This window comes from Bufo bufo, chromosome 1 (genome assembly GCF_905171765.1).
Source record: "Bufo bufo chromosome 1, aBufBuf1.1, whole genome shotgun sequence".
NCBI classification, from domain to species: domain Eukaryota; kingdom Metazoa; phylum Chordata; class Amphibia; order Anura; family Bufonidae; genus Bufo; species Bufo bufo.
In genome coordinates this window covers 246,413,310-246,557,488 of record NC_053389.1, presented here as the reverse complement: position 1 = coordinate 246,557,488, position 144,179 = coordinate 246,413,310, and the positions used below count along the sequence as shown (strand labels likewise).

General features: G+C 46.4%; 1 protein-coding gene across 1 annotated transcript; it reads left to right on the top strand.

Moving 5' to 3' along the window:
- Positions 1-35,071: 35,071 nt before the first annotated feature.
- On the top strand, positions 35,072-38,628 carry LOC121002100 (protein kinase C delta type-like). The gene is made up of 6 exons (XM_040433444.1): positions 35,072-35,145; positions 36,559-36,621; positions 37,299-37,581; positions 37,983-38,111; positions 38,279-38,359; positions 38,407-38,628. The coding sequence occupies exons 1-6, from the start codon at positions 35,072-35,074 to the stop codon at positions 38,626-38,628; spliced, it is 852 nt and encodes a 283-aa protein (XP_040289378.1).
- Positions 38,629-144,179: the final 105,551 nt, after the last annotated feature.

Genomic DNA, 144,179 nt, shown 5'->3' with positions numbered 1-144,179 from the left:
GCAAAATTACCCAAGACCAGGTTATATAATCTTTCGGGTCCAGAGAGACAAGCCATGAAAGATTATATCTCCGAGAGCTTGGCTAAGGGACACATCAGACCCTCTTCTTCACCCGTGGCTGCAGGGTTTTTCTTCGTTAAAAAGAAAGATGGGGGCCTGCGTCCTTGCCTAGATTTTCGCATTAAATCGGATAACCATCCGAGACCCATACCCTCTTCCTCTCATTCCTGACCTGTTTAACCAGATTGCGGGTGCTAGGTGGTTCTCCAAACTTGATCTTAGGGGGGCCTACAATCTGATTCGTATTAAGGAGGGGGATGAGTGGAAGACAGCTTTTAACACCCCTGAGGGGCATTATGAAAATCTAGTTAGGCCTTTCGGTCTGACCAATGCTCCTGCCGTCTTTCAACATTTCGTTAATTACATTTTTAGTCATCTAATCGGCAGGTTTATGGTAATATACCTAGATGATATTTTAATTTATTCGTCTGATCTGAGAACACATGAGGTGCATGTCAGACAAGTACTGCAGGTCCTACGGACGAATAAATTATATGCTAAAATTAAAAAATGTGTCTTCGCCGTTCAGGAGATACAATTCCTAGGTTATTTTTTATCTGCTTCAGGTTTCCGTATGGATCCTAGGAAGGTCCAGGCAATTTTAGATTGGGATCTTCCTGAAAACCTCAAAGCACTGCAACGGTTCTTGGGCTTCGCAAATTTCTATAGGAAATTCATAAAAAATGATTCACTTATTGTAAAACCCCTTACTGACATGACTAGGAAGGGGACTGATTTTTCTAAATGGCCTGACACCGCTAAAGTTGCTTTTTCCTCTCTAAAAGAGAGGTTTACCTCGGCACCTGTTCTAGTCCAACCTGATGTCTCTCAGCCTTTTATTTTTGAAGTCGATGCGTCAGAGGTGGGAGTGGGGGCGGTGCTGTCTCTGGGTCAGTCTCCTGGCAAATGGCGTCCTTGTGCTTTCTTTTCAAAAAAACTATCTGCAGCAGAAAAGAACTACGATATTGGCAATAAGGAACTGTTAGCTATTAAACTAGCGTTTGAAGAATGGCGTCACTTTTTAGAGGGGGCAGTCCACTCCGTCACTGTGATTACGGACCACAAAAATCTTCTGTACCTCGAATCAGCTAAGCGTCTCACCCCTAGACAAGCTAGGTGGTCGCTATTTTTTACCAGGTTTAACTTTGTGATTACCTATCGTCCTGGGGCAAAGAATACCAAGGCTGATGCACTCTCTCGTTGTTTCCCTGGAGGGGGTAATGTGAGTTATCCGGTGCCCATTCTTCAAAGAGGAGTGGTTGTTTCTGCGGTACACTCTGTTCTGGAGGGGAAGGTGTTAGAGGCCCAGGGGGACGCCCTGGTCTCTTGCCCCTCAGAGAAATTGTTTGTACCGTTGAACCTGCGTTTCGAATTATTAAAGGAACATCATAATTCGGCACTTGCTGGGCACCCGGGTAGTAAAGCAACCTTGGAGCTATTGTCTCGTCGTTTTTGGTGGCCAAGGTTGCGTCAGGATGTATTGGATTTTGTGTCTTCTTGTTCTACCTGTGCGCGCGCAAAAGTTTCACATACACGTCCTGCAGGGTCTCTATTACCACTCGTCATTCCCAATAGACCATGGACACATCTGTCAATGGATTTTATCACTGACTTACCTTTGTCTGTGGGTAAAACAGTTATTTTGGTAGTAGTGGACAGGTTTAGCAAAATGGTACACTTCATTGCGTTACCCGCACTACCTAATGCTAAGACTCTTGCTTAGGTATTCGTCAGTGAAATCGTGAAGCTTCACGGGGTCCCCTCCGATGTTGTTTCGGATCGGGGTACCCAGTTTATTTCAAAATTTTGGAAAGCTTTTTGTTCCCGTTTGGGGGTACACTTGTCCTTTTCCTCAGCTTTCCATCCTCAGTCGAATGGACAGACTGAGCGTACCAACCAAAACCTGGAGACATATCTAAGATGTTTTGTGTCTGAAAACCAAAAGTTGTGGTCATCATATTTACCGTTAGCTGAGTTTGCCATAAATAATCGTCGTCAGGAATCCACTGGCAAGTCACCATTTCTTGGTGCATATGGTTTTCATCCCCAATTCTGTACTTTCAAAGAGGGGGGGTCTTCTGGGGTTCCCGAAGAGGAATGGTTTTCGTCATCTCTTTCATCGGTATGGCAGAAGGTGCAAGCTAACTTGAAAAATATGGGAGGTAAATACAAATGCATGGCTGATAAGAGACGGTCGCCAGGTCCGGACCTAGGAGTGAATGACTATGTGTGGTTGTCTACTAGGAATATTAAATTGAAGGTTCCCTCTTGGAAACTGGGTCCTAGGTTTATTGGTCCTTACAAAATTGTAGCCATCATCAACCCCGTGGCTTTTCGCCTGGAGTTACCTCAGACTTTTACAATCCATAATGTCTTTCATAAGTCGTTACTCAAAAAATATGTTCCACCTCTAGAACCGTCACCGCTGCCACCCCCTCCTGTTGTTGTGGATGGTAATCTAGAATTTCAGATATCCAAAATTGTTAATTCTTGTCGGGTCCGCCTCTCTCTTTCCTCTGGACCGTAACCTCTCCAATGCACCAGATATTGAAGAATGTGGGTTCCTGCGTCTGAGGTAAACGCTGACAGGCTAGTTTGGGTTTTTCATGCCTCTCATCCTGAGAGACCTGGTCCTGAGTGTCCGGAGGCCCCTCGTAGAGAGGGGGGTACTGTCACGAGGGTGTCAAGAACCACGCCTGATTCCGTTATACCCGGGGTCAGGAAGTCGCAGCGGTTGGCTGCGCGCTCTATGTAAGATAGGGCTGTTTCCTTATGGTAGCTTTCTGGGTTTGCTTTGCAACCCTTTTTGGCTCACTCAGGGATCCGTAGCTCCTTCTCCTCAGCTGTTCCTTGTCCAGCACTCCCAACCTCCTTATATTCCCCTCTCACACTTCTCTGGTTGCCAGATATAGAGCTTCCTGCCTGGACATCTATTCTGACCCTCTGGAGCTGTGTTGCTGCGTTCTCTGGTTGTTGGTCCAGAACGCTACCCTCCGGATCCCTGTTGGACCTTTGTGGTCTGCTGTGGTCGCCCACCTGGGTGTATGTGTTTGTCTTTGTTGTCTGTCCTCTCCCTGGTATTTCCCTCTTAGTCTCAGTGGTGCGGACTAGCGATCCCACCGGCCAGTTCACTATCTAGGGCTCATTTTAGGGAAAGCCAGGGTTTAGGCACGTGATCGCCGCACGGGTGAGGAACCCGTCTAGGGACGTCAGGGCAGTCAGGTGCCAGCCGAAAGGTGAGTCAGGGGTCACCACCTTTCCCTCTCCCTTGGGCAGGGCTTTCCCTTTTCCCTCCCTGTGCGTGACGCCGGTCATTACAGCTATGCAGTGGGTCAGGATATATGTGTAGTAGTTTGTGACGCCAATTGCAGCTTGCGCAGGTACTGTAGAAGGGCCCTTTAAGATGTAATAACTCACGTACCAGGTGAGGAATGCCAGAGGGGGATAATGTCTCTGTGTAGTAGGTATTGTGTCAACGGTGTCTCCTACCTTGGTACGACTGGACTCCTGGATCCTGGCTCACTTGCAATGAAATTGAGTGTGGTCAGTGGGAGTAACTGAGGAACTTTGGTAGTAAGGAATGAGATCCAGACCGATGATATAATCCAACTTGTCTTTACTTAATGGCAGCTTGAATCCATACAGGTACAGCAATAGTGTTGGGTCCCAGCAGGTATTGGCAATATGTGGCAGGAATCAATATGTATTCTGCTTCTATTCATATGCCTAGAGAATCTGGCAGGTATCTATCTTCTACTCTGTCTGTCTTCTGCTTGGTGTGGGCCTGACTAGCTGAGGAGGTATTTGGCTTCTCCTGGTCTCTGGATAAACACTCACAGTTCTGCTCGCAGGGGATGGTTGTTTTCCTGGAGATCTGTAGATCTGGAGGTGGCTGCTTGCTTTGTCACCAGCTGAGGTAGAAGACTCAGGCTGGGAAGAGTGCTCCTTGGCCTCAGCCGAGGCTGGATCCTAGGTTGGGATCCCTGTTTCTGGGAGCTCCTACCAACACACCCTTCCCCTAGCAGGGGGCTGGTACACACTCTAACTAACTTCCTCTCCTCCCCATGCGGTAGGATGTGGGGACATTCCACTCCTCCTCAAAGAGGGGGGAGCTAGCCTGGAATGAACTATTCCAGCCTAGGTATACTAAACTGACTATGGTCTGCTGAACATATTGCTGCCACCTGCTGGTGTACATGGAAATGAAAGCTAATACATTATACAGGCCTGGAAAATATATATAATAAGGAATGCATTGTTAGATCACACAAGATGGCAATACATATGCACCTGACATGATGTAGCAGGGAGAAAGAGTTTAGTGACATACTCTGGGATGTTACATACCCCTTTACTTTAAGTTAAGCCGTCCTCGGCTTACGTCTAGGATGGTGAAGGATTCAGCTCTGGGTACCCAATAAATACAAAGTGCTGCGTGAATTTACATATAAAGACATACGTAGACAAAACATGAAACGGCTTTCCCCAGGTTCCTGCCCGCTAGACTAAGGTGTCCAACACACAGTTTCCTTCTCTTGGTATAACCAGGTAACCTAAATACTGCACAAAGCAAAACCTTTACTGACTGACTTTGTATGTCCTGAGCTCGGTAGACATCAAAGAAAGCATGGGGGTGTCTTTACTCCGTAATCCCACCATTGTGTAATGGAATGCCCGCAAATAGAAGGGTGGCTTTATCCTGTATTCCCTTCCCTGCACCATAGCCTGAAGAAATTTGGCTTGTAGCACGATCACTATGATGACTATGGGGAAGCTAAGTTGTGGCTCTAAGGCTTGAGGCGCCTTACCTTAGGCAAAAGGCTCAGAAGGGGAGGTATGTATCGTCTCCGTATCTTCTGGAAAGTACCAGGAGGAGGGCCTTCAATCCCGTGCGCTCCTGGAAATGAGACACCTCAGGATGGGAACAATCCTGAACATTTAATAAGTGGGAAGGAGCAGCCTAGGGCTTCTAATGATTCCCGAAGCAGCAGGGGTACCCGTGAAATAACTGGACCTGCCTGGACTTACCACTTGGTCCTACCCTGGGTACCTATGGGTATATATCACCGGGTGTAGGCCATTAGTATTCAATGTCCCTATGATGACAGTCCGAATAAGGGGGGAGAGAACAAGAGCTGTAAAAAGGCACACTTTAAGTAAGTTGCTACATTTTTGTCAAGTGCAATGGTTAAGTGCAATTGTTCTAAACAGTGCATAAATTCACATTGTGGCACCTGGAAAAATAATACACACAATGGGCAGGTTATCTTAAACGTTACAACATCTGTAAACCGGTACAATAGTGCAAAATTATTAAATGACATGGGAATTGGGTGCAAGCTTTTATGTTGCAATAAAACATTTTATAATAAAAGTAGTGCAATTTATTAGTGCAAAATGAGGCTCAACAATAACTTGAGTCCTGTTTCCTGGAAGTGCTTAAAGTTGTAGAATCCTCTGGAAACTGATAAAAAGTTAATTGTAATCCACAGGGTAAAAGTTAATTGTAATCCAAAGGGTTAAAATGTCATATAAGAGTAGCAGGCTATCAGGTAACCTGAGAAAGGGGATAAAAACACTGAACTTGGACATGAGGGGTTAAGTGCAGATGGGGGGAGTCCTAACAAAACATGACCATCAGGGTGAGGACTAAACAGGCAACCTGAAACATAAAACGTTAAAATCACACAAAGGCCAACAGGTCCTCACCCGTCAGATAACAGTCCATGGAGTGGCTCCCAAATCCTCCTCATCGCTCCTGGAGCTGCTAAACCTCATGAGAGGATGTTCCTGCCTCTGATGGTAGCTCATTGTCGCTGCCGTCGTGGTGCGCCACTGCCCTCTACTGGTGGCTGCAGGAACTGGCTGTGCGGACATCCTTAAGAATGCTGCGGTGACTCGCTGTAGTCCGGGATCTCCAGCCGGCACAGAGGGGGATAGGACCTCTTGCTGAAGGGGTTCAGGAAGGTGGGAAGCAGGTTGCTGGGGCTGCTTCCAAGGCAAGATGTATGGGGGCATGAGATATGGCTGGACCTTAGGATTAAAGGTAAGGACAGAGTTGTTGATCTGTCCTACCCTCAGGGTCGGTGGCGCTGCCAAATCTGGGATGAGCGTTGCTGGTTCAGGTTGGGATTGCTCTTTAAATCTCAAACGGCCATCCGGGGTTTCCTGAAGGCCTCTCACCTTGCCTGCAGAGCCTGGATCCTCCTGCCAGGTCTTTGGGACAACGGCAGGGGTGAGCGGTTTCTCCAGCAGGGTCACGCCGGCAGCGAATGGACCCTGTAGTGAGCGCATGGGAGTGTACTCAACCTGGTATGCCTGATTAAAGTGGGGTCCCCTGGCTGGGGGTCATCAACTACTTGTTTCACCCACTTCAACAGCCGATTTATACTCCCAGGCCGTCTGGGCAAACGCTGTAATCTCATGGGGTACTTCGGGGTTCAGGCTCTTGAGCTGGCTGTAGCTGGGCGGCGGAGTGTAAACACCGGCCGCCTCCGCCACACCAGTAGGTGACGGTCGCGGTGCAGGTGGCAGGTGCTGGGGTCTCAGGACGCGGTGCAGGGGCGGACACGGAACGGGCCGGGGCCTCAGGGAGCGCGGCAGCTCCTACCTGTTGTTGCGGCCGGGCGGCCGGTTACGGTGCCTCCTGGTTGCCATCTGGGGGTGCCATCTTTATCTGGAACACCGGCTTGTCAATGGCGAGGGTTACTGCGTCAGCGGCGTCCTCCGCGGGAACAGGCTTGACGTCGACCTCCATCTTCACAGGCACGTCGTCTTCCGCGGGTGGCGCTTGACAAGGTGGAGGGATCCGCAGCCTCCGGGAACTCGATTAGGTCCGGGCTCTCTGCATCGGGAATCGGGACATCAGCGGCGGCCTCTTCTGGAACCTCCAGGATGCTGTTCAAGGTAGGCGGCCTAGATTTAATGTCCGGGGAGGAATCCACTGCCTCCGGGATGGTAGCAAATATAGAGGGCCCACTCTTCTTTTGTCACTACCAGAGCTTTGAGACGTTCTCACAGCTCTGTTTCTCCACCCCTGTGATGATGTCACTACTAGAGCTTGGAGGAGTTCCCTCTGCTCTGTTTCTCCGCCCCTGTGTTGAGGTCTTTACTTCCTCCCAGCTGTCCCTCCTGTGTTTGATTTCTCTGCCTTTAAATCACCCCTCCTCCTTTGTAGGGTGTGGATTATACTTTTCATTTGAGCTGTATCTCTCGCTTGAGTATCTTCACTTGTGTGTTATCTTTCTATGGACCTGAGTTCTGCTAAGGCAAGTACTTCGGATAGTGTCTGCTGACTTTGAATCTGTCTTCACTGCTGCTGCAGCTCCTTCAGTTAAGTGTGCAGACATTGTGTGTTTCTGTTTGTTTTCTGACTGGATCCGAGGCGACCCCGGTTCCGTCCATATTCTGAGCAGGGCACCGGTGGCCGTGCCCCTTCCACTATTGTAGGGGTTACAGTGGTCATCAGCCTTAGGTACGCGGGCATGTCTCGATCCACCATTTGGATCTGGACATGTGCTTAGCAGCATAGGGAGAGCTTTTAGGGTCTGACAGGGGTCACCCTTTATCCTCCCTAATTTGGGTCCGGTGAGTAGCTTATTCACTGTGTATGCTCTTGTTGCTCACATACAGACGTGACATCTTTAAGACTTAGGAGACCTGGATCTCCGGTGGGTGCTCCTCATAGACCGATTCTTCACCAAACGACATCTGGTTTCACCGGGGTTGGGGGAACGCCATCTTGACCACCTTTTCAATCCAACAGACTGCTAGTTCTAAGGGTGTAGCCCAGAGGGAGGAGTCTTTATCACCTCGGCTCACAATAGAAAGTTCACTGGGGGCAGTCTTTCTGGGGGCAGTCTTTAGTTTTCCTGCTTCCAGGGGGGCGTATTCGGCATCTTCGCGCTCTTGAGGGGGAGTTACTAAATTTTTCCGCTTCTGGGGGGTGTATTCGATAGTTTCGCACTCTTGAGGGGGCGTTTTGGTCTCTTCCCATCTCTTGGGTTCGGTGACAATACCTTCTTGAAGAGGCGTGTATTCGCTATCTTCGCCATCTTGAAAATCATAGAGCTGCTGCGCCATGAGGGAAACATGGCCGATTAACCCTTGCAGTGCTGACGCGCACAATGCAGCATTCTCTGGTCCAGCAATAAAAGTAATAAAGTCCATTTTCAACGTTTTTGCACAATCTTCAGCCCTTATAATACTGTGAGACATGCGATCTGGTCAGTTTTAGCACACAATTGGATCCGGTTCTGTTGTTAGGGATGGACACACAATTCAATCCGATCCTGTCCGTGACGCCACTTAATGCAATGAGCAGCACACTGGTACAGTGGGTCAGCTATGAAGTGGGTCAGGATATATGTGTAGGAGTTTGTGACGCTAATTGCAGCTTGCGCAGGTACTGTAGAAGGGCCCTTTAAGATGTAATAACTCACGTACCAGGTGAGGAATGCCAGAGGGGGATAATGTCTGTGTAGTAGGTATTGTGTCAACGGTGTCTCCTACCTTGGTACGGCTGGACTCCTGGATCCTGGCTCACTTGCAATGAAATTGAGTGTGGTCAGTAGGAGTAACTGAGGAACTTTGGTAGTAAGGAATGAGATCCAGACTGATGATATAATCTAACTTGTCTTTACTTAATGGCAGCTTGAATCCATACAGGTACAGCAATAGTGTTGGGTCCCAGCAGGTATTGGCAATATGTGGCAGGAATCGATATGTATTCTGCTTCTACTCATATGCCTAGTGAATCTGGCAGGTATCTATCTTCTGCTCAGTCTGTCTTCTGCTTGGTGTGGGCCTGACTAGCTGAGGAGGTATTTGGCTTCTCCTGGTCTCTGGATAAACTCACAGTTCTGCTCGCAGGGGATGGTTGTTTTCCTGGAGGTCTGTAGATCTGGAGGTGGCTGCTTGCAGTTGCTTTGTCACCAGCTGAGGTAGAAGAACTAGCAGGGGGCTGGTACACACTCTAACTAACTTCCTCTCCAGCCCCATGCGGTAGGATGTGGGGACATTCCACTCCTCCTCAAAGAGGGGGGAGCTAGCCTGGAATAAACTATTCTAGCCTAGGTATACTAAACAGGCTATGGTCTGCTGAACATATTGCTGCCACCTGCTGGTGTACATGGAAATGACAGCTAATACATTATACAGGCCTGGAAAATACATATAATAAGGAATTGTTAGATCACACAATGCACAATGCATTGTTAGATCACACAAGATGGCAATACATATGCACCTGACATGATGTAGCAGGGAGAAAGAGTTTAGTGACATACTCTGGGATGTTACAATTTTTTACAGTAGGTGCTAATTTAAGCCCTAAATTGTGTGCCTTTGTAAATGTTATGAGGGGAGATGTGTTTAGTAGGGGTCCTATAATCTTATCCTTTAGAACGAAGTGCCAGTGTCGGTTAATGATATGTCGTATTTGTTTCGACTGTGCACTATATGGTAAGATCATCCTCGTATATTTTATATATTTGCCTAGAATGTATTTTTGTGCATAACCCTTTATTTACAGGAGGTTATTGAAAAGTCATGATAATGCATTGCAATGTCTATATTCACAATGCGCATATTTGGTGGAGTGTATTTAGTGTATTTCAGGACACGGCTTAGAGATCCACAGCTTCAGACTATACCAACGTCGAGGGCGACTTACATTTTACCATGGCGGTATGCAGCGTCCCACTACGTGTGTGTGGGCATTGCTTAAAAGCACTTTTTTATATTAATATGAGTACTAGGTTGTTATGTATAACTTTGCATTTGTGTATCTGCAAAATCCCTGTTAACAGGCCTATTAGGTGTAATTTATACATCCTGCCACTAGATGGGGATAAAGTTCAGGTCATATATATACCTAGGTCAGGCCTAGTTAGTCAGTTGAGATCCTAGTTGAGACCAGGAGGGAGATGATGATCAGGATAGCTAGGAAAATGTAGTCAGAAGAGAGCAGATCTGAGGTAGTCAGATCAAATTAGTGGGAGAAAAGATAGAGTGAAGACTTCGCAACACATATTAGTGAGTGGAGCCAAGTTCGCTAGGATGTGTTACTCAGATGTTAGGTGCAGAAGAGCGTTTTCCTTCTGTAGCTGGACTATAGACTTGCATCCCTGACCAGTAGGAGAAGAGTTTGCCTCCCTGGAAAAGAAACAAGCATTCCTAGGAATTCATCGGTGATAAGAGCCATTATTGAGGGCCACAGACACCTTTGCATGGTGGAGGTTTTATAGCTTCAGGCAGCCACACCAACCTTCTAAGAGACAGTTGAGTTTTCCTATCTAAAAACATTTAGCTTGTATGGAAAGACAAGGAATAGGATCCAAAGCATCTAACGGAATCAGGTACACCTAACCCACTGCTCCAAAAACCCAAGAAACCTGACAAGCCTAAAACAGTGGATTTGCAGAATTAACTCTTTACCATCTATAGACTGCATAATTGTACTGCTGCAACCAAGAGACATCCAAAGTAAAAGTTGTGAGTTGCATCTTACCATTGTCTACCTCATTATTACTACCTATGGTTGTACCACCATTAACGGTACTGGCGTAACGAAAAAAAACATCAAGGGACTCAGCCGCAACAAGCACCCTAAGCACCCCTAACATCAAGGGCACCTCAACCACCATCTTGGCTGATACTTCCTACCACAGAGCGTGCCACGGAGGATTTCGTGCTGTCCACATCAACACTGTGCTGCCAGCCCAAGGAGGCTATCTGCTAACCGTGAGTAAACTGATGAACTGTGTGTTATACTATTTGACCCCTCATCGGTCCACCGTGCACCTCACGTGTTGCCCCTGCGACTGGCTGGCTGCACCTGCCCTGCAGCCAGTGTACTCTCTGAACGTGTATTTAGCACGGCAGGAGGCGTCATTACAGACAGACGCAGCCGACTGTCCACAGCCAACATGGACAAGCTCACGTTCATTAAAATGAACCAGGCCTGGATCCCGCAAGACTTGTCCGTACCTTGTGCAGAATAGACAGTTCTAACAGCCTCAACCAACCATCCTTTTACTCAAGTGCACTTATTCCTTTTTTTTTTTTTTTATATGTCCCAATATTTTGGGGGATACCCCTATGTAAAAATGCTAAATAACACACATCTGTGTTGGCTACCTATTCCTCCTTTGCCGCCGCTTCCACCTAGACCGCCACGTGAGCCTACACGGTCAAATCCACCCATTCACCGGCTCCTCAACCTCTATCTCCTATATCATTCCTAATTTTTTTATTTTTTAAGGTCTTTTATGTTTTTATAATTAATTTGCCTATCCACATTTGTTTGCAGAGCATTTGTCATGCTCTTAAGCACATTTTGCTGCCTTTTGCAGCCCTCTAGCTCTTTCCAGGGCTATTTTAGAGCCATTTTAGTGGCCAAAAGTTTGGGTCCCCATTGACTTCGGGTCAAGTTCGGGACCCGAACCCGAACTTTTTTTTCCAAGTTCGGCCGAACCTACTGAACCCGAACATCCAGGTGTCCGCTCAACTCTATGTGTGAGGCCTATATTTAATCCAAATAGCAGTTACAGTCAGTTTCTGTATTGTTCAAACTCTGCTTGCTGTGACCAGTGAGAAGCAAATATACACTTATTTCTAGACCGTGTGTGAGGCCTATATTTAATCCAAATATCAGTGACATCCAGTGTCAATATGAAGAAGGCGAGTATTAAGGGACGGGGAAGTGGACGTGATTCTGATGGCTCACGCAGAGGCCGTGGCTCAGGGCGCGTTGCAACTGTGCCTGCTGCCAGAGCACAAGGAAAACAGTCATTCACGATACCTAGCTTCATGTCCCAGTTTGCAGGGCGTCGCAAGACAACACTCTTGAAGTCAGACCAGTGCGACCAGGTGGTCGGTTGGATTGCAGCAGATAATGCTTCCACTGGGTTAAGCACCACCCTGTCTTCCACCAAGTCCAGTCTCAGTAGCCAACAGTCTGGTCAACAACACAATCCTCACCCTGATCATCCTTCCTCCCACCATGTATAGTCTGGCCAAACAAGCGATCCGGTACTCGGATGTTCCGAGGAGCTATTTTCACCCCATCACTTAACTCCTTAAGGACACAGCCTTATTTCACCTTAACCACTTGCCATCTGGGCCATTTGCCCCCTTCCTGACCAGGCCTAATTTAGCAAAACTTACATATCTCACTTTATGTGGTAATAACTTTGGAACGACTTTACTTATCCAAGTCATTCAGAGATTGTTTTCTCATGACACATTGTACTTCATGATGGTCATAAATTTGAGTCAATATATTTCACCTTTATTTATGAAAAAATCCCAAATTTACCCAAAATTTTGAAAAATTCGCAATTTTCTAAATTTCTATTTCTCTACTTTCAAAACAGAAAGTGATACCTCATAAAATATTTATTACTTAACATTCCCCATATGTCTACTTTATGTTGGCATCATTTTGGAAATTTCATTTTATTTTTTTAGGACGTTAGAAGGCTTAGAAGTTTAGAAGCAATTCTTCAAATTTTTAAGAAAATTGCCAAAACCCACTTTTTAAGGACCAGTTCAGGTCTAAAGTCACTTTGTGGGGCCTACATAGTGGATACCTCCATAAATGACCCCATTGTAGAAACTACACCCCTCAAGTTACTTAAAACCGATTTTACAAACTTTGTTAACCCTTGTTCCACAAGAATTAAAGGAAAATGGAGATTCAATTTTTAAATTTCACTTTTTTTGGCAGATTTTCCATTTTAATCCAAATTTTCTTTAACACATCGATGGTTAACAGCCAAACAAAACTCAATATTTATTACCCAGATTCTGCGGTTTACAGAAACACCCCACATGTGGTCATAAACTGCTGTATGGGCACACGGCAGGGCGCAGAAGAAAAGGAACTCCACATGGTTTTTAGATGCCATGTCCCATTTGAAGCACCCTGATGCACCCTTACAGTAGAAACTCCCAAGAAGTAATCCCATTTTGGAAACTAGGGGATAAGGTGCCAGTTTAATTGCTACTATTTTTGGGTACATATGATTTTTTTGATCATTCATTATAACACTTTATGTGGCAAGGTGACCAAAAAATTGGTTGTTTTAGCACAGTTTCTATTTATTTATTTTTACAGCGTTCATCTGAGGGGTTCAGTAAAGTGACATTTTTATAGAGCAGATTGTTACAGACGTGGCGATACCTAATATGTCTACTTTTTCTTATTTATTAAAGTTTTACACAATAATAGCATTTTTGAAACAAAAAAATTATGTTTTAATGTGTCCATGTTCTGAGTGCTATATTTTTTTTTATTTATTTTTTTTGAGATTTTCTTATGTAGGGGCTCATTTTTTGAGGGATGAGGTGACGGTTTTATTAGTACCATTTTGTGGGACATACGCGTTTTTGATCACTTGGTGTTGCACTTTTTGTGATGTAAGGTGACAAAAATTGCTTGTTTTGACACAGTTTTTTTTTTTTTTACGGTGTTCACCCGAGGGTTTAGGTCATGTGATATTTTTATAGAGCTGCTTTTAACGGACGCGGCAATACCTAATATGTATACTTTTTTTTATTTGTTTCACTTTAACACAACAATAGCATTTTTGAAACCAAAAAAATGATGTTTTAGTGTCTCCATGTTCTAAGAAGCTATAGTTTTTTTATTTTTTGAGAGATTTTCTTATGTAGGGGCTCATTTTTTGCGGGATGAGGTGACGGTTTTATTGGTACCATTTTGTAGGACATACGCGGCAATACCAAATATGTCTATTTTATTTTATTTTTTCTATTTTTAACATTTTTTTTTTTTTATTCCTTACTTGGGGAATTTTTTTATTTTATTCTTTCAACACTTTATTTTTATTTATTTTTATTTTACACTTTTCGTCCCCCATAAGGTCATACAAGACCTCTGGGGGACATTTACTTCACTTTTTATTTTCACTGTTGATTTCTCCTGTAACTGGGGCTGACATAGTAGCCCCAGTTCCAGGAGAAATGCACCCCCCAGAGAGGCTGTACAGCCTCAGTGCAGGGCTGATTGAGGTCTCTGAAAGACCTCACACAGCTCCTGCACTCTCCGGTCCCGGCGATCACATGACCGCCGGGCCGGAACAGGAAGCGCATAGCACTCGGTGAGCACTGTGTATGCAGTGATCCAGAAGGCAGGGACACCTGGGCACTGTCCCTGCCGTCTCTCTGAATTGCCCTGCTGTCACTGACAGCGGGCAACCCGATCAGCAGCTGCACGATTAGCGTGCAGCTGCAGTTTCTGAACGGACATTCTGGAACGTCCATTCAGAAATGGAGATCCACCTCCCGGACGTTTATATCCTATGGGTGGACGGGAGGTGGTTAAGGACCAGGCCATTTTTTGCAGGCTTAGAAGTTTATAAGTAAATCTTGAAATTTCTCAGAAATTTACAAAAAAAAACTTTTTAAGGACAAGTACAGGTCTGAAGTCACTTTGTGAGGCTTACATAATAGAAACCACCCAAAAATGACCCCATTCTAGAAACTACACCTCTCAAGGTATTCAAAACTGATTTTACAAACGTTGTTAACCCTTTAGGTGTTCCACAGGAATTAATGGAAAATAGAGATACAATTTCAAAATTTCATCTTTTTGGCAGATTTTTCATTTGAATATTTTTTTTCCAGTTACAAAGCAAGGGTTAACAGCCAAACAAAACTCAATATTTATGGCCCTGATTCTGTAGTTTACAGAAACACCCCATATGTGGTCGTAAACTGCTGTACGGGCACACAGCAGGGCGCAGAAGGAAAGGAATGCCATACGGATTTTGGAAGGCAGATTTTGCTAGACTGTTTTTTTTTACACCATGTCCCATTTGAAGCCCCCCTGATGCACCCCTAGAGTAGAAACTTCTTATAAGTGACACCATCTAAGAAATTACACCCCTCAAGGTATTCAAAACTGATTTTACAAACGTCGTTAACCCTTTAGGTGTTCCACAAGAATTAATGGAAAATAGAGATACAATTTAAAATTTTCACTTTTTTGGCAGATTTTCCATTTTAATATTTTTTTTCCAGTTACAAAGCAAGAGTTAACAGCCAAAAAAACCTCAATATTTATGGCCCTGATTCTGTAGTTTACAGAAACACCCCATATGTGGTCGTAAACTGCTGTACGGGCACACAGCAGGGCGCAGAAGGAAAGGAATGCCATACGGATTTTGGAATGCAGATTTTGCTGGACTGTTTTTTTTGACACCATGTCCCATTTGAAGCCCCCCTGATGCACCCCTAGAGTAGAAACTCCAAAAAAGTGACCCCATTTTAGAAACTACGGGATAGGGTGGAAGTTTTATTGGTACTAGTTGAGGGTACATATTACACTTTTTGTGAGGCAAGGTAACAAAAAATAGCTGTTTTGGCACCGTTTTTTTTTTTTTTGGTTATTTACAACATTCATCTGACAGGTTAGATCATGTGGTATTTTTATAGAGCAGGTTGTCACAGACGCGGCGATACCTAATATGTATACAATTTTTTTATTCATGTAAGTTTTACACAATGATTTCATTTTTGAAACAAAAAAAAATCATGTTTTAGTGTCTCCATAGTCTGAGAGCCCTAGTTTTTTCAGTTTTTTCAGTTTTTGGGCAATTATCTTAGGGGCTCATTTTTTGCGGAATGAGGTGACGGTTAGATTGGTACTATTTCGGTGGGCATACGCCTTTTTGATCACTTAGTGTTGTACTTTTTGTGATGTAAGGTGACAAAAAAATGGTTTATTTAGCACAGTTTTTCTTTTTTACGTTGTTCATCTGAGGGGTTAGGTCATGATATATTTTTATAGAGCCGGTCGATACGGACGCGGCTATATCTAATATGTCAAATTTTTTTATTCCCCTATTTTTTACTAATGCTTTTTATTTATTTTGGGTATTTATTTGGGGGAAATTGCTTCTTTTTTTTTTTTACTAGAAACTTTTTGTTTTTTGGGGGGAAAATGTAATTTTTCAACTCCAGTAAAAGCCGCAAACCGCAGGTCTGAATTGACCTGCGGTTTGCGGCCTTCGCCGACATGGGGGGGTCACGGGACCCCCCCGCGCATTGACCCAAGGTGCCTGCTCAATGATTTCAACAGACACCTTGTTCCGATCACTGCCGGCCGGGCGGCAGTGATCGGAAATACACATGACGTACAGGTACGCCCTGTGTCCTTAAGTACCAGAACATCAGGGCGTACCTGTATGCCCTATTTCCCAAACAGGTTAAAGTGCCTTTGCAACCTGCCAGTCCGCAGGGGTAGAACATGTGAGGTGCACGGTGGGCTGGAATGTACATACATTTCATCGGTTACTCACGGTTTAGCAGACGCCTCCCTGGGCCAGCAGTGCAGTGAAGGGGAGAACAGCACTGGATTCTCCAGGGCACACTCGGTTGCAGGGGACATCGGCCAGGTGGTGGTTGAGGTGCCCTTGATGGTGGATGTTTGTTGAGTGCCTGGGTGGCTAGGCCCCTGGTTTAAATAATGTCGTGACGCCAGCACCGTCATGGTGCAAGAGATTAAGAGAGTGCATGAGGCCTAACCCCTCAGGTTTTTCCTGGCTTAGATCCTAAGGTGTAGGATGGCTTCTATGGGCCGTGAAGCTCCAGAGAGCTGGAAGGAGAGGGAACCTCTCCTTCCCCCTGTAGCTCCTCACTCCATCTCCTTAGAGAGAACCCGCAATCTCCCCTAACTAAGCCTGAACTGCACTATTTATACTGCGGTGCTACTCCCATCTAGTGTTGGATGTATGTAGTGCACCTGACAGCCTGGTAAATAGGAATATCACAGGATAACACAATACAGCATGATATACAGATGATAACAAAAAGGTTTTGCAGTTGCCACACAAGCTAGTGGGACGCTGCACCTTTATGTTCAGCCGCTTTCCTCTGGTGGAGTAGAGAAGTCAGGGGCAATCCATGCATTGTTCATTTTGATAAGAGTCAAACCGGCAGCATTTTCAGTTGACAGTAGGATGCGCTTATCAGTTATTATGCCCCCAGCAGCACTAAATACCCGCTCTGACAAAACGCTGGCGGCAGGGCAGGCCAGCACCTCCAAGGTGTAGAGCGCCAGTTCGTGTCACGTGTCCACCTTGGACACTTAATAGTTGTAAGGCACAGAGGGATCATTGAGGACACTGACACGGTCTGCTACGTACTCCTTCACCATCTTCCAAAACTTTTCTCTCCTTGTGACACTAGGCCGCGCATCAGGGTGAGGTTGCTGGCGGGGTGTCATGAACTTTTTCCAGGTCTTGGAGAGTGTTGCCTTGCCTCTGTTGGAACTGCTGTGTGTTGCCCTTGTCTCCCCTCCTCGGTTGCCCAAGGAACTACGTGTTCTGCTGCCAGAGTTGTTAGCTGGAAATTTTTGTAGCAATTTTTCCACAAGGACCTTCTGGTATTGCACCATTTTTCTAGTCCTCTCCACCACAGGAATGAGAGATGAGAAGTTCTCTTTGTAGGGGGGGTTCGAGAAGGGTGAACAACCAGTAATCGGTGTTGGCCAAAATGCGTATGATGCGAGGGTCACGGGAAAGGCAGCCTAACATAAAGTCAGCCATGTGTGCCAGAGTCCCAACAGACAAGACTTCGCTGTCCTCATCAGGAGGATGACTCTCAATTAGTGATGTCGCGAACATAAAATTTTCAGTTCGTGAACGCCGAACGCGAATTTCTGCAAATGTTCGCGAACCGGGCGAACCGCCATAGACTTCAATAGGCAGGCGAATTTTAAAACCCACAGGGACTCTTTCTAGCCACAGTAGTGATGGAAAAGTTGTTTCAAGGGGACTAACACCTGGATTGTGGCATGCCGGAGGGGGATCCATGGCAAAACTTCCATGGAAAAATATGTAGTTGACGCAGAGTTGGATTTTAACAATCCAATTTTTTTTTTTAACAACGTGGTTTAAAACATCCAGTGTGTGTATCCGATCAGGTATGATGTTGTATCGATCAGGTAGTGTAAGGGTTACGCCCGCCTCACAGACATTGACAGACCAAACTCCCCTTTTAATGCACCGCAAACAGTCCATTTGCCCAACCGCAAACTCCCCATTTGTTCAAGGTTGGATACCAAGCTAGCCATGTCCCGTTGATGTCATTGAAGGTTTCTTCCTCCACCCAGCCACGTACAACACCAAGGGTCCCCGAAAAGTGAATTGAATTGATGGTTAAAAAAAACGCTGGCTCCCTCCCCTTTGTTTGAATCCACGGTCACTGCGTCTGTGCCGTGAAATTTACTGCCCCACCCGATATGAGTGGTATTCTCTGTAGTTCTCTCTTCTCATCAGTTTAATCCCTGTTACGTCCCCAATCTGGGGTCAATTTATTAAATAGATTTTTCAAACGGGGAGATGGTTAAAAAAAATGCTGGCTCCCTCCCCTTTGTTTGAATCCACGCCACAGTCACTGCGTCTGCGCCGTGCAATTTACTGTCACACCCGATATGAGTGCTATTTTCTGTAGTACTATTCTCAGTTTAATCCCTGTTACGTCCCATATCAGGGTGGGATTGCCTTTTGTGAAAAAAAATTTAGGCCGGGTACCTTCGACTGCCTTCACAGTGACAGACCAAACTCTGATACACCAAAATGAATTGATTTTAGGAACTGGGAGATGGAAAAAGCAGTTTGGTCGGTCCTCTTACTCCCAAGTTGGGGCACTGCGCGTGCACGGAGCAATGTGCTGTGACACCCTATATGAGTGTTGTCTTAACTAGTACTATTCCTATCAGTTTAATCCCTGTTACGCCCCCTATCCGGGGACGTGTGTCAAATTGATTAACCATTGTCGAATTAACGAACCATTACGACATCTGGAATAATTTAGTTCTGAGCTTTGTACTTGCTTTGTATTGGAATTGATGGGGATTTTTTAAATTGTCTGCATTATTTCTAATAAACTATTAAGAGACTTTATTATGATTTTTTTATTTTATGTATTAAAAACCCACCCATACAACTTTAAAAAAAATATTAAAAAAATGTATGTTTTTTCTATGAAAAATTATCCAGCCGATCGCTTTTGGTCTGATCATAATGAAGCAACGGCCTTATCATCTGGGGTGTGGCAACATTGCCAACACACTCATAGAGGTGATGATCGCTTCATTGTGATATGCAAGCCCCTTCACCACAACAAGGTAACGATCACGAAGGGGAATTGACACTTGTATGTGCCTTTTTTTTGTTGTTTTGTTTTTGCAGCCACAGTGCAACACCAGAGGCCAGAAAAATTAGGCATGTACACATGCCTGAAAAATAATGTTATTGTTGCAGCCGCTGTTGTAGCAGCGGCCGGAAAAATTGATGTTTTCAAGGCAGAAAGGTGACTAAAACATTGCGGCTTGAACCCTAGTTGGTGGTGGAGAATTCACGAAAATCATCCGGTATGCAGACATTAAATACAGCAGCGTGGGGACCATTTCGAGGCCAAGGCATGTCATCAGGCCCTTTGTTAGTCAAACGTATCCCCCACTGTCAGTCCCTTCGGGATCCATGCCTCATTCATCTTAATGAAGGTGAGGTAATCAACACTTTTTTGACCGAGGCGACTTCTTTTGTCAGTGACAATGCCTCCTGCTGCACTGAAGGTCCTTTCTGACAGGACACTTGAAGCGGGGAAGGCCAGAAGTTCTATCGCAAACTGGGATAGCTCAGGCCACAGGTCAAGCCTGCACACCCAGTAGGCAGGCGGTCGAACATTAGAAATGTTGAATTCCAACGTGTCGGGCTGTCGCAAATCAAGCGCTAAAATGTTCGGGTTCGGGTCCGTGTTCGGGTTCGGGTTCGCTCATCCCTAGTTGTTCACCCTTCTCGAACCCCCGCTACAAAGAGAACTTCTCATCTCTCATTCCTGTGGTGGAGAGGACTAGCAAAATGGTGCAATACCAGAAGGTCCTTGTGGAAAATTGCTACAAAAATTTTCAGCTGACAACTCTGGCAGCAGAACACGTAGTTTATTGGGCAACGGAGGAGGGAAGATAAGGGGAACACACAGCAGTTCCAACAGAGGCAAGGCAACACTCTCCAAGGCCTGGGACAGTTTCATGACACCCCGCCAGCAACCTCACCCTGATGCGCGGCCTAATGTCACAAGGAGAGAAAAGTTTTGGAAGATGGTGAAGGAGTACGTAGCAGACCGTGTCAGTGTCCTCAATGATCCCTCTGTGCCTTACAACTATTGAGTGTCCAAGGTGGACACGTGGCACGAACTGGCGCTCTACACCTTGGAGGTGCTGGCCTGCCCTGCCGCCAGCGTTTTGTCAGAGCGGGTATTTAGTGCTGCTGGGGGCATAATAACTGATAAGCGCATCCTACTGTCAACTGAAAATGCTGCCGGTTTGACTCTTATCAAAATTAACAAGGCATGGATTGCCCCTGACTTCTTTACTCCACCAGAGGAAAGCGGCTGAACATAAAGGTGCAGTGTCCCACTAGCTTGTGTGGTAACTGCAAAAGCTTTTTGTTATCATCTGTATATCATGCTGTATTGTGTTATCCTGTGATATTCCTATTTACCAGGCTGTCAGGTGCACTACATACATCCACCACTAGATGGGAGTAGCACCACAATATAAATAGTGCAGTTCAGGCTTAGTTGTGGGTTCTCTCTAAGGAGATGGAGTGAGGAGTTACAGGTAGAAGGAGAGGTTCCCTCTCCTTCCAGCTCTCTGGAGCTTCACGGCCCATAGAAGCCATCTTACACCTTAAAATCTAAGCCAGGAAGACAGGCGGAGGGAAGTCTATCTTTATTCTTCAGGAGCAACAAGTGGATTTCTGATATTTAGTGGATCAAGACAAAGGAAGGACAAAGCCATTGTTATAGGCTCTAGGCACCTTTGTAATTTGGTGAAGGACTTAATAGCTTCAGGCAGCCTCACCGTTATTCTAAAGACAGATAAGGATTCTGTCATATCACTTGTGTAGAAGCTCAAGATTGGGACTACCTCAACTAAGACTGAAGCAAGGTCAAGAGCTGTTTTTTCCAGTGAGTACATAACTTATCACCCTAGCCTGACACAGTGTCATCAGCACAGCCTGTTACTAGGATTTATCACATCCTGATTTTGGCTGATACTCTGGGTTATGTATTTATTGGACCAAGTGCTCTTTTCTACCATTATTTGCTGCAGGCTGCTCTGACTGTATTCAAGAGTTGCCAATAGTTTCTCACTTTAAGTATTTAGGTATTGTCATAACCAAAGACTCCAACACCTTTCACTCTCTGAATGTGCATCCCATCCTGACTTACTTTAAAGATAAGTTCCGGATTTGGGGCTTGCTCCCATTATCGGTTGCAGGCCGCATAAAACTGATGAAAATGATGTACTCCCCAAATGTTTATATATACTGGAGGACTCTCCCTACATCATCCCTAAAAGCTTTTCCCTCCTATCAACTTTTATATGGGGGTCTACTAGACCTAAGCTCTCTATTTCAACCCTGTGTCGCCCAAGATCAAGCGGCAGCAAGTCTTTACCTGATTTTTACTTTTATTATTTGGGGGGTTAGCTTTGCTATTTGAAAGCTTGGCACACACCATATGAGCAGCTGCCAAATTCAGAGGCTCATCTGGCATTTTATCTAAATCTGAAGTCCCTCTGGCCAGTCTTGGAAAAGCCACAACTATTTCCCAGGGTATTACTTCCTATCCACAGGACTGCCATACAGGTATGGACAGCCACAAAGGAATTACATGACTTCAATGATGTGATTATAGATCTACCTCTGTGGGATAATCCTATGTTCCCAGCCCTGGTTCCCAATATTAGAAATCACATAATGTATGCTACCTTAAGGATGAATATCAATATAATGTGGTTCGGCCATTTAGTTACTTTCCGAAGCAGTGCCAGCTGCCCCGTACTGCGTTTTATCGATACTTACAGGTTACACATGCACTTAACGTACAATTCCCTGGGACATTAGTACCTATCTCCAATTATCCTCTTATTGGAGTTCTTTGATCTCAGGGACCCCGAGGTGTTATATCTACCATACAGCGATGGACTGGCCATCGGGAGTACCAGGAGAATCCCGGTGGGCCGATCGAATTATGGGCCGGCCAGGGCCGCCATCAGGGGCAGGGGGGTAAAGCTCCAGTAACAGCAGGGCAGTGTGGGGGCGGCGGCGCGGCGCTCACTCACTGACGTCACACGCCTGCTCCTCCCACTAGGAGGCTCAGGCTGGAGGCGGGAGCTGAATGAATGTAAGCCTGTAAGGTACTGTAGTAAAGACTAAAGAGATGAGATGAGCGCTGCCTGTGTTAAAATTAAAGTTACTGTCTGCAGCCTGCACTGCAGCCGGATCGGATACCGATTTATTAATGTATACTACTGTGAGATGTGAGTGGCGGGGAGGGGGATCTATGGATGACGGCACTGTTATAGGGAGGGGGATCCGTGGATGGCACTGTTATGGGGGGGGGGTCTGTCATGTGGATGACACTTATGGGGGGGGGGGGTCTGTGGATGACACTTATGGGGGGGATCTGTGGATGGCACTGTTATGGAGGGGGATCTGTGGATGACACTGTTATGGAGGGGGATCTGTGGATGACACTTATGGAGGGGGATCTGTGGATGACACTGTTATGGAGGGGGATCTGTGGATGGCACCGTTATGGAAGGGGATCTGTGGATGGCACCGTTATGGGGAATCTGTGGATGATACATACCGTATATAACATCTTATGCTATATGTGTCATCCACAGATCCACCCCATGACAATGTCATCCACAGATCCCCCTCCATAACAGTGTTCTGTGGATGACACTATTATGGGGGGGATCTGTGGATGACACTATTAAGGGGGGGGATCTGTGGATGACACTGTTATGGGGGGGATCTGTGGATGACACTGTTATGGGGGGGGATCTGTGGATGACACTGTTATGGAGGGGATCTGTGGATGACACTGTTATGGGGGGATCTGTGGATGACACTATTATGGGGGGATCTGTGGATGACTGTTATGGGGGGGATCTGTGGATGGCACTGTTATGGAGGGTATCTGTGAATGGCACTGTTATGGAGGGGTATCTGTGGATGACACATAGCATAAGATGCTATATACGGTATGTGTCATCCACAGATCCCCCTCTATAACAGTGCCATCCACAGATCCCCCCATAACAGTGCCATCCACAGATCCCCTCCATAACAGTGCCATCCACAGATCCTCTCCATAACAGTGCCATCCACAGATCCCCTCCATAACAGTGCCATCCACAGATCCCCTCCATAACAGTGCCATCCACAGATCCCCTCCATAAAAGTGCCATTCACAGATCCCCTCCATAACAGTGCCATTCACAGATCCCCTCCATAACAGCGCCATTCACATGTTTTTTTTTGAGTGTGTTTGGGAAAAATAAAGTGGGCCGGTCTGGCTGAAGTCCAGGGCCACTTTATTGTCCCAGTCCATCCCTGCTACCATATATACTTATTTGTTCAATACAACTTACACAGTTGACGGTTCTGGATAAATGGAAGGCCATGGTCCCTGATCTTTCAGATGATGATATATCTGATTTGCTGGAATCACCTTTAAGTGTGTCTCCCGCAATTAACAATAGGTTTATTTAATTATGTATTATACATCAGAATTACCTATCGCCATCCCGATTACACAAGATAGGTTGACTTCCCCATAGCAGATGTCACCGTTGTGCCAGGGATGGTGCGGACTTTTGACACTTGATATTGGCTTGTCATCATATTCGATAATTTTGGGAAGAGATTACTCAATTTCTCGCTAACTTGGTAAATCTCCCACTCACTGCCCATCCAAATGTATGCCTTTTTGGTATACTAGATGAATCCATATATTCTCACTACATCAGAATATTTTTGCGTGAGTCGTTATTTTTGGCACTTAAGGCAATTGCTTTACGATGGATGGGGGATAGATGCCCATGTATCACTCAGCGGAAGGCGCTGGTAAACGCCATCATTTCCCATGAGCACGTTGTATATAAACATAGGAGATGCGATTCCAAATTCAACTTTCCCTTTTTCTTTGTATTTGTATTACAATAGATCCTCTGCAATGACTGATAAATGTCAAGCCAAGATGTATAGCCTGTTAAACTGAAATGTCATGATTGTACACCAAATGTTTAAATTTTTTTTATTCATTTGTTCAATAAAACGAGTTAAAAAAAAAAAAAACAGCTTCAGACAATGTCTCAGTGCAAAAAGTTACGACACAATGCAGAGGGAAAATGGTGGAAAATAAAGAGCTGCCAATCACTAAACATGGGGTTTTAGATGCTGCTGGATTTTTATTAAAGGACTAGTTATGGAAATTGCCCAAGAATTGCTTTCAATAGTCCCTGTAAATACCGCTATCAGGTGGTACATGTGCATTTTAAAATGGGGAAAAACACAGCAAAACTACAATAGATAAAGATGGGACTTTGAAAAATGCTAAAATGCATCATTTTTAATTGCAAAGTGCAGATATGATTTATATTACATCTATTTTTAACCTCATGAGACATCTGGATGCTTCAATTGCCCCACTGCAAAACCACTTTAGTGAAACTCCAAATGTAACCTTGACCTAGTGGCATTTTATAAAAAAAAAAAAATCACTGGCTAAAAAATAAATAAAAAAATCCTACATGTATCTATATAGACATATATCTGAATGCCATCAGTCAGGTACCAGTCACATGACCAGTGGTATGTGGGTAAATAGAACCTTGGCACTTGGCAGTTAGAGAGTGACAGTTGGCGTTGGATGTGGATGGAGAGGAGCTGCCTTCAGCAAAGCAAGAAAATGGATAGCGAAGAGGAGGTCTTCAGGAGGAGAGGAAAGAAGAGGAGAATCGCATTTTTGGAGGATGAGGAATCGTCCAGCAAGAAGAGCCAGGGAGAGAAGAGAACTGGCTCTGAGGAGGGGATCGTCTCCCAAAAGACAGATCACCAAGGCCAGAGAGAAGAACAGGAAGAGGAAAAGGAGGTCCTTGACAGAAGAAATGGAGCCAAGAGGAGAAGAGAAAATTCTTCAATCAAGAAAGAAGAGGGGAACTCCAGGGGCTTAGGTAAATAATAATATACTGCAGCTTACCATAGGGCACACCATGAAATGTAGCTTCTCATGTACATACTTCTATGTGTCCATGTTAGAGTCATCTTGTGGCACCGTCACTTATAGACAGTGATAAAGCACAGTTCTTTCAAATCAGGGCAATATTTTTAAGTCTTACCTCTTACCCCAGTACATAGCTTTATAGCGTCAGTATTAGTTAGACAGGCAAAACATTAGAACCTGATGAGTTTATTAATTAGCTTAACGTGTTAACACAAGAAAAACTCATTACAGTTTTATAACAAATTGTGTTAAAGTGACCATCCTGGTGCAGCTGGTGCCGAAATAACGCTATATACATCTGTATATCAAGTAAGGCCTTATGCACAAGGACATTTTTTTTTGCGGTCCGCAAAACGGATTTCCGTTGTTCCGTGATCTGTGACCGTTTTTTCGTCCGTGGGTCTTCATTGATTTTTGGAGGATCCACGGACATGACAAAAAAGTCGTTTGGTGTCCGCCTGGCCGTGCGGAGCCAAATGGATCCGTCCTGAATTACAATGCAAGTAAGTGGTAAGTGAAAGGTCTGTGCGGCGCATTGCTTATAGCACAGACCTGTCACTTACCAGTAGGAGGAGTGCCCGGCCGGTCACAGACATCACAGGTAAGTATAATGCTTCTAAAAATTGCTAAGTAACCATGGCAACCAGGACTGCAGTAGCGTCCTGGTTGCCATGGTTACCGATCGGAGCCCCAGCGATTAAACTGGGACTCCGATCGGAACTCTCCGCTGCCACCAATGATAGGGGGGTATTGTGCGCGGAGGAGAGTGTGCGCGGCGCTGCGCAAGCGCACATCCACCGGCTTAGCAAAGAATTATTGCAGCGCCGCGATATAAGTACTTCGTACACCGCGCGTGCGCACTTAGGGGTATAGGGCAAAATGTTTCATCAGATCTCCCTACCCCTGAGTGCGCACGCACCCACAAATCATCAGTTGCAGTTCAGCTCTACTATGTGGTGAGCTCGGTATCCAGCACTCAGCTCTGTGGTAAAGATGAACTGCAACTGATGATTTGTGGGCGCGTGCGCACTCAGGGGTAGGGAGATCTGATGAAACATTTTGCGCTACAAAATCTCTATACCCCTAAGGGCGCACGCGCAGTGTACGAAGTACTTCTATCGCGGCGCTGCAATAATTCTTTGCTAAGACGGTGGATGTGCGCTTGCGCAGCGCCGCGCACACCCTCCTCCAGCTTATTCATTGGCGATCTCGTCACTTCCGGTGTGGCCGCGTCACTTCCGGTATAGACTTTTGGCAAGGTATAGAGATTTGGCAGAACACCGGCTTAGTTGCCCATAGCAAATGAGCTGTCAAAAATGGTGGAATCAACTATGCCAATTCTACTTTGCAACAGTTTGATAAATGCCCCTAATATTTTTCTGCTAAGATTAAAAATAAAATCCAAATCATTAGGAACATACTATAGTAATTGAATTTCTAATCTAGGGAGGCCGTACTGGGCCACCAGTTAGGGGAGGCCGACATGACTGGTTTTTGGCTTCAGTAGGGCAGGTGGCAAGGTTAGGATTAAAGAATTTGAAAATTAGTGCGGCGCGAGGAGAGGGGGGAGGAGTTTAAAAAAAGCGGGCGATAATGTGATAAAAGGAAGGGGCAGAGCAGGTCAGTTACCTAGAATTTTGCCAGAGAACTCCCGCCCAATATATATATATACTGGGGTAGGGGCACACGAATATATATATATATATATATATAAAAAAAAGGGGGGATTTCCTTTTATATAAAAAGATAATAATGATAAGAGTATGACGGGGGTAGAGAGCCTGAACGGGGACAGTACAGGTGTGTTCGCCCCATATCGGAGATGGACGAGAGGGGTGTGTTCTATTAATTGCCGCATCTGGCAGCACCGACCTGCACCTTTTATACTTCACAGCTCACCTGCAATACGGTTGCACTTAACTTCGGTGCAACCATAACAGGTGAGTCTATCGCATCCACCAGCTCTTTGAAGTAAGCTGTTGTACCTCGATTTACTTACCCTATGAGCGCCTTTCTCACCCTTTGGCCGTTACCTTACTGTTCTATGTCGCGGCAGTCGGGGCGGGGGGAGGTCCTCGAAGTTGGTGACACTGATGCTTATGGAGGATGGGAGAGCCTCAATGGTGGGGGGCTGGACTCCCATGGTTGGTGTAGTTGGCTCGTGGAGAAGGCGTCCGTGAGTTGGTCTCCGAGCTGGCGTTTTATGGCTGGAGGCAGGACGGAGGCTCCAGTCTGGCCAAGTGCGTGGTAATAAAGTTGGGGCTTCGAGGACCTTCCCCGTCAGGGAAGAGAATACTGTATTTAAATGTTATTTAATTTTATTGATGAGTTATTGATGGTTATATAGATATAGATGGATTGGCTCACCCTCCAAATAATACGGAAAGGGTGCTCCCCCTAAAAAAATATATCCCCAATCTTCTGAAGTATGTGAATTAACTAAGCAAAATAAGAGGGGCACACCTGCATGTGAGAGTCAGATGGAGCTGCAGCCAATACGTTTAAAACTATTTATTTATGGGCAGGGCTAAATGCGTCTTGGACGTGGGTAAGGCATGCCGAACCTGAACTATGGCTGAGTTGTGCCGGAAGCCACGGGCGTGGGTAAGCCTGGAGTGGGCGTACCCTATTGGAGTGTGTGAAAAAAGGGGTGGGAGGGAGGGGCAAGTGAGACACACCACCTGAGGGAAGGAATTGGCAGGTATATAAAGGGAGCTAACGCCCTGCCCACAAATACAGGCTGAAATCAGCCTTAATACTTATGGGCAGGGCTAAATGCGTCTTGGACGTGGGTAAGGCATGCCGAACCTGAACTATGGCTGAGTTGTGCCGGAAGCCACGGGCGTGGGTAAGCCTGGAGAGGGCAAAAAGACAAGTACACTATGTTGTCTACACTGGTTTATTCATATTCTTCCAGCCCGCATGACCTATAACGCCAACGACTGAAAAGCTTGAGAAATTTCCCGGTGTGGATTCGGAATGTATCTGTTGAAGCAAGATGACCTCCAGCGCCCCATGGATCGAATAACGTGAGCGGGGACTTGGTGTTTCGAAGCTGACGATGCCGCCCCGATACGGAACGAGTGACCCGAAATGGCTCCTGGGTCGTACCCCAGACCTGCCGCCAGAGAGCGGATGTGGGACGTGAATTGGTTTGAAGTGAGGGTTTGTTCTTGAAGTGCAGGAGCAGACTGTCAGGAGGCGCTGTCTGCAACAGGGACAATAATTTATTGAGGATCTGGACTGGACACCAATTATTCCGGGTAGGGAAATATTTAATTTCCGTGGATGGCCCTGTCTGGTTTGTTTTGGTTGACGGAATGCTGAGTACATAATAGTTATAGTGCCACGACAGTTGTTCTTTGCGAAGACCGCCGGGTCTCGGAGAGCTGCCAGTGAACTCTCCTGGCAGGAGGAAGCCGTAAAAACTTAGAAACATGGCCGCTTGGATGACCGTGCTGGTCAAGGGCCAAAAAGGATCGCCGTCCAGGGCAGAAGACAAATCCCTGAACAGCTTGCCGGACACCGGCTGTCTGCGGGTGGCAGCCTGTTTTGCATTTTCCTGTATTCCCCTGAGGGCCGCCTTGATGACCTGGTTGGACAAGATAGAAGAACAACCCGGATTACTGAGCATAAAATGGAGTTGAAGGCCTGCTAGGTATAATTTGATAGTATTATATGAGAGCTTTTGTTGGGAGTGGCAGAAGGCTATGAACGCCAGTAAGTAAGATATTTCATCGCGGCCGCCCTGAGGATAGAGAAGTCTAAATCTCTCAAACGCTTTCAACCCCGCTTTATAATTTCTGGACAAATTTGGGGCTAATAATTGTGTTATGAGGTGTTTTGCTGTTGAGATCAGAGATTCTAATCCATCACTGGGGTGTTGTATGCCGGGGTTGTGGCACCCGTGGGGTCCGCGTCGGGCATCTCCTTGCGGGGCTTTGCCTGCTTTTAGAATGATAATGGCCGGAGACGCTTCTAGGAATCTGGGGGAAACAAAGTAAACTGAATAACGTACCCGTGGGGATAGGATAAGGACCGTGAGACCCCTTGACCATCCGGGAGACTCCTAACTAAGAACCGAGCCCGGATGGCCTGGAGTGGGGTGTGGCGGACTCAATATGACATATGGCGTGGAAACAACAATGGCTAAATTGAAGGTCCAGTTGTCGCCCAACATTTGGCTCATCCTGGCGGGACCCAGAGGCAAGATAAATGATGTGACATGGTATCAGTGGTAGCTGAACCTGGACGATCTAGGTGACATACAACGCTAAAGTTGGCCTGGACGATCCAGGTGACATACAACATTAAACTCGGCCTGTACGATCCAGGTGACATACAACATTAAAACTCGGCCTGGACGATCCAGGTGACATACAACATTAAAACTCGGCCTGGACGATCCAGGTGACATACAACATTAAAACTCGGCCTGGACGATCCAGGTGACATACAACATTAAGCACGGCCTGGACGATCCAGGTGACATACAACATTAAAACTCGGCCTGGACGATCCAGGTGACATACAACATTAAGCACGGCCTGGACGATCCAGGTGACATACAACATTAAAACTCGGCCTGGACGATCCAGGTGACATACAGCGTTAAACTCGGCCTGGACGATCCAGGTGACATACAACGCTAAAGTTGGCCTGGACGATCCAGGTTACATACAACATTAAAACTCGGCCTGGACGATCCAGGTGACATACAGCGTTAAACTCGGCCTGGACGATCCAGGTGACATACAGCGTTAAACTCGGCCTGGACGATCCAGGTGACATACAACATTGAACTCGGCCTGGACGATCCAGGTGACATACAACATTGAACTCGGCCTGGACGATCCAGGTGACATACAACATTAAAACTCGGCCTGGACGATCCAGGTGACATACAACATTGAACTCGGCCTGGACGATCCAGGTGACATACAACATTAAAACTCGGCCTGGACGATCCAGCTGACATACAACGCTAAAGTTGGCCTGGACGATCCAGGTGACATACAACATTAAACACGGCCTGGACGATCCAGGTGATATACAACATTAAAACTCGGCCTGGACGATCCAGGTGACGTACAACATTGATCTTGGCCTGAGTGGTCCAGGCGACAGATAATTTAAGTGCGCGGTATATGTGGTAACTAAACTGATCGCGCGCCACTGACGAATCTTCCCAGCCAAACCTGCGTTTGAAAAACGGGGAGCCTGCCACGCGCAATTTTGTACCCCTGACACCTGCTGGCAGAGTGAATCCCTGCCTCCATGCCGAGACACAATTCTGACCTGCAGGGACCAAGTAGCTTACTGGCCCATGTGCTGTTGATTAATATATGTAAATACGCACACCAAAATTGCCCCTGACACAGGCTGGAAGCTGGGCTGCCGCAGCTTGGCGTGACGACGGCAACAATGCCGACTGCTTCCCACCTGTGCTGCCTCTGCTATATAGCGTCTCTGCTGGGGCAATGATTTTATTATCCCTTTTTTTTTTTTTTAACTGGGGTGGATATTTCCGAATGGACATGTGGCGCGCTCATGGCCGCTGCAGGGAGGGGAAGGAGGACCCCCATGCCTGCGACCCTGCTAGGACTGGGATGTGCGGTCCCCAAGTGCGAGCCTGGAGTGGACGGACGTGTGTGCCTTTCAAGGGGAACCTAGACTTTGTACTCTTTCCCTAACTAAACATAGCTACCCCCGACTGCCCATTTCCTGCCACCGTAGGAGCTCCGGAAGGCAGAGCGAGCGGTGGACGTGTACAGGAGGGTCATTTCTTCGGCGCTCGGCTGAACATGCCTGTGGAGGCCCGGCGGTCACGTGTGCGTGCCACCGTGAACCGCACGCCATCCGCGAGAAGGGGAGACCGACCCGTGGCCGCGAGTATACAGCACGCTCCATTGGACAAGTACTCACCTGGTGACGGACCGGAAAAACACTTTAAGTATTGCACTATACCGTGTAGCGAACCGAAACTTTTGAAACAACCGTGATGCTTGCACGTGCCGGCAGCTGGATGTGGCTCCTCTTGAGAACGAAAACTTCTCTCAGGAATGTCGCACTGTGCAGAGAATCGTACTGAAGAGGAAAAACAGACGTGAAGCTTGCTGGGCAGCTAGATGTGGTTCTTCCTACAGACACAAGTGAGACACACCACCTGAGGGAAGGAATTGGCAGGTATATATAGGGAGCTAACGCCCTGCCCACAAATACAGGCTGAAATCAGCCTTAATACTAGTGTTCACAGTAAAATAAAATAAGTATAGGGTACCTCAATAATAAATTCATAAAATACAGTTAAAACATAAATAACCACATATATGGATTCAGATATTAGCCAGTATAATGTCACTATTAGCCAGTAGGGAATTGTGGATTAAATAGTATAGTCTTTGATATAAATTCCAGTGCGCAAGGTTGGATGCGCTATGTCTCTGCTGGTGTTAGGTATAACTAGCAATTGTAGCTAGTATGTTGCAAATTGTATACAAAGTCTCATGATATTGCTTGCTGGTTGTTACGGTGTATCTAATAATGTGCAATATTAGCTTGCCGTGTGTGACCACACTACTTACTGTTTGAAGCGGTGGAGTGACCGATCACTCGTGCTTAACGTGGCGTCCCACGTGTTGCAGCACAAGAGGTCTTAGTTCCGGTCCGCTCTCGATATATGAGCAGGGTACCGTGTCCAGGAAAGAAACTGCACACCATCTGCGCAACCTTTGGAGCTATTTGAAGCGCTTTTTCTATAACGGACAGGAAGAAATCTAAGTCCCTCTGTGTCTATACTAACAGACACCAAATCAACGCCGACGATTCCAGTGGGTCAGAGCAAATAGACCCCGGCGTCTAAACGGACAGTTTCTTTCCTGGACACGGTACCCTGCTCATATATGGAGAGCGGACCGGAACTAAGACCTCTTGTGCTGCAACACGTGGGACGCCACGTTAAGCACGAGTGATCGGTCACTCCACCGCTTCAAACAGTAAGTAGTGTGGTCACACACGGCAAGCTAATATTGCACATTATTAGATACACCGTAACAACCAGCAAGCAATATCATGAGACTTTGTATACAATTTGCAACATACTAGCTACAATTGCTAGTTATACCTAACACCAGCAGAGACATAGCGCATCCAACCTTGCGCACTGGAATTTATATCAAAGACTATACTATTTAATCCACAATTCCCTACTGGCTAATAGTGACATTATACTGGCTAATATCTGAATCCATATATATGGTTATTTATGTTTTAACTGTATTTTATGAATGTATTATTGAGGTACCCTATACTTATTTTATTTTACTGTGAACACTAATAAATAGTTTTAAACGTATTGGCTGCAGCTCCATCTGACTCTCACATGCAGGTGTGCCCCTCTTATTTTGCTTAGTTTATTGATGGTTATGTATACAATATTTGGGAATAAACGGCTGCTGTGGCCATTAAATCCGAAATCTGTCTCTGTGTTTTTATTATGCAGAAGGAAATAAGTTGGAACGGGGGGAGGTCTGGGGCTGTTGATAATAGATATGCCCCGAAAGAATAGACAATAACCTGGTCATGTGTTTTATTTCTCAATTAGGAAACAGCAATGGTCGGCCATCCCACCCCACCAGCACAATCTCTGACAACATCCAGAGATTCATTTTCCATCATGTGCTTGGTCGGGGAAGTTTTGGAAAGGTAAGAAACCATAAAACTGCAAGCATATTGTTTGCCTAATAAAGCAGACATGACCCTTTAAGTAATGTCAGGAGCATCATGCTGCCCTCAAGGGCTTCTGACTGGTGCTACCTCACCAGAGGCAAATCCAGGGAGATTCCCAAATGTACTACCGAAATAGATACCTCAACCATTGATTGAATCCACATTAAAGTGCTGTCCTAGCCTGTGGCAATAAATACATATAAATAACCTACATAGAAAATGCCAGACCGCTGGTACTAAATATGTCCTTTATTACAAAATCACATTAAACAACATACATGATTAAAAGAATCAGTGCAGGAGATAAAAGCAACATCACTGGAGGAGACATACAATGAACGGAGTCCCTATCCTAGAACATTGTTCAAAAAACATGATTATGCATATAATAAATCGTACATAATGAGGAAAAGGGACATTTACCCATACAGAGTCTCCTCCAGGATGGCGCCGTTCATTGTATGTCTCCTCCAGTGATGTTGCTTTTATCTCCTGCACTGATTCTTTTAATCATGTATGTTGTTTAATGTGATTTTGTAATAAAGGACATATTTAGTACCAGCGGTCTGGCATTTTCTATGTAGGTTATTTAGATTCCCAAATGTGCTGGTGCATATAGCAGAGATGGCAGATATTTTAGCATTAGTGGTTAGTAGTAATGTTCCCTTTAGGAGTAAACATCTAATATCCCTGGTGTTTACCTAGTACAGTTAGAAAATGACACAGGCTTAGCCCGGGGATGGGAGAGGATGTGGATGAAGGAAGACGTATGGCTAAGCTTTATACATCTGTTTCTAAGCTTATAGCACCCCTTGTAGTACCCCCAGTCATTACAGTGCTGTCCATGTATTGCCCCCATATCTTTTAGTGCCCCCCATAGTTCCCCTAGACCTTATAGTGCCCCCTTGTAATGCTTCTAGACTTTATAGTGCCCTTGGTCCTTATTGGGCCCCCCTGTATTGCCCCCACACCTTACAGAGCCCCTAGACCTTTTAGTAGTCCCTGTAGTTATAATGCCCCCTCCCAATTCCATATTGCCCCAATACTATTTTCCCTGACACACAAAGAAGAAAAAAGATACTCACCTGACTTCCCACCACTGTCAGCGATGCAGGCCACAGGCCTCTCCCGATCCACATCTATGTGACTATCGCTAATGTTCCCATTTTACATAAACTGACATTTATATGTATATATAGCAGCACTGGTGGTATTTTCCTGCTCCCTGTCCACACTTATGAAGATTGTCCAGTAAGAAGTGGTTTTTCTAGGTGGTGCTGGCAGAGGACAAGTATACCCACCAGCAATTTGCCGTAAAAGTCATCACAAAGCGAGACCTGCTTGCTGAAGGAGAAGAGCGCGCAATGGTGGAGCGGCGAGTGTTACAACTTGCATCTGGCTGCCCCTTCCTTCTTCATGGCACATTTGCATTCCAGACCAAGGTAAAATTGTGACTACTACATGAGTATATCATAAACTGCACTGACATATATGTATATATACATATTTATATATATGGTGTTTTAATGTCCTGCTTCTTGTATGTGTAGCTGGCACTACCCATGACAACACTGGACAAACCCTGGGGACCAGGCAATGTGCCTAAAAAATTTGGGCCTGACTTTGGGTTATTGAAGTCTATGGAACATCTTACTTGCGCCTGGAGTGGTCCAACTGGGTCAACTGGTCCAACTGGGTCCTAAAATCTACTACTGTCCTCCCCTTCCCTATGGATGTAGTTCTTAATGAGTGCTTCAAAATGGTGAGAAATGTGCCATTCATGATAATGTAAAGTTATCCAAACATTGAAATGTAATGTCTTACACAATATATCTGCATGGTCTCCATATGCATGCATAGAATATGCCAGACACAGAGAACAACCAGAGGAAAGTCACAGCATTACTGTAATTACACAACTATATTATCAGGAGTGAGTGGCTTAATGATCTGTTATACAGGGACCATCAGAGGAAGCCAGACTGTCTCCATATGGCCTGTGTCTTGGCTGATGAAATAGCTGGTTACTGTAAATACATAAACCCTACAAATACTTTACCAGATATATATATATATATATATATATATATAAATATATATATATATATATATATATACAGTTTAGATAATATATGTATCCATCTGACAGGAGCTTGTTCTACTTGGAATGGAATATGTCACCTATGGAGATTTCCACCAACTCCTGCGGAGGAAGGGGCGTCTTGACATCCCCAGTGCAAGGTACAGTAGTCAAAGCCTAAACAGTACAACTATGTGACAGATTTACTAATGCTATCTAAGATTTAGACAGTGGAAACTTAAGGCCCCGTACACCATAAGCTATTGTCAGCTGAACCTGCCGGGAGAAGATCTAATGTATATGAGGATCCCCTGAACAGATGAGAACAGATACCACCATCAGAGGTGTCTGGCAGAAGCTTTCTCCTCTCTCCCCATTGACAACACATATGAGTTTGGACAAACTGAGCGTGTATGAGTTTGAGGGAGTCAAGAGATACCGTAGCTCTTAGCAAAAGAGTGTTCAGCCAAAAGCTGTTGAAGATCTGTGGGCACCTTTTGACTAGACAGTCTAAAAATGTGCCAGAGTTATCACAGTGACTGATGCGGGATAAATAACTTGGCGATCTTTAGACTGTCTAGTCTAAGTTTATACCACCTAATGTTTGGTCTGTCCCAATTATGACACAGTGTTCCATCTTATAGGGAATCTGTCAGCTCTAAAACACCCCCAAACTAGAGTAAGTGGTGTACAAATGGTGCTGAGTCGTGTTATGTCATTTTTATCTTCATACTCACCTGCATTCTGACCTTGTCTAATCCACTAATACCTGATAGTTAGATTTAGGGATGAGCGAAGCGAGCTTCAGGTCCTAGATTCAAAGTGAGTTCGCTCAAAACTTCGGTTTACTGCTGTACGGAGATCCGTCTCTATACAAAATTAACATGTATGACCTCCGACCAGGCAAAGTGAGTTATTCCCGAAGTCTCGTGAGAATTCAGTGAATAACTTCGGAATTTGACTTTTAAACTGAAATTTTTTTTTTTAAAACTTAGATCCGAACTCGGCTTCAGTTCCGACAGCATTAAACTGAAGTTTTGAGCAAAGCTTGCTTCGTTCATCCCTAATTAAATCCATTAGCACAGTCCATTATATGCAGTCTAATAGGTAGCACAAAGTCACTTTCCAGGTGACTGTGGCCCTCTATGTTCTGGCCCTCTGTGCAGCTGGATAAGTTATACATGTGATATGTCCACCTCTGATATAATTATTATTACACTATGTCTTAGGTAATGGATACTTTCCATATACCAGGACTTTTTTTTAAATAAAAACAGCATGAAGATGATCTAATTTGAAGGAATTCACAATTCCATAATTTCTATATTATTGGAAGTATCTCTTCAATATTAACATAAAACAATCTCATATATTCAGAATATAACAGGTTTAGGTACATATGTGCTATGAAGAGAACGATAAGTGCAGTTGTCCCACCGGGCCATAATAGTAACATAAACTCCAGTCATAAATAACATAAAATCCAGCCGGTCTGGTCTACTGAGCGTTGCGTATTTCTGAGACTATATCATCCACTAAATCCTATTCTTTCCTCTTTCTTTCCTTTCTACCAGATTCTACGCCGCAGAACTTGTGTGTGGAATTCAACATCTGCATTCTAAGGGCATCATCCACCGGTAACCCGAAATATATTCTATCATCCTGATATAGCACCGAGCACCAACATAGTCCACTGCACTGTGCACAGAATGTACTCTTGGTCGTTGCCCATAGTCAGGATCACAGTCTCAATTTCATGTGCTATACTTGCAGCAATTTTATAGAAACGCAAGCAAGGGAAAGGAGAAAATCCATGCAATAATCCTAGTGACCCCATGATCCTTTGTGATATAGGCAATGGGACAGATTGATACGCCAGTCTTATCTACCAGTGTGCTGGTAGAAGATCCACCAAATGTATAAATACCTTTGGAAAATCTTCTGGCAGTCAGTGTACCAGAAAACCAAATCTATGCAAGCCGTACCCTCTGCAATTCCCCTCAACCAATATATTTCCAGATAATCTGAAAACTATTAGTCCACTATCTGTTGGGGTTTAATCAGCAGATTCCCTCTTCCTCTAACACAATGCTACATGCAAGCACCCAGTTCTTGCATTCATTCCTGATATCCTACAACAGGCACTTAGAGACTGAGCTTTTGGTAAAGGTTTTCCTTAAAACCCGGATAAAACACCACAAAAATATTTTTGTCTTACACTGACTAATATAACATTAGCCAAATGCAGCATTATACTCTGATAATTATAGGAGGAACACTGACAACAATTAAGGTGTTTTTTTAATCGTCACAGAGATCTCAAGCCTTCCAACATCCTGGTGACTGAAACGGGCCATATTAAGATTGCCGACTTCGGTCTGGCACTTGAGAACATCTATGGAGACCGAACAGCCACAGAATACACTGGAACACCGGGCTTCATTGCTCCTGAGATCCTGGCTGCGGAGGAGTACAATGCTGGAGTAGACTGGTATGCATTTGGCATCATCTTGAACATCATGATTACCAACAGCCACAAATACCAGCGAGGACTATTCACTTCCTCCAGCAAAGAGGCGAAGAACATCATTAAAAAGGTTAGTATATTATAAAGTAATATAATCTACAAACTGTAATAGGCCATGTTAACAGTGTGGTTTGAAGGACTGGACTTTTTTTTTTTTTTACCACACGGCAGCAAAACGGCTAGAAACACCACTGGTAGTAGTAGTACTGAAGCAGTACTGAAGTAGTACTGAAGTAATCTGATATATAACAGCCAACCTTCCCTCTGGTGTTTATAACAGTACTCAACTTCTTATAGGGACATATTAGTGATATATATTACTTAATTATTGCCTAATTATTGTATGTTTAAAAATAAATCTATTAATATGTTTTTCTAAAAAAAATTGACAATGAAGTTTTGCTATTGTTTTTTTCATCTAAATTTTTATGAAGCTGTAATATAACTTTAAATTAATATTCCTATTTGTAGCTCCTCCGGGAAGATCCTACCAGGCGTCTCGGAGTCAATGGCAACATCAGAGCCCACAGGTTTTTCCAGTGTATTGACTGGGACTCGGTGGAAGCCCTTAGGATGCGTCCACCACACATTTCTAAACCAGTAAGTATAAGAAGAAACAATGTACAGGCCTGTTTAGAGACATTTTAAATATAGACACAAATGATAGTGACATATCTTTCATCTCTTTTTCCATATTCATCATGGTACTAAGAAGAGTAGATATCATTATTGTGTGATAACCTCCTTCTACTATCTCTTTCTTATAGCCAAACAACATCCAGCGTGGCTCAAGACCATTCAATCTCCAAATACTGGAAGCAGCAGAGTCTAGCAACTCAGCCTTTTCAGCAAACCACCAGGCCTTATTCACAGGGTTTTCATTTACCAACATCAGCTGGAAAACCCCGGAACATCCACCAGCTCTTTAATACCATCAGAGCAAGCTGTCTTCCTAAGCCCCAAGGAGAGCTTCAGAAAGGAGAAGATCAAGATGGACAAGCAGGACCTGGACAAGCAGGCAAGAAACATCATCATGGCAAGACTAAAGTCAGGATCAGGACCTCAGAGGAACACCAGAGATATTCCTGTTCAAGAGGATGGCCACAGAGATGGATGACACCAAAAAGGTAAGTATCCTTGGGGAAATATTATTTGGCATTATGATGTGCCTGGACATACCAGGCACACTACATGCCCATGACAATTACAGCCTTATGCTACTATATGTATAGTGTTCTGCTATATATATACTACATAAGAGAGCAAAAAAAAACACTACAATTATATTTACCGGTGATGACCGGTAAATATAATTACAATTTTCCCCCTCTTCTATAACAACTGATTGTGATGTTATGGGCGATGGGGAAATAAGGTGTGTGATGGCTGGCTATTAAGGGGTGGAGGAGGCCAGGCGGGGGGGAATTTACTAAAACCAACATTTCAGAACATGGTCTTGGTGAAAAGCGTGCTAAAGTAAGATGTGACACACAGTCGAGTCTCATTATTATGACTACCAGCTAATATCTAAAGTAACCATTATGTGCAGCACGGACAGCAGCTAGACGACCTTGGAGTGACTCAAAAAGGTAGGTTGTCACAGGTATCTGGAGCCATGCTGACTGCAGTGCATGGAGGGTGCGTGGGGGTGAATCCAAACAGCGAACGCAATGATCGAGGTGGTCCCACAAATGCTTAAAGGGGTTGGCCACTCTTTAAATACTCTCCACTACAGTGTGGCAGGCAGGGAAAAAATTAAGTTCCTAATAAACTTCATTAAACACCTCTGCCTGCTTCTCTTTCAGTTATAAGCCACTGCCCCTTAGTCCTGCTTTACCTTGCAGCTGAGTTCGTCCATGGCTGCACGCGACATGGAGGAGCTTGAGAGGAAGCTCGTCCATGCGCATGTGCAGTCTGCTCCTGTCAGTGGTCGGCTCCAACTGTGACAGGAATCAGCTGCTTGTTCCCTCTCTACAAACAGCTGATTCCTGTCAGAAGCTGGCTGTGAGAAAAACCTGCAGAGTCCCTACTGCAGAAGCTACTTCGTCAATCCCCATCCCCCCTGCACTATCACCACACAGCCGACCCGCTAAGCCACGCCCACTGGTTCTGTTAGACCACGCCCCCTGCAACCAACAGGGAAAGCACACCTTAGAGTGCTGCCTGCTTTTTGGATTATATATATATATATATATATATACAAACATCGCGTCCACATGGGTGAATGATCTTTTTTCTATTTTCATCTAATGAGAGTGCTGTTGTTTCGCTTTATATATATATATATACACACATACATATTTTTTTATACACAAAATATAACACACATGTTTAATATATTTATATGTGTATATACATTGTGGTCCGCAATGCATGGGCGCTGACCGTATGTGTATATATATGTACTGTACATACACATATGTATATATACATATTTATATACATATATTTACACACGTGTGTGTGTGTGTATACATTGCAATGCATGGGCGCCCACAGTGCGTCCACTGTCTGCAGACATGAACCCATTCATTTAAATGGGGTCTGCAATCTGCATCCGACAGCACTTTTTTGCAGTGCGGAGGCATAGACAGAAAACCCATGGATGCACTCCATAGGTTTCCGATCTGTGCTTCCATTCCAGACCACACCGTATCTTTCGGATTTCAGACCCATCACTTGATACGGTGCGCACGCGGCTGGTGCCTGTATATTGCAGACCCCCTGTTCGCTGGCCACAATACAGGTACAGGCAGGCTATGGTCATGTGCATGAGGCCTAAAGCCATACCTCCTTCCAGTATCCGGCAGGACAGTCCCGGATTTCAGTGGCGGTCCTGGTACAGGGGAGGTATGTCGAAAATGGATCAGTTTTGCCCTAATGCATTCTGAATGGAAAAGGATCCACTCAGAATGCATCAGTTTGCCTCCGATCAGTCACCATTCCGCTTTGGAGGCGGACACCAAAACGCTGTCCGCCTGATGAAACTGAGCCAATCCGTTTTCTATTGTGCCAGAGAAAACGGATCCGTCCCCATTGACTTACATTGTGTGCCAGGACTGATCCGTTTTCTCTGGCACAATAGAAAACGGATCCGTCCCCCATTCACTTTCAATGGTGTTCAAGATGGATCCGTTATGGTTATAGAAGACCTAATACAAATGGATCCGTTTATGACGGATGCATGCGGTTATATTATGGTAACAGAACCGTTTTTGCAGATCCATGACGGATCCGCAAAAAACACAAGTGTGAAAGTAGCCTTGGGCACGTAGTGTCCCTCTTCCTTCTATTCTAAAGTTGGGAGGTATGCTAAAGCACTGATGAAATGACACCTAAGGTGCTGTTGTCACTATGGTATCACAAGTAGGCAGAGATGTCATGTGACCGCTCCCCTGGAGACGCTTTGCTGTGATGCATGCTGGGATTTTTACTTTCACTTTGCAGCTGCTCCGCCCACACAGCCTCTCATTAATGGGAGCATGCTATGCCAAATGCAGTAGAAAAATGATATATATATACAGTATATCTGTCATTGGGGTTGTCCCGATACCACTTTTTTAGGACCGAGTACAAGTACCGATACTTTTTTTCAAGTAGTCACCGATACCGAATACCGATACTTTTTTTAAATGTCATGTGACCGTTTTGGGGGATCTGTGGATCTGTGGATGACGCACTGTCATGTGGGGGATCTGTGGATGGCACTGTTATGGGGGACCTGCGGATGGCACTGTTATGGGGGATCTGTGGATGGCACTGTTATGGGGATCTGTGGATGGCACTGTTATGGGGGATCTGTGGATGGCACTGTTATGGGGGATCTGTGGATGGCACTGTTATGGGGGATCTGTGGATGGCACTGTTATGGGGGATCTGTGGATGGCACTGTTATGGGGGATCTGTGGATGGCACTGTTATGGGGATCTGTGGATGGTGCTGTTATGGGGGATCTGTGGATGGCACTGTTATGGGGATCTGTGGATGGCACTGTTATGGGGGATCTGTGGATGGCACTGTTATGGGGGATCTGTGGATGGCACTGTTATGGGGATCTGTGGATGGTACTGCTATGGGGTGGGATATCTGTGGATGGCATTGTTATGGGGTGGGGGGATCTGAGGATGGCATTGTTATTTGGTGGGGGATCTGTGGATGGTGCTGTTATAGGGGATCTGTGGATGGAACTGTTATGGGGAGGATCTGTGGATGACACTGCTATATGTCATCCACAGATCCCCCTCAAAACAGTGTCCCCCAATACACCGGGCCCCGCCGCTCACCGAAGTATTTATAAACGTGAATCCTTATCCTGTTGTTAAGTTGAACTAACGCTGCCCTCTCCCATGTTCCCCTGTATCCCCCTGTATCTCCACAGCACTTACTTAAGCTTCCATAGCAGGCAGAGCGGACGGCACCAGTAACGTCACTCACTGACGTCGCGCGCCTGCTCCGCCTGCTTCACTCATAAAGTGGGCGGAGCAGGCGCTCTACGTCAGTGAGTGACGTTACTGCTGCCGTCTGCTCTGCCTGCTATGGAAGCTTAAGTAAGTGCTGTGGGGATACAGGGGGGACATGGGAGAGGGCAGCGTTAGTTCAACTTAACAACAGGATAAGGATTCACGTTTATAAATACTTCGGTGAGCGGCGGGGCCCGGTGTAAGAGTACAGTGACTGCACCGGGCCCCGCCCATAGTTACGCCCATAGTATTCTATTTATGTATCGGGGCGGGGTATCGGCGGCTGAGTACCGCCGAGAAAACTCGGAATCGGTCCCGATACCGATACTAGTATCGGTATCGGGACAACCCTATCTGTCATGATACAAATTCCTCTTGGCTTTAGTTATTGTCTGGGGCACTTTATTGTTTTTTATACTTATGGTGGCCAACCCCTTTAATTGAGCTCAAGTCTGGGAAATTCTGGGGACCAGGGTAGTACTTGGAAGTCTCTTCCAAGCAATGTGAGACATTTCTAGCTGTGTGACATGTCACATTGCCTTGCTGGAAGATCCCATCTGCCCAAGGGAAGACAATCAGCTTGTATGGGTGTACGTGATCTGCAAGGATAAGTTCTTACCCACATGCATGGCCAACTCTGCCACCACCAGCTTGTGTTATTCCAGTTATGGCTGCAGCGTGTTTGTTCTTTGAGGTTTCTCATCTGACATACCAATGTCCATCCAGTCAAAAAGCAGAAAACTTAACTCATTGGAGAAGGCAACCCTTTGCCAATCAGCGGAGGTCCAATTTCTATATTGGCACGAAAACTGAAGCCTTTTATGCATCTTTGTTATCAGAAAGGCAGTGACCATTCATCTGCTTTAGGGCTCAATCAGACACCCGTATAAATGGGTCCGCATCCGTTCCACAATTTTATGGAACGGATGTGGACCCATTCATTTTAATGGGTCTGCAAAAGATGCGGTCAGCACACCGTGTGCTGTCCGCATCCGTAGTTCCATTGCGTGGCCCTGCAAAAAAGAAAGAGCTTGTCCTATTCTTGTCTGCAATCTCGGAAAAGAATAGGTAGTTCTATCACAGTGCAGGCCGTGTGCAGTGCGCAAAATGCGGAAAAGAACACAGCCGGATCCGCAAAACACTATGGTAGTGTGAATGCGCCCTTAGAGCCCCATACACAGTAGGGTTCAATTTGGCGATGAGCTGCTCCTTTGTAGTGTGTCGGTCCGCCCGTGCGCGCCTTCGTAGCCAACGTTGCCCTCTCACATCAATGGTACGTGATGATCTGCAGTTTCCATGTACCATTTGTCCACTTACCAGGGCCGGCTCCAGGATCATGTGGGCCCTTGGGCGATAAAGTCTCAGTGGGCCCCCTTACACAGTGGTCACTCTCTGAGTACAGATAATACAGTAGATATCACCTGCAGTCCTATGTAACAGCATAGATAACACAGTCATGGCTATCTGAGTACAGAAAATGTAGTAGTGTTACCTGCAGTCCTATGTAAAACCACAGATAACACTAGTGCTGATAATGTGATAGTGTTACCTGTAGTCCTATGTAAAACACAGATAACACTAGTGTAGATCATGTAGTAGTGTTACCTGCGTCCTTAGTGTGCCTCCCTGTGCCTCTACCACAGACTCCATGCTGGCGGTGCTGCCTCCTCTTCCATCTTCATCTTGCCCCGCACAGAATGTCCTGATGCAGCTGCGTCAAGACAAAGGGAACACTGTGGGCATGGTGATGGTGACACACACACAGGGACAGACGCGCACAGGGACAGACGCGCACACACACACACAGGGACAGACACGCACACACACAGACACGCACACACACACACACACAGACAGGGACAGACACGCACACGCACGGACAGACACACACACACACACACACACAGACAGACACGCACACACACACACACACACACAGACACGCAGACACACACACAAACAGACACACACACACAGGGACAGACACGCGCACACACACAGGGACAGACACGCACACACACAGGGACAGACACACACACACAGGGACAGACACGCACACACACACACAGGGACAGACACGCACACACACACACAGGGACAGACACGCAAACACACACACAGGGACAGACACGCAAACACACACACAGGGACAGACACGCACACACACAGACACACACAGGGACAGACACGCACACACACACAGACACGCACACACAGACACGCACACACACACACAGGGACACACACACACACAGACACACACACACGGGGACAGACACACACGGGGACAGACACACACACACACACACGGGGACAGACACACACACACACGGGGACAGACACACACACGGGGACAGACACACACACACGGGGACAGACACACACACGGGGACAGACACACACACACAGGGACAGACACCTGTGTAATCATCAACCAACTTCTATCTAAAAGGGAATTCCACCTTTAGCGCCTTCGTAGCCAACGTTGCCCTCTCACATCAATGGTACGTGATGCTCTGCAGTTTCCATGTACCATTTGTCCACTTACCAGGGCCGGCTCCAGGATCATGTGGGCCCTTGGGCGATAAAGTCTCAGTGGGCCCCCTTACACAGTGGTCACTCTCTGAGTACAGATAATACAGTAGATATCACCTGCAGTCCTATGTAACAGCATAGATAACACAGTCATGGCTATCTGAGTACAGAAAATGTAGTAGTGTTACCTGCAGTCCTATGTAAAACCACAGATAACACTAGTGCTGATAATGTGATAGTGTTACCTGTAGTCCTATGTAAAACACAGATAACACTAGTGTAGATCATGTAGTAGTGTTACCTGCGTCCTTAGTGTGCCTCCCTGTGCCTCTACCACAGACTCCATGCTGGCGGTGCTGCCTCCTCTTCCATCTTCATCTTGCCCCGCACAGAATGTCCTGATGCAGCTGCGTCAAGACAAAGGGAACACTGTGGGCATGGTGATGGTGACACACACACAGGGACAGACGCGCACAGGGACAGACGCGCACACACACACACAGGGACAGACACGCACACACACAGACACGCACACACACACACACACAGACAGGGACAGACACGCACACGCACGGACAGACACGCGCACACACACACACACAGACAGACACGCACACACACACACACAAACAGACACGCAGACACACACACAAACAGACACACACACACAGGGACAGACACGCACACACACAGGGACAGACACGCACACACACACACAGGGACAGACACGCACACACACACAGGGACAGACACACACACACACACACACACAGGGACAGACACGCACACACACACACAGGGACAGACACGCAAACACACACACAGGGACAGACACGCAAACACACACACAGGGACAGACACGCACACACACAGACACACACAGGGACAGACACGCACACACACACACACAGACATGCACACACAGACACGCACACACACACACAGGGACACAGACACACACACACACACGGGGACAGACACACACGGGGACAGACACACACACACACACAGGGACAGACACACACACGGGGACAGACACACACACACACGGGGACAGACACACACACGGGGACAGACACACACACACAGGGACAGACACCTGTGTAATCATCAACCAACTTCTATCTAAAAGGGAATTCCACCTTTAGTTATGCTCCAACCTTTTGTTACCTTCTAATATGACCCCCACTGATTCCCAGTACTGAGGGAACATGGACTGAGGTTTAAAAGGGAATTATCAACATGTACCACAAGGTGGTCTAAACCGTAACCCATTAGGCACTGGCTAGACTGTGGGATGGAGTCTAAGCAATGCCTCAGGCCTCATGCACACTGCCGTTATGCGTCCGTTCCGTGCATTGGGGACCACAATTTGTGGTCCCCAATGCACTGGCAACGTCCGTGCGGCGGCCGGGACAGATTCAGACCCATTCAACCTGAATGGGTCCATGATCCGGCTGCACCGCACAAAAAAAAAAACATGTTCTATTTTTTTGCGGTGCGGAGGCACGGACGGAAACACCACAGAAGCACTCCGTAGTGCTTCCCATTGAGCGATTGCAGACCCATTCAAGTGATGCCCACGGCCGGTGTGCATGAGGCCATAGACATGCAGCACGCCAGACCTGCAGGGTATTGCGATTGTGAGGTCACGGTTAACGGCAAGCGAGGGTTACTCACAGTTCTGTAGGGAAATCCTGGGCAGGCATGCAGCAGTGAAGGAGAGGCTGGCACAGGAGTCCTCTGGGGCACACTCTGTATTTAGGGACCAGGCCTGGTGGTGGATGAGGTGCCCTGGATGTTGCAGGTGTTTTATGTGCCTGGGGCAAGGTCCCTTTAAGGTTCGTGACGCCAGTGCCTGTAACGGTGGCACACCGATTGGTAAGATTAAGTGAGGTAGACAGATGGTATGGTGAACCAAACTTTGCTTTACTGTAATCAGTTCAACTTTATACAGTTGGATGTCAACTCAGTTACATATATCAGATACACTTCACAAGCAGGCTTTCACAATTTTGGCAGGTATAAGGTTTCCTTGCAAGATACTCAGAGGGTAAACAACAACACACTCAGAATCAGGCTGTACCGTCTCCTCGGAGATAGTGTACACTGTTCCTTAGAACTCCTGTCTGGTTTTTATCCCAAGGCCCGGATACCCCAATGCAGGCTTTTATCCTTGGTAACAATCTTCCTCAGGTACTTATCCTTGCTTTACATTACTACTCCTTCTGCCCTTCAGCTTACTTGTACCAGCTGGGAACACTGGCTCTGCTTGACTTGGTGGGAACTACAGGTTTTCTCTCAGGAGGCAAACTCTTCCCCTGGGGTGAATCTTCTGAGCTAACCATGGCTCTCTTGATCAGCAGGTAGGCTGGGATCCCTCTACTAGTCTCCTGGTAGCAACTAGAAGCCTGGGCTGTCTAGCTGCATGTCAGGAGAAGGCCCTCAGCTTGTCCCTGGCTGGTGCCTTCTAACTTGTCTCTGCAGACTCCTGACTCTGAACTCCCTCTCCCCGTCTGGGCCTGGACCTTTATACTAGGGGCTCCCTATCTCCCTATAGTGGCTGGGATGTCTCACTACACCCAACTAGGCCTGCTATTGCATCATACAGGGGAACATTGCATATAAAAATACATTATAAAATACATAAGATGCACAATTAAATATAACATTCCTGTCCCTTGTGAGTAGGAGGAACGCACACACCAATTGACCCTTGTGTAGTGCCCACGCCTATCTAGTGGGACACTACATACCACCACGCTATAACGTTGCCCGACCTCGGCGCAACATGGAGGGGCCCTGCCCAGCTGGATACTGCACCTGAAAAAGAGAAAATAACGCAAAGCAGGAAAATTTTCATCTACATTTGCGAGAATACATTATATGCATAAATCAGGCAGTTCCACTGGCTTAGGAACAAGTGACGGTGAAAAGGGGCGTCGTTCTCTTCTCTCAGGATAGTGTGAGGGAACAGGGGCGCTGACCTGGCACAGCGTATCATTATAACCAGGATAGTTCATATGTGCAAATTGTCCTTAATAGAACAGCAGAAAAAGGTAAACAATTTAAAAGTTCTTGGAGGCTCAAGGAACAAATATGAGTCCGTACCCAGGTTCCTTTCTTATTTAGAGTGAGTGTCTTTCACCAGCAAGGCAAGGTAGCAAATCACAGAGGCTCGCTTACAGTGGAGTCCATCTCTGGGCACATTTCTTTAAAAGAGCAAAAATCTCAGAGGCTCAGGTACTTTTGAGTCTATCACTGGGCACGGTTCCTTAGAATTAGGTTGCACAATAAAATGACAGCACATAAAAGATAGCCCACCTTTTCAAATGGCATAATATAAAAACAAGTGCTGTAATACCCTTAATCAACCCGAAAAGGGGGTTAAAGGTGCAACAAAAATAGGCACAACTTGGTGTGAGATCGTAGAAGCAGGCAGGAGGTCCTGTAAACAAGATGGTTTTGCTGACACTTTTATTTCAGTGGGTGACCACTACCACTGGGCCGTGGGTAACTGGCAGCAGCAACAAAGGACCAAAACAAAGGACTCCTGTCCTGAAAGAGTTAAATTTTCAAAAGCAATTCTTTGGCAAAGCAAACGAATCAAGGGCCTAGCAGGCTAATTCACAGGGGCATATCATAGTCACCTGGCTCTGCTGGCAAATGAGGCCTGTAATAATCTTCCACAGGCGGATGTGCCCACAACACGGTATTAGGGGGCAGCTGCAGCATGAAGGGACCCCTAATAGGTATTGGCCCCATAGGCCTAGGGGTGATAACAGCTGCTGACCGCACCGGTGCAGGGATGACAATCGCAGGTTGTGCTTGCCTAGATACCGCCGCCGCAAGCGGTCCAGTTGGCGCTGGAACACCTGGCTCTGCGCAGCAAGTCACAGGGTGAGAGGGCCTTCTTGGGGGCCTCAACGCAGCTGTGGTAGCAGAAGGTGGCCGGCGGGTAGGGACAGGCACCCTTACCTCTTCCTCCTTAGGCGGCGTCTGGATCCTGGCGGTGGCAATCTTGCGTAACTCCCACAACTTCTCCTCCAGACGGACGATCTGGTCGTCGAGGCTCTCGGTCTCAGGATCGCTGTCCTCCGCTGTCGCCGCCGGCACTGATACAGTAGATGATGCATCGGACGCAGCCGCTGCAGGCTCCGGTGGCGCATCAGGTCTCTTACCCTTCCGGATATTATCCAGGGTAACGCAGAGTCCTTTCAGATTCTCCATTTCTTGAATGGTTTTCTCTCGGCGAGGCAGCTCGGGGGATGGATAGGGACTCACCCATTTCTCCAACACGGTGGGCTGCCAAAATACGTTAGGGCCAATGAAAGAGCCCCGCTCTTGGAATGCGTGATGGGCCGGTTCTGGAGAGCGCGCTGGTTTGCACTGGCAGCCAGAGTAGTCCTCATCTGCCTCCCAGTCCTCCTGTTCTTTCTTGGGACGGGTCACGGCAGTAGCATATGGGCCTCGCAGGCCCTCGGCAGGGGTGAATTCCACTTCCTCTCCCTCGCGGAGGTTATGCATATGCTCGGGGAGGTAACCCCGCTTGACGGATCTCCGGTTTACATATAAGTCTCTGCCGGTAGTATAGTCTTGTATGAACCCGTAGCCACGGTTCTTATCGAAGGCCACAACCAACCCCTTTCTCCTTTCTAGGCGGGGTTGGGTGTCAGTGTGGCGCTCGTGAACGGTCTTTGCCAGCTCTTCATAATATATCTTGGTCTTGGTATTTTTCTTTATGGCGGCCTCCCGGATCTCTGCCATTAACGCTGACCACTTGAACGAGGGTTGAAAGAAGTCCCTCCAGGAGCCATAGTAGTTCTCCGGTTGCGTCCCCAGTGGCGGGCAGGCGGGCTTCTCCGGTCCCGGAGAGTAGGCCGGTGGAGCGTCCTCTGGCTCTACACCAATATCATCCATTTCCAGCAAATCAGGCGCAGACATCCCAGCAGAGCAGTCTTCACTCTGCAACATGCTCGATCCTTCTCTGGAGAGCGACAGGGTGGCGCCAATAAGTTCAGACAGATCCTCCCATTGCTCTGGGAGGCCGCCCCCCAGGTACTCCAGTATGGGGGAGGCGGAGTCCATTTCTGCAGACATGCAAATGTCCAGACAGGGCGGTGGCGCCGACATTGAGCCTTTTCCCGCTCTTTTCAGCAAAAAGGCGCCAACTTTTACCGCCAATTTCAGGATGAAGATGACGCAGCAGTAAATTCAAGCAAGCTCAGCGGCCATCTTTAGCAAAACGCTGTCTATTCACTGACAGCAAGCGGTGGCTTAAACAAGCAGCAAACAGTCCAGAAAACACTATTTTCACACCGCTACTTAGGACAGTCCTTTGGGCCCAGCAATTTTCAATAAAACAATTAGGGCTTGTCACTTTAAGGCAGTCTTTAGCACACAGTTTTATATCCGCAATGGCGCAGGAATGTTCCGTAAATCCTGTTCGTGACGCCAATTTATGCAGCACGCCAGACCTGCAGGGTATTGCGATTGTGAGGTCACGGTTAACGGCAAGCGAGGGTTACTCACAGTTCTGTAGAGAAACCCTGGGCAGGCATGCAGCAGTGAAGGAGAGGCTGGCACAGGAGTCCTCTGGGGCACACTCTGTATTTAGGGACCAGGCCTGGTGGTGGATGAGGTGCCCTGGATGTTGCAGGTGTTTTATGTGCCTGGGCAAGGTCCCTTTAAGGTTCGTGACGCCAGTGCCTGTAACGGTGGCACACCGATTGGTAAGATTAATAAGTGAGGTACACAGATGGTATGGTGAACCAAACTTTGCTTTACTGTAATCAGTTCAACTTTATACAGTTGGATGTCAACTCAGTTCCATATATCAGATACACTTCACAAGCAGGCTTTCACAATTTTGGCAGGTATAACGTTTCCTTGCAAGATACTCAGAGGGTAAACAACAACACACTCAGAATCAGGCTGTACAGACTCCTCGGAGATAGTGTACACTGTTCCTTAGAACTCCTGTCTGGTTTTTATCCCAAGGCCCGGATACCTCAATGCAGGCTTTTATCCTTGGTAACAATCTTCCTCAGGTACTCATCCTTGCTTTACATTACTACTCCTTCTGCCCTTCAGCTTACTTGTACCAGCTGGGAACACTGGCTCTGCTTGACTTGGTGGGAACTACAGGTTTTCTCTCAGGAGGCAAACTCTTCCCCTGGGGTGAATCTTCTGAGCTAACCATGGCTCTCTTGATCAGCAGGTAGGCTAGGATCCCTCTACTAGCCTCCTGGTAACAACTAGAAGCCTGGGCTGTCTAGCTGCATGTCAGGAGAAGGCCCTCAGCTTGTCCCTGGCTGGTGCCTTCTAACTTGTCTCTGCAGACTCCTGACTCTGAACTCCCTCTCCCCGTCTGGGCCTGGACCTTTATACTAGGGGCTCCCTATCTCCCTCTAGTGGCTGGGATGTCTCATTACACCCAACTAGGCCTGCTATTGCATCATACAGGGGAACATTGCATATAAAAATACATTATAAAATACATAAGATGCACAATTAAATATAACATTCCTGTCCCTTGTGAGTAGGAGGAACGCACACACCAATTGACCCTTGTGTAGTGCCCACGCCTATCCAGTGGGACACTACAGACACAGAAAGGGGCACACACACAGGGACAGACAGACTGACAGACACACACACAGGGACAGACAGACACACACATCATGGCCCTCAGAATACACCTGGATCTGTATGATAAACCCCCTTAATTGCACCAGATTCCACTCCACTTGAACCCCACTGCCCCTGAGTGCTCCACCTGCCCCCTCATATATGAGCTCAATATGCTTCCCCTCACAAGTTCTGGTTCTCCAGCAGCACATCCTCCCTCACTCTGCATCTTGCAGGCAGGCACAGCCCCTCCTTCTTCCACAAGCTGCTGCTGCCGTCAGGGTTTGTCATGTGACCATGAAGGAGCATGTGACCAGTGATGTCACAGAACTCCTTCTAACAACTACATTCTAGCATAGGATCAATCATCTACCGAAACTCCATCTACCCTGTTCTACCCATCTACCCCAGCAGTGCACATGGCGAAAATTGTCTGCATTGCTGGGGTAAGCTGCCCTAGAATTCAAAACAGGCAGGACACAGCTGCAGAAGTGAGCGGGCACAGCATCTTATAAATGCCATAATTAGTGTTGAGCGAACTTGTGTCTTCAAGTTTGGCATACAAGGTTCTAAGAATTCCGTTATGGATTCCGCTATCACAGAACATAACTTATGGTCAATGGTAGCGGAATCCATAACGGAATTCTTACATAACCCGAACCTTGTACGCCGAACTTGAAAACAGAAGTTCGCTCATCCGTAGCCATAATAATAAAGGAACATTTTAGAGGCTTCTGTTGAAAAGTACAATGCCAGTCATTAACCGCCTCCGGACCGCCTAACGCAGGATCGCGTTCCGGAGGCGGCTCACTCAGGCAGAGTCACGCATATACGCCTCATCTTGCGAGACACGAGATTTTCCTGTGAACGCGCGCACACAGGTGCGCGCGTTCACAGGAACTGCAGGTAAGCGAGTGGATCTACAGCCTGCCAGCGGCGATCATTTGCTGGCAAGCTGTAGATGCGATTTTTTTAACCTCTAACAGGTATATTAGACGCTGTTTTGATAACAGTGTCTAATATACCTGCTACCTGGTCCTCTGGTGGTCCCTTTTGCTTGGATCGACCACCAGAGGACACAGGCAGCTCTTTAATAAGTAGCACCAAACACTACACTACACCCCCCCCCGTCACTTATTAACCCCTTATTAACCCCTGATCACCCCATATAGACTCCCTGATCACCCCCCTGTCATTGATCACCCCCCTGTCATTGATCACCCCCCTTTACGGATCCACGGATCGGATCCGCAAAACACATACGGACGTCTGAATGGAGCCTGACGGGGGGGTGATCACCCCATATAGACTCCCTGATCCCCCCCCTGTGATTGATCACCCCCCTGTAGTGCTCCATTCAGACGTCTGTATGTGTTTTGCGGATCCGATCCATGGATCAGTGGATCCGCAAAACACATACGGACCTCTGAATGGAGCCTTACAGGGGGGTGATCAATGACAGGGGGGTGATCAGGGAGTCTATATGGGGTGATCACCCCCCGTCATTGATCACCCCCCTGTAAGGCTCCATTCAGACGTCCGTATGTGTTTTGCGGATCCGTGGATCCGCAAAACACGGACACCGCAGATCCGCAAAACACATACGGACGTCTGAATGGAGCCTTACAGGGGGGTGATCAATAACAGGGTGGTGATCATCCCATATAGACTCCCTGATCACCCCCCTGTCATTGATCACCCCCCTGTAAGGCTCCATTCAGACATTTTTTTGGCACAAGTTAGTGGAAATTTTTCTTTTTTTTTTTCTTACAAGGTCTCATATTCCACTAACTTGTGACAAAAAATAAAATCTCACATGAACTCACCATACCCCTCACAGAATCCAAATGCGTAAAATATTTTTTAGACATTTATATTCCAGACTTCTTCTCACGCTTTAGGGCCCCTAAAATGCCAGGGCAGTATAAATACCCCACATGTGACCCCATTTTGGAAAGAAGACACCCCAGGGTATTCGCTGAGGGGCATATTGAGTCCATGAAAGATTGAACTTTTTGTCCCAAGTTAGCGGAAAGGGAGACTTTGTGAGAAAAATAAATAAAAAATCAATTTCCGCTAACTTGTGCCAAAAATAAATAATCTTCTATGAACTCGCCATGCCCCTCATTGAATACCTTGGGGTGTCTTTTTTCCAAAATGGGGTCACATGTGGGGTATTTATACTGCCCTGGCATTTTAGGAACCCTAAAGCGTGAGAAGAAGTCTGGGATCCAAATGTCTAAAAATGCCCTCCTAAAAGGAATTTGGGCCCCTTTGCGCATCTAGGCTGCAAAAAAGTGTCACACATGTGGTATCGCCATACTCAGGAGAAGTTGGGCAATGTGTTTTGGGGTGTCATTTTACATATACCCATGCTGGGTGAGATAAATATCTCAGTCAAATGCCAACTTTGTATTAAAAAAATGGGAAAAGTTGTCTTTTAGAGAGATATTTCTCTCACCCAGCATGGGTATATGTAAAAAGACACCCCAAAACACATTTCCCAACTTCTCCTGAGTACGGCGATACCACATGTGTGACACTTTTTTGCAGCCTAGGTGGGCAAAGGGGCCCACATTCCAAAGAGCACCTTTAGGATTTCACTGGGCATTTTTTACACATTTTGATTTAAAACTACTTCTCACGCATTAGGGCCCCTAAAATGCCAGGGCAGTATAACTACCCCACAAGTGACCCCATTTTGGAAAGAAGACACCCCAAGGTATTTCGTGATGGGCATAGTGAGTTCATGGAAGTTTTTATTTTTTGTCACAAGTTAGTGGAATATGAGACTTTGTAAGGAAAAAATAAAAAAAATCATCATTTTCCGCTAACTTGTGACAAAAAATAAAAAGTTCTATGAACTCGCTATGCCCATCAGCGAATACCTTAGGGTGTCTACTTTCCGAAATGGGGTCATTTTTGGGGTGTTTTTACTGTCTGGGCATTGTAGAACCTCAGGAAACATGACAGGTGCTCAAAAAGTCAGAGCTGCTTAAAAAAGCGGAAATTCACATTTTTGTACCATAGTTAGTAAACGCTCTAACTTTTACCCAAACCATTTTTTTTTTACCCAAACATTTTTTTTTATCAAAGACATGTGGAACAATAAATTTTGAGAAAATTTTATATAGAAATGTAGTTTTTAAAAAAAAAAAATTTACAACTGAAAGGGAAAAATGCAATTTTTTTGCAAAATCTTCGGTAAATTTCGATTAATAACAAAAAAAGTTAAAATTTCAGCAGCAATGAAATACCAGCAAATGAAAGCTCTATTAGTGAGAAGAAAAGGAGGTAAAAATCATTTGGGTGGTAAGTTGCATGACCGAGCAATAAACCGTGAAATTAGTGTAGTGCAGAATTGTAAAAAGTGGTCTGGTCATTAAGGGTGTTTAAGCTAGGGGAGCTGAGGTGGTTAAAGGGTTAATACTTGAGCACACTGCGGGTGACTTCATAGTGAAAGTGAATGAGGCATTAAACACCTATGGTTACTATGGCAACTGTGCTGATGTCAGATACATAAGTCTATGACATAAAGAACCCATGGAAGAAGATTCCATATCAGAAGGGCCCACGGCCATATGCAGCACCATGCTTGATGTGTCTGGAGACAAGGAGCTTCATCATCTGTAAGAGAGAAAGGGGAAAACCGCCTAGCCAGCCACATCAGCCCTATCCACCTAGCCAGCCAGATCAGTCCTATCCACCTAGTCAGCCTGATCAGCGCCATCCACCTAGCCAGCCAGATCAGTCCTATTTGCCTAGACAACCAGATAAGCCCTATCCGCCTAGCCAGCCAGATCAGCCCTATCCACCTAGCCAGCCTGATCAGCCCTATCCGTCTAGCCAGAAGATCAGCCCTATCTGCCTAGCCAGCCAGATCAGCCCTATCTGCCTGTCACGGAACCATGAACCAGACGTACAACAAGAGATAAGTGAAAATAAGAAGGCTTTATTGAAAATAAAGCTGTAAAGCAAAAGTCCAAACGGATGGTGAAACCGAGCAGAGTCTTTGCGAAGCCAGAGGTCAGGAACCAGAAGGGTAGTCAGACGAAGCCAGGATCAGGAACCAGCAGGGTAGTCAGACGAAGCCAGGATCAGGAACCAGCAGGGTAGTCAGACGAAGCCAGGATCAGGAACCAGAAGCAGCAGCAGTCTTAGAAGCATGTGAACACAAGAGGACCAAGCAAGGAACTGAAGCCACAGACCTCCTATATATATGAGCTAGGCATCCAGCTCCTCCCAGTGGGAAGGAGGAGCCGCAGGGTGGAAGGCTACAAGAAACCCAGAAACCAAGATGGCCGCCAGCACATGTCAAACGAAGGAGAACAGCAAGAAGGTAAGACCATGACAGTACCTCCCCCTCAAGGGCCCCTCCTCCGCGGAGCACAAAACGGTTTCTGAGGGAAGCGTGCGTGGAAGGCTCGGAGCAAGGCAGGAGCATGGACATCTGCGGAGGGAACCCAGGAACGCTCCTCTGGACCATAACCACGCCAATGGACCAAAAACTGCAACCGACCGCGGACCAGGCGTGAGTCCAGGATATTGCTCACCTCATATTCCTCACAATTGCCCACTTGGACCGGACGAGGCCGAGGAACCGAGGAAGTGAAACGATTACACACCAGTGGCTTCAACAGGGAGACATGAAACACGTTGGAGATCCGCATGCCAGGAGGAAGCGCAAGGGCATAGGCTACCGGGTTTACCCTGCGAAGCACTCGGAAGGGACCAACAAAGCGAGGCGCCAGCTTGGGAGTGGGCACTCGAAGGTTGAGGTTGCGGGTGGACAACCATACACGGTCTCCGACCTGGTAGGAAGGAGCAGGCGCTCGTCTGCGATCAGCCTGGAGTCTCTGGCGCTGCGCAGAGACCTCAAGGGACTTCTGGATCTGTACCCAAGAAGCACGTAGGACGGAAAGGTGATCCTCCACAGCCGGAATATCCTGGGGAGAGAATACCTCCGGTAACACGGCAGGTTGGAACCCATAATTGGCCATGAAGGGAGACGTCCCAGAGGAAGAGTTCACCGCCGTGTTCCTGGCAAACTCAGCCCAAGGCAGGAGGTCAACCCAATTGTCTTGGTGATCGGAGACATAGCAACGAAGGAATTGCTCCAAGGCCTGATTGGATCGTTCTGCGGCCCCATTGGACTGAGGGTGGTAGGCCGAGGAGAAGGAGAGATGAATCCCCAACTGGGAGCAAAAGGCGCGCCAGAACCTGGACACAAACTGACTCCCCCGATCCGACACAATCTCCTTGGGCAAACCGTGCAACCGGAAGACCTCCCTGGCAAAAATCGTGGCCAACTCTTGTGCAGAGGGTAACTTCTTGAGAGGAACACAGTGGCACATTTTGGAAAACCGATCCACAATCATGAGAATGACCGTATGGCCTCGGGATGCAGGGAGGTCCACAATGAAATCCATCCCCAGGTGTGACCATGGGCGCTCCCCGGTGGCTATGGGTTGCAGAAGGCCCAACGGAAGGTGCCGAGGGGACTTACTCTGGGCACAAACGGAGCATGCCGCTACATATGCGGCGATGTCGGAACGTAGGGAAGGCCACCAGAACAGACGTGAAACAGCCCAGGACAGCTGATTCTTTCCAGGATGCCCCGCGGTCTTGGAGTTATGGTAGGTTCGCAACAACCGAGTGCGCAACTCCTCAGGCACAAAACATCTGCCGTTGGGTCTCCCAGAGGGAGCACCAGATTGAGCCGCCAAAATCTGCTCACCCAGGGGAGAGGTCAGGCTGGTGTGAATGGCGGCCAGGATCTGATTCGGAGGTATGACCGAAGTCGGAATCGACTCCTCCCTGAACAGCTCGGAGTACTGCCGTGATAAGGCATCCGCCCTGATGTTCTTGGAACCGGGTAGGTAGGAGACCACGTAATTAAAACGTGACAAGAACAGAGCCCATCTGGCCTGACGTGGTGTCAATCTCTTGGCCTCAGAAAGGTAGGTCAGATTCTTGTGGTCCGTCAGGATGAGAACCGGAACCACCGAACCCTCAAGCAAGTGCCTCCATTCTTTAAGGGCCTGCATGATGGCCAATAACTCCCTGTCACCAATCTGATAGTTGCACTCCGCGGAAGACAGTTTCCGGGAGTAAAACCCACAAGGAAGCAGAGGACCCTCTGGTGTTCTACGCTGAGACAGAAGGGCGCCTACTCCCGTCTCAGACGCGTCCACCTCGAGGACAAAGGGCAACCCAGGGTTGGGATGCGACAGAATCGGAGCCGACACAAAGGCGGACTTTAGGGCCTCAAAAGCTCGGATGGCCTCGAGCGGCCAGACCTGGGAATTACTGCCCTTCCTGGTCAGATCCGTGAGAGGCTTGGCCAGCATGGAAAAGTCCCTGATGAACTTCCGATAATAATTGGCGAAGCCCAAAAAGCGCTGCAGGGAACGAAGACCACTGGGCTGGGGCCACTGTAAGACAGCCGAAACCTTCTCAGGATCCATGGAGAACCCCTCAGCGGAAATGATGTAACCTAAGAAGGTTACCTGGGATCGGTGAAATTCGCATTTCTCAAGCTTACCGAACAGCTTGTTCTCTCGTAACCGTTGCAACACTCGTCTGACATCCAGAATGTGGGCCTCCATGGATTCAGAATATACCAAGATGTCATCCAAATAGACCACCACACACTGCTGCAACAGGTCACGGAAAACATCGTTGATGAATTCCTGAAAGACTGCGGGCGCATTGCACAACCCAAAGGGCATAACCAAGGATTCGTAATGACCGGTCCTGGTGTTAAACGCGGTCTTCCACTCATCGCCCGCCTTGATCCTTACCAGGTTATATGCCGCCCTCAGGTCGAGTTTGGTAAAGACCGTGGCCCCTTTAAGGCGATCGAACAGCTCGGAAATCAAGGGTATCGGGTAAGCGTTCTTGATCGTGATGCGATTGAGACCCCTGTAATCGATGCAAGGCCTCAACTCACCGCCCTTCTTTTTCACAAAGAAAACAACATTGCTTACCGGTAATCGTTTTTCTCGATACCCATGACGGCACCCAGTGCGACTCAGGACCTCCCATCAGGACAGGAAACCTGAGAAGATAAAAAGGACACACCTCCACCCAACACCAGTGGAAGAAATAAATTGTTCTCCGGAGAGAAGTGATAAGGGATTAAAGACCCTCTTCTTTTTTTTTTTTTTTTAAATCTATATTACTTCATATAGACCTGACTGATACATTTATAAAAATATATAAAGTATCTGTATCTGTAACTATATATGGGGAGGGAACTATCGGGTGCCGTCATGGGTATCGAGAAAAACGATTACCGGTAAGCAATGTTGTTTTCCCCTCACCCATGACGGCACCCAGTGCGAGATAGACTATAAGTAGAGTCTAGGGGGGGGCCACAGCCTGCAGGACCTTCTGCCCAAATGAGGCGTCAGAATGGAGCTGCAACCTATAATGTTTGAGAAAGGTATGTGGGGAACTCCATGTAGCTGCCCTACAAATCTGAGCTAAGGGATGGATTCTGGCCGCGGCAGAAAGAAAACGTTTGACCCAAGGATGCATTGCTAACTGATAGTCGAAAAAATAGCTCAAGGCTGATACCTGTACTTTTAGGGTGGAGGCTTTGAGTCCCTTGTCTAAACCTGCCTGCAAGAAGTCTAAAACTTTAGGTATTTCTGGAGGTTTAAATGGATCAGGGCTAGACCCTAGAAAGGAAGCAAAGATATTCCACACTCTATTATATTTCCTGGCTGTTGTAGCTTTCCTACTGCCTAAAAGGGTGGAAACAACCTTGTTAGAAAGCCCTCTACTCAACCAGATGCCCCTGTCAAACTCCACACTGCCAATTGTAGAATCTCCGGATTGGGGTGGCATACAGGCCCCTGGAGAAGGAGGTCCTCCCTTGGAGGGATCGTCCAGGGGGGGCTTCTGGCTAGATTTAACAGGGTGGAGTACCAGATCCTTTTGGGCCATTTCGGGGCTACCAGGATTATAGAGGCTCCCTCCCTCCGTACCTTCTTCAGTACCTGTGGAATTAGGGAAATAGGTGGGAAGGCATAGCCGCGTTCTCGGCTCCAATCCTGGGCCAGACTGTCCACGGCCGTGGGGTTCTCTGTGTGATTTAAGGAGAAGAACCTCTCTGTCTTCCTGTTCTTCCGGGTAGCGAAGAGGTCTATAGTTGGTGTCCCAAACCTTAAGACAATCTGGGAAAAGACTTCTTCGTTCAGACTCCACTCTGCCTGGCTGAGTTCCACTCGGCTTAAAAAGTCGGCCACCGTGTTCTCTTTTCCCTTTAGATGTATTGCAGATAGGAGCAGGTTCCTGTCTTCTGCTATTTTGAAAATTTCCTGGCAGAGGAAGATTAGGGATGGTATTTTTGTTCCGCCCTGGTGATTTATATAGGCCAGTTTTTTGTTCAAGACATCTGGGACTGCCACCCTTAGAACTCTTTCTACTGCCCTGAGTTCCTTGTAATTTGATGTGCAGGCTCGGGTTCTTAAATCCCATCTTCCCTGCCAATATTTCCCATCTGAATGAGCCCCCCAACCCCACGGACTGGCGTCTGTTGTTATCCGTATGGGTTCTATGAAGGACCAGGGCATCCCTGCCGAAAGATTCTTCTCGGATGTCCACCATAGGAGGGAATACCTTGCTCTGGAGGAGAGATGAAATTTTTCCTCTAGTGTTTGTGGAAGACCATTCCATTTCTTTAAGATATCCCACTGTAACGATCTTGTGTGAATCTGAGCAAACGGCACTGCGGGAATCGTAGCCGTCAGGTGCCCCAATACTGCCATCGCCTTCCTGATGGAACATCGGAAGGAGCGGAAAAGGATCCAAACATGTTCCTTTGTTGAAACTATTTTCTTCTGAGGAAGGAATGTTTTCTGAGCCGTGGAATCTAGCTGCATCCCTAAAAATACGCAATTTTGAGAGGGGGTTAGGCAAGACTTTTCTCGATTGACCTTCCATCCCAGATCTTTCAATAGAGAACACACCAGGACAAGATCCGTCTGTAACTGTACCTTCGTCTGGGCTATGAACAAAAAATCGTCCAGATAGGGTACTAACACTATCCTGGACAATCGGAGGAATGACACCATCTCCGCCACAACCTTTGTAAAAATTCTCGGGGCTTGTGAGACCCCAAACGGGAGGGCCCTGTATTGCAGGTGCAGAAGCTGGCCCTTTACTTGGACTGCCGTTCTCAAATACTTTTGGGAGGAGGGATGAATAGGGATGTGGTAATAAGCATCCTCTAAGTCTATACTTGCCATCCAGCAATCCTTGTATAGCAGATCTATAGTTGTCTTTATCGTCTCCATCCGGAATCTTTTGTATTTCAGGAACTTGTTTAGTCGTTTTAGATTTAGAATCATTCGAAAGGACCCATTGGGTTTCTTTACTAGAAAGAGTGGGGAGTAATACCCCCTGCCCTCCTCTTCTATGGGAACTTGGCAAACGACTCCTTTGTCCAATAACAACTGAACCTATGCCTCTAAAACTGTGGATTTTAAGGGATCTTTCGGAGTTGGAGTGTGGGTGAAGAAATTTTGGGGGTAGGAGAGAAACTCCAATCTGACTCCCTCTGCTATCCCTCCCAAAACCCATTTGTTTTGGGTGACCTTTGACCAAGCAGGGAGAAAGGAAGAGAGTCTCCCCCCAACTTGGAGCCCGGCGTCATTGCTGCTTATCTTTTTTATTATCTTGGGATTTGAAAAGAAAGCCGCTAGATTTCCTCTGAAATCGATCTCTCTCTTTCCTATCGTAGGGCTTGCCCCTCTGCCTTCTAAAGCTCTGCTGGGGCCTACGAAAAAAGGGGGGCTTCTGAGGGACAGGAAACCCCCTTTTTTTGTCAGAGGCCTTCTCCAGGATGTCATCTAAAGATGACCCAAATAATCTGTCGCCTTCACACGGAAGGGCACAGAGTCTGGCCTTAGATCCCTGGTCACCCTTCCAGGATCTAAGCCAAATAGCTCTTCTAGCCGCCTTGAGGTATGTCCCGCAGAAATATTGCTGCTTCTCAGGAACTCCCATCCGGAGGACAGGAAACCTGAACTGGTGTTGGGTGGAGGTGTGTCCTTTTTATCTTCTCAGGTTTCCTGTCCTGATGGGAGGTCCTGAGTCGCACTGGGTGCCGTCATGGGTGAGGGGAAAAATCCAGCCCCTGCCGGGGACGAAGATTTGCGAATGTGTCCGCGTGAAAGCGCCTCCCTCACGTACTCCTCCATGGCCTCATTCTCCGCTACCGACAGTGGATAGACTTTGCAACGAGGAGGAACGGCACCAGATTGTAACTCTATGGCACAATCGTATGGGCGGTGCGGAGGTAGGGCAACCGCGCGCACCTTATCGAATACATCCCGGTACTCCTCGTATTCAGGAGGCAACAGAGAGTCCGAGGAAGTACACAGCAACTTGACAGACCCATGGATGCAACTAGCCCCACACTGCGGTGACCACGAGAGGATCTCGACCGATCTCCAATCGAAAGTCGGATTATGCTTCTGGAGCCAGGGGTACCCCAAGACCACCGAGTAGTGTGGAGACGAAATAACCTGGAGGCAGACCGACTCTCTGTGAACGGCACCAATGGCTATCCCCACTGGAAGGGTCTCATGAGTCACGTGTGGCGGCAGAAGGGGTCTGCCGTCTATCGCCTCAAGAGCCAGTGGGGAACCTCGAGCCTGCAGAGGAATGGAATTGGCGGCAGCGAACACACTATCAATGAACAAACCACCAGCACCAGAGTCCACCAACGCCTGGGTCGTCACCGAGCCCCCGACCCAGGAGAGGACAACAGTGATCAGTGGTTTGTCAACACGGGAAACCGGGGACGAGGAGACTCCACCCAAGATCTGCCCCCGACAGGATCTCCGGTACGAGCGTTTCCCGGACGGTTCGGACATGCCAACCGAAAATGCCCACCGAGACCACAGTACATGCATCGGCCCTCGCGTCTCCGGAGTGCCCTCTCCCCCTCGGACAGGCGAGCAAACCCCAGCTGCATGGGTTCACCCCCAGACAAGTCATCCCCAGGAGGCGTGGGAGGAGAGGGAGGCACGGGTGGGACAGCAAACGTAGGCACCAATCTGTTAGAAGACCTCCGCAGGTTCTCCTTAAAGGAAGGTCTCTCCCTGAGTCTGGTGTCAATCAAAATCAGGAAAGAAATAAGAGACTCGAGCTCAACTGGTAGGTCCTTAGCTGCAACCTCATCCTTCAAGGCATCCGAGAGACCATGAGAGAAAGCAGCGACCAGAGCCTCATTATTCCAGCCCACCTCTGCTGCCAGGGTACGAAACTCAATGGCGTATTCAGCTACGGATCGTGAACCCTGTCTGATGGACATAAGGAGCTTCGCAGCAGAGGCAGCACGAGCCGGCACATCGAATACCTTCCGAAGAGAAGCAACAAAACCGGAAAACTCGGCAACCACCGGATTGTTGTTCTCCCATAAAGGGCTGGCCCAGGCCAAGGCCTTGTCCGAGAGCAGCGAGATCAAGAAGCCCACCTTTGATCTCTCAGTAGGAAAGGCATGTGGCAGCAACTCAAAATAAATGCCCACCTGGTTAAGGAAACCTCGGCACTGAGTTGGCTCTCCCCCAAAGCGCTGTGGAAGAGGGGCAGAACCGGTCATACCCCGAAACACCGCAGGCGCAACAACAGGTGTCGGGGTAGACTCTGGCGCAACAACCGGAGCGGCAGTAGGAGCGAGCCCAGGAGCGACAACCGACCCATCGGCAACGGGAGCGAAATGAGCCGTGCGTTCAAGCAGGGTTTGCAACGCCACAGCGAACCGACCCAACAGGTGATCCTGCTGATCAAGTCTGGCAACCAGCGTGGGTAGCGAGGATGGCCCTGTACCGTCAGAATTCATGGCTTGGTCCTAATGTCACGGAACCATGAACCAGACGTACAACAAGAGATAAGTGAAAATAAGAAGGCTTTATTGAAAATAAAGCTGTAAAGCAAAAGTCCAAACGGATGGTGAAACCGAGCAGAGTCTTTGCGAAGCCAGAGGTCAGGAACCAGAAGGGTAGTCAGACGAAGCCAGGATCAGGAACCAGCAGGGTAGTCAGACAAAGCCAGGATCAGGAACCAGCAGGGTAGTCAGACGAAGCCAGGATCAGGAACCAGAAGCAGCAGCAGTCTTAGAAGCATGTGAACACAAGAGGACCAAGCAAGGAACTGAAGCCACAGACCTCCTATATATATGAGCTAGGCATCCAGCTCCTCCCAGTGGGAAGGAGGAGCCGCAGGGTGGAAGGCTACAAGAAACCCAGAAACCAAGATGGCCGCCAGCACATGTCAAACGAAGGAGAACAGCAAGAAGGTAAGACCATGACACTGCCTAGCCAGCCACATCAGCCCAATCTGCCTAGAGAGCCAGATCAGCCCCATCCACCTAGCCAGCCAGATCAGCCCTATCCGCCTAGCGAGCCAGATCAGCCCTATCTGCCTAGCCAGCCACATCAGCCCTATCCACCTAGCCAGCCTGATCAGCCCTATCTGTCTAGCGAACCAGATCATCCCCATCCACCTAGCCAGAAAGATCGGCCCTATCTGCCTAGCCAGCCACATTATCCCTATCCACCTAGCCAGCCAGATCAGTCCTATTCGCCTAGACAACCAGATCAGCCCTATCTGCCTAGCCAGCCAAATCAGCACTATTTGCCTAGCGATTAATGGGTTGACAGATGCTGCAGCCAGAATGTCCTCACATCCAATGCTAGCTGCTACACCTTTATTTGTAAGCGCTTTAGTGGTCAAATATCTCCATAAGAGGCTCCCACAGGGGGCCTGCTTTGGCCTTACCTTCTTTAACACTGTTTAACTGCTTACTAATCTGTTCACTGTTTAACCTTCATGACTATGTAATGTCATCATATCTATAGTGGATTTATATTATGTGGCATTGTAAATGTACAAATTTTGATAAAATATGCTGTTTTATGTTGGCATTAACTTTCTAAGCCCAAGGCAAGGGCAGCGCTCCAGCCACGGTTCCCTAGAGGTTTGCTCCACAGGGGGTTTTCCTCTCCTGAATGCTGGGGGAGACTCTTCGTGAATCGGGGGTGTGCCATTTTCATAGTGATTGGTCTGATAATAAATTTGAGGCACTGAAAGAATATACCGTAATTTAATTTTAAATAAATTCTCTCCATTTAAAACCCAATTTAAGTGTGTTGTGCATTTCTTTCATAATCTTTGGTTCGGGTGGTCTTGCTTGGGAGTGATGATCATATTACATATTACCTAGCGATAAAACCAGATATCCATGGGGTGCGGTTTTAATGAGGGTCTATTACATAGCGATAAAGCCATATATCCAGTGGCTGCTTGTTTAATACTGTGCTGGTAAATAGGATGGAGCAGAGATGATAGGATTTACTGCACAGTCAGTACTAATGTGCTCACCTCCTTGAATTAAGATAATGGCGGTGGTTTATCAGTAGTGTTATAAGGTGCATTCATTTATTAAAATGTTAAAACTGCCAATTTCACCAAAATTATCAAAAAGGCATGTGTTGTCGGGGGCGTGGCCTAACTATGGCGGTGTGAGGACGCACGAGTGAAGAGCTCCCGCCGCAGGTCTGAGAAGCCGAGAGCTACCTGCTTTCTGATGCATCTGAACCAGCTCATATGGTGCGCACACGCAAAGGGTCACTAGCGGGTGATCCCTCATCAAGATCCCCCGGAGAAAAGAGCGGGCTGCTCTAAAAAGTATTTTGCAGCGGAGACGGCGAGAGACAAAACAGGCCGCAACCCGGAGCAACTCCTCGGAAACAGAGGTACCGCTGAGCTCGCAGGGGTCTCGAAATCAGACCCAGAGTCGTATCGCGGAAAGTCGCTCACCTGACTCGCTCCGGTCCAAGCAAGATCATCTGCGTGGAGGCACCACGAGGCAGACGCCATCTTGGGACGAGGCCTCATCTCCCTAGCACTGTTACGCTACAGCTAAATCCCCTGGTGCAGTGGAAATGGCAGAGGGAGAGAATACAAGGGAAGGCTGGGACATAAGGGAATATATTAAACTCCTTCCCACCAAGCAGGAAATGGAAAAATATGTGGAGCGCCTAGAAAACTCATACAAACAGGAGTTGTCCACGATCAAGTCTAATGTGAAAGCTGTTGAAGAAAAACTGGAGGAGGTGGCGTCCCTGCATGATCACACAGCCGCTCAGGTAGATGAGCTTATGATTCAAGGGGAAGTTAGAGATCGTCACATTGGTCACCTTTACCGTCTTCATGATGATATTGAAAACCGTAACAGACAGAATAACATCAGGGTTAGAGGACTCCCTGAGGCCACTAAGACGGAGGACTTGATACCCACCTTGCAAGGTCTCTTTAGCAATATCCTGGGAGAACCTGTCACAGACCGGTTGGAAATTGACAGAGCGCACCGAGCTTTGGGCCCCATCAGTCCAGACCCCTCTAGGCCCAGAGACGTGATCTGCCGTCTACACTATTATTCGGTGAAGGAGGCTATAATGAAGAAGGCACGCAACCTTTCTACAATTGATTTCGACGGGGCCACGTTGATGATTCTTCAGGACTTATCCAGAAACACTTTGGCCCAGAGGAGGGCACTTAAGCCCTTATTGGACCTCTTGAGGTCTAAGGATATTCCGTATTCCTGGAGGTTTCCTTTTCAACTAGTGGTCCGTAAGAATGGTCATCATGTGGAACTGCGGGATCCTGACGACCTGGACATGTTCCTGTCTGCATTGAACTTACCACCAGTTCATTTACCTGACTGGCAGGTTGTTCCAGCTCTACCATCTCGGTCCTTAAGCGGGCACCTTAGAAGAGCGGCTTCAGGGAGGATGCATCCTCAGCAGCCAGTGTGAAGGTAAACCCGAGGCTGAGTCGTATAAGTATTCGTCTCTGATGCTATTCCAGGGACAACCTCAGAAATAAGTGTTTATTTGGGGGGATTGCAAATGCTATTATGCTTTCTTCTCTCAGATTGTGCTACTCTCATGCCTACGGTTAACTTTCCTATATTTTTTCTTAGGTTTACAGAGTTTAGTTTACCTGAAGCTTAGTGTTAGAGAAATGCTTTGCTAGATAATGAAAGTTTTATGTGATTATTTTCATGTTCATATATTAGTTGTGGCTCTTGGGCTCCTCAGCCCTGTGGCGGCTTCCTTGGTCCGTCATTGGAAGTCCGTCTCCTATTGTAACCCTCGTTCTATCTGGTATAGGACGGGTCGGTCCCTCTACTTGGGACAGTTACCTGATATTGTAACTCACCCCTTTCTGTCCCTTTCCCCCTTTTTTTTCTTCCTTCCCTTTTACTTTTTCCTTCCTGTCTGGATAGTCAGTGATTGCCAGACCTCCTCAGGACGCAAGGTACTTTTGGGGTGGTTTGCGCGAACCCTTGACTATCCCCCTCTTCTGCGCTCTTGAATATAGCCTAGGGTAAAACCTGAGTTTCTCAATATGGCGGGGCCGCCTAACGTGAAATTGGCTTCTCTAAATGTTCGAGGTTTCAATACTCCGGAAAAGCGCTCTGGGGTTTTATACGGCATGCACAGGGAGAGGGTGCAAATTCTGCTGCTGCTCCTGCTGCAAAAGAGAGCAGGTTCCAAAGATCCTGTCAAAACATTATAATTTCTGGGTCCATAGCACTAATCCGGATTCTAAGTCTAAAGGCCAGGGCCGGTACAAGGCAGGGGCCGAAGGAGCGGGTGCCCTGGGCGCTACCATTTGCGGACAGGAGGGGGGCGCAGGTGAAGTGCTGTGCCCCCCCATGTGCCCCCCCAACTAAAATGCCCCCCCAAGTGAGCCGCCGCCGCCGGGCACAGGGAGATGAGCGCTTCCATTGCGCTCATCTCCTTAGTAATCTGCCTGTGCCAGCGGAGGTGCAGGGGAGGGAGAGGCGTGTCCCTTCCCCTGATAGGCTGCAGGCACTAGGCCGGCAGCCTATCAGAGGCCGGCGAAGGCGGGGCGATGACGTCATCGCACCGCCCGAGCCTTACAGCGCGGGACACAGGAAGAGTCTGCATCGCATCGCTGACACTGAGGTAAGTATAAGTGTTTTTTTCTGTTGTTTTTTTTTTTTACAATAGTGTTACTGGCATTGGGGGGGGGGCGGCTTATTACAATGGGGGGGGCTTATTACAATGAGGGGGGCTTATTACAATGAGGGGGGCTTATTACAGTGGGGGGACTTATTACAATGGGGGGGCTTATTACAATGGGGGGACTTATTACAATGGGGGGGCTTATTACAATGGGGGGGCTTATTACAATGAGGGGGCTTATTACAATGGGGGGGCTTATTACAATGGGGGGATTATTACAATGAGGGGGCTTATTACAATGGAGGGGGCTTATTACAATGGGGGGGGGTTATTACAATGGGGGGGCTTATTACAATGAGGGGGGCTTATTACAATGGGGGGCTTATTACAATGAGGGGGGCTTATTACAATGGGGGGGCTTATTACAATGAGGGGGCTTATTACAATGGGGGGGCTTATTACAATGGGGGGCTTATTACAATGGGGGGGCTTATTACAATGGGGGGGCTTAACACTGGCACATGATGGGGGGGCTTAATACTGGCACATGATGATGGGGGGGCTTAATACTGGCACATGATGATGGGGGGACTTAATACTGGCACATGATGGGGGGCTTAATACTGGCAAGTGATGGGGGGGCTTAATACTGGCACGTAATGGGGGGCTTATTACAAGCACGTATTGGGGGCTTATTGCTGGCACGTAATGGGGGGGCTTATTACTGACACGTAATGGGGGGCTTATTACTGGCACGTAATGGGGGGCTTATTACTGGCACGTAATGGGGGGGCTTATTACTGGCACGTAATGGGGGGGCCTATTACTGGCACGTGATGGGGGGCTTATTACTGGCACGTGATGGGGGGCTTATTACTGGCACGTGATGGGGGGCTTATTACTGGCACGTGATGGGGCTCTTGTTACTGGCACATTGGGGGGCTCTTGTTACTGGCAGTGGCACGTTATTGAGGGCACTTATTACTGGCACATTATTGGTGGGCACTATAGGGGCATCTACTGAGGCCACAAAGAAGGGGTGTTTTATATGGGGGGCTCTGTACAGTAGCATTTTATACTGGGACACATTATGGTGGGTACTATGGAGAAGGGGAGAGAGGAGTACTATGGAGTCATCTACGGGGGGCACTAAGAAGGGGTATTTTATACTTGCAAATTATGGGGGACACTGAGGGCATCTACTGGGGCACGATATATGGGGCATTTTATACTGGTACATTATAGGGGGCACTAGCAGGAAGGGGGGAGAGGAGCACTATGGAGCCATTTACTGGGGCACTATATAGGGGTATTTTATACTGGCACATTATGGGGGACATTAGCTCAACTGGGGGCATTACAAAGGGGTATGTTTTGCACATTATAAAGAGAATTCTTTCTACTGGGGGGCATTATGGTGGGTTTTATTACTCCCCCATGGTATGACCCCCTAGTAGCAGCACCAGCCTCTCCCTGCTCTGCTATCCCTCTGCCCCTTCTCCAAATCCTTATTATGAAATCTTTCTCATTAGGATAAAACACAACATCAGCTCCGCCGAGCCCCCGGCCAAAGTGTTAAAGTGGCGTCCGAGATCCCCAAGGGCCAAGCCAAGTAACTGTAAGTGTTCATGTGAAATATGCTTTTTTTATATATGTACACTCCTGTGAGAGGCGGGGAGGGAGATCTGTGGATGACACTGTTATAGGGAGGGAGATCTGTGGATGACACTGTTATAGGGAGGGAGATCTGTGGATGACACTGTTATAGGGAGGGAGATCTGTGGATGACACTGTTATAGGGAGGGAGATCTGTGGATGACACTGTTATGGAGGGGCAAATGGGGATGACACTGTCATGGGGTGGATCTGGGGTTGACACATATAGCATAAGATGCTATATACGGTATGTGGCATCCACAGATCCCCCCCATAGCAGTGTCATCCACAGATCCCCCTCTCTATAAAAGTGTCATCCACAGACAGCTGGACTTTTCTTCCCTGTTGCGGTTTTAGGTATTGGGTAAAGTATTGTAGCATTTCTAAGCGTACTTGTGTAAATGTATCATTGTTATAGCTGCCCCCCCTACTTTTGTCCTGGCCCCCAGTGTGCCCCCCCAAAATTTGAAAGCTAGAGACGCCACTGCGCCTACACCGTCCACACCAGCCATGTCAGCGCTGCTCCTTCTCTCCCCCTATGAATTTTGTGCCGACTGCGCTCCTGGCTCGGGCTCCCTTTCCTCCTCTGCGTTTCCTCGCCCCCCCCCCCCCCCCCATGGAGGATTCAATTGGTTGATACCACCGGCGCGCGCCGTGTGACGTCACGCGGCTCACGCCGGAGGCGAGGTGTGAGGTGAGAGAGGGAGGACTCGCGCAGCCTACAGGGAGCTGTGTCGGCGCGTGAAGAACAAGCCACGAGGAGCCTGCCTTCACTAGCTGCTACTCACACACAGACTGTAAAAAGTAAGAAAATAATGTAATACAAATAACAAACTAATTTTTTTATTAAAAAAATTATGGTCATCTCAGTCCAATCCCCCCCCCCCGGGGGGGGGGGGGGGGGATTGGACTGAGATGATCATAATTTTTTTAATAAAAAAAAGCAGTTTAAAGAAATGATTTTGTGTTATTTTAAGCTTGCCTTTTCTGTAAAAAAAAAAAAAACATTAATTGCAGCTTCACTGTGCCATCACATGCAGCCACTCTGTGCCCACCAACCGTAGCCACTGTGCCATCAATTGTCGCCACTATGCCCATCATGCAGCCACTGTGCCACCTAACGCAGCCACTGTGCCATCACATGCAGCCACTGTGCCAACACACTCAGCCACTGTGCCATCAATTGTCGCCACTGTGCCATCACATGCAGCCCCTGTGCCATCACATGCAGCCCCTGTGCCATCACATGCAGCCACTGTGCCATCACACACAGCCACTGTGCCAACACACGCAGCCACTGTGCCATTCGTCAATTTTCGCCACTTTGCCCATCAAACGCAGCCACTGTGCCGATCAAACGCAGCCACTCTGCTCATCAAACGCAGCCACTGTACCCATCAAACGCAGCCACTGTACCCATTAAACGCAGCCACTGTACCCATTAAACGCAGCCACTCTGCCCCTCAAACACAGCCACTGTGCCCATCAAACACAGCCACTGTGCCCATCAATTGTTGCCAGTTTGCCCCACTGTGCCCATCAATTGCCGCCAGCGTGCTGCCAGTTTGCCTGATCAATTGCCACCAGTATGCCGGGGGGGGGGGGCGCAGTTTGCCATCTTCGCCCTGGGCACCAAATGGCCTTGTCCCAGCCCTGCTAAAGGCGTTTCAGTTGCTCTTCATAAATCACTGCCTTATACCTTTTTAGAGTCGCAATTGGATCCTCTGGGTCGGTTCCTGTTCCTGAAGCTGCGAATCCATGAGAGAGTGTACACCATTGGGAATCTCTACCTACCAAATACCAGACAAAGCAGAGCTCTATCAGGTATTCTTACTACTGTAAATTGGATGCCTTTGCTGAGGGATTGGTGCTCTTGGGTGGTGATTTCAAGATGATCATGGAGCCCGCTCTGGACTCCTCTTCGGGCAGAACCTCGTAGCTAGTAGTGCTCTGAAACATTATCCAAGTCAAATAGCGGAAACCTTCAAAGTGTACTACGAGGGTCTATATAATATCCGTGGACAATTTGCAAGTTAGATTACACAAGATGGCAATACATATATACCTAGCATAATGTAGCAGGGAACTAGAGTTTAGTGACATACTCTGGGATGTTACAAATGTGCCTGTCTGTGATCACCCCCCTGCTATGCTAAACATACGTTTGGACAATACACTTGCCGCAGGGCAGGCCACCGCCTCAAAGGTGTAGAGGGCAAGCTGAGGCCATGTGCCTAATTTGGAGACTCAGAAGTTAAATGGGGCAGACCCATCAGTCAGTACATGCAGACGTGTGGACGCCATCAGTAGTGCCTCTACCAGCGTACGCTTGTACTCACGCATCTTCTGTTCACGCTCCAGTGACGGAAGTAAGGATGGCACGTTGTCCTTGTAGCGGGGATCCAGTAGGGTGGCCACTGAGTAATCAGCACCGGTTAGAATGTGGGCAACTCATTGCTCAGGAAGTGCAGCATGTAGTCGCTCATGTGTGTCAGGCTGCCCAGAGGGAATGACAAGCCGTCCTCGGTGGGAGGTGTATCGTCTGTGTCCTCTGTATCCCCGGAGCCCTGCTTCGGTGAAGCCCGTGAGCTGATTTGGGTGCCAACCTGCTGTGAACGGGGATCCTCATCATCATTCTCCTCATCCTCCAAAAATGTGCCCTGGCTGGACAGTTGGGTGCCTGGCCGCTGTTGGTGAAGGAACTCACCATCTGAGTCACCTGTGGACGACTGGTCTGATAACCGTGGGAATGATCACTTTTCCTCCTCCTCTGCCTCCCTTGCCACATCCTCATCGATCAGCGCCTGAAGCGTTTTTTCAAGGAGACATAGAAGTGAGATAGTAAGGCTGATGACGGCGTCATCACCGCTGGCTATGTTAGTTAAGTACTTGATTTACCGCAACATGGCACGCACGTCCTGCATGGAGGCACACCTGTTGGTGGTGAAATTGTGCTGTTCCACAGAGAGACTCAACCGTGCAGGCTGCAGCTGAAACTCCACTATCTCTCCAGTTGCTAGTGCTGGGAACTACGTACAGTGGGACAGCTGCCGTCATGACATTTTTAAAACTCTCCATCTTCAACAGACAGAATGGCAGCATTTCAAAAGCCAGCTAGGGCTCGTGGGTCGGTATGGGTGTACTTCCTCTTTCTCTCCAGTGTTTGGAGGATGGACAGCTGAATCCTTCCATGGAATAGTGTGGAGATCCTCGGTGACGGTGGTGGTGGTGGTGGTGTTGCTGCCACATCCTCTGTTTGCGGGGTGGCAGGTGCTTCTCTCGTTCCAAAGGGGAAGGAAGAGGCCGAGACAGCAGCAGAAGAGAGAGCAGGAGGAGCCTCTGATCTTTAGTGGCTCTTGAGGTGTCTACTCCACTGCAGCTCGTGCTTTGCGGTTAGATGCCGCATCATGCAGGTGGTGCTCAGATTTATAACATTTATGCCTCGATTCAGTCTCTGACTGCACAGCATGCAAACCACCCATGTCCTGTCGTCAGCACACTACCTGAAGAACTGCCACGCCAGGGAACTCCTATGCGCTGGCTTTGGTGTGCTATGTCTCTTGGCGCGTTGGGAAGTAGCAGGCGTACTGGCTGGTGGACGGCCGCTCTGATTTTGCACCCTGCTCCCTCTTTGCTGTGCGGCTGGCGCTGCGTGACCCTCACCTCTTCCTCCGAACTGCACACGTCACTGGCATGACCTGGATGCCAGGTGAAGTCAAGGATCTCATCACCCTCCACATCACCTTCTACCCACTCCTCACCCCTTCCCTCCTGGCTGGTCTGCACACTGAAGAAAGCCCCAGCAGTTGACACCTGTCTTTCACCATTGTCAGCAGAGACGTGCTGCAGTGGTTCTCCCACGTCCTCATCCTCAAACATAACTGGTTGGGCATCAGTACACTAAATCTCACTTCTGGGGCAGGGCTAGGTGGGTGTCCTACGAAAAACCTGCCAGCAGAGTCATCAAAAAGCATAAGAGACTGCCGCATGACCTGTGGCTCAGACTGCTTGGCTGATGTGCAAGGGGTTGAGGAGAAAGACGGATGCCTGTGGGCCGCCGGTGTCAACTCTGTGCTTTCAGCAGTGGACCGGGAGGAAGATAATGTGAAGGAAATGGAGGCACTCTCAGCCATCCAATCTACTACCTCTTCTACTTGTTCTGGCCTCACCATTCTTCCCTGCAGCAGGAGCTCCACCACCACCTCCAGCAGCACCACGACCACCGCCCCTAGTTGATGCTCTCCTCATTTTGTTACGGTCACCCACTAAATTGGCTGACAGACGAAAATTGTATATCCGTGTCACGGATGCAAAAGAGGTGTTTAGCACAAAAAAAATAGGTAGGTCTCGCCGCCCCAATTAACAGTGATTAACTATTATATTTCCCTGTGACGGAGTGAAGTACAGTTTTTCTAAACACAACAAATAGGTAGGTCTCACCGACCCATTTAACAGGTTGATTTACTATTATATTTTCCTGTGACGGTGGCAAGTACAGGGTTTTTTTTTACCCAAAAAAAAAAAGGTAGGTCTCACCAACCCATTTAACAGGCTGATTTAGGCCTCATGCACACAACAGTATTTTTTCACGGTCCGCCAAACAGAGTTCTGTTGTTTCGTGATCCGTGTCCGTTTTTTCTTCCGTTGTGCTTCCGTGTGTCCGTTTTTTTTTGCGGACCGTCAGAAAACAAGGAATGGTGAAAAAAATTTAATTTTAATATCTCCACCCAGGATACTGGTATAAATAAAGGTCACCTGAGTTTGGTTTTGTGGCCATTTTCTGTAGTCTTCACAGAGTACAGAGGTTCTTTTGGTTGCTTGTCTTTGCTGTATCACCATGGCGGATGACTCTGAGGAAGAGGTCTTACTGCATTGGCTTGTTCCCCAGCGCACTCCTTTGTTGGATGAGGAACCTAGTAGAAGGCGGCGATTTTGGGTCCATCCGATTGTTTCTCAACGTTACCGGAAAGGACACTTTCATACCCTCTACAAAGATCTGCGGCTGCATCGTGAGAAGTTTTTTTCCTTCTGTCGGATGTCAGTCACTACATTTGATCGCTTGCTGTCGTCTCTACGTACGGTCCTTACCTTCATGGACACCAATATGAGGCGCAGCATTTCTCCTGAGGAAAGGCTCATTGTCACGTTGAGGTAAGCAATATTTTACATTTAAAGTTTCACCAGTAATGTGCAGTGCTTCTGTCAGGAGGAACATGTGTTTGAAAATGGCTGCTGTTAGACATGTGCTACTGTTTGCTGAAGTAACCTTTCTTTGCCCCTAATGTTTTGTGGAAATGTTTTTTTTATTCGTTTTTAAAACTGTTAATCCCTGACACATAACATCCCAATATTGAAGGTTGTCTATTCTTTTGTGCAAGTTTCAAACTTGTGTTCAGCTAACGTCCTCGAGACACTCCAAAAATCCACATCACTCGCCAGTAGTTTGTGAAAAATGGTGATTTATTCAGTCAGTCAGCCAGGTTACAGCAGGCTACAACCTGCATGTCTGAGTGAATAAATCACTACTGGCGAGTGCTGCGGATTATTGTAGTGTCTGGAAGAATTGGGACCCTCGGTCAGGATCCCTATCTGCGTGCACCACCCGGCTTGAAGCCTATATACCGGTCTGTACCCTATTTTGTGGGATTGTGGTGCGGCCAACCCCTGATATTTTCAGCTAACGTCCTCATCATGCATAATGTTCACATAATTTTGAAGTTGCCCATAACTTTCAGCATTTCTAAGGGGCTAAACACAGTTGTTGTAACTTAGTTGTGGTAGTACTGCCCACACCCCAATAGCTGGTAGTGTTTTGCTCCTAGACACAAATTCAAATGTTTAATTTTAGTTTAATCAACAAAGGACATAGGGCAGTGATGGCGAGCCGTTTACAGACTGAGTTCCCAAAACCCACGTATTTATCGCAAAGTGCCAACACGGCAATTTCACCTGAATACTATAGTCCAATATAGTTTATCTTCCACGTATTTTATCATTTAGCTATAATAGCCTGCCTACATTCAGTGCTGCCTGTCCTTTTCATAGTGTGCCCTGTGCTGATGAATGGTCGGAAAAGTCTAAGGTATATTGGTAAACCATAGACTTTTTCTAGGGTGCGGGTGCCCACAGAGAGGGCCCTGAGTGCCGCCTCTGGCACCCATGCCATAGGTTCACCACCACTGACATAGGGTGTTTAATATCATGTCTTGTATACAACATTATACGTGATTCATGAATCTGATGTTCCCTTTGATTTGCTGCTGACTGATTGTTTTTTTTTTCGATTTTCAACAGATTCCTTGCAACTGGGAACTCTTTTGCATCCCTGCATTTTGAGTTTCTTTTAGGAACCTCGACGATCTCGCGGATCGTACGTCACACTTGCCATGTCATCTGGCAGCAACTCCGAGAGACGGTGATGCCGCAGCCCAAGGCGGACGATTGGGTTCGCATTGATGAGGGCTTCCAAATTTCAGCACAGTTTCCAAACTGCATCGGGGCAATGGATGGCAAGCACATCCATGTGAAGAAGCCTCCTCACTCAGGGTCCCGATTCTTCAATTATAAACAATATTTTTCGCTAGTGCTGATGGCTGTTGCTGACAGTAACTACCGGTTTATAATGGTTGATATCGGGGCCTATGGAAGCACTGCGGATGCTTGCATCTTTAGTGCTTCTAGAATGGGTGAGCGGCTTTGTGCCAACCAGCTTGCCCTGCCCGAGTCCAGAAGACTGCCCAGATATGCAGGTCCACCGGCTCTATTTGTCATTGTGGCGGATAAGGGTTTGCATTGACTCCACATGTTATGCGGCCCTTTCCAAAGCGTAGTTTGGATGTCAGGAGGCGTATATTCAACTACCGGTTGACTCGTGCCTGTCGGTATGTTGAGTGCGCTTTCGGGATACTCTCTAGCAAGTGGAGGGTGTTTTTATCATCCATACAGTTGGATCCGGAGAATGCTACCCTGGTGATTAAAGCTTGTGTTGTTCTACACAACTTCACCAGGATTAATGAGGCTTCCTCTTCTGTTGACATGGAAGATCTTCCTACGTCATCAGATTTGGGTTTGGAAAGGACCCTGCATAGACGACCTGGGACTGCAGGCATTGCAGTTTGGGAACTCTATGCAGACTACTTTTACAGCCCAGAGATCCTTGCCATGGCAGAGGGACACTATTCGTGGCAGTTTTTGAAATCTTCTGGGCTCTTTAGTTGTTTATTATTTTGTAGATAGATTACTAAAATTTATTGTGGTAGTTGAGTGTAGGGACTCGCAAGAGACTGTGGACCCTTGACGTGGGCTTGCGGGCTGAGATTTTTTGGACATCACATATTTTAAACTGCATATAAATAAATATTAAAGATGTTTTTGTCAAAATATAAATTGACTTAACCCCTTAAGGACATAGGACGTACCGGTACGCCCTATTTCCCGAGTCCTTAAGGACCAAGGACGTACCGGTACGTCCTGACTTAAAATCTGTATTCCGGCGCCCCAGGGGTTAATCGGAACGGGATTTCGGCTGAAATCATTCAGCCGGCATCCCGTAACAATGCAGGGGGGGGTCATTTGACCCCTCCGTATCGGCGATTGCAGCAAACCGCAGGTCAATTCAGACCTGCGGTTTGCTGCGCTTTTTGCAGTTTCTGATCCCGCGGGGATCAGAAACTTTAGAGTGGCTAAAATCTATATTTTTCACCCCCCCCCTGCACCCCTGCACGATTTTATGCCGGCGGGTGGTGCGGGGGGGGTGTCGCAGGCGGTGGGGGCGTTGCGGGAGGCGGGCGGTGCGGCATCGCGATCCCCCGCCCGCCTCCCCATGAACGATCGTTGGCTTCTAGTGGGTTATACCAGGGTGCCAGCACATTGTTGGCACCCTGGTATAAACGGCTGACATCTGTGCAGATGTCAGCCGTTTAACCCTTTCCATACCGCGGTCCGTACGGACCGCTGTATGGAAAAAGTTAACTGTCATCGGTCAGGGAGCTCCCTCCCTCTCCATCGGGGGGCTGCTGTGCCTTTGCAGCCCCCCGATGGAGAGGGAGAGAGCCCCCCGACAGCCCCCAGAGAGCCCCCCTCAGCTCGTGCTTACCCTTCCCCGTCTGCGAAGTTCTGAGCAGACGGGGAAGGTTCCCATGGCAACAGGACGCCTGCTCAGGCGTCCTGCTGTCCATGGTGCTGAACAGATCTGTGCTAAAAGCATAGATCTGTTCAGTGTAAGTAAAATACAGTACAGAACAATATATATTGTACTGTACTGTATTATACAGACATCAGACCCACTGGATCTTCAAGAACCAACTGGGTCTGGGTCACAAAAATGTAAAAAAAAGTGAAAAAAGTTAAGATAAAAAAAAAAACATTTATCACTGAATAAAAATTAAAAAAATAAAATACACTACACATATTAGGTATCGCCGCGTCCGTAACGACCTGATCTATAAAACGGTCATGTTACTTTCCCCGCACGGTGAACGCCATAAAAATAAAAAAATAAAAACTATGAGAAAATTGAAATTTTGCCCACCTTACTTCCCAAAAAAGGTAATAAAAGTGATCAAAAAAGTTGCATGTACGCCAAAATAGTACCAATCAAACCGTCATCTCATCCCGCAAAAAATGAGACCCTACCCAAGATAATCGCCCAAAAACTGAAAAAACTATGGCTCTTAGACTATGGAAACACTAAAACATGATTTTTTTTGTTTCAAAAATGAAATCATTGTGTAAAACTTACATAAATAAAAAAAAAGTATACATATTAGGTATCGCCGCGTCCGTATCGACCGGCTCTATAAAAATATCACATGACCTAACCCCTCAGGTGACCAACGTAAAAAAATAAAAACAAAAACGGTGTAAAAAAAGCAATTTTTTGCCATCTTACGTCACAAAAAGTGTAATAGCGAGCGATCAAAAAGTCATATGCACCCCAAAATAGTGCCAATCAAACCGTCATCTCATCCCGCAAAAAATGAGACCCTACTCAAGATAATCGCCCAAAAACTGAAAAAACTATGGCTCTTAGACTATGGAGACACTAAAACATTTTTTTGGTTTTAAAAATGAAGTTATTGTATAAAACTTACATAAATAAAAAAAATAGTATACATATTAGGTATCGCCGCGTCCGTGACAACCTGCTCTATAAAATTACCACATGATAAAACCTGTCAGATGAATGTTGTAAATAACAAAAAAAAAAAAACGTGCCAAAAAAGCTATTTCTTGTTACCTTGCTGCACAAAAAGTGTAATATAGAGCAACCAAAAATCATATGTACCCTAAACTAGTACCAACAAAACTGCCACCCTATCCCGTAGTTTCTAAAATGGAGTCACTTTTTTGGAGTTTCTACTCTAGGGGTGCATCAGGGGGGCTTCAAATGGGACATGGTGTAAAAAAAAAACTGTCCAGCAAAACCTGCCTTCCAAAAACCGTATGGCATTCCTTTCCTTCTGCGCCCTACCGTGTGCCCGTACAGCGGTTTACGACCACATATGGGGTGTTTCTGTAAACTACAGAATAAGGGCCATAAATAATGAGTTTTGTTTGGCTGTTAACCCTTGCTTTGTAACTGGAAAAAAAATATTAAAATGGAAAATCTGCCAAAAACGTAAAATTTTGAAATTGTGTCTCTATTTTCCATTAAATCTTGTGCAACACCTAAAGGGTTAACAAAGTTTGTAAAATCAGTTTTGAATAGCTTGAGGGGTGTAGTTTCTTAGATGGGGTCACTTTTATGGAATTTCTAATCTAGGGGTGCATCAGGGGGGCTTCAAATGGGACAAGGTGTCAAAAAACCAGTCCAGCAAAACCTGCCTTCCAAAAACCAAACGGCGCACCTTTCACTCTACGCCTTGCTGTGTGGCCATACAGTAGTTTACGGCCACATATGGGGTGTTTCTGTAAACAGCAGAGTCAGGGCAATAAAGATACAGTCTTGTTTGGCTGTTAACCCTTGCTCTGTTAGTGGAAAAAATGGGTTAAAATTGAAAATTAGGCAAAAAAATGAAATTCTCAAATTTCATCCCCATTTGCCAATAACTCTTGTGCAACACCTAAAGGGTTAACGACGTATGTAAAATCAGTTTTGAATACCTTGAGGGGTGTAGTTTCTTAGATGGGGTCACTTTTAGGGAGTTTCTCCTCTAGGGGTGCATCAAGGGGCTTCAAATGGGACATGGTGTCAAAAAACCAGTCCATAAAAACCAGCCTTCCAAAAACCATACGGCGCACCTTTCACTCTACGCCCCGCTGTGTGGCCGTACAGTAGTTTACGGCCACATATTGGGTGTTTCTGTAAACGGCAGAGTCAGGGCAATAAAGATACAATCTTGTTTGGCTGTTAACCCTTGCTTTGTTAGTGGAAAAAATGGGTTAAAATTAAAAATTAGACAAAAAAATGAAATTCTCAAATTTCCTTCCCATTTGCCAATAACTCTTGTGCAACACCTAAAGGGTTAACAATGTATGCAAAATCAGTTTTGAATACCTTGAGGGGTGTAGTTTCTTAGATGGGGTCATTTTTGGGTGGTTTCTATTATGTAAGCCTCGCAAAGTGACTTCAGACCTGAACTGGTCCCTAAAAATTGAGTTTTTGTAAATTTCTGAAAAATTTCAAGATTTGCTTCTAAACTTCTAAGCCTTGTAACATCCCCAAAAAATAAAATATCATTCCTAAAACAATTCAAACATGAAGTAGACATATGGGGAATGTAAAGTCATCACAATTTTTTGGGGTATTACTATGTATTACAGAAGTAGAGGAAACTGAAACTTTGAAATTTGCAAATTTTTCTAAATTTTTGGTAAATTAGGTTTTTCTTTGTGCAAAAAAAATAATTTTTTTGACTTCATTTTACCAGTGTCATGAAGTACAATATGTGACAAAAAAACAATCTCAGAACGGCCTGGATAAGTCAAAGCGTTTTAAAGTTATCAGCACTTAAAGTGACACTGGTCAGATTTGCAAAAAATGGCCTGGTCCTTAAGGTGAAAATGAGCCCGGTCCTTAAGGGGTTAAACATCTTTATTATTTGGCATATATGGTCCGAAAAATTTTCTAATACCTAATGATCACAGTATCCCAAAATACAGATGTTGTTCTTCAAAATAAAGTGTTGCTTTGTGAGCTATAGTGCGTGTGGAAGTGTCTTTACATTGTGTTGAACTCTAAATGTTTTGTGGATTGAGAAAATAAACACAAGTCAAATTGTTTTCTCCCAAACAAACTTTAAATAAAATATCTGGATCACAAATCCAAAACCAATAGCAATGTAGATAATTTAAAAACATATACAGAAAAACTTCTCGAATATTTTTTAGAAACAACTGTTATAATTCAAATAGGTCTTGGGTAAACGACCCAGGAGCAAATGACGACCGTGGCCATACATGGGCCTGTTGTGTTGCCCCAGTTGGCAAAGTGCCCGGGTAATGAGGCTGACCCACATGATGTGTTGGGTCTTGAGATTGCTGGTATGGTGGTTGGGGGGGGGGGGGGGGAGATGGCCCTTGGGTTGTTTGGGGAGGCTGATGATAGGTGCCTGTTTGCTGCTGCTGCTGAGCAGCATTTAGTATTTCATTTTTGAGAAAATTAATTTTAGCAAGTATGTCTCCCTGGTAAGGGGTACTATACATCTTGATGACTAGGGCCAATGAAGCCAGGCACTCATGGTATTTTTCAGGAGTGACCTGCTTCATTAGTGGCCCTAGTCCCCTTAGCATCGCCTCCTCCAAGCCATCACTCCTCCTCTGGGCAAGAAATTCTATGACGCGTGCGTCAATCATTTCCCGATTCTCTTGACCAGAGGTAGAGGGAGGGACATGGCGGCGACGCCTGGGCTGTGGCTGATGAACTCTTTGTGGACTGGCCAGTGGTAGGGTGGCCTGGGCCAGTATCGATTCTTCAGGGTCCTCCGCTGGCGTTGGTGCGGGACTTGTGGCTGGGGAGAAAATAGCCGGGGTTTCACTCCCCGCCATCTCCGAATCATCAGAGGCATCCAGACTGTCCACAGTACTGTATTTGAAAGAAACACAAAAAAATATATTATATCATTTGATTTCATCATTGCAAAAGTACATCATTTTTATTAAGTGTAAACAGCCGTGTGTATACAATATATATACGGTGAGGCAGCATACATCAGATATTTGATCTTACACAATGAATAACAGCTTCTATGTGAATTTTTCCATTAAAAATTTGTGAAAAATTTTAAATAAACAATGGGACATGTCATGTAAAGGCCTAATGTAACACTATATTTGGAACACATTGTTTTGCGTTTGGAGCTGTCCAGCCTCAAAAGAGGATTACTCATTCAAGGACCAAAACCAGTGCTGATATTCAGTCCATCTCGTCTGTATGTGGCCTGCTTCCACCATCCAAACATCCTGGATGTAATGTAAACCTAGTAGAACATCATTTCCAGAGAAACAACATGTACCATGTGCTGGTCAAATGTAGTTGGAACATCATTATACTCCATTATAATAGGATTATGTTATTGTCATTTTATATGAGAACTTTTAGGAATCCATGTTGTGGTTTGTAGTATACCATTTAACCTATATAAATGACAATGACAATACCTAATGGGTATCAAATTCTAAAACATACAAAAATAAGATAACAGGTATGTATGGAAAAAATATAACCACCAACCAAACAAACACAAATGACTACACTATTCAGGGCTCAAAAAAAAAAGGAGGGTTTATCCTACCTTTTGAGATTTGACACCTATCCATAGGATAGGTACACAAGAATATATTGGTGTGTGACCAACAGCCGTCAAACACGATGATCCACTGTATGAGGAGATAATGCGCGCAGTGCGCACGTGCCGTCTCCCTTCTCTATTCTTGATCAGATTGCAAAAATCTATGTTCCTTGACCGTGAAAATATTGCTTCACAGGATCAAAAGAGAGAGGGGAGGCGCCATGTGCGCTCTGCACGTGTCGTCTCATCATACAGCTCATCAGCGGTGGTGCCTGGTGTGACTCCACCACAAATATGATGGAGACCACCTACACCAGGCATGTCCAAACTGTGGCCCGCCAGCTGTTGCACAACTACAACTCCCAGCAGGACTGGATAGCTTACAGCTATTATGGCATGCTGGGAGTTGCAGTTTTGAAACAGCTGGATGGCCTCAGTTTTGACATGCCTGACCTACTCAAAGGATAGGTCATCAGTAGTACAACGCAACACAACCCATTACTTTCTTTTCCACTATTGCTCACCAAGATTATAACCTAAGTTTAAACAACATTTTTAATGACAAAAAAACATTAAAAATACTTACGGCCTCAAATCCATAACTGGCCTCAAAAACTGCAACTGCGCAGTGTAAAGATATGGCCTTTTCCTGGAGGTTCCCTCACCACTCCGGCCTTTGCTGGTGACCTCCCTTCTGAATTGGTGGCGGGCCGCGGCAACTTGCCCATCGTGTTTTAGTCTGTTTGACTGTTAAGAAATGACATAATATACAAATTACTAAAAAATTTAATAGAATCCAAAAATACATACAAATAGTAATAAAAAATAAAAGGAAATGTTAACCTAGTTCAAGAAGACAAATCACAAAAATATCTGAATTGGCCAGATTATACAGCACATAGTACAGTACTGCAGGTGTGTGGGTACTAATGTACAAGTTCAGGAAGGAGGAGACTAGTCGTGCAAGCCTTTAGAATATGTGATGGTGACAGCTATAAGATGCTCAATTACAACAGGGGCACATGTGTCACCAAATAAAAAGTGCCCATACATGTGATTAGACATGAGTACAGTATGCTGTAGCAAAGGGAGGGACAGCCATTTAAAGTTAGAAATGGTGGGGTATGGTATCTAGTGCACGACTCATTAGAAAACCATGTACAGGCCTTTCTGCTAATTGAAGCTGGACCACAAAATAAACACTATTGTCACCTCAGGGAATTTATAACTACATCATTTTGGCACACACAGGGCAAGGACAGCACAACTACATTGCTATCACATATCCTTACCCCCTATGTCTGCTTTTACGATTTTGTCTCGCAAATTCGGGCTTCTCTTATAGGCCATCATTGGGGGGTTGTAAATTCAATGACATTGGGTAATCCTTTGTGCAAAATTTGCCATTCTTGTCTAAGGATGGCAGCAATATTACCACTGTCTCCCCCATAGATTGACACAAAGGGGATACGCGGACTGTCTTGTTTCTGGGACCTCCTTATAAAGGTGGAGCTACGTTCAGTGGTCGCAATTTTCTGTCTAGTGCGTTTAATAAATTTTTTAGTATATCCTCTATCCCTAAACTTACAGCACATTTCATCCACCCTATGTTCAAACTGAGTATTATCAGATACAATACGTCGTACTCTAAGCAGTTGACTCCATGGTAGGGTGTTCACCATACTGGAAGGATGGCTACTGTCATACATCAATAAGGTATTTTTATCCGTGGGTTTTTGGAACAGATCGGTTATAATCATTCCCTCCCGCACCAGAATTCGGACGTCAAGGAACTGCAGCTCACTGACAGAATGTGTCACCGTGAACTGCAGGTCCCGGACTCCAGAATTCAGGTGCGGGAGGGAATTCATCGAGTTCCAATATGGTACCCGTCCAAATTAAGATTATGTCGTCAATGTAGCGCCACCAGCACAGAACCCTCTCAAAAAATCTGGAACGATACACCAGCCGATCCTCAACCTCCGCCATGAAGATGTTTGCGTAGGTGGGGGCCACATTGGACTATTGCTCAATAGTTTGATCTAAACAGGTTTGTTTCATTTCTATAGACGCGTCCCCGTTACCATGGCACTGATGATGATGCGCTACAATGACGCCGCACGTGAGGGTTCGCGTGATATGTTCATTAGACGCACGAGGGTGCTCCTTGATGACGTCTGCGGACATGACACGTGGATACGTGCGTCATGCGGTCTTCGAGACAGCCGATTGGCTGCATGAATGAGCGCCGTCAGTTGCTATGGACACGGTCTGACACATCTCACTGGGCAAGTGTAACTGCGCGCGGCTGCGCAGTACACTCGGGACAACGCTGACATGACCAACATCGCCATTCTAAACAGCGTCTTTTCATGTCTACAACCAGGTGGAAGGTAATAACCTATTAAGTGAACACACGATTTATAGTGATTGGTAGATGAGATGAACTGTGACTATCATTGGTGATTTGAGGGGGGGTGTTTTTATATGTGGGGTATATATATGTGTAACAATGTGGATGTCATTAGGCTTGACAAAGGCTGAGTTTCAGCCGAAACGTTGCTGTTTTTACTTGTCTGGGGGTCGCAATAAAAGATTGGAAGATGTTAGATGCTGCCGGTGCCATTTTTTTCTACATTTACTATATGGCCTGTTGGATCAAGGGTCAACGGTGAGGCTGCTGCATTGTTTTTACACATCGACGAAGGATCGCATAGTGCTGCTTCTATTTACATTTATCACCTTTACCTAGTGGGACACTACACATATAAAAGTATGTAAAAACACACTCTGGGCTCATGCCCATGAATGTAAGGGCGCCATGCCTGTCCTGCGGACCGAAAATAGCCGTGGGACAGCTGCATGAGGATCGTGGACCCATTCACTTGAATGGGGTTCGCGATCCACATCCGACTGCCCGCACCGCAAAAAAGTAGCGCATGCACTACTTTTTTGCGGTGCGGAGGCACAGCCAGAAGCACCACGGAAGCACTCTGTAGCACTCATACCAGTGAGGACTATTAGGGCTCATGCACACAACCGTGTGCCCGCCGTTGCCGTATTGCGGACCGCATAGGGCAGGTTCGCAATACACGGGCACTGGCCGTGTGCAGCCCACATCATGGACCCATTCACTTCAATGGGTCCAGGATCCGGGATATGAGTGCTACAGAGTGCTTCCGTGGTGCTTCTGGCTGTGCCTTCGCACCGCAAAAAAGTAGTGCATGCGCTACTTTTTTGCGGTGCGGGCAGTCGGATGCGGATCGCGAACCCTATTCAAGTGAATGGGTCCGCGATCCTCATGCAGCTGTCCCACGGTCTGTGTCCGTGAATTGCTGACCACTATTTGCTCTCCGCAGCACAGGCACAGCGCCCTTACGTTCGTGGGCATGAGCCCAGAGTGTGTTTTTACATACTTTTATATGTACTTTCTATTATTTGGATCTTGATTATTATTTCATTTTATCTTTATCATTTTTTACTTTTATTAAACTTTGCACCTGGGAAGGTAGCAAGCCGAGCGAGGACAGCAGTACAGCGGGGGAGGGATCCGCAGCACCACAACAGGCTGGAAGAGGCAGTGGGGTGGCAAATGGGAGAAGGCAGGCCACACCAAACAGGCCCATAACTGTTCCCCAGAGCACCCCCTTGCGGCAATATCCCTTGCGAAGGGGTAGGTATTCCACAGTCTGGCTCTTTTTTGAGGAAAGTGCGGACGATAAAATAATTGTCATTTGCAACCTGTGCCGTACCAAAATGAGCACCAGCATGATCCGCCACATGGCATCAAAGCACCCTAATAGGTTGGCCGAACGCCTGGGTCCACAATCAGTGTCTGCGGGTCACACCATTGCCTCCTCTTCCCCTGTGCTACGTGCTGGCCAATCCCCTGTCCAAGACGCAGGCCCGGATGCCTCCCACCCTGCACCTGTACCTTCGCGAGCACCATCAGCTAGCACATCCACTTCTGTGTCCTAGCGCAGCGTACAGATGTCTATACCCCAGGCCTTAGAACGAAAGCGCAAATACCCAGCCACCCACCCATATCTTTCCAAATTGCTGGCCCTGGTAATGTTGCCAATTAGGCTTGTGGACACTGAGGCTTTTCGCAACCTGATGGAGGCAGCAGTCCCTGGTTACTCAGTCCCCAGCTGCCACTATTTTTCCTGGTGCGCCGTCCCCGCCTTACATCAGCATATGTCTTGTGACATCACCCGTGCCCTGACCAAAGCAGTTATTGGGAAGGTCCACTTTATGACAGATGCATGGACAAGTGCTTGTGGCCAGGGATGCTACATTTCCCTGACGGCACACTGGGTGAACGTTGTGGAGGCCAGGAGTGAGTCATACCCTGGGATGGCATGCATGCTACCGACGCCAAGAAATATGGGCCCTACTTCCATCAGGATTTCCGCCACCACCTACATTAGTGGCTGCAACCCCACCCTCTCCTCCTCCTCCACTTCCACCACTGAATTATCATCTTGCAGCACCAGTCAGCCATCAGTCAGTAGCTGGAAGCAGTGTAGCACTGCAGTGGGGAAGCGGCAACAGGCCGTGCTGAAACGAATATGTTTAGGTGACAAACAGCACACTGCCGCAGAACTGTGGCAGGGTATAAGAGACCAGACTGTGGCACTCGCCACTCAACCTAGAACCAGGCATGGTTGTGTCTGATAATGGCAGTAACTTGGTGGCGGCTTTGGAGCTCAGCAAGCTCACACACATACCATGCCTAGCCCACGTTTTCAACTTAGTGGTTCAGTGGTTCCTCAAAACCTACCCCTATTTGCTTGAGCTACTGTTGAAGGTGCGCTGCGTGTGTGCCCATTTCCGAAAGTCATCTACAGCTGCCGCCAGTCTGGCAGCGCTGCAGCAGCGCTTGCATTTGCCAGCTCACCAACTGTTGTACGACATGAGCACACACTGGAACTCCACGTTCAACATGTTGGCCAGTCTTTGTGAGCATCAGAGGGCAGTAGTGGAATACCAGCTGCAACAAGGTCGTCACCTTTCCAGTCAGGTTCCACTCTTTACAAGAGATGAGTGGGCATGGATGTCTGACCTCTGTGAGGTTTTACGCAACTTTGAGGAATCAACACAGATGGTGAGTGGCGATGCCGCTATTATCAGCATAACCATCCTACTTCTGTGTCTACTGAAACGCTCTCTGTTCACAATGAAAGAGGACGCTTTGCATGTGGAAGAGGTGGAAATGGGGGAAGACAGTACACAGGGCGATAGCCAGACCACCCTCCGTTCGTCTTCTCAGCGTGAATTGGATGATGAGGAGGAGGAGGAGGAGGAGCAGGAGACGGTTGCCTCCTCTACAGAGGGTAGTACCCACAGCCGGTTTATTCCATCTGTTCAACGTGGATAGGCCAAAGAGGAGGAAGAGGATGAGGAGATTGAGAGTCATCCTCCTGATGAGGACAGCGAAGTCTTGTCTGTTGGGACTCTGGCACACATGGCTGAATTTATGTTAGGCTGCCTTTCCCGTGATCCTCGCGTTATACGCATTTTGGCCAACACCGATTACTGGTTGTTCACCCTTCTCGACCCCCCGCTACAAAGAGAACTTCTCATCTCTCATTCCTGTGGTGGAGAGGACTAGCAAAATGGTGCAATACCAGAAGGTCCTTGTGGAAAAATTGCTACAAAAATTTTCAGCTGACAACTCTGGCAGCAGAACACGTAGTTTATTGGGCAACCGAGGAGGGAAGACAAGGGGAACACACAGCAGTTCCAACAGAGGCAAGGCAACACTCTCCAAGGCCTGGGACAGTTTCATGAGACCCCGCCAGCAACCTCACCCTGATGCGCGGCCTATTGTCACAAGGAGAGAAAAGTTTTGGAAGATGGTGAAGGAGTACGTAGCAGACCGTGTCAGTGTCTTCAATGATCCCTCTGTGCCTTACAACTATTACTATTGAGTGTCCAAGGTGGACACGTGGCACGAACTGGCGCTCTACACCTTGGAGGTGCTGGCCTGCCCTGCCGCCAGCGTTTTGTCAGAGCGGGTATTTAGTGCTGCTGGGGGCATAATAACTGATAAGCGCATCCGACTGTCAACTGAAAATGCTGCCCGTTTGACTCTTATCAAAATGAACAATGCATGGATTGCCCCTGACTTCTCTACTCCACCAGAGGAAAGCGGCTGAACATAAAGGTGCAGCGTCCCACTAGCTTGTGTGGTACCTGCAAAAGCTTTTTGTTATCATCTGTATATAATGCTGTATTGTGTTATCCTGTGATATTCCTATTTACCAGGCTGTCAGGTGCACTACATACATCCACCACTAGTTGGGAGTAGCACCACAATATAAATAGTGCAGTTCAGGCTTAGTTAGGGGAGATTGTGGGATCTCTCTAAGGAGATGGAGTGAGGAGTTACAGGTGGAAGGAGAGGTTCCCTCTCCTTCCAGCTCTCTGGAGCTTCACGGCCCATAGAAGCCATCCTACACCTTAGGATCTAAGCCAGGAAGACAGGCGGAGGGAAGTCTACCTTTATTCTTCAGGAGCAACAAGTGGATTTCTGATATTTAGTGGATCAAGACAAAGGAAGGACAAAGCCATTGTTATAGGCTCTAGGCACCTTTGTAATTTGGTGAAGGACTTAATAGCTTCAGGCAGCCTCACCGTTATTCTAAAGACAGATAAGGATTCTGTCATATCACTTGTGTAGAAGCTCAAGATTGGGACTACCTCAACTAAGACTGAAGCAAGGTCAAGAGCTGTTTTTCCAGTGAGTACATAACTTATCACCTTAGCCTGACACAGTGTCATCAGCACAGCCTGTTACTAGGATTTATCACATCCTGATTTTGGCTGATACTCTGGGTTATGTATTTATTGGACCAAGTGCTCTTTTCTACCATTATTTGCTGCAGACTGCTCTGACTGTATTCAAGAGTTGCCAATAGTTTCTCACTTTAAGTATTTAGGTATTGTCATAACCAAAGACTCCAACACCTTTCACTCTCTGAATGTGCATCCCATCCTGACTTACTTTAAAGATAAGTTCCGGATTTGGGGCTTGCTCCCATTATCGGTTGCAGGCCGCATAAAACTGATGAAAATTATGTACTCCCCAAATGTTTATATATACTGGAGGACTCTCCCTACATCATCCCTAAAAGCTTTTCCCTCCTATCAACTTTTATATGGGGGTCTACTAGACCTAAGCTCTCTATTTCAACCCTGTGTCACCCAAGATCAAGCGGCGGCAAGTCTTTACCTGATTTTTACTTTTATTATTTGGGGGGTTAGCTTTGCTATTTGAAAGCTTGGCGAACACCATATGAGCAGCTGCCAAATTCAGAGGCTCATCTGGCATTTTATCTAAATCTGAAGTCCCTCTGGCCAGTCTTGGAAAAGCCACAACTATTTCCCAGGGTATTACTTCCTATCCACAGGACTGCCATACAGGTATGGACAGCCACAAAGGAATTACATGACTTCAATGATGTGATTATAGATCTACCTCTGTGGGATAATCCCATGTTCCCAGCCCTGGTTCCCAATATTAGAAATCACATAATGTATGCTACCTTAAGGATGAATATCAATATAATGTGGTTCGGCTATTTAGTTACTTTCCGAAGCAGTGCCAGCTGCCCCGTACTGCGTTTTATCGATACTTACAGGTTACACATGCACTTAACGTACAATTCCCTGGGACATTAGTACCTATCTCCAATTATCCTCTTATTGGAGTTCTTTGATCTCAGGGACCCCGAGGTGTTATATCTACCATATATACTTATTTGTTAAATACAACTTGCACAGTTGACGGTTCTGGATAAATGGAAGGCCATGGTCCCTGATCTTTCAGATGATATATCTGATTTGCTGGAATCACCTTTAAGTGTGTCTCCCGCAATTAACAATAGGTTTATTTAATTATCTATTATATATCAGAATTACCTATCGCCATCCCGATTACACAAGATAGGTTGACTTCCCCATAGCAGATGTCACCGTTGTGCCAGGGATGGTGCGGACTTTTGACACTTGATATTGGCTTGTCATCATATTCGATAATTTTGGGAAGAGATTACTCAATTTCTCGCTAACTTGGTAAATCTCCCACTCACTGCCCATCCAAATGTATGCCTTTTTGGTATACTAGATGAATCCATATATTCTCACTACATCAGAATATTTTTGCGTGAGTCGTTATTTTTGGCACTTAAGGCAATTGCTTTACGATGGATGGGGGATAGATGCCCATGTATCACTCAGTGGAAGGCGCTGGTAAACGCCATCATTTCCCATGAGCACGTTGTATATAAACATAGGAGATGCGATTCCAAATTCAACAAGATCTGGGGACCATGGTTTTCCTCTCCACACATGCAATATCCAGTGCAATCTCTTTCTGTCGCTCTGTCTTCTAGACACTAAAGTACTCGAATATTTATATCTATGGGTGTCTGCTTTTTTCCCTTTTTCTTTGTATTTGGATTACAATAGATCCTCTGCAATGATTGATAGATGTCAAGCCAAGATGTATAGCCTGTTAAACTGAAATGTCATGATTGTACACCAAATGTTTAACATTTTTTATTCATTTGTTCGATAAAATTAGTTAAAAAAATAAAAAAAACGGATTCAGACAATGTTTCAGTGCAAAAAGCGACGACACAATGCAGAGTGAAAATGGTGGAAATAAAGAGCTGCCAATCACTAAACATGGGGTTTTAGATGCTGATGGATTTTTATTAAAGGACTAGTTATGGAAATTGCCCAAGAATTGCTTTCAATAGTCCCTGTAAATACCGCTATCAGGTGGTACATGTGCATTTCAAAATGGGGATAAACACAGCAAAACTACAATAGAAAAGATGGGACTTTGAAAAATGCTAAAATGCATAATTTTTAATTGCAAAGTGCAGATATGATTTATATTACATCTATTTTTAACCTCATGAGACATCTGGATGCTTCAATTGCCCCACTGCAAAACCACTTTAGTGAAACTCCAAATGTAACCTTGACCTAGTGGCATTTTATAAAAAAAAAAATCACTGGTTAAAAAAAAGAAAGAAATCCTACATGTATCTATATAGACATATATCTGAATGCCATCAGTCAGGTACCAGTCACATGACCAGTGGTATGTGGGTAAATAGAACCTTGGCACTTGGCAGTTAGAGAGTGACAGTTGGCGTTGGATGTGGATGGAGCGGAGCTGCCTTCAGCAAAGCAAGAAAATGGATAGCGAAGAGGAGGTCTTCAGGAGGAGAGGAAAGAAGAGGAGAATCGCATTTTTGGAGGATGAGGAATCGTCCAGCAAGAAGAGCCAGGGAGAGAAGAGAACTGGCTCTGAGGAGGGGATCGTCTCCCAAAAGACAGATCACCAAGGCCAGAGAGAAGAACAGGAAGAGGAAAAGGAGGTCCTTGACAGAAGAAATGGAGCCAAGAGGAGAAGAGAAAAGTCTTCAATCAAGAAAGAAGAGGGGAACTCCAGGGGCTTAGGTAAATAATGATATACTGCAGCTTACCATAGGGCACACCATGAAATGTAGCTTCTCATGTACATACTTCTATGTGTCCATGTTAGAGTCATCTTGTGGCACCGTCACTTATAGACAGTGATAAAGCACAGTTCTTTCAAATCAGGGCAATGTTTTTAAGTCTTACCTCTTACCCCAGTACATAGCTTTATAGCGTCAGTATTAGTTAGACAGGCAAAACATTAGATCCTGATGAGTTTATTAATTAGCTTAACGTGTTAACACAAGAAAAACTCATTACAGTTTTATAACAAATTGTGTTAAAGTGACCATCCTGGTGCAGCTGGTGCCGAAATAACGCTATATACATCTGTATATCAAGTAAGGCCTCATGCACAAGGACATTTATTTTTTGCGGTCCGCAAAACGGATTTCCGTTGTTCCGTGATCTGTGACCGTTTTTTCGTCCGTGGGTCTTTCTTGATTTTTGGAGGATCCACGGACATGAAAAAAAAGTCGTTTTGGTGTCCGCCTGGCCGTGCGGAGCCAAACGGATCCGTCCTGAATTACAATGCAAGTAAGTGGTAAGTGAAAGGTCTGTGCGGCGCATTGCTTATAGCACAGACCTGTCACTTATCAGTAGGAGGAGCGCCCGGCCGGTCACAGACATCACAGGTAAGTATAATGCTTCTAAAAATTGCTAAGTAACCATGGCAACCAGGACTGCAGTAGCGTCCTGGTTGCCATGGTTACCGATCGGAGCCCCAGCGATTAAACTGGGACTCCGATCGGAACTCTCCGCTGCCACCAATGATAGGGGGGGGGATTTAAATTAGGAGGGGGAGGGAGGGGGGGGCCGCACTGGCCATCAATGAATGGACAGTAATACAGGGGAGGGAGGGGGGGCCCGCTGGACACCAATGAATGGACAGTAATACAGGGGAGGTTTTATGCAGACGGATCTGCGATCCGTCTGTGTGAAAGTAGCCTACGGCCACGGATCACGGACGCGGATGCCAATCTTGTGTGCATCCGTGTTTTTTCACTGACCCATTGACTTGAATAGGACAGGTCATATTTTTTTGACGGACAGGAAACACGGATCACGGCCGCGGATGAACAACGGTGCATTTTCCGAGTTTTCAACGGACCTATTGAAAGTCAATGGGTCCGCAGAAAATCACGGAAAACGGAACAACAGCCACGGATGCACACAACGGTCGTGTGCATGAGGCCTAATGCCACAGTTGATCATGGCTGATCAGTCTGCTACGTTATGCTCAATCATGGTAAAGGGGTTGTGTCAAGTTTAGAAGTTATTCCAATCCACAGGATAGGTGATAACTAACTGATTGCTGGGGGGGCGACCACTGGGACCCCATCAATCCTGAGAACATGGGTCTCGTTCAGCCAATCTGATGAAACGACAGGTCAGGCATGCATCATTCTCTATGGGGCTGCCAGAAATTGCAGAGCACTGTACATTGTACTATTTTTTATATGTTAAAAGGGACAAGACTTAAAAAAAAATATTTAAGGCTTTTTCACTTCCCCATGCGATCGTTTGATAGCTTGTACAAAACGTTGTAGTACTTCTGTATTGCAGTGTATTGTGATGTTACTGTTCGTAGGTACTAAGAGGCTGGTGTTGGGGTCTTCACTCAGCCCCCCCAGCTGTCAGAGCACTGCAAGCAGTTATATTTTTCCTGTCATATTTCACAGAATCTGAGACGTGGCTTTGAACAGAACGTCGAACCTGGGTGTGAATAGAGCCTTACCCTGAATACTAAACTGAACAGCACATTGTAATCAGTCTTCTCTCATCAACAACAGAGATAAATACATGTTCCCAATGCTTCTATGTGAACATTAATCTAAGGATAGAGGCCAACATATTCCAAAACTGAGCAAAACACATGGGGGTTATTTAACAAACTGGTGTAAAGTAGAACCGGTGTTCTGCCAAATCTCTATACCTTGCCAAAAGTCTATACCTGAAGTGACGCAGCCGCAGCGGAACTGACAAGATTGCCAAGGAATCAGCTGGAGGAGAGTGTGCGTGGCGCTGCGCAAGCGCACATCCACCGGCTTAGCAAAGAATTATTGCAGCACCGCAATAGTAGTACTTCGTACACCGCGCGTGCGCACTTAGGGGTATAGAGATTTTGCAGCGCAAAATGTTTCATCAGATCTCCCTACCCCTGAGTGCGCACGCGCCCACAAATCATCAGTTGCAGTTCAGCTCTACTATGTGGTGAGCTCGGTATCCAGCACTCAGCTCTGCGGTAAAGATGAACTGCAACTGATGATTTGTGGGCGCGTGCGCACTCAGGGGTAGGGAGATCTGATGAAACATTTTGCGCTGCAAAATCTCTATACTCCTAAGGGCGCACGCGCGGTGTACGAAGTACTTCTATCGCGGCGCTACAATAATTCTTTGCTAAGTCGGTGGATGTGCGCTTGCGCAGGCAACACCCTACTCCAGCTGATTCCTTGGCGATCTCGTCACTTCCGGTGTGGCCGCGTCACTTCCGGTATAGACTTTTGGCAAGGTATAGAGATTTGGCAGAACACCGGCTTAGTTGCCCATAGCAAATGAGCTGTCAAAAATGGTGGAATCAACTATGCCAATTCTACTTTGCAACAGTTTGATAAATGCCCCTAATATTTTTCTGCTAAGATTAAAAATAAAATCCAAATCATTAGGAACATACTATAGTAATTTAATTTCTAATCTAGGGAGGCCGTACTGGGCCACCAGTTAGGGGAGGCCGACATGAAGTTTTTTTGGCTTCAGTAGGGCAGGTGGCAAGGTTAGGGTTAAAGAATTTGAAAATCAGTGCGGCGCGAGGAGAGGGGGGAGGAGTTGAAAAAAAGCGGGCGATAATGTGATAAAAGGAAGGGGCAGAGCAGGTCAGTTACCTGGAATTTTGACAGAGAACTCCCGCCCTATATATATATATATATACACTGCGTGCAGAATTATTAGGCAAATGAGTATTTTGACCACATCATCCTCTTTATGCATGTTGTCTTACTCCAAGCTTTATAGGCTCGAAAGCCTACTACCAATTAAGCATATTAGGTGATGTGCATCTCTGTAATGAGAAGGGGTGTGGTCTAATGACATCAACACCCTATATTAGGTGTGCATAATTATTAGGCAACTTCCTTTCCTTTGGCAAAATGGGTCAAAAGAAGGACTTGACAGGCTCAGAAAAGTCAAAAATAGTGAGATATCTTGCAGAGGGATGCAGCACTCTTAAAATTGCAAAGCTTCTGAAGCGTGATCATCGAACAATCAAGCGTTTCATTCAAAATAGTCAACAGGGTCGCAAGAAGCGTGTGGAAAAACCAAGGCGCAAAATAACTGCCCATGAACTGAGAAAAGTCAAGCGTGCAGCTGCCAAGATGCCACCTGCCACCAGTTTGGCCATATTTTAGAGCTGCAACATCACTGGAGTGCCCAAAAGCACAAGGTGTGCAATACTCAGAGACATGGCCAAGGTAAGAAAGGCTGAAAGACGACCACCACTGAACAAGACACACAAGCTGAAACGTCAAGACTGGGCCAAGAAATATCTCAAGACTGATTTTTCTAAGGTTTTATGGACTGATGAAATGAGAGTGAGTCTTGATGGGCCAGATGGATGGGCCCGTGGCTGGATTGGTAAAGGGCTGAGAGCTCCATTCCGACTCAGACGCCAGCAAGGTGGAGGTGGAGTACTGGTTTGGGCTGGTATCATCAAAGATGAGCTTGTGGGGCCTTTTCGGGTTGAGGATGGAGTCAAGCTCAACTCCCAGTCCTACTGCCAGTTTCTGGAAGACACCTTCTTCAAGCAGTGGTACAGGAAGAAGTCTGCATCCTTCAAGAAAAACATGATTTTCATGCAGGACAATGCTCCATCACACGCGTCCAAGTACTCCACAGCGTGGCTGGCAAGAAAGGGTATAAAAGAAGAAAATCTAATGACATGGCCTCCTTGTTCACCTGATCTGAACACCATTGAGAACCTGTGGTCCATCATCAAATGTGAGATTTACAAGGAGGGAAAACAGTACACCTCTCTGAACAGTGTCTGGGAGGCTGTGGTTGCTGCTGCACGCAATGTTGATGGTGAACAGATCAAAACACTGACAGAATCCATTGATGGCAGGCTTTTGAGTGTCCTTGCAAAGAAAGGTGGCTATATTGGTCACTGATTTGTTTTTGTTTTGTTTTTGAATGTCAGAAATGTATATTTGTGAATGTTGAGATGTTATATTGGTTTTACTGGTAAAAATAAATAATTGAAATGGGTATATATTTGTTTTTTGTTAAGTTGCCTAATAATTATGCACAGTAATAGTCACCTGCACACACAGATATCCCCCTAAAATAGCTAAAACTAAAAACAAACTAAAAACTACTTCCAAAAATATTCAGCTTTGATATTAATGAGTTTTTTGGGTTCATTGAGAACATGGTTGTTGTTCAATAATAAAATTAATCCTCAAAAATACAACTTGCCTAATAATTCTGCACTCCCTGTATATATATATATATATACTGGGGTAGGGGCACACGAATATATATATAAAAAAAAAGGGGGGATTTCCTTTTATATAAAAAGATAATAATGAAAAGAGTATGACGGGGGTAGAGAGCCTGAACGGGGACAGTACAGGTGTGTTCGCCCCATATCGGAGATGGACGAGAGGGGTGTGTTCTATTAATTGCCGCATCTGGCAGCACCGACCTGCACCTTTTATACTTCACAGCTCACCTGCAATACGGTTGCACTTAACTTCGGTGCAACCATAACAGGTGAGTCTATCGCATCCACCAGCTCTTTGAAGGAAGCTGTTGTACCTCGATTTACTTACCCTATGAGCGCCTTTCTCACCCTTTGGCCGTTACCTTACTGTTCTATGTCGCGGCAGTCGGGGCGGGGGGAGGTCCTCGAAGTTGGTGACACTGATGCTTATGGAGGATGGGAGGGCCTCAATGGTGGGGGGCTGGACTCCCATGGTTGGTGTAGTTGGCTCGTGGAGAAGGCGTCCGTGACTTGGTCTCCGAGCTGGCGTTTTATGGCTGGAGGCAGGACGGAGGCTCCAGTCTGGCCAAGTGCGTGGTAATAAAGTTGGGGCTTCGAGAACCTTCCCCGTCAGGGAAGAGAATACTGCATTTAATGTTATTTAATGTTATTTAATTTTATTGATGAGTTATTGTTGGTTATGTATACAATATTTGGGGATAAACGGCTGCTGTGGCCATTAAATCCGAAATCGGTCTCTGTGTTTTTATTATGCAGAAGGAAATAAGTTGGAACGGGGGGAGGTCTGGGGCTGTTGGTAATAGATATGCCCCGAAAGAATAGACAATAACCTGGTCATGTGTTTTATTTCTCAATTAGGAAACAGCAATGGTCGGCCATCCCACCCCACCAGCACAATCTCTGACAACATCCAGAGATTCATTTTCCATCATGTGCTTGGTCGGGGAAGTTTTGGAAAGGTAAGAAACCATAAAACTGCAAGCATATTGTTTGCCTAATAAAGCAGACATGACCCTTTAAGTAATGTCAGAAGCATCATGCTGCCCTCAAGGGCTTCTGACTGGTGCTACCTCACCAGAGGCAAATCCAGGGAGATTCCCAAATGTGCTGGTGCACATAGCAGAGATGGCAGATATTTTTGCATTAGTGGTTAGTAGTAATGTTCCCTTTAGGAGTAAACACCTAATATCCCTGGTGTTTACCTAGTACAGTTAGAAAATGACACAGGCTTAGCCCGGGGATGGGAGAGGATGTGGATGAAGGAAGACGTATGGCTAAGCTTTATACATCTGTTTCTAAGCTTATAGCACCCCTTGTAGTACCCCCAGTCATTACAGTGCTGTCCATGTATTGCCCCCATATCTTTTAGTGCCCCCCATAGTTCTTCTAGACCTTATAGTGCCCCCTTGTAATGCTTCTAGACTTTATAGTGCCCTTAGTCCTTATTTGGCCCCCCTGTATTGCCCCCACACCTTACAGAGCCCCTAGACCTTTTAGTAGCCCCTGTAGTTATAATACCCCCTCCCAATTCCATATTCCCTGACACACAAAGAAGAAAAAAGATACTCACCTGACTTCCCACCACTGTCAGCGATGCAGGCCACAGGCCTCTCCCGGTCCACATCTATGTGACTATCGCTAATGTTCCCATTTTACATAAACTGACATTTATATGTACTGTATATATAGCAGCACTGGTGGCATTTTCCTGCTCCCTGTCCACACTTATGAAGATTGTCCAGTAAGAAGTGTTTTTTCTAGGTGGTGCTGGCAGAGGACAAGTATACCCACCAGCAATTTGCCGTAAAAGTCATGACAAAGCGAGACCTGCTTGCTGAAGGAGAAGAGCGCGCAATGGTGGAGCGGCGAGTGTTACAACTTGCATCTGGCTGCCCCTTCCTTCTTCATGGCACATTTGCATTCCAGACCAAGGTAAAATTGTGACTACTACATGAGTATATCATAAACTGCACTGACATATATGTATATATACATATTTGTATATATGGTGTTTTAATGTCCTGCTTCTTGTATGTGTAGCTGGCACTACCCATGACAACACTGGACAAACCCTGGGGACCAGGCAATGTGCCTAAAAAATTTGGGCCTGACTTTGGGTTATTGAAGTCTATGGAACATCTTACTTGCGCCTGGAGTGGTCCAACTGGGTCAACTGGTCCAACTGGGTCCAAAAATCTACTACTGTCCTCCCCTTCCCTATGGATGTAGTTCTTAATGAGTGCTTCAAAATGGTGAGAAATGTGCCATTCATGATAATGTAAAGTTATCCAAACATTGAAATGTAATGTCTTACACAATATATCTGCATGGTCTCCATATGCATGCATAGAATATGCCAGACACAGAGAACAACCAGAGGAAAGTCACAGTATTACTGTAATTGCACAACTATATTATCAGGAGTGAGTGGCTTAATGATCTGTTATACAGGGACCATCAGAGGAAGCCAGACTGTCTCCATATGGCCTGTGTCTTGGCTGATGAAATAGCTGGTTACTGTAAATACATAAACTCTACAAACACTTTAACAGATATCTAAACTGTATATATATATATATATATATATATATATAATATATGTATCCATCTGACAGGAGCTTGTTCTACTTGGAATGGAATATGTCACCTATGGAGATTTCCACCAACTCCTGCGGAGGAAGGGGCGTCTTGACATCCCCAGTGCAAGGTACAGTAGTCAAAGCCTAAACAGTACAACTATGTGACAGATTTACTAATGCTATCTAAGATTTAGACAGTGGAAACTTAAGGCCCCGTACACCATAAGCTATTGTCAGCTGAACCTGCCGGGAGAAGATCTAACGTATATGAGGATCCCCTGAACAGATGAGAACAGATGCCACCATCAGAGGTGTCTGGCAGAAGCTTTCTCCTCTCTCCCCATTGACAACACATATGAGTTTGGACAAACTGAGCGTGTATGAGTTTGAGGGAGTCAAGAGATACCGTAGCTCTTAGCAAAAGAGTGTTCAGCCAAAAGCTGTTGAAGATCTGTGGGCACCTTTCGACTAGACAGTCTAAAAATGTGCCAGAGTTATCACAGTGACTGATGCGGGATAAATAATTTGGCGACCTTTAGGGTACTTTCACACTAGCGTTTTTCTTTTCCGGCGCTGAGTTCCGTCCTAGGGACTCAAATCCGGAAAAGAACTGATCAGTTTTATCCCCATGCATTCTGAATGGAGAGTCAGTCCTTCAGGATGCATCAGGATGTCTTCAGTTCAGTCTTTTTGACTGATCAGGCTTTTCAGAAAAACGTAGCATGCAGTATTTTTACCTCCGGCCAAAAAGCCTGAACACTTTGACTGAACGCCGGATCAGGCCTTTTTCCCATTGACTTGCATTAACGCCGGATCTGGCACTGTGTGTTCAGTCAAAACGGATCCGGCTTTTGCATGTTAAACCCGAAAAATGTGAAAAAAAAGTTAAAGTCCCTAAATGGCGGATCCGTTTTTTCCAATGCATTTTTTCATTGTGATCAAAATCCTGATCAGGATTCAAATGTAATCCGTTTTCACACGTTTTTCCGGATCCGGCGGGCAGTTCCGGTGTCGGAATTGAACGCCGGATTAAAACAACGCTAGTGTGAAAGTAGCCTTAGACTGTCTAGTCTAAGTTTATACCACCTAATGTTTGGTCTGTAGGGATGAGCGAAGCGAGCTTCAGGTCCTCGATTCAAAGTGAGTTCGCTCAAAACTTCGGTTTACTGCTGTACGGAGATCCGTCTCTATACAAAATTAACATGTATGACCTCCGACCAGGCAAAGTGAGTTATTCCCGAAGTCTCGTGAGAATTCAGTGAATAACTTCGGAATTTGACTTTTAAACTGAATTTTTTTTTTTGAAAACTTAGATCCGAACTCGGCTTCAGTTCCGACAGCATTAAACTGAAGTTTTGAGCAAAGCTTGCTTCGTTCATCCCTAATTAAATCCATTAGCACAGTCCATTATATGCAGTCTAATAGGTAGCACAAAGTCACTTTCCAGGTGACTGTGGCCCTCTATGTTGTGGCCCTCTGTGCAGCTGGATAAGTTATACATGTGATATGTCCACCGCTGATATAATTATTATTACACTATGTCTTAGGTAATGGATACTTTCCATATACCAGGACTTTTTTTTAAATCAAAACAGCATGAAGATGATCTAATTTGAAGGAATTTACAATTCCATAATTTCTATATTATTGGAAGTTTCTCTTCAATATTAACATAAAACAATCTCATATGTTCAGAATATAACAGGTTTAGGTACATATGTGCTATGAAGAGAACGATAAGTGCAGTTGTCCATCCGGGCCATAATAGTAACATAAACTCCAGTCATAAATAACATAAAATCCAGCCGGTCTGGTCTACTGAGCGTTGTGTATTTCTGAGACTATATCATCCACTAAATCCTATTCTTTCCTCTTTCTTTCCTTTCTACCAGATTCTACGCCGCAGAACTTGTGTGTGGAATTCAACATCTGCATTCTAAGGGCATCATCCACCGGTAACCTGAAATATATTATATCATCCTGATATAGCACCGAGCACCAACATAGTCCACTGCACTGTGCACAGAATGGACTCTTGGTCTTTGCCCATAGTCAGGATCACAGTCTCAATTTCATGTGCTATACTTGCAGCAATTTTATAGAAACGCAAGCAAGGCAAAGGAGAAAATACATGCAATAATAATAGTGACACCATGATCCTTTGTGATATAGGCAATAGGACAGATTGATACGCCAGTCTTATCTACCAGTGTGCTGGTAGAAGATCCACCAAATGTATAAATACCTTTGGAAAATCTTCTGGCAGTCAGTGTACCAGAAAACCAAATCTATGCAAGCCGTACCCTCTGCAATTCCCCTCAACCAATATATTTCCAGATAATCTGAAGACTATTAGTCCACTATCTGTTGGGGTTTAATCAGCAGATTCCCTCTTCCTCTAACACAACGCTACATGCAAGCACCCAGTTCCTGCATCCATTCCTGATATCCTACAACAGGCACTTAGAGACTGAGCTTGTGGTAAAGGTTTTCCTTAAAACCCGGATAAAACACCACAAAAAATATTTTTGTCTTACACTGACTAATATAACATTAGCCAAATGCAGCATTATACTCTGATAATTATAGGAGGAACACTGACAACAATTAAGGTGTTTTTTTTATCGTCACAGAGATCTCAAGCCTTCCAACATCCTGGTGACTGAAACGGGCCATATTAAGATTGCCGACTTCGGTCTGGCACTGGAGAACATCTATGGAGACCGAACAGCCACAGAATACACTGGAACACCGGGCTTCATTGCTCCTGAGATCCTGGCTGCGGAGGAGTACAATGCTGGAGTAGACTGGTATGCATTTGGCATCATCTTGAACATCATGATTACCAACAGCCACAAATACCAGCGAGGTCTATTCACTTCCTCCAGCAAAGAGGCGAAGAACATCATTAAAAAGGTTAGTATATTATAAAGTAATATAATCTACAAACTGTAATAGGCCATGTTAACAGTGTGGTTTGAAGGACTGGACTTTTTTTTTTTTTTTACCACACGGCAGCAAAACGGCTAGAAACACCACTGGTAGTAGTAGTAGTACTGAAGTAGTACTGAAGTAGTACTGAAGTAATCTGATATATAACAGCCAACCTTTCCTCTGGTGTTTATAACAGTGCTCAACTTCTTATAGGGACATATTAGTGATATATATTACCTAATTATTGTATGTTTAAAGATAAATCTATTAATATGTTTTTCTAAAAAAAATTGACAATGAAGTTTTGCTATTGGTTTTTTCATCTAAATTTTTATGAAGCTGTAATATAACTTTAAATTAATATTCCTATTTGTAGCTCCTCCGGGAAGATCCTACCAGGCGTCTCGGAGTCAATGGCAACATCAGAGCCCACAGGTTTTTCCAGTGTATTGACTGGGACTCGGTGGAAGCCCTTAGGATGCGTCCACCACACATTTCTAAACCAGTAAGTATAAGAAGAAACAATGTACAGGCCTGTTTAGAGACATTTTAAATATAGACACAAATGATAGTGACATATCTTTCATCTCTTTTTCCATATTCATCATGGTACTAAGAAGAGTAGATATCATTATTGTGTGATAACCTCCTTCTACTATCTCTTTCTTATAGCCAAACAACATCCAGCGTGGCTCAAGACCATTCAATCTCCAAATACTGGAAGCAGCAGAGTCTAGCAACTCGGCCTTTTCAGCAAACCACCAGGCCTTATTCACAGGGTTTTCATTTACCAACATCAGCTGGAAAACCCCGGAACATCCACCAGCTCTTTAATACCATCAGAGCAAGCTGTCTTCCTAAGCCCCAAGGAGAGCTTCAGAAAGGAGAAGATCAAGATGGACAAGCAGGACCTGGACAAGCAGGCAAGAAACATCATCATGACAAGACTAAAGTCAGGATCAGGACCTCAAAGGAACACCAGAGATATTCCTGTTCAAGAGGATGGCCACAGAGATGGATGACACCAAAAAGGTAAGTATCCTTGGGGAAATATTATTTGGCATTATGATGTGCCTGGACATACCAGGCACACTACATGCCCATGACAATTACAGCCTTATGCTACTATATGTATAGTATTCTGCTATATATATACTACATAAGAGAGCAAAAAAAAACACTATAATTATATTTACCGGTGATGACCGGTAAATATAATTACAATTTTCCCCCTCTTCTATAACAACTGATTGTGATGTTATGGGCGATGGGGAAATAAGGTGTGTGATGGCTGGCTATTAAGGGGTGGAGGAGGCCAGGCGGGGGGGAATTTACTAAAACCAACATTTCAGAACATGGTCTTGGTGAAAAGCGTGCTAAAGTAAGATGTGACACACAGTCGAGTCTCATTATTATGACTACCAGCTAATATGTAAAGTAACCATTATGTGCAGCACGGACAGCAGCTAGACGACCTTGGAGGGACTCAAAAAGGTAGGTTGTCACAGGTATCTGGAGCCATGCTGACTGCAGTGCATGGAGGGTGCGTGGGGGTGAATCCAAACAGCGAACGCAATGATCGAGGTGGTCCCACAAATGCTTAAAGGGGTTGGCCACTCTTTAAATACTCTCCACTACAGTGTGGCAGGCAGGGAAACAATTAAGTTCCTAATAAACTCCATTAAACACCTCTGCCTGCTTCTCTTTCAGTTATAAGCCACTGCCCCTTAGTCCTGCTCTACCTTGCAGCTGAGTTCGTCCATGGCTGCACGCGACATGGAGGAGCTTGAGAGGAAGCTCGTCCATGCGCATGTGCAGTCTGCTCCTGTCAGTGGTCGGCTCCAACTGTGACAGGAATCAGCTGCTTGTTCCCTCTCTACAAACAGCTGATTCCTGTCAGAAGCTGGCTGTGAGAAAAACCTGCAGAGTCCCTACTGCAGAAGCTACTTCGTCCATCCCCATCCCCCCCTGCACTATCACCACACAGCCGACCCGCTAAGCCACGCCCACTGGTTCTGTTAGACCACGCCCCCTGCAACCAACAGGGAAAGCACACCTTGGAGTGTTGCCTGCTTTCTGGATTATATATATATATACAAACATCGCGTCCACATGGGTGAATAATCTTTTTTCTATTTTCATCTAATGAGAGTGCTGTTGTTTCGCTTTATATATATATATATACACACATACATATTTTTTTATACACAAAATATAACACACGTGTTTAATATATTTATATGTGTATATACATTGTGGTCCGCAATGCATGGGCGCTGACCGTATGTGTATATATATGTACTGTACATACACATATGTATATATACATATTTATATACATATATTTACACACATGTGTGTGTGTGTATACATTGCAATGCATGGGCGCCCACAGTGCGTCCACTGTCTGCAGACATGAACCCATTCATTTAAATGGGGTCTGCAATCTGCATCCGACAGCACTTTTTCGCAGTGCGGAGGCATAGACAGAAAACCCATGGATGCACTCCATAGGTTTCCGATCTGTGCTTCCATTCCAGACCACACCGTATCTTTCGGATTTCAGACCCATCACTTGATACGGTGCGCACACGGCTGGTGCCTGTATATTGCAGACCCCCTGTTCGCTGGCCACAATACAGGCACAGGCAGGCTATGGTCATGTGCATGAGGCCTAAAGCCATACCTCCTTCCAGTATCCGGCAGGACAATCCCGGATTTCAGTGGCGGTCCTGGTACGGGGGAGGTATGTCGAAAATGGATCAGTTTTGCCCTAATGCATTCTGAATGGAAAAGGATCCACTCAGAATGCATCAGTTTGCCTCCGATCAGTCACCATTCCGCTTTGGAGGCGGACACCAAAACGCTGTCCGCCTGATGAAACTGAGCCAAACGGATCCGTCCTGGCACACAATGTAAGTCAATGGGGACGGATCCGTTTTCTCTGGCACAATAGAAAACGGATCCGTCCCCCATTCACTTTCAATGGTGTTCAAGATGGATCCGTTATGGTTATAGAAGACCTAATACAAATGGATCCGTTTATGACGGATGCATGCGGTTATATTATGGTAACAGAACCGTTTTTGCAGATCCATGACGGAAGTGTGAAAGTAGCCTTGGGCACGTAGTGTCCCTCTTCCTCTATTCTAAAGTTGGGAGGTATGCTAAAGCATTGATGAAATGACACCTAAGGTGCTGTTGTCACTATGGTATCACAAGTAGGCAGAGATGTCATGTGACCGCTCCCCTGGAGACGCTTTGCTGTGATGCATGCTGGGATTTTTACTTTCACTTTGCAGCTGCTCCGCCCACACAGCCTCTCATTAATGGGAGCATGCTATGCCGAATGCAGTAGAAAAATGATATATATACAGTATATCTGTCATGATACAAATTCCTCTTGGCTTTAGTTATTGTCTGGGGCACTTTATTGTTTTTTATACTTATGGTGGCCAACCCCTTTAATTGAGCTCAAGTCTGGGAAATTCTGGGGACCAGGGTAGTACTTAGAAGTCTCTTCCAAGCAATGTGAGACATTTCTAGCTGTGTGACATGTCACATTGCCTTGCTGGAAGATCCCATCTGCCCAAGGGAAGACAATCAGCTTGTATGGGTGTACGTGATCTGCAAGGATAAATTCTTACCCACATGCATGGCCAACTCTGCCACCACCAGCTTGTGTTATTCCAGTTATGGCTGCAGCGTGTTTGTTCTTTGAGGTTTCTCGTCTGACACACCAATGTCCATCCAGTCAAAAAGCAGAAAACTTGACTCATTGGAGAAGGCAACCCTTTGCCAATCAGCGGAGGTCCAATTTCTATATTGGCACGAAAACTGAAGCCTTTTATGCAGCTTTGTTATCAGAAAGGCAGTGACCATTCATCTGCTTTAGGGCTCAATCAGACACCCTTATAAATGGGTCCGCATCCGTTCCACAATTTTATGGAACGGATGTGGACCCATTCATTTTAATGGGTCTGCAAAAGATGCGGTCAGCACACCGTGTGCTGTCCGCATCCGTAGTTCCATTGCGTGGCCCTGCAAAAAAGAAAGAGCTTGTCCTATTCTTGTCTGCAATCTCGGAAAAGAATAGGTAGTTCTATCACAGTGCAGGCCGTGTGCAGTGCGCAAAATGCGGAAAGAACACAGCCGGATCCACAAAACACTATGGTAGTGTGAATGCGCCCTTAGAGCCCCATACACAGTAGGGTTCAATTTGGCGATGAGCTGCTCCTTTGTAGTGTGTCGGTCCGCCCGCGCGCGCCTTCGTAGCCAACGTTGCCCTCTCACATCAATGGTACGTGATGCTCTGCAGTTTCCATGTACCATTTGTCCACTTACCAGGGCCGGCTCCAGGATCATGTGGGCCCTTGGGCGATAAAGTCTCAGTGGGCCCCCTTACACAGTGGTCACTCTCTGAGTACAGAAAATGTAGTAGTGTTACCTGCAGTCCTATGTAAAACCACAGATAACACTAGTGTAGATCATGTAGTAGTGTTACCTGCGTCCTTAGTGTGCCTCCCTGTGCCTCTACCACAGACTCCATGCTGGCGGTGCTGCCTCCTCTTCCATCTTCATCTTGCCCCGCACAGAATGTCCTGATGCAGCTGCGTCAAGACAAAGGGAACACTGTGGGCATGGTGATGGTGACACACACACAGGGACAGACGCGCACAGGGACAGACGCGCGCACACACACACACAGGGACAGACACGCACACACACACACACACACAGACAGGGACAGACACGCACACGCACGGACAGACACGCACACACACACACACAGACAGACACGCACACACACACACACACAAACAGACACGCAGACACACACACACACACACAGACACACACACAGGGACAGACACGCACACACACACACAGGGACAGACACGCACACACACACACAGGGACAGACACGCACACACACACAGGGACAGACACGCACACACACACACAGGGACAGACATGCACACACACACACAGGGACAGACACGCAAACACACACACAGGGACAGACACGCAAACACACACACAGGGACAGACACGCACACACACAGACACACACAGGGACAGACACGCACACACACACACAGACACACGCACACACAGACACGCACACACACACACAGGGACACACACACGGACACACACACACAGACACACACACACGGGGACAGACACACACACACACAGGGACAGACACACACACGGGGACAGACACACACACACACACACGGGGACAGACACACACACGGGGACAGACACACACACACAGGGACAGACACCTGTGTAATCATCAACCAACTTCTATCTAAAAGGGAATTCCACCTTTAGTTATGCTCCAACCTTTTGTTACCTTCTAATATGACCCCCACTGATTCCCAGTACTGAGGGAACATGGACTGAGGTTTAAAAGGGAATTATCAACATGTACCACAAGGTGGTCTAAACCGTAACCCATTAGGCACTGGCTAGACTGTGGGATGGAGTCTAAGCAATGCCTCAGGCCTCATGCACACTGCCGTTATGCGTCCGTTCCGTGCATTGGGGACCACAATTTGTGGTCCCCAATGCACTGGCAACGTCCGTGCGGCGGCCGGGACAGATTGAGACCCATTCAACCTGAATGGGTCCATGATCCGGCTGCACTGCACAAAAAAAAAAACATGTTCTATTTTTTTGCGGTGCGGAGGCACGGACGGAAACACCACAGAAGCACTCCGTAGTGCTTCCCATTGAGCGATTGCAGACCCATTCAAGTGATGCCCACGGCCGGTGTGCATGAGGCCATAGACATGCAGCACGCCAGACCTGCAGGGTATTGCGATTGTGAGGTCACGGTTAACGGCAAGCGAGGGTTACTCACAGTTCTGTAGGGAAACCCTGGGCAGGCATGCAGCAGTGAAGGAGAGGCTGGCACAGGAGTCCTCTGGGGCACACTCTGTATTTAGGGACCAGGCCTGGTGGTGGATGAGGTGCGCTGGATGTTGCAGGTGTTTTATGTGCCTGAGGCAAGGTCCCTTTAAGGTTCGTGACGCCAGTGCCTGTAACGGTGGCACACCGATTGGTAAGATTAATAAGTGAGGTACACAGATGGTATGGTGAACCAAACTTTGCTTTACTGTAATCAGTTCAACTTTATACAGTTGGATGTCAACTCAGTTCCATATATCAGATACACTTCACAAGCAGGCTTTCACAATTTTGGCAGGTATAACGTTTCCTTGCAAGATACTCAGAGGGTAAACAACAACACACTCAGAATCAGGCTGTACAGACTCCTCGGAGATAGTGTACACTGTTCCTTAGAACTCCTGTCTGGTTTTTATCCCAAGGCCCGGATACCTCAATGCAGGCTTTTATCCTTGGTAACAATCTTCCTCAGGTACTCATCCTTGCTTTACATTACTACTCCTTCTGCCCTTCAGCTTACTTGTACCAGCTGGGAACACTGGCTCTGCTTGACTTGGTGGGAACTACAGGTTTTCTCTCAGGAGGCAAACTCTTCCCCTGGGGTGAATCTTCTGAGCTAACCATGGCTCTCTTGATCAGCAGGTAGGCTAGGATCCCTCTACTAGTCTCCTGGTAGCAACTAGAAGCCTGGGCTGTCTAGCTGCATGTCAGGAGAAGGCCCTCAGCTTGTCCCTGGCTGGTGCCTTCTAACTTGTCTCTGCAGACTCCTGACTCTGAACTCCCTCTCCCCGTCTGGGCCTGGACCTTTATACTAGGGGCTCCCTATCTCCCTCTAGTGGCTGGGATGTCTCACTACACCCAACTAGGCCTGCTATTGCATCATACAGGGGAACATTGCATATAAAAATACATTATAAAATACATAAGATGCACAATTAAATATAACATTCCTGTCCCTTGTGAGTAGGAGGAACGCACACACCAATTGACCCTTGTGTAGTGCCCACGCCTATCTAGTGGGACACTACATACCACCACGCTATAACGTTGCCCGACCTCGGCGCAACATGGAGGGGCCCTGCCCAGCTGGATACTGCACCTGAAAAAGAGAAAATAACGCAAAGCAGGAAAATTTTCATCTACATTTGCGAGAATACATTATATGCATAAATCAGGCAGTTCCACTGGCTTAGGAACAAGTGACGGTGAAAAGGGGCGTCGTTCTCTTCTCTCAGGATAGTGTGAGGGAACAGGGGCGCTGACCTGGCACAGCGTATCATTATAACCAGGATAGTTCATATGTGCAAATTGTCCTTAATAGAACAGCAGAAAAAGGTAAACAATTTAAAAGTTCTTGGAGGCTCAAGGAACAAATATGAGTCCGTACCCAGGTTCCTTTCTTATTTAGAGTGAGTGTCTTTCACCAGCAAGGCAAGGTAGCAAATCACAGAGGCTCGCTAACAGTGGAGTCCATCTCTGGGCACATTTCTTTAAAAGAGCAAAAATCTCAGAGGCTCAGGTACTTTTGAGTCTATCACTGGGCACGGTTCCTTAGAATTAGGTTGCACAATAAAATGACAGCACATAAAAGATAGCCCACCTTTTCAAATGGCATAATATAAAAACAAGTGCTGTAATACCCTTAATCAACCTGAAAAGGGGGTTAAAGGGTTAAAGGTGCAACAAAAATAGGCACAACTTGGTGTGAGATCGTAGAAGCAGGCAGGAGGTCCTGTAAACAAGATGATTTTGCTGACACTTTTATTTCAGTGGGTGACCACTACCACTGAGCCGTGGGTAACTGGCAGCAGCAACAAAGGACCAAAACAAAGGACTCCTGTCCTGAAAGAGTTAAATTTTCAAAAGCAATTCTTTGGCCAAGCAAACGAATCAAGGGCCTAGCAGGCTAATTCACAGGGGCATATCATAGTCACCTGGCTCTGCTGGCAAATGAGGCCTGTAATAATCTTCCACAGGCGGATGTGCCCACAACACGGTATTAGGGGGCAGCTGCAGCATGAAGGGACCCCTAATAGGTATTGGCCCCATAGGCCTAGGGGTGATAACAGCTGCTGACCGCACCGGTGCAGGGATGACAATCGCAGGTTGTGCTTGCCTAGATACCGCCGCCGCAAGCGGTCCGGTTGGCGCTGGAACACCTGGCTCTGCGCAGCAAGTCACAGGGTGAGAGGGCCTTCTTGGGGGCCTCAACGCAGCTGTGGTAGCAGAAGGTGGCCGGCGGGTAGGGACAGGCACCCTTACCTCTTCCTCCTTAGGCGGCGTCTGGATCCTGGCGGTGGCAATCTTGCGTAACTCCCACAACTTCTCCTCCAGACGGACGATCTGGTCGTCGAGGCTCTCGGTCTCAGGATCGCTGTCCTCCGCTGTCGCCGCCGGCACTGATACAGTAGATGATGCATCGGACGCAGCCGCTGCAGGCTCCGGTGGCGCATCAGGTCTCTTACCCTTCCGGATATTATCCAGGGTAACGCGGAGTCCTTTCAGATTCTCCATTTCTTGAATGGTTTTCTCTCGGCGAGGCAGCTCGACGGATAGATAGGGACTCACCCATTTCTCCAACACGGTGGGCTGCCAAAATAAGGTTAGGGCCAATGAAAGAGCCCCGCTCTTGGAATGCGTGATGGGCCGGTTCTGGAGAGCGCGCTGGTTTGCACTGGCAGCCAGAGTAGTCCTCATCTGCCTCCCAGTCCTCCGGTTCTTTCTTGGGACGGGTCACGGCAGTAGCATATGGGCCTCGCAGGCCCTCGGCAGGGGTGAATTCCACTTCCTCTCCCTCGCGGAGGTTATGCATATGCTCGGGGAGGTAACCCCGCTTGACGGATCTCCGGTTTACATATAAGTCTCTGCCGGTAGTATAGTCTTGTATGAACCCGTAGCCACGGTTCTTATCGAAGGCCACAACCAACCCCTTTCTCCTTTCTAGGCGGGGTTGGGTGTCAGTGTGGCGCTCGTGAACGGTCTTTGCCAGCTCTTCATAATATATCTTGGTCTTGGTATTTTTCTTTATGGCGGCCTCCCAGATCTCTGCCATTAACGCTGACCACTTGAACGAGGGTTGAAAGAAGTCCCTCCAGGAGCCATAGTAGTTCTCCGGTTGCGTCCCCAGTGGCGGGCAGGCGGGCTTCTCCGGTCCCGGAGAGTAGGCCGGTGGAGCGTCCTCTGGCTCTACACCAATATCATCCATTTCCAGCAAATCAGGCGCAGACATCCCAGCAGAGCAGTCTTCACTCTGCAACATGCTCGATCCTTCTCTGGAGAGCGACAGGGTGGCGCCAATAAGTTCAGACAGATCCTCCCATTGCTCTGGGAGGCCGCCCCCCAGGTACTCCAGTATGGGGGAGGCGGAGTCCATTTCTGCAGACATGCAAATGTCCAGACAGGGCGGTGGCGCCGACATTGAGCCTTTTCCCGCTCTTTTCAGCAAAAAGGCGCCAACTTTTACCGCCAATTTCAGGATGAAGATGACGCAGCAGTAAATTCAAGCAAGCTCAGCGGCCATCTTTAGCAAAACGCTGTCTATTCACTGACAGCAAGCGGTGGCTTAAACAAGCAGCAAACAGTCCAGAAAACACTATTTTCACACCGCTACTTAGGACAGTCCTTTGGGCCCAGCAATTTTCAATAAAACAATTAGGGCTTGTCACTTTAAGGCAGTCTTTAGCACACAGTTTTATATCCGCAATGGCGCAGGAATGTTCCGTAAATCCTGTTCGTGACGCCAATTTATGCAGCACGCCAGACCTGCAGGGTATTGCGATTGTGAGGTCACGGTTAACGGCAAGCGAGGGTTACTCACAGTTCTGTAGGGAAACCCTGGGCAGGCATGCAGCAGTGAAGGAGAGGCTGGCACAGGAGTCCTCTGGGGCACACTCTGTATTTAGGGACCAGGCCTGGTGGTGGATGAGGTGCCCTGGATGTTGCAGGTGTTTTATGTGCCTGGGGCAAGGTCCCTTTAAGGTTCGTGACGCCAGTGCCTGTAACGGTGGCACACCGATTGGTAAGATTAATAAGTGAGGTACACAGATGGTATGGTGAACCAAACTTTGCTTTACTGTAATCAGTTCAACTTTATACAGTTGGATGTCAACTCAGTTCCATATATCAGATACACTTCACAAGCAGGCTTTCACAATTTTGGCAGGTATAACGTTTCCTTGCAAGATACTCAGAGGGTAAACAACAACACACTCAGAATCAGGCTGTACAGACTCCTCGGAGATAGTGTACACTGTTCCTTAGAACTCCTGTCTGGTTTTTATCCCAAGGCCCGGATACCTCAATGCAGGCTTTTATCCTTGGTAACAATCTTCCTCAGGTACTCATCCTTGCTTTACATTACTACTCCTTCTGCCCTTCAGCTTACTTGTACCAGCTGGGAACACTGGCTCTGCTTGACTTGGTGGGAACTACAGGTTTTCTCTCAGGAGGCAAACTCTTCCCCTGGGGTGAATCTTCTGAGCTAACCATGGCTCTCTTGATCAGCAGGTAGGCTAGGATCCCTCTACTAGCCTCCTGGTAACAACTAGAAGCCTGGGCTGTCTAGCTGCATGTCAGGAGAAGGCCCTCAGCTTGTCCCTGGCTGGTGCCTTCTAACTTGTCTCTGCAGACTCCTGACTCTGAACTCCCTCTCCCCGTCTGGGCCTGGACCTTTATACTAGGGGCTCCCTATCTCCCTCTAGTGGCTGGGATGTCTCACTACACCCAACTAGGCCTGCTATTGCATCATACAGGGGAACATTGCATATAAAAATACATTATAAAATACATAAGATGCACAATTAAATATAACATTCCTGTCCCTTGTGAGTAGGAGGAACGCACACACCAATTGACCCTTGTGTAGTGCCCACGCCTATCCAGTGGGACACTACAGACACAGAAAGGGGCACACACACAGGGACAGACAGACTGACAGACACACACACAGGGACAGACAGACACACACATCATGGCCCTCAGAATACACCTGGATCTGTATGATAAACCCCCTTAATTGCACCAGATTCCACTCGACTTGAACCCCACTGCCCCCGAGTGCTCCACCTGCCCCCTCATATATGAGCTCCATATGCTTCCCCTCACAAGTTCTGGTTCTCCAGCAGCACATCCTCCCTCACTCTGCATCTTGCAGGCAGGCACAGCGCCTCCTTCTTCCACAAGCTGCTGCTGCCGTCAGGGTTTGTCATGTGACCATGAAGGAGCATGTGACCAGTGATGTCACAGAACTCCTTCTAACAACTACATTCTAGCATAGGATCAATCATCTACCGAAACTCCATCTACCCTGTTCTACCCATCTACCCCAGCAGTGCACATGGCGAAAATTGTCTGCATTGCTGGGGTAAGCTGCCCTAGAATTCAAAACAGGCAGGACACAGCTGCAGAAGTGAGCGGGCACAGCATCTTATAAATGCCATAATTAGTGTTGAGCAAACTTGTGTCTTCAAGTTTGGCATACAAGGTTCTAAGAATTCCGTTATGGATTCCGCTATCACAGAACATAACTTATGGTCAATGGTAGCGGAATCCATAACGGAATTCTTACATAACCCGAACCTTGTACGCCGAACTTGAAAACAGAAGTTCGCTCATCCGTAGCCATAATAATAAAGGAACATTTTAGAGGCTTCTGTTGAAAAGTACAATGCCAGTCATTAACCGCCTCCGGACCGCCTAACGCAGGATCGCGTTCCGGAGGCGGCTCACTCAGGCAGAGTCACGCATATACGCCTCATCTTGCGAGACACGAGATTTTCCTGTGAACGCGCGCACCTGTGTGCGCGCGTTCACAGGAACTGCAGGTAAGCGAGTGGATCTACAGCCTGCCAGCGGCGATCGTTCGCTGGCAAGCTGTAGATGCGATTTTTTTAACCTCTAACAGGTATATTAGACGCTGTTTTGATAACAGTGTCTAATATACCTGCTACCTGGTCCTCTGGTGGTCCCTTTTGCTTGGATCGACCACCAGAGGACACAGGCAGCTCTTTAATAAGTAGCACCAAACACTACACTACACCCCCCCCCCCCGTCACTTATTAACCCCTTATTAACCCCTGATCACCCCATATAGACTCCCTGATCACCCCCCTGTCATTGATCACCCCCCTGTCATTGATCACCCCCCTGTAAGGCTCCATTCAGACGTCCGTATGTGTTTTACGGATCCACGGATCGGATCCGCAAAACACATACGGACGTCTGAATGGAGCCTGACGGGGGGGTGATCACCCCATATAGACTCGATGATCCCCCCCCTGTGATTGATCACCCCCCTGTAGTGCTCCATTCAGACGTCTGTATGTGTTTTGCGGATCCGATCCATGGATCAGTGGATCCGCAAAACACATACGGACCTCTGAATGGAGCCTTACAGGGGGGTGATCAATGACAGGGGGGTGATCAGGGAGTCTATATGGGGTGATCACCCCCCCGTCATTGATCACCCCCCTGTAAGGCTCCATTCAGACGTCCGTATGTGTTTTGCGGATCCGTGGATCCGCAAAACACGGACACCGCAGATCCGCAAAACACATACGGACGTCTGAATGGAGCCTTACAGGGGGGTGATCAATAACAGGGTGGTGATCATCCCATATAGACTCCCTGATCACCCCCCTGTCATTGATCACCCCCCTGTAAGGCTCCATTCAGACATTTATTTGGCACAAGTTAGTGGAAATTTTTCTTTTTTCTTTTTTTTTTTCTTACAAGGTCTCATATTCCACTAACTTGTGACAAAAAATAAAATCTCACATGAACTCACCATACCACCATCCCTAGCGGAAAGGGAGACTTTGTGAGAAAAATAAATAAAAAATCAATTTCCGCTAACTTGTGCCAAAAAAAAAAAATCTTCTATGAACTCGCCATGCCCCTCATTGAATACCTTGGGGTGTCTTTTTTCCAAAATGGGGTCACATGTGGGGTATTTATACTGCCCTGGCATTTTAGGAACCCTAAAGCGTGAGAAGAAGTCTGGGATCCAAATGTCTAAAAATGCCCTCCTAAAAGGAATTTGGGCCCCTTTGCGCACCTAGGCTGCAAAAAAGTGTCATACATGTGGTATCACCATACTCAGGAGAAGTTGGGCAATGTGTTTTGGGGTGTCATTTTACATATACCCATGCTGGGTGAGATAAATATCTCGGTCAAATGCCAACTTTGTATTAAAAAAATGGGAAAAGTTGTCTTTTAGAGAGATATTTCTCTCACCCAGCATGGGTATATGTAAAAAGACACCCCAAAACACATTTCCCAACTTCTCCTGAGTACGGCGATACCACATGTGTGACACTTTTTTGCAGCCTAGGTGGGCAAAGGGGCCCACATTCCAAAGAGCACCTTTAGGATTTCACTGGGCATTTTATGCACATTTTGATTTAAAACTACTTCTCACGCATTAGGGCCCCTAAAATGCCAGGGCAGTATAACTACCCCACAAGTGACCCCATTTTGGAAAGAAGACACCCCAAGGTATTTCGTGATGGGCATAGTGAATTCATGGAAGTTTTTATTTTTTGTCACAAGTTAGTGGAATATGAGACTTTGTAAGGAAAAAATAAAAAAATCATCATTTTCCGCTAACTTGTGACAAAAAATTAAAAGTTCTATGAACTCGCTATGCCCATCAGCGAATACCTTAGGGTGTCTACTTTCCGAAATGGGGTCATTTGTGGGGTGTTTTTACTGTCTGGGCATTGTAGAACCTCAGGAAACATGACAGGTGCTCAAAAAGTCAGAGCTGCTTAAAAAAGCGGAAATTCACATTTTTGTACCATAGTTAGTAAACGCTATAACTTTTACCCAAACCATTTTTTTTTTTACCCAAACATTTTTTTTTTTATCAAAGACATGTGGAACAATAAATTTTGAGAAAATTTTATATAGAAATGTCGTTTTTAAAAAAAAAAAATTTACAACTGAAAGGGAAAAATGCAATTTTTTTGCAAAATTTTCGGTAAATTTCGATTAATAACAAAAAAAGTTAAAATTTCAGCAGCAATGAAATACCACCAAATGAAAGCTCTATTAGTGAGAAGAAAAGGAGTTAAAAATCATTTGGGTGGTAAGTTGCATGACCGAGCAATAAACCGTGAAATTAGTGTAGTGCAGAATTGTAAAAAGTAGTCTGGTCATTAAAGGGTTTCTGTCACCCTGCAAAACTCTTTTTTTTTTTTTGGGATAGTTAGATAGCTCATAGTGCGATATAGCAGAATATAATGGTATTACTTACTTTCATGCGGCCGATTCTTTATAAAACGAACTTTTATAATATGTTAATGAGGGCTCTACCAGCAAGTAGGGCGTCTACTTGCTGGTAGCTGCTGCAGAAATCCGCCCCCTCGCCGTGTTGATTGACAGGGCCAGCCGTGATCTCCTCCTCCGGCCGGCCCTGTCAGTAATTCAAAAATCGCGCGCCTCGCGTCATTCGGCGCAGGCGCTCTGAGATGAGGAGGCTCGTCTCCTCAGCACTCCCTCAGTGCGCCTGCGCCGATGACATCACCGAAAGAGAAGACGTCATCGGCGCAGGCGCACTGAGGGAGTGCTGAGGAGACGAGCCTCCTCATCTCAGAGCGCCTGCGCCGAATGACGCGAGGCGCGCGATTTTTGAATTACTGACAGGGCCGGCCGGAGGAGGAGATCACGGCTGGCCCTGTCAATCAACACGGCGAGGGGGCGGATTTCTGCAGCAGCTACCAGCAAGTAGACGCCCTACTTGCTGGTAGAGCCCTCATTAACATATTATAAAAGTTCGTTTTATAAAGAATCGGCCGCATGAAAGTAAGTAATACCATTATATTCTGCTATATCGCACTATGAGCTATCTAACTATCCCAAAAAAAAAAAAATGAGTTTTGCAGGGTGACAGAAACCCTTTAAGGGTGTTTAAGCTAGGGGAGCTGAGGTGGTTAAAGGGTTAATACTTGAGCACACTGCGGGTGACTTCATAGTGAAAGTGAATGAGGCATTAAACACCTATGGTTACTATGGCAACTGTGCTGATGTCAGATACATAAGTCTATGACATAAAGAACCCATGGAAGAAGATTCCATATCAGAAGGGCCCACGGCCATATGCAGCACCATGCTTGATGTGTCTGGAGACAAGGAGCTTCATCATCTGTAAGAGAGAAAGGGGAAAACCGCCTAGCCAGCCACATCAGCCCTATCCACCTAGCCAGCCAGATCAGTCCTATCCACCTAGTCAGCCTGATCAGCGCCATCCACCTAGTCAGCCTGATCAGCGCCATCCACCTAGCCAGCCAGATCAGTCCTATTTGCCTAGACAACCAGATAAGCCCTATCCGCCTAGCCAGCCTGATCAGCCCTATCCGTCTAGCCAGCAGATCAGCCCTATCTGCCTAGCCAGCCAGATCAGCCCTATCTGCCTAGCCAGCCACATCAGCCCAATCTGCCTAGAGAGCCAGATCAGCTCCATCCACCTAGCCAGCCAGATCAGCCCTATCCGCCTAGCGAGCCAGATCAGCCCTATCTGCCTAGCCAGCCACATCAGCCCTATCCACCTAGTCAGCCTGATCAGCCCTATCTGTCTAGCGAACCAGATCAGCCCCATCCACCTAGCCAGAAAGATCGGCCCTATCTGCCTAGCCAGCCACATTAGCCCTATCCACCTAGCCAGCCAGATCAGTCCTATTCGCCTAGACAACCAGATCAGCCCTATCTGCCTAGCGAACCAGATCAGCACTATCAACTCTATCTGCCTAGCAAGCCAAATCAGCACTATTTGCCTAGCGATTAATGGGGTGACAGATGCTGCAGCCAGATCGTCCTCACATCCAATGCTAGCTGCTACACCTTTATTTGTAAGCCCTTTAGTGGTCAAATATCTCCATAAGAGGCTCCCACAGGGGGCCTGCTTTGGCCTTACCTTCTTTAACACTGTTTAACTGCTTACTAATCTGTTCACTGTTTAACCTTCATGACTATGTAATGTCATCATATCTACACTGCGTGCAGAATTATTAGGCAAATGAGTATTTTGACCACATCATCCTCTTTATGCATGTTGTCTTACTCCAAGCTGTATAGGCTCGAAAGCCTACTACCAATTAAGCATATTAGGTGATGTGCATCTCTGTAATGAGAAGGGGTGTGGTCTAATGACATCAACACCCTATATTAGGTGTGCATAATTATTAGGCAACTTCCTTTCCTTTGGCAAAATGGGTCAAAAGAAGGACTTGACAGGCTCAGAAAAGTCAAAAATAGTGAGATATCTTGCAGAGGGATGCAGCACTCTTAAAATTGCAAAGCTTCTGAAGCGTGATCATCGAACAATGAAGCGTTTCATTCAAAATAGTCAACAGGGTCGCAAGAAGCGTGTGGAAAAACCAAGGCGCAAAATAACTGCCCATGAACTGAGAAAAATCAAGCGTGCAGCTGCCAAGATGCCACTTGCCACCAGTTTGGCCATATTTCAGCGCTGCAACATCACTGGAGTGCCCAAAAGCACAAGGTGTGCAATACTCAGAGACATGGCCAAGGTAAGAAAGGCTGAAAGACGACCACCACTGAACAAGACACACAAGCTGAAACGTCAAGACTGGGCCAAGAAATATCTCAAGACTGATTTTTCTAAGGTTTTATGGACTGATGAAATGAGAGTGAGTCTTGATGGGCCAGATGGATGGGCCCGTGGCTGGATTGGTAAAGGGCAGAGAGCTCCAGTCCGACTCAGACGCCAGCAAGGTGGAGGTGGAGTACTGGTTTGGGCTAGTATCATCAAAGATGAGCTTGTGGGGCCTTTTCGGGTTGAGGATGGAGTCAAGCTCAACTCCCAGTCCTACTGCCAGTTTCTGGAAGACACCTTCTTCAAGCAGTGGTACAGGAAGAAGTCTGCATCCTTCAAGAAAAACATGATTTTCATGCAGGACAATGCTCCATCACACGCGTCCAAGTACTCCACAGCGTGGCTGGCAAGAAAGGGTATAAAAGAAGAAAATCTAATGACATGGCCTCCTTGTTCACCTGATCTGAACCCCATTGAGAACCTGTGGTCCATCATCAAATGTGAGATTTACAAGGAGGGAAAACAGTACACCTCTCTGAACAGTGTCTGGGAGGCTGTGGTTGCTGCTGCACGCAATGTTGATGGTGAACAGATCAAAACACTGACAGAATCCATGGATGGCAGGCTTTTGAGTGTCCTTGCAAAGAAAGGTGGCTATATTGGTCACTGATTTGTTTTTGTTTTGTTTTTGAATGTCAGAAATGTATATTTGTGAATGTTGAGATGTTATATTGGTTTCACTGGTAAAAATAAATAATTGAAATGGGTATATATTTGTTTTTTGTTAAGTTGCCTAATAATTATGCACAGTAATAGTCACCTGCACACACAGATATCCCCCTAAAATAGCTAAAACTAAAAACAAACTAAAAACTACTTCCAAAAATATTCAGCTTTGATATTAATGAGTTTTTTGGGTTCATTGAGAACATGGTTGTTGTTCAATAATAAAATTAATCCTCAAAAATACAACTTGCCTAATAATTCTGCACTCCCTGTATAGTGGATTTATATTATGTGGCATTGTAAATGTACAAATTTTGATAAAATATGCTGTTTTATGTTGGCATTAACTTTCTAAGCCCAAGGCAAGGGCAGCGCTCCAGCCACGGTTCCCTAGAGGTTTGCTCCACAGGGGGTTTTCCTCTCCTGAATGCTGGGGGAGACTCTTCGTGAATCGGGGGTGTGCCATTTTCATAGTGATTGGTCTGATAATAAATTTGAGGCACTGAAAGAATATACCGTAATTTAATTTTAAATAAATTCTCTCCATTTAAAACCCAATTTAAGTGTGTTGTGCATTTCTTTCATAATCTTTGGTTCGGGTGGTCTTGCTTGGGAGTGATGATCATATTACATATTACCTAGCGATAAAACCAGATATCCATGGGGTGCGGTTTTAATGAGGGTCTATTACATAGCGATAAAGCCATATATCCAGTGGCTGCTTGTTTAATACTGTGCTGGTAAATAGGATGGAGCAGAGATGATAGGATTTACTGCACAGTCAGTACTAATGTGCTCACCTCCTTGAATTAAGATAATGGCGGTGGTTTATCAGTAGTGTTATAAGGTGCATTCATTTATTAAAATGTTAAAACTGCCAATTTCACCAAAATTATCAAAAAGGCATGTGTTGTCGGGGGCGTGGCCTGACTATGGCGGTGTGAGGACGCACGAGTGAGTGTGAGGACGCACTTTCTGATGCATCTGAACCAGCTCATATGGTGCGCACACGCAAAGGGTCACTAGCGGGTGATCCCTCATCAAGATCCCCCGGAGAAAAGAGCGGGCTGCTCTAAAAAGTATTTTGCAGCGGAGACGGCGAGAGACAAAACAGGCCGCAACCCGGAGCAACTCCTCGGAAACAGAGGTACCGCTGAGCTCGCAGGGGTCTCGAAATCAGACCCAGAGTCGTATCGCGGAAAGTCGCTCACCTGACTCGCTCCGGTCCAAGCAAGATCATCTGCGTGGAGGCACCACGAGGCAGACGCCATCTTGGGACGAGGCCTCATCTCCCCAGCACTGTTACGCTACAGCTAAATCCCCTGGTGCAGTGGAAATGGCAGAGGGAGAGAATACAAGGGAAGGCTGGGACATAAGGGAATATATTAAACTCCTTCCCACCAAGCAGGAAATGGAAAAATATGTGGAGCGCCTAGAAAACTCATACAAACAGGAGTTGTCCACGATCAAGTCTAATGTGAAAGCTGTTGAAGAAAAACTGGAGGAGGTGGCGTCCCTGCATGATCACACAGCCGCTCAGGTAGATGAGCTTATGATTCAAGGGGAAGTTAGAGATCGTCACATTGGTCACCTTTACCGTCTTCATGATGATATTGAAAACCGTAACAGACAGAATAACATCAGGGTTAGAGGACTCCCTGAGGCCACTAAGACGGAGGACTTGATACCCACCTTGCAAGGTCTCTTTAGCAATATCCTGGGAGAACCTGTCACAGACCGGTTGGAAATTGACAGAGCGCACCGAGCTTTGGGCCCCATCAGTCCAGACCCCTCTAGGCCCAGAGACGTGATCTGCCGTCTACACTATTATTCGGTGAAGGAGGCTATAATGAAGAAGGCACGCAACCTTTCTACAATTGATTTCGACGGGGCCACGTTGATGATTCTTCAGGACTTATCCAGAAACACTTTGGCCCAGAGGAGGGCACTTGAGCCCTTATTGGACCTCTTGAGGTCTAAGGATATTCCGTATTCCTGGAGGTTTCCTTTTCAACTAGTGGTCCGTAAGAATGGTCATCGTGTGGAACTGCGGGATCCTGACGACCTGGACATGTTCCTGTCTGCATTGAACTTACCACCAGTTCATTTACCTGACTGGCAGGTTGTTCCAGCTCTACCATCTCGGTCCTTAAGCGGGCACCTTAGAAGAGCGGCTTCAGGGAGGATGCATCCTCAGCAGCCAGTGTGAAGGTAAACCCGAGGCTGAGTCGTATAAGTATTCGTCTCTGATGCTATTACAGGGACAACCTCAGAAATAAGTGTTTATTTGGGGGGATTGCAAATGCTATTATGCTTTCTTCTCTCAGATTGTGCTACTCTCATGCCTACGGTTAACTTTCCTATATTTTTTCTTAGGTTTACAGAGTTTAGTTTACCTGAAGCTTAGTGTTAGAGAAATGCTTTGCTAGATAATGAAAGTTTTATGTGATTATTTTCATGTTCATATATTAGTTGTGGCTCTTGGACTCCTCAGCCCTGTGGCGGCTTCCTTGGTCCGTCATTGGAAGTCCGTCTCCTATTGTAACCCTCGTTCTATCTGGTATAGGACGGGTCGGTCCCTCTACTTGGGACAGTTACCTGATATTGTAACTCACCCCTTTCTGTCCCTTTCCCCCTTTTTTTTCTTCCTTCCCTTTTACTTTTTCCTTCCTGTCTGGATAGTCAGTGATTGCCAGACCTCCTCAGGACGCAAGGTACTCTTGGGGTGGTTTGCGCGAACCCTTGACTATCCCCCTCTTCTGCGCTCTTGAATATAGCCTAGGGTAAAACCTGAGTTTCTCAATATGGCGGGGCCGCCTAACGTGAAATTGGCCTCTCTAAATGTTCGAGGTTTCAATACTCCGGAAAAGCGCTCTGGGGTTTTATACGGCATGCACAGGGAGAGGGTGCAAATTCTGCTGCTGCTCCTGCTGCAAAAGAGAGCAGGTTCCAAAGATCCTGTCAAAACATTATAATTTCTGGGTCCATAGCACTAATCCGGAATCTAAGTCTAAAGGCGTTTCAGTTGCTCTTCATAAATCACTGCCTTATACCTTTTTAGAGTCGCAATTGGATCCTCTGGGTCGGTTCCTGTTCCTGAAGCTGCGAATCCATGAGAGAGTGTACACCATTGGGAATCTCTACCTACCAAATACCAGACAAAGCAGAGCTCTATCAGGTATTCTTACTACTGTAAATTGGATGCCTTTGCTGAGGGATTGGTGCTCTTGGGTGGTGATTTCAACATGATCATGGAGCCCGCTCTGGACTCCTCTTCGGGCAGAACCTCGGTTCCCTTGTCGACAATCAACAGATCTAAACAACTGTTACATGCCAGACAGTTGGTTGACGTCTGGAGGATACTGCATCCTAAGGATAAAGATTTCACTTACTTTTCCCCGGCGCACCAATCCTACAGCAGATTAGATAGATTCCTGATATCTCATCATGCGTTGTCCCTTTCTCTTAACCCACACATAAGCACCCCACTTTGGTCAGATCACGCACCAATATTTTTGTCCTTAGAATTGCCGGACCTGGTAGCTAAAGAGTGGACATGGAGGTTAAATGAGACCCTTTTGAGGGATAGTGTATGTAGGGCTGACATAGAGTCAACGATTAGACAATTTATTGAGAATCACTCACTAGATGTCACGGCCCTTCCCTTACAGTGGGAAGCGTTGAAATATGTGTTGCGGGGCGGTTTGGTAGGCCATGGTGCCAGACTCAAAAGAGAGAAGGGAGCAAAGATTCGGCAACTTTTGCGGCAGATAGATGATCTGGAGCAATCACACAAGCAGTCACTGGATCCCCAGTTCTTTCTGAACTTACGGCGGCTAGAGACCAACTTAAAATGTTGCTCTCTGCCTCTGTTTTCAGGAACACTGAGCGGTTTCGTAGCTATTTATTTGCGCATTCTAATAAACCTGGGAAAGCACTAGCGCGTTATATACACCCTCGACAACAGGCTAGCTTCATTCCAAATATATTGGATGCTAGTAGTGCTCTGAAACATCATCCAAGTCAAATAGCGGAAACCTTCAAAGTGTACTACGAGGGTCTATATAATATCCGTGGACAATTTGCAAGTTAGATTACACAAGATGGCAATACATATATACCTAGCATAATGTAGCAGGGAACTAGAGTTTAGTGACATACTCTGGGATGTTACAGATGTGCCTGTCTGTGATCACCCCCCTGCTATGCTAAACATACGTTTGGACAATACACTTGCCGCAGGGCAGGCCACCGCCTCAAAGGTGTAGAGGGCAAGCTGAGGCCATGTGCCTAATTTGGAGACTCAGAAGTTAAATGGGGCAGACCCATCAGTCAGTACATGCAGACGTGTGGACGCCATCAGTAGTGCCTCTACCAGCGTACGCTTGTACTCACGCATCTTCTGTTCACGCTCCAGTGACGGAAGTAAGGATGGCACGTTGTCCTTGTAGCGGGATCCAGTAGGGTGGCCACTGAGTAATCAGCACCGGTTAGAATGTGGGCAACTCATTGCTCAGGAAGTGCAGCATGTAGTCGCTCATGTGTGTCAGGCTGCCCAGAGGGAATGACAAGCCGTCCTCGGTGGGAGGTGTATCGTCTGTGTCCTCTGTATCCCCGGAGCCCTGCTTCGGTGAAGCCCGTGAGCTGATTTGGGTGCCAACCTGCTGTGAACGGGGATCCTCATCATCATTCTCCTCATCCTCCAAAAATGTGCCCTGGCTGGACAGTTGGGTGCCTGGCCGCTGTTGGTGAAGGAACTCACCATCTGAGTCACCTGTGGCTGACTGGTCTGATAACCGTGGGAATGATCACTATTCCTCCTCCTCTGCCTCCCTTGCCACATCCTCATCGATCAGCGCCTGAAGCGTTTTTTCAAGGAGACATAGAAGTGAGATAGTAAGGCTGATGACGGCGTCATCACCGCTGGCTATGTTAGTTAAGTACTTGATTTACCGCAACATGGCACGCACGTCCTGCATGGAGGCACACTTGTTGGTGGTGAAATTGTGCTGTTCCACAGAGAGACTCAACCGTGCAGGCTGCAGCTGAAACTCCACTATCTCTCCAGTTGCTAGTGCTGGGAACCACGTACAGTGGGACAGCTGCCGTCATGACATTTTTAAAACTCTCCATCTTCAACAGACAGAATGGCAGCATTTCAAAAGCCAGCAATTTTGAAATGTTGCCATTCAGGGCTAGGGCTCGTGGGTCGGTATGGGTGTACTTCCTCTTTCTCTCCAGTGTTTGGAGGATGGACAGCTGAATCCTTCCATGGAATAGTGTGGAGATCCTCGGTGGTGGTGGTGTTGCTGCCACATCCTCTGTTTGCGGGGTGGCAGGTGCTTCTCTCGTTCCAAAGGGGAAGGAAGAGGCCGAGACAGCAGCAGAAGAGAGAGCAGGAGGAGCCTCTGATCTTTAGTGGCTCTTGAGGTGTCTACTCCACTGCAGCTCGTGCTTTGCGGTTAGATGCCGCATCATGCAGGTGGTGCTCAGATTTATAACATTTATGCCTCGATTCAGTCTCTGACTGCACAGCATGCAAACCACCCATGTCCTGTCGTCAGCACACTACCTGAAGAACTGCCACGCCAGGGAACTCCTATGCGCTGGCTTTGGTGTGCTATGTCTCTTGGCGCGTTGGGAAGTAGCAGGCGTACTGGCTGGTGGACGGCCGCTCTGATTTTGCACCCTGCTCCCTCTTTGCTGTGCGGCTGGCGCTGCGTGACCCTCACCTCTTCCTCCGAACTGCACACGTCACTGGCATGACCTGGATGCCATGTGAAGTCTAGGATCTCATCACCCTCCACATCACCTTCTACCCACTCCTCACCCCTTCCCTCCTGGCTGGTCTGCACACTGCAGAAAGCCCCAGCAGTTGACACCTGTCTTTCACCATTGTCATCAGAGACGTGCTGCAGTGGTTCTCCCACGTCCTCATCCTCAAACATAACTGGTTGGGCATCAGTACACTCAATCTCACTTCTGGGGCAGGGCTAGGTGGGTGTCCTACGAAAAACCTGCCAGCAGAGTCATCAAAAAGCATAAGAGACTGCCGCATGACCTGTGGCTCAGACTGCTTGGCTGATGTGCAAGGGGTTGAGGAAAAAGACGGATGCCTGTGGGCCGCCGGTGTCAACTCTGTGCTTTCAGCAGTGGACCGGGAGGAAGATAATGTGAAGGAAATGGAGGCACTCTCAGCCATCCAATCTACTACCTCTTCTACTTGTTCTGGCCTCACCATTCTTCCCTGCAGCAGGAGCTCCACCACCACCTCCAGCAGCACCACGACCACCGCCCCTAGTTGATGCTCTCCTCATTTTGTTACGGTCACCCACTAAATTGGCTGACAGACGAAAATTGTATATCCGTGTCACGGATGCAAAAGAGGTGTTTAGCACAAAAAAAATAGGTAGGTCTCGCCGCCCCAATTAACAGTGATTAACTATTATATTTCCCTGTGACGGAGTGAAGTACAGTTTTTCTAAACACAACAAATAGGTAGGTCTCACCGACCCATTTAACAGGTTGATTTACTATTATATTTTCCTGTGACGGTGGCAAGTACAGGTTTTTTTTTTACCCCAAAAAAAAAAGGTAGGTCTCACCAACCCATTTAACAGGCTGATTTAGGCCTCATGCACACAACAGTATTTTTTCACGGTCCGCCAAACAGAGTTCTGTTGTTTCGTGATCCGTGTCCGTTTTTTCTTCCGTTGTGCTTCCGTGTGTCCGTTTTTTTTTGCGGACCGTCAGAAAACAAGGAATGGTGAAAAAAATTTAATTTTAATATCTCCACCCAGGATACTGGTATAAATGAAGGTCACCTGAGTTTGGTTTTGTGGCCATTTTCTGTAGTCTTCACAGAGTACAGAGGTTCTTTTGGTTGCTTGTCTTTGCTGTATCACCATGGCGGATGACTCTGAGGAAGAGGTCTTACTGCATTGGCTTGTTCCCCAGCGCACTCCTTTGTTGGATGAGGAACCTAGTAGAAGGCGGCGATTTTGGGTCCATCCGATTGTTTCTCAACGTTACCGGAAAGGACACTTTAATACCCTCTACAAAGATCTGCTGCTGCATCCAGAGAAGTTTCTTTCCTTCTGTAGGATGTCAGTCACTACATTTGATCGCTTGCTGTCTTCTCTACGTACTGTCCTTACCTTCATGGACACCAATATGAGGCGCAGCATTTCTCCTGAGGAAAGGCTCATTGTCACGTTGAGGTAAGCAATATTTTACATTTAAAGTTTCACCAGTAATGTGCACGGCTTCTGTCAGGAGGAACATGTGTTTGAAAATGGCTGCTGTTAGACATGTGCTACTGTTTGCTGAAGTAACCTTTCTTTGCCCCTAATGTTTTGTGGAAATGTTTTTTTTATTTGTTTTTAAAACCGTTAATCCCTGACACATAACATCCCAATATTGAAGGTTGTCTATTCTTTTGTGCAAGTTTCAAACTTGTGTTCAGCTAACGTCCTCGAGACACTCCAAAAATCCACATCACTCGCCAGTAGTTTGTGAAAAATGGTGATTTATTCAGTCAGTCAGGTTACAGCAGCCTGTATCCTGCATGTCTGAGTGAATAAATCACTACTGGTGAGTGCTGCGGATTATTGTAGTGTCTGGAAGAATTGGGACCCTCGGTCAGGATCCCTATCTGCGGGCACCACCCGGCTTGAAGCCTATATACCGGTCTGTACCCTATTTTGTGGGATTGTGGTGCTGCCAACCCCTGAGATTTTCAGCTAACGTCCTCATCATGCATAATGTTCACATAATTTTGAAGTTGCCCATAACTTTCAGCATTTCTAAGGGGCTAAACACAGTTGTTGTAACTTAGTTGTGGTAGTACTGCCCACACCCCAATAGCTGGTAGTGTTTTGCTCCTAGACACAAATTCAAATGTTTAATTTTAGTTTAATCAACAAAGGACATAGGGCAGTGATGGCGAGCCGTTTACAGACTGAGTTCCCAAAACCCACGTATTAATCGCAAAGTGCCAACACGGCAATTTCACCTGAATACTATAGTCCAATATAGTTTATCTTCCACGTATTTTATCATTTAGCTATAATAGCCTGCCTACATTCAGTGCTGCCTGTCCTTTTCATAGTGTGCCCTGTGCTGATGAATGGTCGGAAAAGTCTAAGGTATATTGGTAAACCATAGACTTTTTCTAGGGTGCGGGTGCCCACAGAGAGGGCCCTGAGTGCCGCCTCTGGCACCCATGCCATAGGTTCGCCACCACTGACATAGGGTGTTTAATATCATGTCTTGTATACAACATTATACGTGATTCATGAATCTGATGTTCCCTTTGATTTGCTGCTGACTGATTGTTTTTTTTTTCGATTTTCAACAGATTCCTTGCAACTGGGAACTCTTTTGCATCCCTGCATTTTGAGTTTCTTTTAGGAACCTCGACGATCTCGCGGATTGTACGTCACACTTGCCATGTCATCTGGCAGCAACTCCGAGAGACGGTGATGCCGCAGCCCAAGGCGGACGATTGGGTTCGCATTGCTGAGGGCTTCCAAATTTCAGCACAGTTTCCAAACTGCATCGGGGCAATGGATGGCAAGCACATCCGTGTGAAGAAGCCTCCTCACTCAGGGTCCCGATTCTTCAATTATAAACAATATTTTTCGGTAGTGCTGATGGCTGTTGCTGACAGTAACTACCGGTTTATAATGGTTGATATCGGGGCCTATGGAAGCACTGCGGATGCTCGCATCTTTAGTGCTTCTAGAATGGGTGAGCGGCTTTGTGCCAACCAGCTTGCCCTGCCCGAGTCCAGAAGACTGCCCGGATATGCAGGTCCACCGGCTCTATTTGTCATTGTGGCGGATGAAGGGTTTGCATTGACTCCACATGTTATGCGGCCCTTTCCAAAGCGTGGTTTGGATGTCAGGAGGCGTATATTCAACTACCGGTTGACTCGTGCGTGTCGGTATGTTGAGTGCGCTTTCGGGATACTCTCTAGCAAGTGGAGGGTGTTTTTATCATCCATACAGTTGGATCCGGAGAATGCTACCCTGGTGATTAAAGCTTGTGTTGTTCTACACAACTTCACCAGGATTAATGAGGCTTCCTCTTCTGTTGACATGGAAGATCTTCCTACGTCATCAGATTTGGGTTTGGAAAGGACCCTGCATAGACGACCTGGGACTGCAGGCATTGCAGTTTGGGAACTCTATGCAGACTACTTTTACAGCCCAGAGGGGTCCTTGCCATGGCAGAGGGACACTATTCGATGCAGTTTTTGAAATCTTCTGGGCTCTTTAGTTGTTTATTATTTTGTAGATAGATTACTAAAATTTATTGTGGTAGTTGAGTGTAGGGACTCGCAAGAGACTGAGGACCCTTGACGTGGGCTTGCGGGCTGAGATTTTTTGGACATCACATATTTTAAACTGCATATAAATAAATATTAAAGATGTTTTTGTCAAAATATAAATTGACTTAACCCCTTAAGGACATAGGACGTACCGGTACGCCCTATTTCCCGAGTCCTTAAGGACCAAGGACGTACCGGTACGTCCTGACTTAAAATCTGTATTCCGGCGCCCCAGGGGTTAATCGGAACGGGATTTCGGCTGAAATCATTCAGCCGGCATCCCGTAACAATGCAGGGGGGGGTCATTTGACCCCCCCGTATCGGCGATCGCAGCAAACCGCAGGTCAATTCAGACCTGCGGTTTGCTGCGCTTTTTGCAGTTTCTGATCCCGCGGGGATCAGAAACTTTAGAGTGGCTAAAATCTATATTTTTCACCCCCCCCCTGCACCCCTGCACGATTTTATGCCGGCGGGTGGTGCGGGGGGGGGGGTGTCGCAGGCGGTGGGGGCGTTGCGGGAGGCGGGCGGTGCGGCAGGCGGGATCGCGATCCCCCGCCCGCCTCCCCATGAACGATCGTTGGCTTCTAGTGGGTTATACCAGGGTGCCAGCACATTGCTGGCACCCTGGTATAAACGGCTGACATCTGTGCAGATGTCAGCCGTTTAACCCTTTCCATACCGCGGTCCGTACGGACCGCTGTATGGAAAAAGTTAACTGTCATCGGTCAGGGAGCTCCCTCCCTCTCCATCGGGGGGCTGCTGTGCCTTTGCAGCCCCCCGATGGAGAGGGAGAGAGCCCCCCGACAGCCCCCAGAGAGCCCCCCTCAGCTCGTGCTTACCCTTCCCCGTCTGCGAAGTTCTGAGCAGACGGGGAAGGTTCCCATGGCAACAGGACGCCTGCTCAGGCGTCCTGCTGTCCATGGTGCTGAACAGATCTGTGCTAAAAGCATAGATCTGTTCAGTGTAAGTAAAATACAGTACAGAACAATATATATTGTACTGTAATGTATTATACAGACATCAGACCCACTGGATCTTCAAGAACCATCTGGGTCTGGGTCACAAAAATGTAAAAAAAAGTGAAAAAAGTTAAGATAAAAAAAAAACATTTATCACTGAATAAAAATTAAAAAAATAAAATACACTACACATATTAGGTATCGCCGCGTCCGTAACGACCTGATCTATAAAACGGTCATGTTACTTTCCCCGCACGGTGAACGCCATAAAAATAAAAAAATAAAAACTATGAGAAAATTGAAATTTTGCCCACCTTACTTCCCAAAAAAGGTAATAAAAGTGATCAAAAAAGTTGCATGTACGCCAAAATAGTACCAATCAAACCGTCATCTCATCCCGCAAAAAATGAGACCCTACCCAAGATAATCGCCCAAAAACTGAAAAAACTATGGCTCTTAGACTATGGAAACACTAAAACATGATTTTTTTTGTTTCAAAAATGAAATCATTGTGTAAAACTTACATAAATAAAAAAAAAGTATACATATTAGGTATCGCCGCGTCCGTATCGACCGGCTCTATAAAAATATCACATGACCTAACCCCTCAGGTGACCAACGTAAAAAAATAAAAACAAAAACGGTGTAAAAAAAGCCATTTTTTGCCATCTTACGTCACAAAAAGTGTAATAGCGAGCGATCAAAAAGTCATATGCACCCCAAAATAGTGCCAATCAAACCGTCATCTCATCCCGCAAAAAATGAGACCCTACTCAAGATAATCGCCCAAAAACTGAAAAAACTATGGTTTTTAGACTATGGAGACACTAAAACATTTTTTTGGTTTTAAAAATGAAGTTATTGTATAAAACTTACATAAATAAAAAAAATAGTATACATATTAGGTATCGCCGCGTCCGTGACAACCTGCTCTATAAAATTACCACATGATAAAACCTGTCAGATGAATGTTGTAAATAACAAAAAAAAAAAAACGTGCCAAAAAAGCTATTTCTTGTTACCTTGCTGCACAAAAAGTGTAATATAGAGCAACCAAAAATCATATGTACCCTAAACTAGAACCAACAAAACTGCCACCCTATCCCGTAGTTTCTAAAATGGAGTCACTTTTTTGGAGTTTCTACTCTAGGGGTGCATCAGGGGGGCTTCAAATGGGACATGGTGTAAAAAAAAAACTGTCCAGCAAAACCTGCCTTCCAAAAACCGTATGGCATTCCTTTCCTTCTGCGCCCTACCGTGTGCCCGTACAGCAGTTTACGACCACATATGGGGTGTTTCTGTAAACTACAGAATAAGGGCCATAAATAATGAGTTTTGTTTGGCTGTTAACCCTTGCTTTGTAACTGGAAAAAAAATATTAAAATGGAAAATCTGCCAAAAATGTAAAATTTTGAAATTGTGTCTCTATTTTCCATTAAATCTTGTGCAACACCTAAAGGGTTAACAAAGTTTGTAAAATCAGTTTTGAATAGCTTGAGGGGTGTAGTTTCTTAGATGGGGTCACTTTTATGGAATTTCTAATCTAGGGGTGCATCAGGGGGGCTTCAAATGGGACAAGGTGTCAAAAAACCAGTCCAGCAAAACCTGCCTTCCAAAAACCAAACGGTGCACCTTTCACTCTACGCCTTGCTGTGTGGCCATACAGTAGTTTACGGCCACATATGGGGTGTTTCTGTAAACAGCAGAGTCAGGGCAATAAAGATACAGTCTTGTTTGGCTGTTAACCCTTGCTCTGTTAGTGGAAAAAATGGGTTAAAATTGAAAATTAGGCAAAAAAATGAAATTCTCAAATTTCATCCCCATTTGCCAATAACTCTTGTGCAACACCTAAAGGGTTAACGACGTATGTAAAATCAGTTTTGAATACCTTGAGGGGTGTAGTTTCTTAGATGGGGTCACTTTTAGGGAGTTTCTCCTCTAGGGGTGCATCAAGGGGCTTCAAATGGGACATGGTGTCAAAAAACCAGTCCATAAAAACCAGCCTTCCAAAAACCATACGGCGCACCTTTCACTCTACGCCCCGCTGTGTGGCCGTACAGTAGTTTACGGCCACATATTGGGTGTTTCTGTAAACGGCAGAGTCAGGGCAATAAAGATACAATCTTGTTTGGCTGTTAACCCTTGCTTTGTTAGTGGAAAAAATGGGTTAAAATTAAAAATTAGACAAAAAAATGAAATTCTCAAATTTCCTCCCCATTTGCCAATAACTCTTGTGCAACACCTAAAGGGTTAACAATGTATGCAAAATCAGTTTTGAATACCTTGAGGGGTGTAGTTTCTTAGATGGGGTCATTTTTGGGTGGTTTCTATTATGTAAGCCTCGCAAAGTGACTTCAGACCTGAACTGGTCCCTAAAAATTGAGTTTTTGTAAATTTCTGAAAAATTTCAAGATTTGCTTCTAAACTTCTAAGCCTTGTAACATCCCCAAAAAATAAAATATCATTCCCAAAACAATTCAAACATGAAGTAGACATATGGGGAATGTAAAGTCATCACAATTTTTTGGGGTATTACTATGTATTACAGAAGTAGAGGAAACTGAAACTTTGAAATTTGCTAATTTTTCAAAATTTTTGGTAAATTAGGTTGTTTTTTGTGCAAAAAAAATAATTTTTTTGACTTCATTTTACCAGTGTCATGAAGTACAATATGTGACGAAAAAACTATCTCAGAACGGCCTGGATAAGTCAAAGCGTTTAAAAGTTATCAGCACTTAAAGTGACACTGGTCAGATTTGCAAAAAATGGCCTGGTCCTTAAGGTGAAAATGAGCCCGGTCCTTAAGGGGTTAAACATCTTTATTATTTGGCATATATGGTCCGAAAAATTTTCTAATACCTAATGATCACAGTATCCCAAAATACAGATGTTGTTCTTCAAAATAAAGTGTTGCTTTGTGAGCTATAGTGCGTGTGGAAGTGTCTTTACATTGTGTTGAACTCTAAATGTTTTGTGGATTGAGAAAATAAACACAAGTCAAATTGTTTTCTCCCAAACAAACTTTAAATAAAATATCTGGATCACAAATCCAAAACCAATAGCAATGTAGATAATTTTAAAACATATACAGAAAAACTTCTCGAATATTTTTTAGAAACAACAGTTATAATTCAAATAGGTCTGGGGTAAACGACCCAGGAGCAAATGACGACCGTGGCCATACATGGGCCTGTTGTGTTGCCCCAGTTGGCAAAGTGCCCGGGTAATGAGGCTGACCCACATGATGTGTTGGGTCTTGAGATTGCTGGTATGGTGGTTGGGGGGGGGGGGGGGGAGATGGCCCTTGGGTTGTTTGGGGAGGCTGATGATAGGTGCCTGTTTGCTGCTGCTGAGCAGCATTTAGTATTTCATTTTTGAGAAAATTAATTTTAGCAAGTATGTCTCCCTGGTAAGGGGTACTATACATCTTGATGACTAGGGCCAATGAAGCCAGGCACTCATGGTATTTTTCAGGAGTGACCTGCTTCATTAGTGGCCCTAGTCCCCTTAGCATCGCCTCCTCCAAGCCATCACTCCTCCTCTGGGCAAGAAATTCTATGACGCGTGCGTCAATCATTTCCCGATTCTCTTGCCCAGAGGTAGAGGGAGGGACATGGCGGCGACGCCTGGGCTGTGGCTGATGAACTCTTTGTGGACTGGCCAGTGGTAGGGTGGCCTGGGCCAGTATCGATTTTTCAGGGTCCTCCGCTAGCGTTGGTGCGGGACTTGTGGCCGGGGAGAAAATAGCCGGGGTTTCACTCCCCGCCATCTCCGAATCATCAGAGGCATCCAGACTGTCCACAGTACTGTATTTGAAAGAAACACAAAAAAATATATTATATCATTTGATTTCATCATTGCAAAAGTACATCATTTTTATTAAGTGTAAACAGCCGTGTGTGTACAATATATATACGGTGAGGCAGCATACATCAGATATTTGATTTTACACAATGAATAACAGCTTCTATGTGAATTTTTCCATTAAAAATTTGTGAAAATTTTTAAATAAACAATGGGACATGTCATGTAAAGGCCTAATGTAACACTATATTTGGAACACATTGTTTTGCGTTTGGAGCTGTCCAGCCTCAGAAGAGGATTACTCATTCAAGGACCAAAACCAGTGCTGATATTCAGTCCATCTCGTCTGTATGTGGCCTGCTTCCACCATCCAAACATCCTGGATGTAATGTAAACCTAGTAGAACATCGTTTCCAGAGAAACAACATGTACCATGTGCTGGTCAAATGTATGGAATATCATTATACTCCATTATAATAGGATTATGTTATTGTCATTTTATATGAGAACTTTTAGGAATCCATGTTGTGGTTTGTAGTATACCATTTAACCTATATAAATGACAATGACAATACCTAATGGGTATCAAATTCTAAAACATACAAAAATAAGATAACAGGTATGTATGGAAAAAATATAACCACAACCCAAACAAACACAAATGGCTACACTATTCAGGGCTCAAAAAAAAAAGGAGGGTTTATCCTACCTTTTGAGATTTGACACCTATCCATAGGCTAGGTACACAAGAGTATATTGGTGTGTGACCAACAGCCGTCAAACACGATGATCCACTGTATGAGGAGATAATGCGCGCAGTGCGCACGTGCCGTCTCCCTTCTCTATTTTTGATCAGATTGCAAAAATCTATGTTCCTTGACCGTGAAAATATTGCTTCACAGGATCAAAAGAGAGAGGGGAGGCGCCATGTGCGCTCTGCACGTGTCGTCTCATCATACAGCTCATCAGCGGTGGTGCCGGGTGTGACTCCACCACAAATATGATGGAGACCACCTACACCAGGCATGTCCAAACTGTGGCCCGCCAGCTGTTGCACAACTACAACTCCCAGCAGGACTGGATAGCTTACAGCTATTATGGCATGCTGGGAGTTGCAGTTTTGAAACAGCTGGATGGCCTCAGTTTTGACATGCCTGACCTACTCAAAGGATAGGTCATCAGTAGTACAACGCAACACAACCCATTACTTTCTTTTCCACTATTGCTCACCAAGATTATAACCTAAGTTTAAACAACATTTTTAATGACAAAAAAACATTAAAAATACTTACGGCCTCAAATCCATAACTGGCCTCAAAAACTGCAACTGCGCAGTGTAAAGATATGGCCTTTTCCTGGAGGTTCCCTCACCACTCCGGCCTTTGCTGGTGACCTCCCTTCTGAATTGGTCGCGGGCCGCGGCAACTTGCCCATCGTGTTTTAGTCTGTTTGACTGTTAAGAAATGACATAATATACAAATTACAAAAAAATTAAATAGAATCCAAAAATACATACAAATAGTAAAAAAAAAATAAAAGGAAATGTTAACCTAGTTCAAGAAGACAAATCACAAAACTATCTGAATTGGCCAGATTATACAGCACATAGTACAGTACTGCAGGTGTGTGGATACTAATGTACAAGTTCAGGAAGGAGGAGACTAGTCGTGCAAGCCTTTAGAATATGTGATGGTGACAACTATAAGATGCTCAATTACAACAGGGGCACATGTGTCACCAAATAAAAAGTGCCCATACATGTGATTAGACATGAGTACTGTATGCTATAGCAAAGGGAGGGACAGCCATTTAAAGTTAGAAATGGTGGGGTATGGTATCTAGTGCACGACTCATTAGAAAACCATGTACAGGCCTTTCTGCTAATTGAAGCTGGACCACAAAATAAACACTATTGTCACCTCAGGGAATTTATAACTACATCATTTTGGCACACACAGGGCAAGGACAGCACAACTACATTGCTATCACATATCCTTACCCCCTATGTCTGCTTTTACGATTTTGTCTCGCAAATTCGGGCTTCTCTTATAGGCCATCATTGCTGTAAATTCAATGACATTGGGTAATCCTTTGTGCAAAATTTGCCATTCTTGTCTAAGGATGGCAGCAATATTACCACTGTCTCCCCCATAGATTGACACAAAGGGGATACGCGGACTGTCTTGTTTCTGGGACCTCCTTATAAAGGTGGAGCTACGTTCAGTGGTCGCAATTTTCTGTCTAGTGCGTTTAATCAATTTTTTAGGATATCCTCTATCCCTAAACTTACAGCACATTTCATCCACCCTATGTTCAAACTGAGTATTATCAGATACAATACGTCGCACTCTAAGCAGTTGACTCCATGGTAGGGAGTTCACCATACTGGAAGGATGGCTACTGTCATACATCAATAAGGTATTTTTATCCGTGGGTTTTTGGAACAGATCGGTTATAATCATTCCCTCCCGCACCAGAATTCGGACGTCAAGGAACTGCAGCTCACTGACAGAATGTGTCACCGTGAACTGCAGGTCCCGGACTCCAGAATTCAGGTGTGTATGGAATTCATCGAGTTCCAATATGGTACCCGTCCAAATTAAGAATATGTCGTCGATGTAGCGCCACCAGCACAGAACCCTCTCAAAAAATCTGGAACGATACACCAGCCGATCCTCAACCTCCGCCATGAAGATGTTTGCGTAGGTGGGGGCCACATTGGACTATTTCTCAATAGTTTGATCTAAACAGGTTTGTTTCATTTCTATAGACGCGTCCCCGTTACCATGGCACTGATGATGATGCGCTACAATGACGCCGCACGTGAGGGTTCGCGTGATATGTTCATTAGACGCACGAGGGTGCTCCTTGATGACGTCTGCGGACATGACACGTGAATACGTGCGTCATGCGGTCTTCGAGACAGCCGATTGGCTGCATGAATGAGCGCCGTCAGTTGCCATGGACACGGTCTGACACATCTCACTGGGCAAGTGTAACTGCGCGCGGCTGCGCAGTACACTCGGGACAACGCTGACATGACCAACATCGCCATTCTAAACAGCGTCTTTTCATGTCTACAACCAGGTGGAAGGTAATAACCTATTAAGTGAACACACGATTTATAGTGATTGGTAGATGAGATGAACTGTGACTATCATTGGTGATTTGAGGGGGGGTGTTTTTATATGTGGGGTATATATATGTGTAACAATGTGGATGTCATTAGGCTTGACAAAGGCTGAGTTTCAGCCGAAACGTTGCTGTTTTTACTTGTCTGGGGGTCGCAATAAAAGATTGGAAGATGTTAGATGTTGCCGGTGCCATTTTTTTCTACATTTACTATATGGCCTGTTGGATCAAGGGTCAACGGTGAGGCTGCTGCATTGTTTTTACACATCGACGAAGGATCGCATAGTGCTGCTTCTATTTACATTTATCACCTTTACCTAGTGGGACACTACACATATAAAAGTATGTAAAAACACACTCTGGGCTCATGCCCATGAATGTAAGGGCGCCATGCCTGTCCTGCGGACCGAAAATAGCCGTGGGACAGCTGCATGAGGATCGTGGACCCATTCACTTGAATGGGGTTCGCGATCCACATCCGACTGCCCGCACCGCAAAAAAGTAGCGCATGCACTACTTTTTTGCGGTGCGGAGGCACAGCCAGAAGCACCACGGAAGCACTCTGTAGCACTCATACCAGTGAGGACTATTAGGGCTCATGCACACGACCGTGTGCCCGCCGTTGCCGTATTGCGGACCGCATACGGCAGGTCCGCAATACACGGGCACTGGCCGTGTGCAGCCCACATCATGGACCCATTCACTTCAATGGGTCCAGGATCCGGGATATGAGTGCTACAGAGTGCTTCCGTGGTGCTTCTGGCTGTGCCTCCGCACCGCAAAAAAGTAGTGCATGCGCTACTTTTTTGCGGTGCGGGCAGTCGGATGCGGATCGCGAAACCCATTCAAGTGAATGGGTCCGCGATCCTCATGCAGCTGTCCCACGGTCTGTGTCCGTGAATTGCTGACCACTATTTGCTCTCCGCAGCACAGGCACAGCGCCCTTACGTTCGTGGGCATGAGCCCAGAGTGTGTTTTTACATACTTTTATATGTACTTTCTATTATTTGGATCTTGATTATTATTTCATTTTATCTTTATCATTTTTTACTTTTATTAAACTTTGCACCTGGGAAGGTAGCAAGCCGAGCGAGGACAGCAGTACAGCGGGGGAGGGATCCGCAGCACCACAACAGGCTGGAAGAGGCAGTGGGGTGGCAAATGGGAGAAGGCAGGCCACACCAAACAGGCCCATAACTGTTCCCCAGAGCACCCCCTTGCGGCAATATCCCTTGCGAAGGGGTAGGTATTCCACAGTCTGGCTCTTTTTTGAGGAAAGTGCGGACGATAAAATAATTGTCATTTGCAACCTGTGCCGTACCAAAATGAGCACCAGCATGATCCGCCACATGGCATCAAAGCACCCTAATAGGTTGGCCGAACGCCTAGGTCCACAATCAGTGTCTGCGGGTCACACCATTGCCTCCTCTTCCCCTGTGTTACGTGCTGGCCAATCCCCTGTCCAAGACGCAGGCCCGGATGCCTCCCACCCTGCACCTGTACCTTCGCGAGCACCATCAGCTAGCACATCCACTTCTGTGTCCTAGCGCAGCGTACAGATGTCTATACCCCAGGCCTTAGAACGAAAGCGCAAATACCCAGCCACCCACCCATATCTTTCCAAATTGCTGGACCTGGTAATGTTGCCAATTAGGCTTGTGGACACTGAGGCTTTTCGCAACCTGATGGAGGCAGCAGTCCCTGGTTACTCAGTCCCCAGCTGCCACTATTTTTCCTGGTGCGCCGTCCCCGCCTTACACCAGCATATGTCTTGTGACATCACCCGTACCCTGACCAAAGCAGTTATTGGGAAGGTCCACTTTATGACAGATGCATGGACAAGTGCTTGTGGCCAGGGATGCTACATTTCCCTGACGGCACACTGGGTGAACGTTGTGGAGGCCAGGAGTGAGTCATACCCTGGGATGGCACGCATGCTACCGACGCCAAGAAATATGGGCCCTACTTCCATCAGGATTTCCGCCACCACCTACATTAGTGGCTGCAACCCCACCCTCTCCTCCTCCTCCACTTCCACCACTGAATTATCATCTTGCAGCACCAGTCAGCCATCAGTCAGTAGCTGGAAGCAGTGTAGCACTGCAGTGGGGAAGCGGCAACAGGCCGTGCTGAAACGAATATGTTTAGGTGACAAACAGCACACTGCCGCAGAACTGTGGCAGGGTATAAGAGACCAGACTGAGCTGTGGCACTCGCCACTCAACCTAGAACCAGGCATGGTTGTGTCTGATAATGGCAGTAACTTGGTGGCGGCTTTGGAGCTCAGCAAGCTCACACACATACCATGCCTAGCCCACGTTTTCAACTTAGTGGTTCAGCGGTTCCTCAAAACCTACCCCTATTTGCTTGAGCTACTGTTGAAGGTGCGCTGCGTGTGTGCCCATTTCCGAAAGTCATCTACAGCTGCCGCCAGTCTGGCAGCGCTGCAGCAGCGCTTGCATTTGCCAGCTCACCAACTGTTGTACGACATGAGCACACACTGGAACTCCACGTTCAACATGTTGGCCAGTCTTTGTGAGCATCAGAGGGCAGTAGTGGAATACCAGCTGCAACATGGTCGTCACCTTTCCAGTCAGGTTCCACTCTTCACAAGAGATGAGTGGGCATGGATGTCTGACCTCTGTGAGGTTTTACGCAACTTTGAGGAATCAACACAGATGGTGAGTGGCGATGCCGCTATTATCAGCATAACCATCCTACTTCTGTGTCTACTGAAACGCTCTCTGTTCACAATGAAAGAGGACGCTTTGCATGTGGAAAAGGTGGAAATGGGGGAAGACAGTACACAGGGTGATAGACAGACCACCCTCCGTTCGTCTTCTCAGCGTGAATTGGATGATGAGGAGGAGGAGGAGGAGGAGCAGGAGACGGTTGCCTCCTCTACAGAGGGTAGTACCCACAGCCGGTTTATTCCATCTGTTCAACGTGGATAGGCCAAAGAGGAGGAAGAGGATGAGGAGATTGAGAGTCATCCTCCTGATGAGGACAGCGAAGTCTTGTCTGTTGGGACTCTGGCACACATGGCTGACTTTATGTTAGGCTGCCTTTCCCGTGACCCTCGCGTTATACGCATTTTGGCCAACGCCGATTACTGGTTGTTCACCCTTCTCGAACCCCCGCTACAAAGAGAACTTCTCATCTCTCATTCCTGTGGTGGAGAGGACTAGCAAAATGGTGCAATACCAGAAGGTCCTTGTGGAAAAATTGCTACAAAAATTTTCAGCTGACAACTCTGGCAGCAGAACACGTAGTTTATTGGGCAACCGAGGAGGGAAGACAAGGGGAACACACAGCAGTTCCAACAGAGGCAAGGCAACACTCTCCAAGGCCTGGGACAGTTTCATGACACCCCGCCAGCAACCTCACCCTGATGCGCGGCCTATTGTCACAAGGAGAGAAAAGTTTTGGAAGATGGTGAAGGAGTACGTAGCAGACCGTGTCAGTGTCTTCAATGATCCCTCTGTGCCTTACAACTATTACTATTGAGTGTCCAAGGTGGACACGTGGCACGAACTGGCGCTCTACACCTTGGAGGTGCTGGCCTGCCCTGCCGCCAGCGTTTTGTCAGAGCGGGTATTTAGTGCTGCTGGGGGCATAATAACTGATAAGCGCATCCGACTGTCAACTGAAAATGCTGCCGGTTTGACTCTTATCAAAATGAACAATGCATGGATTGCCCCTGACTTCTCTACTCCACCAGAGGAAAGCGGCTGAACATAAAGGTGCAGCGTCCCACTAGCTTGTGTGGTAACTGCAAAAGCTTTTTGTTATCATCTGTATATCATGCTGTATTGTGTTATCCTGTGATATTCCTATTTACCAGGCTGTCAGGTGCACTACATACATCCACCACTAGTTGGGAGTAGCACCACAATATAAATAGTGCAGTTCAGGCTTAGTTAGGGGAGATTGCGGGTTCTCTCTAAGGAGATGGAGTGAGGAGTTACAGGTGGAAGGAGAGGTTCCCTCTCCTTCCAGCTCTCTGGAGCTTCACGGCCCATAGAAGCCATCCTACACCTTAGGATCTAAGCCAGGAAGACAGGCGGAGGGAAGTCTACCTTTATTCTTCAGGTGCAACAAGTGGATTTCTGATATTTAGTGGTTCAAGACAAAGGAAGGACAAAGCCATTGTTATAGGCTCTAGGCACCTTTGTAATTTGGTGAAGGACTTAATAGCTTCAGGCAGCCTCACCGTTATTCTAAAGACAGATAAGGATTCTGTCATATCACTTGTGTAGAAGCTCAAGATTGGGACTACCTCAACTAAGACTGAAGCAAGGTCAAGAGCTGTTTTTCCAGTGAGTACATAACTTATCACCCTAGCCTGACACAGTGTCATCAGCACAGCCTGTTACTAGGATTTATCACATCCTGATTTTGGCTGATACTCTGGGTTATGTATTTATTGGACCAAGTGCTCTTTTCTACCATTATTTGCTGCAGGCTGCTCTGACTGTATTCAAGAGTTGCCAATAGTTTCTCACTTTAAGTATTTAGGTATTGTCATAACCAAAGACTCCAACACCTTTCACTCTCTGAATGTGCATCCCATCCTGACTTACTTTAAAGATAAGTTCCGGATTTGGGGCTTGCTCCCATTATCGGTTGTAGGCCGCATAAAACTGATGAAAATTATGTACTCCCCAAATGTTTATATATACTGGAGGACTCTCCCTACATCATCCCTAAAAGCTTTTCCCTCCTATCACCTTTTATATGGGGGTCTACTAGACCTAAGCTCTCTATTTCAACCCTGTGTCGCCCAAGATCAAGCGGCGGCAAGTCTTTACCTGATTTTTACTTTTATTATTTGGGGGGTTAGCTTTGCTATTTGAAAGCTTGGCGAACACCATATGAGCAGCTGCCAAATTCAGAGGCTCATCTGGCATTTTATCTAAATCTGAAGTCCCTCTGGCCAGTCTTGGAAAAGCCACAACTATTTCCCAGGGTATTACTTCCTATCCACAGGACTGCCATACAGGTATGGACAGCCACAAAGGAATTACATGACTTCAATGATGTGATTATAGATCTACCTCTGTGGGATAATCCCATGTTCCCAGCCCTGGTTCCCAATATTAGAAATCACATAATGTATGCTACCTTAAGGATGAATATCAATATAATGTGGTTCGGCCATTTAGTTACTTTCCGAAGCAGTGCCAGCTGCCCCGTACTGCGTTTTATCGATACTTACAGGTTACACATGCACTTAACGTACAATTCCCTGGGACATTAGTACCTATCTCCAATTATCCTCTTGTTGGAGTTCTTTGATCTCAGGGACCCCGAGGTGTTATATCTACCATATATACTTATTTGTTCAATACAACTTACACAGTCGACGGTTCTGGATAAATGGAAGGCCATGGTCCCTGATCTTTCAGATGATGATATATCTGATTTGCTGGAATCACCTTTAAGTGTGTCTTTCGCAATTAACAATAGGTTTATTTAATTATGTATTATACATCAGAATTACCTATCGCCATCCCGATTACACAAGATAGGTTGACTTCCCCATAGCAGATGTCACCGTTGTGCCAGGGATGGTGCGGACTTTTGACACTTGATATTGGCTTGTCATCATATTCGATAATTTTGGGAAGAGATTACTCAATTTCTCGCTAACTTGGTAAATCTCCCTCTCACTGCCCATCCAAATGTATGCCTTTTTGGTATACTAGATGAATCCATATATTCTCACTACATCCGAATATTTTTGAGTCGTTATTTTTGGCACTTAAGGCAATTGCTTTACGATGGATGGGGGATAGATGCCCATGTATCACTCAGTGGAAGGCGCTGGTAAACGCCATCATTTCCCATGAGCACGTTGTATATAAACATAGGGGATGCGATTCCAAATTCAACAAGATCCGGGGATCATGGTTTTCCTCTCCACACATGCAATATCCAGTGCAATCTCTTTCTGTCGCTCTGTCTTCTAGACACTAAAGTACTCGAATATTTATATCTATGGGTGTCTGCTTTTTTCCCTTTTCCTTTGTATTTGGATTACAATAGATCCTCTGCAATGATTGATAAATGTCAAGCCAAGATGTATAGCCTGTTAAACTGAAATGTCATGATTGTACACCAAATGTTTAACATTTTTTATTCATTTGTTCAATAAAATGAGTTAAAAAAAAAAAAAAAAAAACGGATTTAGACAATGTTTCAGTGCAAAAAGCTACGACACAATGCAGAGTGAAAATGGTGGAAATAAAGAGCTGCCAATCACTAAACATGGGGTTTTAGATGCTGCTGGATTTTTATTAAAGGACTAGTTATGGAAACTGCCCAAGAATTGCTTTCAATAGTCCCTGTAAATACCGCTATCAGGTGGTACATGTGCATTTCAAAATGGGGATAAACACAGCAAAACTACAATAGATAAAGATGGGACTTTGAAAAATGCTAAAATGCATCATTTTTAATTGCAAAGTGCAGATATGATTTATATTACATCTATTTTTAACCTCATGAGACATCTGGATGCTTCAATTGCCCCACTGCAAAACCACTTTAGTGAAACTCCAAATGTAACCTTGACCTAGTGGCATTTTATAAAAAAAAAAATCACTGGCTAAAAAAAAAGAAAGAAATCCTACATGTATCTATATAGACATATATCTGAATGCCATCAGTCAGGTACCAGTCACATGACCAGTGGTATGTGGGTAAATAGAACCTTGGCACTTGGCAGTTAGAGAGTGACAGTTGGCGTTGGATGTGGATGGAGCGGAGCTGCCTTCAGCAAAGCAAGAAAATGGATAGCGAAGAGGAGGTCTTCAGGAGGAGAGGAAAGAAGAGGAGAATCGCATTTTTGGAGGATGAGGAATCGTCCAGCAAGAAGAGCCAGGGAGAGAAGAGAACTGGCTCTGAGGAGGGGATCGTCTCCCAAAAGACAGATCACCAAGGCCAGAGAGAAGAACAGGAAGAGGAAAAGGAGGTCCTTGACAGAAGAAATGGAGCCAAGAGGAGAAGAGAAAAGTCTTCAATCAAGAAAGAAGAGGGGAACTCCAGGGGCTTAGGTAAATAATGATATACTGCAGCTTACCATAGGGCACACCATGAAATGTAGCTTCTCATGTACATACTTCTATGTGTCCATGTTAGAGTCATCTTGTGGCACCGTCACTTATAGACAGTAATAAAGCACAGTTCTTTCTAATCAGGGCAATGTTTTTAAGTCTTACCTCTTACCCCAGTACTTAGCTTTATAGCGTCAGTATTAGTTAGACAGGCAAAACATTAGAACCTGATGAGTTTATGAATTAGCTTAACGTGTTAACACAAGAAATACTCATTACAGTTTTATAACAAATTGTGTTAAAGTGACCATCCTGGTGCAGCTGGTGCCGAAATAACGCTATATACATCTGTATATCAAGTAAGGCCTCATGCACAAGGACATTTTTTTTTTGCGGTCCGCAAAACGGATTTCCGTTGTTCCGTGATCTGTGACCGTTTTTTCGTCCGTGGGTCTTCCTTGATTTTTGGAGGATCCACGGACATGAAAAAAAAGTCGTTTTGGTGTCCGCCTGGCCGTTTCGGAGCCAAACGGATCCGTCCTGAATTACAATGCAAGTAAGTGGTAAGTGAAAGGTCTGTGCGGCGCATTGCTTATAGCACAGACCTGTCACTTACCAGTAGGAGGAGCGTCCGGCCGGTCACAGACATCACAGGTAAGTATAATGCTTCTAAAAATTGCTAAGTAACCATGGCAACCAGGACTGCAGTAGCGTCCTGGTTGCCATGGTTACCGATCGGAGCCCCGGCGATTAAACTGGGACTCCGATCGGAACTCTCCGCTGCCACCAATGATAGGAGGGGGGGATTTAAATTAGGAGGGGGAGGGAGGGGGAGCCGCACTGGCCACCAATGAATGGACAGTAATACAGGGGAGGGAGGGGGGGCCCGCTGGACACCAATGAATGGACAGTAATACAGGGGAGGTTTTATGCAGACGGATCTGCGATCCGTCTGTGTGAAAGTAGCCTACGGCCACGGATCACGGACGCGGATGCCAATCTTGTGTGCATCCGTGTTTTTTCACTGACCCATTGACTTGAATAGGACAGGTCATATTTTTTTAAAGGACAGGAAACACGGATCACGGCCGCGGATGAACAACGGTGCATTTTCCGAGTTTTCAACGGACCCATTGAAAGTCAATGGGTCCGCAGAAAATCACGGAAAACGGAACAACAGCCACGGATGCACACAACGGTCGTGTGCATGAGGCCTAATGCCACAGTTGATCATGGCTGATCAGTCTGCTACGTTATGCTCAATCATGGTAAAGGGGTTGTGTCAAGTTTAGAAGTTATCCCCATCCACAGGATAGGTGATAACTAACTGATTGCTGGGGGGTGGGGGGCGACCACTGGGACCCCATCAATCCTGAGAACATGGGTCTCGTTCAGCCAATCTGATGAAACGACAGGTCAGGCATGCATCCTGCCACTCAAGTCATTCTCTATGGGGCTGCCAGAAATTGCAGAGCACTGTACATTGTACTATTTTTTATATGTTAAAAGGGACAAGACATAAAAAAAAATATTTATGGCTTTTTCACTTCTCCATGCGAACCTGGGTGTGAATAGAGCCTTACCCTGAATACTAAACTGAACAGCACATTGTAATCAGTCTTCTCTCATCAACAACAGAGATAAATA

Bases quoted from the DNA above. Each gene is read 5' to 3' on its own strand.
- LOC121002100 (XM_040433444.1), top strand. From the start codon at position 35,072: ATGGAATATGTCACCTATGGAGATTTCCACCAACTCCTGCGGAGGAAG. The intron at 35,146-36,558 runs GTACAGTAGTCA...CCTTTCTACCAG, and splicing joins CTTGACATCCCCAGTGCAAG to ATTCTACGCCGCAGAACTTG. The intron at 36,622-37,298 runs GTAACCCGAAAT...TAATCGTCACAG, and splicing joins TCTAAGGGCATCATCCACCG to AGATCTCAAGCCTTCCAACA.